Source organism: Triplophysa dalaica, chromosome 5 (assembly GCF_015846415.1).
Source record: "Triplophysa dalaica isolate WHDGS20190420 chromosome 5, ASM1584641v1, whole genome shotgun sequence".
NCBI classification, from domain to species: domain Eukaryota; kingdom Metazoa; phylum Chordata; class Actinopteri; order Cypriniformes; family Nemacheilidae; genus Triplophysa; species Triplophysa dalaica.
The window spans coordinates 15,986,471-16,127,847 of record NC_079546.1 but is presented as its reverse complement, the minus strand read 5'-3'; the positions used below and the strand labels follow the sequence as shown (position 1 = coordinate 16,127,847).

At 41.9% G+C, this 141,377-nt stretch overlaps 52 non-coding genes across 52 annotated transcripts; 7 read left to right on the top strand and 45 right to left on the bottom strand.

Annotated features, from left to right (window-relative positions):
* Positions 1-43,236: 43,236 nt before the first annotated feature.
* trnan-guu (transfer RNA asparagine (anticodon GUU)) lies at positions 43,237-43,310 on the top strand. The gene has a single exon. It is a non-coding gene; the product is annotated as a tRNA-Asn (tRNA).
* A 989-nt stretch (positions 43,311-44,299) lies between these two features.
* On the bottom strand, positions 44,300-44,372 carry trnak-uuu (transfer RNA lysine (anticodon UUU)). The gene has a single exon. It is a non-coding gene; the product is annotated as a tRNA-Lys (tRNA).
* A 171-nt stretch (positions 44,373-44,543) lies between these two features.
* On the bottom strand, positions 44,544-44,625 carry trnal-uaa (transfer RNA leucine (anticodon UAA)). Its single transcript has one exon. It is a non-coding gene; the product is annotated as a tRNA-Leu (tRNA).
* Positions 44,626-44,976: 351 nt separating this feature from the next.
* trnaq-cug (transfer RNA glutamine (anticodon CUG)) lies at positions 44,977-45,048 on the bottom strand. The gene has a single exon. It is a non-coding gene; the product is annotated as a tRNA-Gln (tRNA).
* A 30-nt stretch (positions 45,049-45,078) lies between these two features.
* Positions 45,079-45,152, bottom strand: trnaf-gaa (transfer RNA phenylalanine (anticodon GAA)). The gene has a single exon. It is a non-coding gene; the product is annotated as a tRNA-Phe (tRNA).
* Positions 45,153-45,246: 94 nt separating this feature from the next.
* On the bottom strand, positions 45,247-45,320 carry trnai-aau (transfer RNA isoleucine (anticodon AAU)). The gene has a single exon. It is a non-coding gene; the product is annotated as a tRNA-Ile (tRNA).
* Positions 45,321-55,679: 10,359 nt separating this feature from the next.
* trnaq-cug (transfer RNA glutamine (anticodon CUG)) lies at positions 55,680-55,751 on the bottom strand. Its single transcript has one exon. It is a non-coding gene; the product is annotated as a tRNA-Gln (tRNA).
* A 109-nt stretch (positions 55,752-55,860) lies between these two features.
* trnaf-gaa (transfer RNA phenylalanine (anticodon GAA)) lies at positions 55,861-55,933 on the bottom strand. Its single transcript has one exon. It is a non-coding gene; the product is annotated as a tRNA-Phe (tRNA).
* Positions 55,934-56,029: 96 nt separating this feature from the next.
* Positions 56,030-56,103, bottom strand: trnai-aau (transfer RNA isoleucine (anticodon AAU)). The gene has a single exon. It is a non-coding gene; the product is annotated as a tRNA-Ile (tRNA).
* Positions 56,104-56,941: 838 nt separating this feature from the next.
* trnaq-cug (transfer RNA glutamine (anticodon CUG)) lies at positions 56,942-57,013 on the bottom strand. Its single transcript has one exon. It is a non-coding gene; the product is annotated as a tRNA-Gln (tRNA).
* Positions 57,014-57,122: 109 nt separating this feature from the next.
* Positions 57,123-57,195, bottom strand: trnaf-gaa (transfer RNA phenylalanine (anticodon GAA)). The gene has a single exon. It is a non-coding gene; the product is annotated as a tRNA-Phe (tRNA).
* Positions 57,196-57,291: 96 nt separating this feature from the next.
* Positions 57,292-57,365, bottom strand: trnai-aau (transfer RNA isoleucine (anticodon AAU)). The gene has a single exon. It is a non-coding gene; the product is annotated as a tRNA-Ile (tRNA).
* Positions 57,366-58,203: 838 nt separating this feature from the next.
* Positions 58,204-58,275, bottom strand: trnaq-cug (transfer RNA glutamine (anticodon CUG)). Its single transcript has one exon. It is a non-coding gene; the product is annotated as a tRNA-Gln (tRNA).
* A 109-nt stretch (positions 58,276-58,384) lies between these two features.
* trnaf-gaa (transfer RNA phenylalanine (anticodon GAA)) lies at positions 58,385-58,457 on the bottom strand. Its single transcript has one exon. It is a non-coding gene; the product is annotated as a tRNA-Phe (tRNA).
* A 96-nt stretch (positions 58,458-58,553) lies between these two features.
* Positions 58,554-58,627, bottom strand: trnai-aau (transfer RNA isoleucine (anticodon AAU)). Its single transcript has one exon. It is a non-coding gene; the product is annotated as a tRNA-Ile (tRNA).
* Positions 58,628-59,465: 838 nt separating this feature from the next.
* Positions 59,466-59,537, bottom strand: trnaq-cug (transfer RNA glutamine (anticodon CUG)). Its single transcript has one exon. It is a non-coding gene; the product is annotated as a tRNA-Gln (tRNA).
* A 109-nt stretch (positions 59,538-59,646) lies between these two features.
* On the bottom strand, positions 59,647-59,719 carry trnaf-gaa (transfer RNA phenylalanine (anticodon GAA)). The gene has a single exon. It is a non-coding gene; the product is annotated as a tRNA-Phe (tRNA).
* A 96-nt stretch (positions 59,720-59,815) lies between these two features.
* Positions 59,816-59,889, bottom strand: trnai-aau (transfer RNA isoleucine (anticodon AAU)). The gene has a single exon. It is a non-coding gene; the product is annotated as a tRNA-Ile (tRNA).
* An 839-nt stretch (positions 59,890-60,728) lies between these two features.
* Positions 60,729-60,800, bottom strand: trnaq-cug (transfer RNA glutamine (anticodon CUG)). The gene has a single exon. It is a non-coding gene; the product is annotated as a tRNA-Gln (tRNA).
* Positions 60,801-60,909: 109 nt separating this feature from the next.
* On the bottom strand, positions 60,910-60,982 carry trnaf-gaa (transfer RNA phenylalanine (anticodon GAA)). Its single transcript has one exon. It is a non-coding gene; the product is annotated as a tRNA-Phe (tRNA).
* Positions 60,983-61,078: 96 nt separating this feature from the next.
* Positions 61,079-61,152, bottom strand: trnai-aau (transfer RNA isoleucine (anticodon AAU)). The gene has a single exon. It is a non-coding gene; the product is annotated as a tRNA-Ile (tRNA).
* An 838-nt stretch (positions 61,153-61,990) lies between these two features.
* Positions 61,991-62,062, bottom strand: trnaq-cug (transfer RNA glutamine (anticodon CUG)). The gene has a single exon. It is a non-coding gene; the product is annotated as a tRNA-Gln (tRNA).
* A 109-nt stretch (positions 62,063-62,171) lies between these two features.
* Positions 62,172-62,244, bottom strand: trnaf-gaa (transfer RNA phenylalanine (anticodon GAA)). Its single transcript has one exon. It is a non-coding gene; the product is annotated as a tRNA-Phe (tRNA).
* Positions 62,245-62,340: 96 nt separating this feature from the next.
* trnai-aau (transfer RNA isoleucine (anticodon AAU)) lies at positions 62,341-62,414 on the bottom strand. The gene has a single exon. It is a non-coding gene; the product is annotated as a tRNA-Ile (tRNA).
* Positions 62,415-63,253: 839 nt separating this feature from the next.
* On the bottom strand, positions 63,254-63,325 carry trnaq-cug (transfer RNA glutamine (anticodon CUG)). Its single transcript has one exon. It is a non-coding gene; the product is annotated as a tRNA-Gln (tRNA).
* Positions 63,326-63,434: 109 nt separating this feature from the next.
* trnaf-gaa (transfer RNA phenylalanine (anticodon GAA)) lies at positions 63,435-63,507 on the bottom strand. Its single transcript has one exon. It is a non-coding gene; the product is annotated as a tRNA-Phe (tRNA).
* Positions 63,508-63,603: 96 nt separating this feature from the next.
* trnai-aau (transfer RNA isoleucine (anticodon AAU)) lies at positions 63,604-63,677 on the bottom strand. Its single transcript has one exon. It is a non-coding gene; the product is annotated as a tRNA-Ile (tRNA).
* Positions 63,678-64,515: 838 nt separating this feature from the next.
* trnaq-cug (transfer RNA glutamine (anticodon CUG)) lies at positions 64,516-64,587 on the bottom strand. Its single transcript has one exon. It is a non-coding gene; the product is annotated as a tRNA-Gln (tRNA).
* A 109-nt stretch (positions 64,588-64,696) lies between these two features.
* trnaf-gaa (transfer RNA phenylalanine (anticodon GAA)) lies at positions 64,697-64,769 on the bottom strand. The gene has a single exon. It is a non-coding gene; the product is annotated as a tRNA-Phe (tRNA).
* Positions 64,770-64,865: 96 nt separating this feature from the next.
* On the bottom strand, positions 64,866-64,939 carry trnai-aau (transfer RNA isoleucine (anticodon AAU)). Its single transcript has one exon. It is a non-coding gene; the product is annotated as a tRNA-Ile (tRNA).
* Positions 64,940-65,777: 838 nt separating this feature from the next.
* trnaq-cug (transfer RNA glutamine (anticodon CUG)) lies at positions 65,778-65,849 on the bottom strand. The gene has a single exon. It is a non-coding gene; the product is annotated as a tRNA-Gln (tRNA).
* Positions 65,850-65,958: 109 nt separating this feature from the next.
* On the bottom strand, positions 65,959-66,031 carry trnaf-gaa (transfer RNA phenylalanine (anticodon GAA)). Its single transcript has one exon. It is a non-coding gene; the product is annotated as a tRNA-Phe (tRNA).
* Positions 66,032-66,127: 96 nt separating this feature from the next.
* trnai-aau (transfer RNA isoleucine (anticodon AAU)) lies at positions 66,128-66,201 on the bottom strand. Its single transcript has one exon. It is a non-coding gene; the product is annotated as a tRNA-Ile (tRNA).
* Positions 66,202-67,040: 839 nt separating this feature from the next.
* trnaq-cug (transfer RNA glutamine (anticodon CUG)) lies at positions 67,041-67,112 on the bottom strand. The gene has a single exon. It is a non-coding gene; the product is annotated as a tRNA-Gln (tRNA).
* Positions 67,113-67,221: 109 nt separating this feature from the next.
* trnaf-gaa (transfer RNA phenylalanine (anticodon GAA)) lies at positions 67,222-67,294 on the bottom strand. Its single transcript has one exon. It is a non-coding gene; the product is annotated as a tRNA-Phe (tRNA).
* Positions 67,295-67,390: 96 nt separating this feature from the next.
* Positions 67,391-67,464, bottom strand: trnai-aau (transfer RNA isoleucine (anticodon AAU)). Its single transcript has one exon. It is a non-coding gene; the product is annotated as a tRNA-Ile (tRNA).
* An 838-nt stretch (positions 67,465-68,302) lies between these two features.
* trnaq-cug (transfer RNA glutamine (anticodon CUG)) lies at positions 68,303-68,374 on the bottom strand. Its single transcript has one exon. It is a non-coding gene; the product is annotated as a tRNA-Gln (tRNA).
* A 109-nt stretch (positions 68,375-68,483) lies between these two features.
* Positions 68,484-68,556, bottom strand: trnaf-gaa (transfer RNA phenylalanine (anticodon GAA)). The gene has a single exon. It is a non-coding gene; the product is annotated as a tRNA-Phe (tRNA).
* Positions 68,557-68,652: 96 nt separating this feature from the next.
* Positions 68,653-68,726, bottom strand: trnai-aau (transfer RNA isoleucine (anticodon AAU)). The gene has a single exon. It is a non-coding gene; the product is annotated as a tRNA-Ile (tRNA).
* Positions 68,727-69,564: 838 nt separating this feature from the next.
* trnaq-cug (transfer RNA glutamine (anticodon CUG)) lies at positions 69,565-69,636 on the bottom strand. Its single transcript has one exon. It is a non-coding gene; the product is annotated as a tRNA-Gln (tRNA).
* Positions 69,637-69,745: 109 nt separating this feature from the next.
* trnaf-gaa (transfer RNA phenylalanine (anticodon GAA)) lies at positions 69,746-69,818 on the bottom strand. The gene has a single exon. It is a non-coding gene; the product is annotated as a tRNA-Phe (tRNA).
* A 96-nt stretch (positions 69,819-69,914) lies between these two features.
* Positions 69,915-69,988, bottom strand: trnai-aau (transfer RNA isoleucine (anticodon AAU)). Its single transcript has one exon. It is a non-coding gene; the product is annotated as a tRNA-Ile (tRNA).
* A 19,988-nt stretch (positions 69,989-89,976) lies between these two features.
* On the top strand, positions 89,977-90,063 carry trnay-gua (transfer RNA tyrosine (anticodon GUA)). The gene is given in 2 exon segments: positions 89,977-90,013; positions 90,028-90,063. It is a non-coding gene; the product is annotated as a tRNA-Tyr (tRNA).
* Positions 90,064-90,312: 249 nt separating this feature from the next.
* On the bottom strand, positions 90,313-90,386 carry trnam-cau (transfer RNA methionine (anticodon CAU)). Its single transcript has one exon. It is a non-coding gene; the product is annotated as a tRNA-Met (tRNA).
* Positions 90,387-94,884: 4,498 nt separating this feature from the next.
* Positions 94,885-94,957, top strand: trnar-acg (transfer RNA arginine (anticodon ACG)). The gene has a single exon. It is a non-coding gene; the product is annotated as a tRNA-Arg (tRNA).
* An 82-nt stretch (positions 94,958-95,039) lies between these two features.
* On the top strand, positions 95,040-95,126 carry trnay-gua (transfer RNA tyrosine (anticodon GUA)). The gene is given in 2 exon segments: positions 95,040-95,076; positions 95,091-95,126. It is a non-coding gene; the product is annotated as a tRNA-Tyr (tRNA).
* An 86-nt stretch (positions 95,127-95,212) lies between these two features.
* trnae-cuc (transfer RNA glutamic acid (anticodon CUC)) lies at positions 95,213-95,284 on the bottom strand. The gene has a single exon. It is a non-coding gene; the product is annotated as a tRNA-Glu (tRNA).
* Positions 95,285-95,377: 93 nt separating this feature from the next.
* trnam-cau (transfer RNA methionine (anticodon CAU)) lies at positions 95,378-95,451 on the bottom strand. The gene has a single exon. It is a non-coding gene; the product is annotated as a tRNA-Met (tRNA).
* Positions 95,452-103,678: 8,227 nt separating this feature from the next.
* trnal-cag (transfer RNA leucine (anticodon CAG)) lies at positions 103,679-103,761 on the top strand. Its single transcript has one exon. It is a non-coding gene; the product is annotated as a tRNA-Leu (tRNA).
* Positions 103,762-103,977: 216 nt separating this feature from the next.
* trnar-acg (transfer RNA arginine (anticodon ACG)) lies at positions 103,978-104,050 on the top strand. Its single transcript has one exon. It is a non-coding gene; the product is annotated as a tRNA-Arg (tRNA).
* Positions 104,051-104,132: 82 nt separating this feature from the next.
* Positions 104,133-104,219, top strand: trnay-gua (transfer RNA tyrosine (anticodon GUA)). The gene is given in 2 exon segments: positions 104,133-104,169; positions 104,184-104,219. It is a non-coding gene; the product is annotated as a tRNA-Tyr (tRNA).
* An 86-nt stretch (positions 104,220-104,305) lies between these two features.
* On the bottom strand, positions 104,306-104,377 carry trnae-cuc (transfer RNA glutamic acid (anticodon CUC)). Its single transcript has one exon. It is a non-coding gene; the product is annotated as a tRNA-Glu (tRNA).
* Positions 104,378-141,377: the final 37,000 nt, after the last annotated feature.

The window sequence follows — 141,377 nt, the reverse complement described above, 5'->3', positions numbered from 1 at the left end:
TTAGGAAATCTTATCCCATCATATGAAGCAGAGAGTGCTGCGGATTTACCAAACAGTCTTCTTTATGGTTCTACTCAATAAAAATTGCCAAAATAAGACACAGTGCAGAAACAATACATACTCAGTCAAGAGTCTGGGAAATTCTCTCTTGGATCATTTGGTTCACTTCATATTTTCCTACTACTGTATTTAAATTTGTGAAAACAATCCAGCATTTCCTTAATGTAACTGATGTAATTATCTCTTATGTGGTATTTGAAAAAAATATTTATATTCTGTTTTATCAAAGAAAGACTTTTAACTTTTCATGCATTTTGCCTGTTCCTTTGCATTTGGTGCTTCGGGGGATTGAAAATGCAAACTTGAAACTTGTTTTGTTATGCAACATACTTATGAACTGCACCACTATAACCACACAGATATAGAGATGCAACGATTATAAATTCTTTTGTTACAATTATAGTCTAAGAGTATTCACGGTTTCACAATTATGATGATTATTAGTCATTATTTAATATATACTTTTATACAAAAAGTAATAAAAAATTATTATTATCTAGTTATTCGTATACAATACTATTTTCGGTTTTTCCCCATGTCATCTTACTGTAATAGATAAGGTTAATACCATAAAATATTTGAGTAACACACAGATATGTCATATATAGTCCAAGACAATGAATTACTAAGTAGTAAAATTGCCATAAAAATCAAATTAGAAAATAGCACAAATGTAATAAAGCAAACATACAAATTAAATTAAAGGGAGTTCACCCCAAAAAAAATTATGTTATGAATTTTTCACTCTCAGCTTCCAAACCTGTATGATTTAATTTGTTCTTTTGAACACAAAAGAAGATATTTGTAAGAATGTTAGTAAACAACCATATCTCATCGCCCATTGACTCTTTATTTTTCCTCCTATGGCAGTTAATGGTGGTGAGATTTGTTTGATTACTGACATTCTTCCAGATATCTTCCTTTGTGTTTAACAAAAAAAAAAATTAATACAGGTTTGGAACAATATGAGGTTGAGTAAATGTTTCAATTTTCATTTTTGGGTAAACTATCCCTTTAACAATGCTTTTCATTTGTTTCGGGTTGGTCTAACTGTGATTATCAGATACAGAAAGTGAATAAAATAATCAAATGTAAAATAAAACTTCATAGTCTTCACTGTATAACTAAAATACAGATCAAACCATATTAAAGTTATAAAAGTTAATCAGTCAGGATGCAGTATGTTTTGCTTCTCGCCTGAGGTGCCACTCCAATATCTTTAATGCCGCTTTGTCTGTTTACGTTGCACTGAAAGCTCATCTCTCACCACTACGGCCTCTGTCATAGTAAATCTAGTGTGTGTCGTGACTCGTGGACTACGTGCCTCTGAAAAGCACTTCTCTAAGCTAATTCACTGCTGTTGTCGCTTTGTTTTCATTTTGTGCAAGATCCAACGTTTCCGTTCCATGCAACAGAAACACGAGGCTTAACAGACCCTTTGCGATAAAATTAACCGTGACATTAAAGCGTGGTTACTAGTGAAAGTTGGTAATCTCTGAATCCCTAAACACATATAACTTTACGGAAAGAAAATATATTTCCTAATATATGAATTAAAAATATATTAAAGGACATAATGGGATATTAAAAAAATATACAGAATAATATATTGTGTAAATAATACATAAGGATATGTTTTTCATATATTAAATGAATGTGCGTTTTTTTAAGGTTGGAGCTTAACTCTGCAGGAAAGTGGATCAAGAGGTTTACAGTTGAGGATCTCTGCTGTAGTATATTTTAGTTTAAATTGAGGTTTCATCTTAGTTTAAATATACATAAAACACAAATAAAATGATTTTGACCAAACCATTGCTAAACCTTTTAAAATTTCAACTTATTAAAACATTTTAGTTGAATGAACTGTAAAACTATTTGAGCAAACATTCTTTTTAAAGTGTGAGTCAAGGTTGGGTCAGCTAGAAAATAACAATTCAAGTAATTCTTTGGAGAAAGAAATTGAGTCAACATAAAATTCTATGGAACAGAATAATATTTTTTTTTACAGTGTTGCAGTCAACCGTGTGCTAGTCCCTCAGTAGTGACCTATAGAGGAGCTCAGCTCTGAAAACTCTGACTGTAAAAACATCAACTTCAAATCTGCCAACAGTGACTACTAAACATCAGAATCTCCACCCACACACAAAAACAAACATGTGTAAAGTAAACGGAGGCCAGCTGGAGTGTGAAAGCTGTGAGTACCTCAATCTTTAGAGGTGTCCTTTTGTGATAAAGCTAGAAACTGTGTACTTCGGTCTACTTTTTGGAAACCCCGACTCCCCCAAAACTGATTGATGCCATTAAACTGGAACTAGCTGTTTTCTAATAGAGCATAAAATGTCTATGACATGGATAGATTGCTTTAGTGGCACACAAACAATAGACTTTGAATGCTGTATTTGCATTAAACAAACAACATTTGCTAGTTCTATTTGACTGGATTCAAAACAGAGCTTTCAAATACATGTTGGAAACGCTCCAAAGTGGATATTTCCAGTCACATATGTGATCTTATGAATGCTAAAACTCAATTTGTCATAAAATATGATGTTTATATAAAAACCTGTACATCCAGGAAGTGGTATATTAGATCACTTTCTTGGGGAAAGAGGTAAAGACGTTGGGGCACAACGTCTCGTCTTCCATGATGAGAAACACAGTACGAATTCTAGCTTTAAACAATACCTGCTCAGTCCAGTAGGTGGAAGTGTTGTCAGCATGCAGTGTAAATCATTAAAGGAATCGTTTACTTTTATGTAACCTATTCACCCTCATGTCATGTCAAACCTGCATGACTTTCTTATGCAGAACACACAAAATAGAATTTTTCAGTTGGTGAACAAGCAACTGTATAACCCACACTGACTCAAAAAAGTCTAGATATTTCTTGTAAAGTCTAGATAAAAAGAATCACATAATCCATGTTTAAATCCATTCTTTAATGTTGACAAAAATATTTCTTGTGAACCCAGGTTACCAAACCCAGGTTGTCTCATGCAATGGCTCGCAAAATTCCTTTACATACCTGTCCATCAGGTAGAACCATGCCATTGGTCTCAAGGGCTTGATGGTCTTTTATGAAGCATCCTAGGACCAATTCCTGACCAAAATACTTGAAATCTTGTTCTCTACACAACAACACAAGTTGCATTTGGAGAAAACTTGAACGGTTATGTGGCAACAGGTCTGCAAGTGTGAGCTACATTGTTAGTATTTAGTTTTTTCTTTCCTGACCCCAGAGGATCAACAATTTCAAATGAGTCTTGATAAAGTATCAAGCCAAAAGAGGACCTCTTTTTCTGGGCCAAGTTTTTTGTGATGTTTTCACCATCCCAGACATCTTCAAGACTATTATCCAACTGGATACGGCTGTGTATTTCCTTGTACTGTTTCCGCACAGACCCGGAATGAAAAAGTGTGATGTGGCTGGTTGACATCATAAACTGACTGCATATCCTCAATGATAGTTTGAATAACTGAAGCTGGATCAGTAACTTTGACTGTAATTTCAGATATAACAGAGCAAGATTCTTCAAAAATAATGCCTCAGGAACATCTTCTGGAGTATACTCCAAATGATCGCTATTTCCAATTACGTCAGTATACTCATCTGTTATCATATCAGGAGCAATATTTTGAAAGGTTTCAGCTTCAGTCACAAGTTCTCTGGCATAGATAGATTCAGCTAGGTTCACCACTGCTGAGCGTTTATGTTTTCTGGAAAGGTAAGAGGTAAATGTAGATAACACAGTAAATTACGTATTACACTGCCTAAAGGGGCATGTCACTGTTCGTCCCTCTTTAATGTGCACTTTTAGATGTGAATAAAACTGAGTCAGTGTATTTAGTACATTTAGCAATGCACAAGTCAACATGTCATGCAAGTTCTGAGGGGCACACATGTGATCTAGGCACCAGCACACACGCTTTGTGATGTCGATAAAGATGTGATTTCAAAGCGGCTATTTTTTAAAATGTCCTGTTGCAGTCCTGGATACAGAAATGTAGAAGTTTGGGCTATTGCTGTGAATCCTCATGTGATTCACATAGGCTACTGGAGTACTACTAGATGTCCTCAGAACTGACATGGAAACATGCTGACAAGTCAAACTGTATAGGACTAAAAGGCATAAAAACCAGTTAACTTTACAAGAAAATCTGCACGGATTGGTCAAAATAAAAATACACTTCAAATCAACAACACTTAAAGTTAAAATGCTAATTATTCATAAGTATCGCAAGTTATTCTTAAGAGCATTTTATTCTTATTTAGCATTCTATTACCAAACGTATCAACAACTTCGATCGATGCAATCCAAAACACAAGCAACTTAAAACATCAACAACACTTAAAGTTAAAATGCTAATTTTAACGGGCAGCCGGACTTGACGGCGGCTGGGCAGCCGGACTTGACGGCGGCTGGGCAGCCGGACTTGACGGCGGCTGGGCAGCCGGACTTGACGGCGGCTGGGCAGCCGGACTTGACGGCGGCTGGGCAGCCGGACTTGACGGCGGCTGGGCAGCCGGACTTGACGGCGGCTGGGCAGCCGGACTTCACGGCGGCTGGGCAGCCGGACTTCACGGCGGCTGGGCAGCCGGACTTGACGGCGGCTGGGCAGCCGGACTTGACGGCGGCTGGGCAGCCGGACTTGACGGCGGCTGGGCAGCCGGACTTGACGGCGGCTGGGCAGCCGGACTTGACGGCGGCTGGGCAGCCGGACTTGACGGCGGCTGGGCAGCCGGACTTGACGGCGGCTGGGCAGCCGGACTTGACGGCGGCTGGGCAGCCGGACTTGACGGCGGCTGGGCAGCCGGACTTGACGGCGGCTGGGCAGCCGGACTTGACGGCGGCTGGGCAGCCGGACTTGACGGCGGCTGGGCAGCCGGACTTGACGGCGGCTGGGCAGCCGGACTTGACGGCGGCTGGGCAGCCGGACTTGACGGCGGCTGGGCAGCCGGACTTGACGGCGGCTGGGCAGCCGGACTTGACGGCGGCTGGGCAGCCGGACTTGACGGCGGCTGGGCAGCCGGACTTGACGGCGGCTGGGCAGCCGGACTTGACGGCGGCTGGGCAGCCGGACTTGACGGCGGCTGGGCAGCCGGACTTGATTCCGGTTCCGATTCCTGGACCGGGCTTGGTTCCGATTCCTGGACCGGGCTTGGTTCCGGCTCCTGGGAGGAATCTGCGGCCGGGCTGGACGCTCGGCCCGTCACTCCCCACGGCGCCCCCCCAAAAAATATTTGGGACTCGGGACCACCGGACTCGGGACCACCGGACTCGGGACCACCGGACTCGGGACCACCGGACTCGGGACCACCGGACTCGGGACCACCGGACTCGGGACCACCGGACTCGGGACCACCGGACTCGGGACCACCGGACTCGGGACCACCGGACTCGGGACCACCGGACTCGGGACCACCGGACTCGGGACCACCGGACTCGGGACCACCGGACTCGGGACCACCGGACTCGGGACCACAGGAACAGTTGCTGTGCTGACCTGCAGGACAGCAACTTCGGCCTGGGACGTCCTCCACAGGACATTCTCCTCCCTCTACGGTCGGTCTGGCCCATGGCTGACTCAGCCGGGCCAGTGGGGGACCGAGGGAGTACTGGGTTGGAGGTCTCCCGCGACGTTGTCCTCGAGTCTCTAGCCATCCACTCATCTCGGACTCCACCAGTAGGGCTGGCGATCGTGGAGCTCGAGCCAGAGGGTACTGACTCCCCAAGGGCAGCGGCGGCCAGGACGAGACCCTCCGCAGCGCTCGACCGTGGGGTGAAAGTCCCATGTGGAACCTCACCCCCGGGATCGCTGCGGTTGGCCAGGTACCTGACCATGTCCGCAAACCCCAAGGGAGCCAGCAGCCTCTTCTCCGACGGTGTGAGGCGCCGGGTGAGGCAGCAGTTGAAGATCGTCTTCAACTCCGCCTCACCAAACTCGGTCACCTCTGCCACCGCCGAGAATGCCCTGGCGAACTCCTGGTCACCATAATTCCCCTGGCGGAATCCAAGCATCAAGTGGGCCTGGCGAGACCGCAAGGACAACGTCGTACCGTCCATGCTGCCTACTGGGTTCTGTGTTGGCTCGTGCATTCTGTCATGATTCTCGGATTGAGACATGGCGTGAGAACCCAAGTGCAGGCAGACACAGACGGTAGTGATGGAACAGATATTTATTTAACAAATAAACACTAAATAAGAAATGCAAAACAAAGACCCACGGTGGGGTAAAACAAGACAGGAATATATATAACTATAACAAGGACAAGAACACTGACTAACAAAACTATAAAACAAACACTGGTAACAACACTAAACTAACACTTACTTTTGACACGACAACAAGAACATTCAGGAGCAGCAAATCTCAGGAGCAGCAAATCTCAGGAGCAGCAAATCTCAGGAGCAGCAAATCTCAGGAGCAGCAAATCTCAGGAGCAGCAAATCTCAGGAGCAGCAAATCTCAGGAGCAGCAAATCTCAGGAGCAGCAAATCTCAGGAGCAGCAAATCTCAGGAGCAGCAAATCTCAGGAGCAGCAAATCTCAGGAGCAGCAAATCTCAGGAGCAGCAAATCTCAGGAGCAGCAAATCTCAGGAGCAGCAAATCTCAGGAGCAGCAAATCTCAGGAGCAGCAAATCTCAGGAGCAGCAAATCTCAGGAGCAGCAAATCTCAGGAGCAGCAAATCTCAGGAGCAGCAAATCTCAGGAGCAGCAAATCTCAGGAGCAGCAAATCTCAGGAGCAGCAAATCTCAGGAGCAGCAAATCTCAGGAGCAGCAAATCTCAGGAGCAGCAAATCTCAGGAGCAGCAAATCTCAGGAGCAGCAAATCTCAGGAGCAGCAAATCTCAGGAGCAGCAAATCTCAGGAGCAGCAAATCTCAGGAGCAGCAAATCTCAGGAGCAGCAAATCTCAGGAGCAGCAAATCTCAGGAGCAGCAAATCTCAGGAGCAGCAAATCTCAGGAGCAGCAAATCTCAGGAGCAGCAAATCTCAGGAGCAGCAAATCTCAGGAGCAGCAAATCTCAGGAGCAGCAAATCTCAGGAGCAGCAAATCTCAGGAGCAGCAAATCTCAGGAGCAGCAAATCTCAGGAGCAGCAAATCTCAGGAGCAGCAAATCTCAGGAGCAGCAAATCTCAGGAGCAGCAAATCTCAGGAGCAGCAAATCTCAGGAGCAGCAAATCTCAGGAGCAGCAAATCTCAGGAGCAGCAAATCTCAGGAGCAGCAAATCTCAGGAGCAGCAAATCTCAGGAGCAGCAAATCTCAGGAGCAGCAAATCTCAGGAGCAGCAAATCTCAGGAGCAGCAAATCTCAGGAGCAGCAAATCTCAGGAGCAGCAAATCTCAGGAGCAGCAAATCTCAGGAGCAGCAAATCTCAGGAGCAGCAAATCTCAGGAGCAGCAAATCTCAGGAGCAGCAAATCTCAGGAGCAGCAAATCTCAGGAGCAGCAAATCTCAGGAGCAGCAAATCTCAGGAGCAGCAAATCTCAGGAGCAGCAAATCTCAGGAGCAGCAAATCTCAGGAGCAGCAAATCTCAGGAGCAGCAAATCTCAGGAGCAGCAAATCTCAGGAGCAGCAAATCTCAGGAGCAGCAAATCTCAGGAGCAGCAAATCTCAGGAGCAGCAAATCTCAGGAGCAGCAAATCTCAGGAGCAGCAAATCTCAGGAGCAGCAAATCTCAGGAGCAGCAAATCTCAGGAGCAGCAAATCTCAGGAGCAGCAAATCTCAGGAGCAGCAAATCTCAGGAGCAGCAAATCTCAGGAGCAGCAAATCTCAGGAGCAGCAAATCTCAGGAGCAGCAAATCTCAGGAGCAGCAAATCTCAGGAGCAGCAAATCTCAGGAGCAGCAAATCTCAGGAGCAGCAAATCTCAGGAGCAGCAAATCTCAGGAGCAGCAAATCTCAGGAGCAGCAAATCTCAGGAACAGCAAATCTCAGGAACAGCAAATCTCAGGAACAGCAAATCTCAGGAACAGCAAATCTCAGGAACAGCAAATCTCAGGAACAGCAAATCTCAGGAACAGCAAATCTCAGGAACAGCAAATCTCAGGAACAGCAAATCTCAGGAACAGCAAATCTCAGGAACAGCAAATCTCAGGAACAGCAAATCTCAGGAACAGCAAATCTCAGGAACAGCAAATCTCAGGAACAGCAAATCTCAGGAACAGCAAATCTCAGGAACAGCAAATCTCAGGAACAGCAAATCTCAGGAACAGCAAATCTCAGGAACAGCAAATCTCAGGAACAGCAAATCTCAGGAACAGCAAATCTCAGGAACAGCAAATCTCAGGAACAGCAAATCTCAGGAACAGAGACAGGAACATGTACAGCAAGTAATGCACGAGCAACGAGACAAAGAAACATGAGGACTCTTTATAGGGGAAACAACAGAGGATCGAAACGAGCAACAGGTGCTGGGGATTAGCACTCAGGGAAAGCTGACGAGGGACGAGATGTAGGGAACAATGACGAGACACGAGAAAGATCACTCAATCTCACACAAAACCATAGGTTATGCCATGACTCCACTCAAACAACAAGAATAAACATGACATGATAGTGGAATCATGACAAATAAGATTCTGGAGGTTTTTCAATCAGGTTTTAGAAAATATCATTTGACAACAACAGCTCTATTAATGGTTTTAACTGACCTTACATTTACATTTAGCATACGCTTTTTTCCAAAGCGACTTAAAAGTTGAAAACTGCAGGGCAAAAACTTTGAGCTGTGTGTGAACTTAATAGTCTTCTATATAGTCTTCTATATAGCATGTATTTATAATTGTATATATAAATATTTGTTTTATATAAAATTAAAACATGGACCTTACACATGAGTTCTGGAAAGGGTCACAGAGTGGAATTGAACCTAGGTAGCCCTATGTACAACTGCGCCACATGTTGGACCACTGCACACGAGGGTATAGGCTCTGACAGTTTAATTGTTTTTAATTTTAGTGTGAGTTAGGTAAGCTGCACATTCAGTCGACTGAAACCCAGCCAACTCGTCAATGAACAAGTAAAAAACGGTGTTTCCAAGCATGTGTCACAAGTACGAATTTAACCAAAAATTTGCTCTTGAAAATTGTGTTCATTGTCCGTAGAGGACATTTATGTCCATGCACATCGGGGCCACAGCCCTTCATTCAATAATCTCTGAGCCAAATCTGGGTCACATTCTTATTTCAAATCACAATCAAACAGCGGTGTAAGGACTTGATCTGGGTCGAAGACCCAGGTGTGTATTGGGCCAATTTGCTTTTAAGTAAGCAACATTTTACAGTAAACCGATTGTGACCAGTGTTGGCTTTGTAACTGGCTTGTAACTGTGTTGCAATACATGTTTCAGCTATCAGGTGACGACGATGATTTCTAAAAACAATTCAGAATTGCCTTAACTATTGTTCATGACTATTATTAACTTAACCAAAGCAACTTAATTTAAAACATTCATAAAAAATCAAGCAACTACAACTCGTTTTCAATGCCCCAAGTGTTATATAAAACAATACGGCAAAAACTGAAAGAAACTTAACCTACTATTAGTCAAGAGCCAAACTAAAGCAAACACTGTTCTGAATAATGATGAAATTTCAACATTTTTCAACATTAATTGCAGGTACAGAAGTAATATTAATTCAATGCCATTAATTGATGGAGTCAGAAGCACTTTATTATACTTGATAAGTATAATTCACAAATCGTTTTGCCGACCTAAAATATAACGTCATGTGTAAAGTTACACACTGAACAGCAACACCTGAATTAGACTTTTCATTGCTGATGGATTTACAGCATGAAATGAATCTCAAACAATAAAAGAACACATTGCATCAGGACAAACATATAAACAAAAAGTTAAAGGTAAATAAAAAAAGAATGAGCTTGACAGTACAATATGTAGTACAGCATAAAATAAACTTTTTAATGAGAAACCATTGAATTTTACCTCCATCAACACGCATGACTGTGTCACGGGGTGACAAAAACCAGAACGGGACTAAGATCCTGGTGAATGCAGTTATTCAGGATTTTCCAGTGAACATCCATTCTATGCACTGTGAATCTGTTGCCATGGCAGCGGGGCTGATTGCCTGAGTGACAGCAGGTGTGGGGCAATTACAGAGAACGCTGTGAGAGGGACACACATTCAGATGGGGCTTTAAAAACAGAGAAAACAGACTGTGGTGTGGATCTCCTCCCGTGTGATGCTGTGTTTGTCAGCGGGCTGTTCTTTTTTTTATTGAGGCTGGGCTGTGGAGTGGTGAAGATTGAAGCTGTGGAAGAGAAAGGAAGGAGTGAAGGATTTGTCAGCGAAGACTTGAGGAATATCGTCAGCAGTGAGAAAGACGCAAGTGATGAGTATTGGATCTGTTGTTTATATACACTAACACTGAAGTGGTGTGGAGAGTTTGGAAAATGTGTGGCACGAGTGAACTATTACACCGAGTGAATTGATGATCTGTCTCCAACTTCTGTCCTCTCCTTGCCGAATGTGATCGCTGCACCGTTCTTCTACTTTCCCGGAGTGAAGTCAAGCCCTGATCGAGGACGAGATCCGATCTGGTGGGCGAAAAGACCGGTGGGTGAGTGCTGGCCCAAATGCACAGTGTGCGAGTGGAATTGCAGTGCCTGAAGTGACGATTCACATGGTTTGTGCTGTGAAGTGAAATTGGTGTGTGGAGAAGTAATAGAAGTCTGCCGTGCACTCTCCTCCTACAGTCTTCTACCCGCTGTCTCTAAAGAAGGGTTTTGATAAAGCAAACGCCCAACTTCCTGCTTTGAGAAGACCTGGCCCCGTTAATGCTGAGTGCTTCATATATTATTGAACTGTTGAAACTGTGCTGTGTCTGTTCCAGTGCTCGGCCGAAGTGAGCGTCCCGCTCAAAGCGTCCTTCCCGCCTGGTGGTCTCCACACGCCCCTATTGGAAGCCTTTACCCTGTTCAGAAGAAGAGAGAAGGTATATCAGTTGAAAAGCTTCACGTACTGTTGAACCGTTGAGACCTTGCTCTACTGTTCCAGTGCTCAGCTGAAGTGGAGCGTTCCGTCCAAAGTGTCCTTCCCGCCTGGTGGTCTCCACACGTCCCTATTGGAAGCCTTTACCCTGTTCAAAAGAGAAGGTATATCAGTTGAAAAGCTTCATGTACTGTTGAACCGTTGAAACTGTGCTGTGTCTGATCCAGTGCTCAGCCGAAGTGAGCGTTCCGTCCAAAGTGTCCTTCCCGCCTGGTGGTCGCCACACGACCCTATTGGAAGCCTTTACCCTGTTCAGAAGAAGAGAGAAGGTATATCAGTTGAAAAGCTTCACGTACTGTTGAACCGTTGAGACCTTGCTGTACTGTTCCAGTGCTCAGCTGAAGTGGAGCGTTCCGTCCAAAGTGTCCTTCCCGCCTGGTGGTCTCCACACGTCCCTATTGGAAGCCTTTACCCTGTTCAAAAGAGAAGGTATATCAGTTGAAAAGCTTCATGTACTGTTGAACCGTTGAAACTGTGCTGTGTCTGATCCAGTGCTCAGCCGAAGTGAGCGTTCCGTCCAAAGTGTCCTTCCCGCCTGGTGGTCGCCACACGTCCCTATTGGAAGCCTTTACCCTGTTCAGAAGAGAAGGTATATCAGTTGAAAAGCTTCACATACTGTTGAGACCTTGCTGTACTGTTCCAGTGCTCAGCTGAAGTGGAGCGTCCAGTCCAAAGCGTCCTTCCCGCCTGGTGGAAGCCTTTACCCTGTTCAGAAGAGAGAGGTATATCAGTTGAATGTTCCATATACTGTTGGACAGTTAAACCTTGCTGTCTCGTTCTAGTGGCTCGCTTGCCCCCACATCCGAGTACCTCCCTCCGGAGTAACACCAGTGACTCGCTTCGCCTCCGCATCTGCATACTTACCTGGCGACAAGATTTTAATTAGGACTTATCCAATTCACCAATCTTTTAATTTAATAAATAAACTGTATTTTATTCCCTTGTCTGTCTGGTCCTTGACATGTTCCTCGAGGTGGTTCCCGGGTTTTTCAGAGGTGGGTGCAGTCTGGCTTGGTCCGCCCCGACCTGTGACAACTGTACATTAAACTGCACTTTTGACTTGTGAAGAGCCTCTGTTTGTTTGAAGTATGTTCACTTTGCTTCCTTAAGTTTTTTAACTTAGCCTTATTTTCCTGCACAAATGTCGATGCATAGCCTTTAATGTTTTTTAGATGAAAATTGTTTGAGTTTCGGGTCACTGGGACTGCATAATGGTAATGCTTTGCATTGCTATTTAAATAAAGTGCCTAAACATTGCAGGCAGATCATGTAAACCGTTGACAAGCATTGCTGTGTTAGAATGCTTCATGAACTGCAGTGATCCTGTACACATCCATCACACCCTGAAGATTCATCATCAGGTAGTTTCTTGTTTAATATTGTATTTGGTAGCAGCTTAGTGTTAAAAGCTTTCATTGCTATTCACAAAAGTGTTAATAGAAGTTATAATAACCCTAATAGCAAGAGAGCAGATAAATTTTTTTTTAATTTTGCACCCAGAATTATTGTTAAAAATGTTGACATTTTAACAAATCGGCATTATTGTGATCAGTATACTAACATAACAAATACTATGTTTGACTCCTACAAAAAAAAACGTTATTTCCTTTGTTGGGACACATCCATTTTTTAGGTAGTGAATGTAATTATTTACTAATTTAAATATAGAATTATGTAGATATGCTTCAGGGACAAGTGCTCGTGAAAACAGAAATGCTGCATTATAGTGGCCAAGCACACTTTTGGATATTAGAGGAAGAGGAATAAGGTCTCTTATTTTGTCTTATTAGACTGCCTGCTCTGTCTCACCTCTTACAGGACAGATACAATGATGGATTTAAAAGAAATATACATTTTTTAGAATATAATGTATTATAAATATTTTCTGAACATTTAAAAGTAATGCAAATTATGTTTACCACTGAAGTGTTTGGGATTTTGGGGAATGAAATCTCTATCAACCCATACTCCTATGTGACTGATCAACTATTTGAAAAGACAAAGATGTAGTGATCCTACGAGTAACAAAAAAACTCAGGATTTACTTAGCTACTGCGATCGGTAGTATCATCACTGGGACGTTATGTGAGACATATTGTATATACAGTATGTATTTTTATTTTTCAAGAACAATACATTTGTCTTTAAGACATGACTGATGATTCTAATTCGCTGTTTGTTGTAACAGTTCATTTAATGTTAAATCTAATAGTGAGTCGAAACATATAAGGTGTACTCATACCCTGTCTAATCCGGACTGTGTATGATGCGGCACCATGCATAATCATGACTAAAAACAATAAAAAATATAAGTTTTAATTTTATCCACATAGCGTCTGGTGTAAACAGAGTGTTAAAGTACACAACCAAAGGTGCTCTATGCTGTTGCTAGAAGAGAGTGATCAAAGTGTAGTTAGCGGCTGACACAGGCCAATGGGAGAAAAAAAGTGACATCACAGCCTGCAACTGACTGATCATTAAAATAACTTTGTAGACCTACCAGTCAAAAAAGGCTGATGGAATGTGTATTTTTAAGACTCTGGGTGACTCTTAAAATAACTTTTTGGGTTTATTTAGCTACTGCAAGCAGATGAGAAAACGGGATTGAAAAACACTAAAGAAACCACTGATTATATGTGAAATTAATCATTAACTAATCAGTAAGTTATAAACATTAAACTAATTAATATACGGTGGATATTTTGTTTATTTTTATATTCAAGCCCTATCCATTTAATGGACTAAGGCTTTACATATAACTGTCATACCATCAAGATGTATAATTAGTAAATAAAATACTTTGCCTAATAGTGAGTTAAAACATATACTTACAAAGCCAAATGCTTGTGGTGTGGCTCTTTTGAGAGGCCAACGTTTCCCCTCAGTGTTACCAACTCTTTTTAATGGAAAGTAGCTAAAGCCTGCCCGAAAAATCGCCAGGTGACGTCACGTGCTAATTTGCATGTGAGCGACGTCATCACGTAGTATTTGACAAGCTAAGCGTTTCAGGTCTGCTTCAATATCACTACTCTCTGAGCTGTCGTATAAAGTATTATATTAAAACAATTCACAAAATGAACAATAAATAAGTTCTATCATTTTTTTATACTAAATTATTTTTGTGTTTCTGTTGGGAGTAATAGTGATGTAATAGTGAGTGAACTCGACCCCTTAAAACTACACACCACTAGTTATTTTCATTGAACAGCTAAAATCTGTCTGTGTTTTTGTTTATACGTCCATAGTCATGGTGTTTTGTCACGTTTCGTAATCATAAATGCTCAAACAAGGTCAATAAGTAATTAGTTTTTGGAAACACTGTTTGTACATGCAAACTGCGAATCTCATCCACGCGCCAGTACGGTCTTCAGCTGCTTCTCTCTGGTGGGCGCTCACACTGTACAGTGTAGACAGAGAGGCGGTGCTGCGCTGTCAGGGCAAAAACTCTCTCTGCCGTGGCAGTAGAAGTGAATAAGAATGTTTGCTTAGTCGCCAAGGATTATTCAGAAAGTAGCTAGATTTGTTGCTAGTCGCTTTTTGAAAAATAAGTCACTAAAGGGGTCTGAAAAGTCCCTAAATATACCGACAAAGTCGCCAAGTTTGCAACACTGGTTTCCCTAGCCACAGCTGCGTGTGTAAATGAAAGGAAGAGGCCACGCTCAGAACCTGTGAGACACAGCATTATTTCCATTTAAGGAATCATTACTCCATTTACAGAAATGACGTCACACACATTTAACCGCATTGAACAGTAGCCTGAACAGGGAATTGAGGAAAAAACTAGACTTGGTACATTAACTGGAAAACAAGCGAGTCAATTGCATGATTTTTGAGTTATATCTGAATGAGGCGGTTTTTGAGGAAAACGTATAATGTTCCCTCAGATTTCCCTCAAACTGTGATCCTGTTAAAAATTGCCTTTATCTTCACATATTTTTTCACAGTCATTGAAATTTGTAGTTGGGCTTATATAAGAATTTTGTAAATAATTTGTCAACTTGCAGAGAAAAGTCACCATTATGGGGATCAGTGTTTCCTTGAGCTGGGCTCTTGACCCTTTACTCTCATGGACACATTTGTCTGTAGCTAAAGACTGAACATAAGAAGCAAAGGGTCAAGATCCCAACTAAAGCAAACACTCATCAAACTCATCATGGTGACTCAACAAAACCATCAACATGTAAACTTGTGTGAATTCTCATTTAGAACTTTTGTAGACGTGCAACAGAAATAAAGTGACAGTGGTGTCTGTAAGTGAAACTGCTTGTGAAAACTGAGGAATTTAACTGTTCATTTCCCAGAGAATTAGACAGTGTTTTTCGTTATTTTACAGACGTTTTTTGACAACAGTTCTCTGTGAAATCTACATAATTTCACTGTTAATTTCACACAGGGTTTTTCTATAAAAATGAAGGATTTTTTTGCTATTATTTTTACAGTGAAATTCTGTAGCTTTCACAGAGAAAACAGTTGTCAAAAATCATGTTGAATACATGTTGTATTTCAAACTAATGATCCTACACTTAAAAGCACTTTAAAAAAAAAAAAAACTTCTTGGTCAACCAAACAATCAGTCTTTAAAAGACTATGTCATACATAAAAACCAACTATTGAATCAATGTTAAAAAATGTTTATTTATCATTGTTAATTACATGGATCAATATTAGTTGGATAGGATTTGCAGGGTGATAGGTTGCCTGTGGTCTGGTTGGGTGCCTTTGATGAGCATCATTATCTGAGGGTTGGTGATGGCTGGTGAGATTGAACGGAAAGTGAGTTTTTTTAATGAATTGGATTCCGCTTAGGTAGCCTTTGATGGAGCTGGCTTGTAGGTGACACCGAGTTTAGGTGTGAAATGAAGGAGGTGATGGTTAGCAAGGAGAAATCGGCGAAGGGCAGGTTTTAGGTTCGATGGAATGCTTCAAACTTTTCAAGTAGTTAGGTAGGATTGGAGAGTTCTGGGGGAAACGGCTTGGATGATGGAATCGACAGAAAGCGTCTAGGAGGGCTTTTACCGGATGGTTTATGGGAATATCAGTGCTGAATATGGAGGAACAGGGCTGGGAGTGGGTCAATTCTGCAAAGGGGCCTTAAGATAGCCCACAATGGGTGTGTCAAGTGCCAGCGCAGGCTTGCTTGCAGAATATTGACTTAAAGAGTAACTAGCATAAGATCATGAAAATTAAATTTCATGCAGTGCATTATGTTGCCGTGTTTGAAAGTAAGCAGTCTGCCAAGTTGTAAGTCCTCAGGTGAATAAAACACAAAGTTATTGGCTTGTAAAAAAGGGAGTCGACTCTGAATCACGTAAACGAGACATGTCTCTAACCGCCGCGTATCTACGTCACTAGACATAGTCCCCGCCTACGTTTTGCTGGGACTGACGCAAAAACTTCACTCTCTCCTCCCCCAAAACACTGCCGCTCGTTCGTGATGTGTGTGCCATCTGAAACCTGTGTTCTACGTTGTGCAACTGAGTGCGTCTTATTTAAACTACCAAATGAAGAACTTCAAAAGGAAACATGATGAACGCTGTAACAAATTCAACGAATGGGAAGTAGGAGGAGGGAATTGGCGAACGTTCAACAACTTTTAATAAAAAATAAAAAAAATACGAAACCAAAGTAAAATACCAGCTGCTCCCGCACGGTCGACTTCCGGATGCGATACCCATGCAACGCGCTGCTGACACTCATTATCATCACTCGCTCTCGTCCCGCCTTGCTCGTTACAAACGCGTTTGACCAATCACAGCAGACTACACCATCTGACCAATCGCATGACACTAGGCTAGAGGATATGAGGGGATTAGAGGGATGATTCCCGGAACGAATCATTTAAGAGTCAGTCAAAGAAGTATGGTAAGAATAATCACGACATAATAGTGTTTTTACACCTTCTATGTACATAAACTTGTTGTTGGACAAAACATAATCCAAAGTAGGACCTTAAAAATCTTATGCTAGTTACTCTTTAAAGGGGCAGTCTACTCCAAAATGAAAATCTGTGATGAATTACTCATCCTCAAAATGTCCTAAACCTGTACAAATGTCTTTATTTGGTTGTACACAAAGAAAAAATATTAGCAACACAGCTAACAAAAGTTTTTTACAAGAACGTTCCTTTGAGGTTATTCATGTTTTAGAGAATGTTTTAAAAACATACAAAGTCTGTTTATGTTTTAAGAACGTTCCCAGCTAACAAAAGTCAACATCATGGTATTCAGTGACTCCTTGAGTTGGGCTCTTGACATTGACTTACCCAATAATTGTCTTCCCAGCTTTACTGCTATAGAAGTAAAAATAAATACTATGGGAATTAATGAGGCATGAGATCTGTTAATGATATTCTTACAAATATCTTCCCTGGGGCTTCATCAGAAGATAGAAAATTATACAGTTTGGAACAACCTGAGCGTGAGTTACCCGGTGACTTCCCCTTTAAGTACTATGTGTGATAAGTTACAAAATAATGTTTGAGTAACTTATTAAATCAATTGACGGGACTACTTAAAAATGTTCAGAGAGTCTCCTTGCTGTCTTACACATTCGTATTCATTATTTTGTGTCTCAGTGGATTGATTTATGCTGCACACTACATATAATTTAAAGGTTAATTGTGATGATTTTTTATACTGATGCATTACTCCAACTACAAGTTCCTTGTCATAGAGGCTTTACCGTGTAAGTGGCAACATAATCACCTGCATGTGCTCAAATCTTTATTAATGTTTTTAAATGTAATTCTTGGGCAATCTAAGACATAAGACTAAGACTATTAATCTAAGACTCTTGGTATTTTTACATAGCCCAATATATATAGCAGAAGATATTTCAACGTCAGATTTTTCCAATATCATGCAGCCCTAGTCCCAACAACTGCAAATCCTTCAACAGTAATCACTAAACATCAGAATCTATACAAAAAATGCATGAAGCTACACACTGACCTGAGAGCAGCATCACATGATTAGGCTGTCCATTGATGATGAATTTACAATGTGAAATTAATAAAAAAGTAAATAAGTTTGCAAGTGTAAGCTCAGTACAAGACAAACTCTTATAAATTATAATAAGCAGTCCAGTTTAGCTGTAACAACAGTCAGAACTGAAGATCAACATGAAGTGTCTAGGGTAAATAAAATATATCAAGTTTGTGCGCTTTAGATTCCTTTTACCATGTCTTAATTTCCCTACACAAATGTTAATAAGTCATCTTTTATGCAAAATGTTGTTACATGCAAAATCAGTTTAATGAAGCAGAGGCTGATTTCCATTAAAACTTTCCACTCGTATCCAGAAAAGAACAAAGAAAGAGTCACCACAGCACACATACATCTTATAGATGTAAAGATGAATTAGTAGAAATGTGCCCACACATCTTATAAAGAATGGATTCACAAACATCTGCTGATTATTTGGCATGTTATATAATCCTTAATCTAAAAACAAAAAAAATACAAATGAGGAACATCACGTTTGTAAACATTGTCCAAATTTATCAATACAGCAATGCCAAATTTTACAACAGGGGATACCATGTTGGCTCTGTGGGACAAATTTATAATATTTACAAAAATAAAAATGATATGATTTTGTTTGCAAACATTTTCTTTTCTTTGAAGAGCATATAAACATGTTTCTTAATGACTGCCCACTGAGCGGCCCCACTTCACATTTCTATTATATAGGCGACAGTGCAGGGGCCTCATTGATAACCATTGTGTACACACAAAACATGCCCTGACAGAGGCGTATGCCAATTCCCACGCAAAAGATGGGATTAAAAAAAAAGCTTGACGGAAAATTTTGAGCACGAATCAGCTGATTCACGTACAAACACTTGCAGTTGATCTATTATTTATAATGTGAATATTCCTTACAGGTGTGCATACGCACGGTTTTATAAGTCTGAATATTTTGTGCAGTAGATATTTTGGGCTTGTGGTCTGGGTAGTTTCATAATGAGACCCCAGGTCCTTATATTCAACGTATGGAATTTGATCCCAAAGTTTTGTCACAATATAATGTAAACATGTGTATACATATTTTTAAAACATGGAAATATAGATAAAGTTTCAGTTTTGGAGAAGTGTACATTTAACACCAGCGTGAAAAGGTTCAGATTGTTTTGCTTCTCTCATTGGCAGATAATTTGCAGGCACAATACCCATAAATGGTAGTACAATAAAAACAAACCATGACACATTAAGGTAGTCAAAGGATTGCAATATCTAAAACTTTTGTACAGATCTGAAACTGTGCTGCAAACCATGCATGTTCTGTTTAACTAACCACTAAAGGTAGACTGAGGTGCAAAAGCAAACATACTTACTCATTTGTATACCGTTGTGCCTAAAAGCCTCTTCAAAATGATGAGATGCAAATGTATAGTAAAATGTCCTGGAAACTAAAATCAGAGATGACTAAGCATAAAATACACCTGTTCAATACAATGCCTTTCTCTCATTTAAAATGGCAATTTCAAACTGTCCTGCAACTCCATCTTAAATATCTTTTAAACCAGTGGTTCCCAAAGTGGGGGTCGCGACCCCCCGGGGGGTCTCGTAGTGGGGGAGGGGGGTCGCGAGATGATTTACAGAAACTTAATTAAAAAAAAATAATTTGTATATGTTAAAAAAGGTAGTAATGATGCGAGTGTAAATTTAGGATAATTAAAATAAACTGGAAATAAAACTTCCCGACCTATATGACTGGATAAGGTCACCATTTAATGTAACCACGGAAAATAATCTGGCGTCAGATATGGAAAATGCGCTGATAGAACTGTTCGAGTTCTGGGTTTCTGTTGCGCTGGAATATCCACAGTCGTCGAAAGCCGCGTTGGATGTACTCATGCAATTTGGCTCAACGTATTTATGCGAAAAGACATTCGGGTCGTCAGCAGTCTAATATCGGGGGTCGTGGTCTGAAAAATTTGGGAACCCCTGTTTTAAACAACCATTTTGGAGACTCACCTTCAAAAGACGACCCATAGAGCATTTGTACAAGCAGCCTATAACGCCCTCTAGCTGCCAGCAGCTTATTACGACCTAGGGTTAAAGGTGGTCCATTCCATTGCTTGAGGTCACCAGGTGTCAAACTCAATTTCTGAAGGGACACTGTCCTGCAGAGTTTAGATCCATCCAGCTCAAACACACCTGATCCAAGTGCTCAGGACATTTTTTAGGTTATTATTTGAAGGATGAAAATGTGTCTTAAATAACATGAGAACTGCGATCCTGTATATCTGATAATATTCTGTTTGTGAAACCCTACCCAGAAATTACTGATTTGCTCATGAAATACAGATGTGGGAAAGTCATTTCTAAATCATTAAGGACCCCACATAATATTCCCGTACGAATAGGGCTCTAGTCATAGAACCAACATACAATTATTAATAACATCTTTTCGAGAATTGTAACAATTATATTATTTCAAGAAACCAGTCATTTTATGACTCCAACTAAATATAAAGAGCTTATTTTAACTTGAAAAACTATACTTTCTGGATTCACAGTCAAGTCCAGACAAAGTTGGTTCTTCTTTTAACCAACTGTACTGCATGAAACTGTACTGCCAATAGTAGCACATAGTTGCTCTGCACTGTAACTTTAATCTGCACTGTAACTTTAATAGCTAATGTCTGTAACTAATGCACACTCAAGTCACTTGCACTATTGTATAGTCTATATTGTTATCTGTTCATAACCTCCTGTACATTAATGTTCACAGTATATAGCCTTCTGTATATATTGTTCATAGAACATACCGATTGTCATATTTTTATAGTACATGCCCATCGTAAATTATTTTCCTAATATCGTATTCTGTATTTATTCACACTGTATATCTGCACTTGCTAATTGCACTTCTGGTTAGACCTAAACTACATTTCGTTACACTGTACTTGTATATGTGTAATGACAATAAAGTTGAATCTAATCTAATCTAATCTAGTTATCTCAGACATATTTACCGCCAACTTTTTATGTAATGTCCTTGACTAGAGCTAATAAATTTTCATTTCATTTCTGCAAGTACAGAACACAAAGGTTTTTCTAATCATCCTTGCAATTTTACAGACTGACAAAGGTTTTCCTGAGACATTTTCCTCTAATGTTAATGTCTGAGACCTGAAGGGCTTGGGATGTACAGTTGTTTGTTTATCAAGTCTTACCTCCCTAAAACTATATCCTTAATGCTTCCATTTCCCTGCTTTGCACCCAAAAATTATGATGTCGATCTACAGGGGCTATTGATGATCGAGTCAGAATAAGATGATCGATATTATTTAGAAACTTACTTTAGTTTCGTCATGTTTTCATAGCCTACGTCGGTCGCGTGTCATCATCCTTGTGTGCTCGGCTGCTGTTGGAAGGAAACACACAGACGCGCATGGATCAGTGGTGGTGCCAGAGATTTTTCATATGGGTGGCCGGAGTAGGGGCCAACAGTTACTTTGGTGTGGTAGAGAAAATATCATCACGCACGCATTATAAGGTTGGATGATTAGCAAACGTGACACTCATCCAACCTTAAAACACTTGTTAAAAGTACTCTATAAGTGCCCAAATCATAATGACCAATCATGTGCTTTTTTACAATATTTTAATTACGTTGTTCAAAACTATTAGATCAAATAGGACTCATTAGCTCTCTTTTCTGGGGGAAAAGGGACCAGAAAATAATGTCAGTTATGTAGTACATTTTTTTTTTTAAGTGCAAACAATAAAACTTCAGCAAACTTACAAGCCATTTCCAAAAACCATGACAGTAGTACTACTAGTACAAACAACTTGAATTCAAAACAGATAAAAAGATAACTCTCAAAACTCACAGATATTTGTATTGCACTGTACTGTACTTATCTAATATTTTAGTCAGCATTTTCTTTCCACTGTTTCAGATTTATTTCAGACTAAAAATCCATCTGCAATGGAAAGACTGATTCGTGTGCTGCTGTTCTCAGGTCAGTGTGTTACTTTAAACAGATTTTTGTCCAGATTCTGATGTTAAATGTTTTCTTCAAGATCAGTGTTTTCAGTGCTCTTCTTATACACAGATTACAAAATAGAATATCATAAAATATATAAAACACTAAATAACAGACAAAACATGAGAGGTATTTATCATGGTTTTATTTTCTTTCAAATTTTGAATATTGGACATTTTTGCATTGAGCGCAGGGTATTTTTTTATGACACGGATTCTTAATGTGTTGTATAAAAACGATTACAGATCTCATATACCAAGTAAGTTACAGTTGAGGGTGTGTTCATATATGCCATGTTTGGTTTGATTAAAACAAACTCAGGTGCGATTGCCTTATTACTGTGGCTTCCCAGCTAACAAAAGTTTATTATAAGAACGTTCCTTAGAAGTTTATCATGTTTTGTTTCGTTTTAATGTTCGAAGAACGTTCCCAATTCAATTCATTTCAAGTTTATTTATAAAGCCTTACAGGATCAAACAGGAAAAATAGAAAAGGTTAAACACAGCACAGTGCATGGTGTTTCTAGAACAAGCAAGATCATTCTAATAAATAATATCTAATTAATAAATAAATAAATAAATAAATGCAATCTCCCGGTGAGCAAGCCAACACTACCCTGCTGTGGCGAGGAACCCAAGCTCCAATGGTTGATTAATGGAGAAAAAACTCTCAGGAGAAACCAGGCTCAGCAGTGAGGGCCAGATCCCCTCTGACGTGTCATTGCTGCACTCAGTGACCCCGACCAAAAGCCACCGAGCAAATATCCACGAGGAAGAGGGAGAGCCCACCATCCGCAGCCCAGAAAGTCCAACTCACCGAAAACCGTGCAGGTTCAACCAGGGCCCACTCCATGATCGACACCAGAAAACAGAGGAACAACCAGGGAAAATAGTAATGGTATGTTGTAACTTTATTCCTCTGTTGTCCGGCATCGACCACAAAACAAGGCCAAACCGGACCCACACAGCCCCAGCAGATGAATCCCCACAACCAACGAGCCCCCCCACTAGCAACAAACAAACAAACAAAAGCGGGAAGTGATAACAATATACAACCCGAAAATCAAATGATTTGGTAATATAAAAGGAGTGATTATTAGATGTACGCTTGCCCATGTAACAGAGGAATTTTGCCGTTTTGACTGCTTTTAACACTTCATGAGGTCCTAAATACCCTCATGTGCTCAAGCATACACACTTTAAAGAATAGTTGTGGGGGTGTTTTGAAGGAGGAAATCAGGGAAGATTTTACGCAATCTATGTGAATCAAAGTGGCATACTAACAATTTCACTGGAACCATGCTAACTGTTTTGGGTTCTAATTGCCGCAATGCGGAAAATGCGTGTGAAGTGTGGAATGCAGGCATAAAATGAAAAAGTAGATAATAATCTAAAGCTACATATAGTTATGTTAACAATTATATATTATAATATCAATATTTTAATTTATAAAATGCGTGTAAGACTGATTGATCGCAGAATGAGCTGCACATGCTGTGAATGCATCCTGTGCTAACTAAATAAATCTAAGATGAGAATGTCTCAGTTTCTAGATTCACAGGACTTCGAAATTCCTTTGAATGTAATATTTATTACAAAAATGCGCTTGAATAAATATGATCGCTTAGCACTGTTATCTGTGTGCCCTTTCAGAATTTGCCCAGATTCCTCAGACGAAGTTATTATTCACAAACATTGAGCCGTGTTTTTAAAGGATATTACTTGCACTTCCTCAACAAGAACATGTAAAATAATTTGAACATCATAATCACATGCGTACTCAAGTGTTAAGCCTACTTGTTCTATAAATAAGCTAATATGGGCAGTATAGGTCTATCCTTATTACTGAGATCAAATGCGTTCTGTAGCTTATTCTGTACCTATTGTCAATTGCTTTCTATTCCCTTTTTGTTTGCACACCTTTCTTTGCTTTATAAACAATAAAAACATCAGCAGAAACTCAGCAGTTTCATCGAATAAAGGATTGGATAGTTGACTTAAAAATGTGGATGAGTAACAATTTTTTACTACTAAACTCGGACAAAACAGAAGTGTTACTTACTGGACCGAAAACTGCTATGCGTAACAACCAAGAATACTGCTTAACGATTGACGGATGCTCCATAAAATCCTCGTCATCAGCTAAGAATCTTGGCGTTGTATTCGATAGTACTCTGTCATTTGAAAGCCATGTCGCCAACACCTGTAAAATTGCATTTTTCCATTTTAAGAATATATCTAAATTACGTCATATGCAGAGAAATTAATTCATGCATTCATGACATCAAGACTATCCATCCATCCATCCATTTTCTACCGCTTATCCGAACTACCTCGGGTCACGGGGAGCCTGCTCCTATCTCAGGAGTCATCGGGCATCAAGGCAGACACCCTGGATGGAGTGCCAACCCATCACAGGGCACACACACTCACTCATTCATTCATTCACGCACTCACACCCTACGGACAATTTTTCCGGAGATGCCAATCAACCTACCATGCATGTCTTTGGACCAGGGGAGGAAACCGGAGTACCCGTAGGAAACCCCCGAGGCACGGGGAGAACATGCAAACTCCACACACACAAGTCGGAAGCGGGAATCGAACCCCCAACCCTGGAGGTGTGAGGCGAATGTGCTAACTTCTAGGTGGTTGCCCTGCGGGCCTATTACAAAAACTGCAACTGGTTCAAAACGCGGCAGCTCGAGTTCTTACACGTACAAAAAAGTATGAGCATATAACCCCGGTTCTGTCAACCTTGCACTGGTTACCTATAAAGCATCGCATTAACTTTAAGATCATGCTTATTACCTATAAAGCCCTACATGGTCTAGCGCCGCAGTATTTGAATGAACTTCTATTGTATTACAGACCTCCGCGTACATTACGCTCTCAGGCGTCTGGTCAGTTGGTAATACCTAGAATTTCAAAATCAAGTGCAGGTGGTAGATCCTTTTCTTATCTAGCGCCTAAACTTTGGAATATTCTTCCCAGCACTGTTCGGGAGGCAGACACACTCTGTCAGTTTAAATCTATACTAAAGACTCATCTTTTCAATCTTGCATACACTATACCTCCATAATATTAATCCTCAGAGGATTTAGGCTGCATTATTTAGATCAACCGGAACCAGGAACACATCCAACAACAAATGATGTACTTGTTGCATCAAAGAGTGCAGAACAGTACTCTACTCTCAGCCAGTCTTGTCTCTTTGTTCCAAGGTTACCGCAGGATGCAGTTCATGCCCAGACCTGATGGCAGAGCTGAGAATGGGAAGCGGTGACCTGACAAGTGCTAAGAGGATAGAGCTGGATAAAGGACGCGACAACTTTGTTTTTCCTACAACATTTCAAATGCTATTAGATTGTTAATGATAATCTTTAATTTTTATATTTTTATTAAGCCTTGTTGTGCAAGCACTGATGAGCTTGTGCAGAGGCAGCAGCTTTTGCCAGAGGGGAACTGGAATCCCCTGGTTGGGCCTGGGTTCCCCTGAGGTTTTTTTCTCGATGGGAGTTTTGGGTTCCTCACCACCGTTTGCATATTGTTTTGCACTATCTGCCTGGCCAGGGGGGCTGCTTTAGAATTCATACTTGTATTCAATGTGTCTCATGTACAGCTACTTTGTAACAATGAAAATTGTAAAAAGCGCTATATAAATAAAGTTGAGTTGAGTTGAGTTGAAAGCCTTGATATAGCCTTCAATAGATTAAGCAGTAAGTTATATTTTAGCAAGAAAGAATAATAAAAAAATCTAATAAAATAAAGAAATATGTCTTTCAATCTCTCCCTCATGTGGATCTCTTTTAATGGATCGGCAACATTCTGAGGACATTAATCATGTAATATGGTCAATTTAATGTGATCCAAACTATCATCTGATTGATGCTTGCACTGGCAGTTCCGTAAAAAAATTTAGGGCTGGTTTGGCGACCCCCAAAAGCTTTGACACAATTTGAACACTGCTCCCAGCATGCATTGTGCTTTATCTGAAAGAAACCACATTTGAACTAGTTTTAACTTTGTACAAGGGTCAAGTGGGAGTGGTTTCAGTGCTGACAGCAGACACACCCTAAACGCAACACATGGACATAACAGTCAACTTTAGGGATCAACATGAGCCTGTACACTGTTACACTGAACACTTTTCTGTCAACAGGTCTCTGTTTATTCATCCGTAGTATCTCATGTGGTTATATTCTGATTGAGGAGCAAAAGTTTTTTGCCGACAGAACCAATTTGACCTGGCCACTGTTCAAACCAATGAAGACTGGACAAATGTACAAAGAACAGCTGGATCTGCATTGACTTCACCAGTCTGGACTGGACTCTACAATGACATCAATACCTGGAGGTGGTCTTATCAAGATGAGCCTTTGACATACTTGATCTGGGATTCTGGGGAGCCAAACAACAAAGATGGAAAACAGGAATGTGCTTACATTGAGGGAAACACTTGCAATGATTTGTCGTGCTCCAGTTTGTTTCCCTTTTTTTGCTACAATGGTAAGAGATTCTGCAATAATAATGTATATAAGCTCTCCTGTTTTTGCCAAGTGGTTGATATCCTTAGGACAACATCATGTTGACCCCGTGACAACATTTAAATCAACCAATCAGATTTCAGTTTACAGTTTATTTTTAGTAAAATCTTCCAATCAGTATTAGGTGCTTCTAGACCATTGTTTTTCACTTATCATTTCCCTCTGATTCCAGGGCTAAGTTATGGTTAGTTTTTTATAAAAATGTTTTCCGCAGGTCAAAAAAATGTGTTAGTTCATTGTAAGTAATTATAATCAAGACAGCTCTAACATTTAAATTAGTCTGGTATTAGGCTAAAAGGGATAGTTCAACGAAAAATGTTTGTCATCATTTACTCAACTTCAGGTTGTTTGAAACCTGTAACAATTTATTTGTTCTGCTACACACAAAGGAAGCTATTAGGAGAAATGTCAGTAACCAAACAACAACAGCTTTAAAACGGGGTGAGATGCCGCATGGTTCCTGTTAGAAGCTGGGTAACAATGTTGTTGAGTTTTTAGTCATGAGATTTTTAAGATGGTCTTTCTTTTTGTTTGTGCTTTACAAGTGCCACATTTAACAAGGGGAAAGTTAGGTTCAGCAGTTTTGCCATTTTCCAGCTGTGTCTGCACAGCATATGTGAACGGGGTGATATCTGTCTGGACAGGGTGTGCAGAGGGATGACAAATATGTTGAAATGATATTCAATACATTGATTCAGTGGTTGGCACTAGTGTATTGCAGTAAGAGGGTTCTTGAGATGTGCCCGGCTGAGCCATGGAGCCTTTGCATGTTGTTACTGTGTTAGGGTGGGTGTCCTACATGTACTCCAGTAAAAAACATAAAAACATGCAGATGACTCGCTAAACCAACCTTAGGTGTGTGTCTGTGATGTTTTATCTGTAAGTGCTGGCACCTCAGTTTGCCACATGAGGTCGCCATGCTACTCTGTGTTCTGCCTGTGTTTTGTAAGGATTCCAGTTCCCATCATGCTTTATGTCTCGTTATCATGTATTGGTTTCACCTGTGTCTCATTACCTGTTTGTCCCTTCATCTGTGTTCATAATGTTAAGGTGAAACTCACATATCATGACCGATATGTCGTAGAACAATCAAAATTAAGCCATTCTTCAAAAAAATGTGACATACGGTACATGCAACTTAGACTTGAGTACAAATCAATAAATAGTTGAGTTTAATCCCATTCTTTTATCCAGAGTTGTCATTGCTAAGTTAAGTAAAGTAAGTAAAATAAACTAAGTAAAGTAAAAAGGTTTTAAGCATTTTGCCTCCACATCACACATTTGTGTTTCAAAGAAGTATACTAATAGCACACTTGAATTATTTTTGATAAAGAAAATCATGCTTTTATTTATCATTTTGTGATTGTCTTAGGACCGTTTGGAACTAATTGGGCAGTATAAGGATCATGTGGTGTTAGATAAACATCCCGGGCCACTAAAGATTTGAAATATTTTGGGAGAAAAATTATCTGGGAGCCATTAAAAAAATAATCCGGGAGCCATTAAATGATCTGGGAGCAATTAATTTTCTTTGAAAATCATAAAAAAAATGCTGGTGTGGAAAGAGTTAATACTTACAAATTCATTTACACCTCAGCACTGAGGATTCATCTGTGCTGAGGTTACACTGTGAAGAAAAAATAATTAACTCCTCCTTGTCTTATTACAGAGAACGAGACAGGAGAGAACCGCTTTGTTTTTATCTCTGGAATCAAGAAGACATGGCCTGATGCTCAGAGCTACTGCAGACAGCATTACACAGATCTGGCCAGCATTCACACTGGAACTGAAAGCGAAATGCTGAAAGTACAGACAAAGGCATGGATTGGTCTGTTCAGAGATTCATGGAAGTGGTCAGATGGAACAAATGTCTCCATGTCCTCCATTAACTGGATCTCTTCTACACGTGACATAACAGGGCAGAAGAGACCTTGTGGTGCCACAAGTCCTGATGGTCTGATAGATGATAGAGACTGCTCAGAATCCCTTCCATTCATCTGCACACGGTGTAAGTTTTATATGTGATTCTCAACTACTTACTATACATGGCAAACATACACTTCTTTAAAGGCGCTTAAACGAAAGTAATCTTTATACTAATGATCACAAACATGCATATATTATTAGATAAAATGGAGATAAAAAATAAAAATCTGCTAATCAGAAACGTCCACAAATATTTATCTTGCTGCCTTTGTAGGGCTTGACTCTATAGTCGCTGCTATATTTATTAATTGTGTTCATAGGCGTAATTTGCGGTTGGGAGAGACAATTTTGTCCCCACCAGTTATTGGATGAAATAAAAACTGTGGAGTGTTGATTTACTGTGCAAATAACCCGCTTTGTAAGCAGAGGCTATTTATACTTACTCCACCCACCAGTTTCAGAATGGACTAGACAAAATTTAAGAAAGGCACAAGCAAACTGACTGCTCCAGTGGCTTAGAGCGTAAAGCATGTGGTACTTAATTCATGTCTCGTGGGTTTGGGAGTGCTGTTTGTTGAACTTTTTCCCTTTCTAATATCAGATTGTAAAAGGAATTATTTTTATTAAAATTATGAAAATATTTGAAAATGGCTATTCAACTTTGTAGTTTCATGAGTTCAAATGAAGTTTAAGTTTGTTATATCCGGCAATGCCCGGAGTACTAAGTTCCCAAACAGTTCAATCAAATCATCTGTGTTTGAAACACAATTTTTTTAACATGGGGAAAAACTGTTTTTATTTTATTAAAAATGCATATGTTTAATTAAGTACTGCATTAGCCATATATTAAATGACAACATGATTCGGACCTGCTCCGCGGCAGGGTTCTTAATTTAGAGTTTTTAAACTCTTTTTCTGGGGGAATTTTTTTTGCATGCAGTTTTGATCGCCATGAATATGAGTTATTACAGAAACAATTTATGAAAGTATTGTTTTTGTCTTCTCTGTCTCCACCACTTTTGAAAAACAAAGTTAAGCCGCTGATTGTTATAAGACGTATCACCGCTAAACCTTAAGGCTGAGTGCATGCCCATAAAACAAGTATATTACAAATCTATTACATCTATTAAGATGTCAGAGTGACAGGCAATTGCAATTATGCCTAATATTGTCAAATAGTTATCACCATTATATGGAAATTGTTTTTTTTGTACATGGGCGTAGTGGCGTGGGGGGATGATGGGTGTGGGTGCTCATGAATTGAAAATAAAGTGTAAAAAAAATAAAGTGTAAATAAATAGTACACTCATTTACACCCCTGAGTCATAGGTTTAGTCAGAGGAACGGATGACATGGATCAGGCTGTTGTAGGTCACAGTCATAGCGCCACCATATGACATACAACATATTCTAAAGTAGTTCACGGATATTTATCCGCTTAGGGAGAACTATTCTGTAAATGTAAATTTGTTTATGATGGTCATCATACAATCATACTTTACTGTGATGTTATAGGGTCCCAAGATAAACCAAAGCGATGTGATCTTCTGAAATGTTTTTAATCATATTGAAAACGTTTAGATCTCAATGCATACGTCTTAATGTTTGACTTTTGTTATGTGGAGAAAAAGTACAACCAAGCAAATATAGTCATTTCTTTCGTTACAAAACAAGTACATATAAAATGTTTTTTAAAACAAAACTAAAAATGTAAGAATAAAAAACAATAAGAGTTCAGAATAGATGTTAACTCCTTCAGTACTCTTTGAAAGCATTTGAGAAAATCACTTTTTTGGACAAAGGGCGACAGAATTGAAGATGATTAATTGTAACATTGTATTGACTTATGTTATTTGTTTAGGAACAAGATACCTGCCGTAATTACATTTTTGTTAGTTGACTTTTTAAAGTTTTCTTTTATACCAAAATGTGAATTGTGAATATAAATAAATAAATAAACTCAATGTAGCAGTAGAACTTTCCGAGGCATGTTAAATTAAATAAGCAACAATATATAAAATATTAACAATCAAGAATGATGGTTTTGCCAAACTCGTGCAGTCCTGTTTCCTCACAACTTGTATTTTTTTAACAGATCAAAAGAATCAGATTGTGAAAGTGGAGGTAAAATCTGGTCAGAATCTAAATGATGCTGAAATGATGGAGAACATCCTACAGTGGGTGAGTAACGCAACACGAAAACAACAGATTGATTGGCTACCCACATAATCTGAATTTCTAACCATAATATAATTGTTCATTTAGTACTTATAAATTCTATAATGATAATGGCCAGCAATTTTCAGGAAAGACAATTGACCTCCATTTTGAAAGAGGGAGTAAAGGATCTGGATAATGGAGAGTGGGTGCAGGGCCCAAAAACATTGAGAGTCAATATACTAAACTATTTGTGCTCAGTACTGTGATGTTCATTACTGGACAAACTATTAGTTTACCAAAATCTCATGAATATTATTAACACTCTTTTGTCACAATTTCTTCAGATAAAGCAGAAACTGAAGGATCGTGGAATAGAGAAAGACACAACATTGACATGGAGACTGCAGCCTGATGGAAATGTTTTCACACCAAAACACGATCGTACAGGTGCTGCTGAAGAAAATGATCTCAACCAGGAAGGCTGTTCAGAGAACTATTTTTAACAGGCCAAATTTTAATTTGCATCTGTAATTTACTAGGCATTACATTTAGAGTGGTCAGTTATAACTTACTTTCGGTTAAAAGAGTTTATTACAGTATAAAGATGACAGCCGTGTGTCAACTTCATCATTTATTTGTTGCTCTTATGAAGTCAAGCAGATGGTTATTTAATGGGGTTTAATGATGTTAATTGCCTGTAGTTGCCAGTGATAAATTTCGCTTTTGAAGATTTAAACATTCTTCACTGTTGTGTATCTGTTATATAAATCTTATTATACCACCTGTTAGTTTTCAGAAAGTTAACTATACACTGTAAAATCAAATAGTTTACCTTACTTGAAAAGTGCTAGTATGTTTACTTAAATTTGGCAAAAAAAATTTAACTAGACATTGTTAACTGTTGTTAAAATGTAAAAAAATATATAATTAACGAAAAGTAAGCAAAATTACTCTAAATGTTCAAGACGTTCTTTTGAGCACACTGTATTCCCTAATAGTACAATCTACTCATTTAATAAAATGAAACTGAAATGGTTCCGTTAGCTAAAAAGTTTCAAGTTTTCCAGATAGCAAGCAACCATTGAACTAATTTTAAAAACAGGCTCAAATTTTACCAGACTACAATTATTTTGATCAGTGTTCGCTTTAGTTGGGCTCTTGTTACTTGATTTTCTTCTACTAGAACATTTGCTTTGGTTCTCTTTAACTGCTGAATTCCGTTTGTTAGGGATAAAAAGCAAAGAAATTTGGTAGCTGTTTTCAATTGGTGATTTAATCATTATGAATCACTGAGTAAGAGTGGTGTTTGTTATTACTTTGTGAAGTGCTTTGATATTACAGATTAGTGTTATGACTGTCATAATCTCAGAGACAAAATAAATATGCTAACAAACCTTTTAACTAATACATCAATGAGTAATGTATAGTCATTGAAACTCAACATTAGTGACAATCACCAAAATAAAACTTCATGTTGCAATGCATGCTGGGTAACATCATAGTACAAAACTCATTCATGATTCCCAGTATGAATTGCAGTTGATGAGTTTATCTGAATTTGTTTGATGATTGTCACCAGTGTTGATGTCTTAATGTGTCAGTGAAACATTCTTTATTTTGACACAATCCTTGTGCATTTATGAACTGAAAATATTTTCATCAGTAAGAAAAGGTTGCAACTCATTCATATATACAACAGCTTCTGTACATTATTAAAAATTGTCACCTATTATGAAAGATCTCTTTTTAATCAATGCACAAGTGCTACTTCTGAAACACATACAATCAGTGGCGGAGCTAGTTTTTCACATGGGGTGTCCTGGGGGTGGACAAGGCAACTTCAGGGGGTCCATAGACCATGATAGAAAGTCAGTGTGTAATAGTGATGCGCGGATGGCTGTTAAATCCGTGGGCGCTGCGGATGATCCGCGGGTCGGGTAATAAAAAAAATACATTCTGACTAATTGCGGGTGGGTCACGGGTGTATGATATTGTAGTAGAGTAGGCGGGGCGAGACCGTGGTTCGAGTCCGGTGAGTAATTGTGAATTAGCGCCAGCTGTGCGCACACCGGCCTCGAATCACGTAGGAGATGGGAGCATAAAAGGAACGAGCGACCGGACCGTCGAAGAGAGAGGACCGGGCCCGAACTTGTGTTTGTATTTGTATTTATGTTTATGTTAATGTTATTGCGCCGGCGGTCGTCCGTGAGGGGCCGCCGGCTATTATTACTTTATTAAATGTTTGTTTAAATGTCTGCCGGTTCCCGTCTCCTTCCTTCCCTTTTATTGAGATTTGTTACATTGGTGCCGAAACCCGGGAGGAAGGAGAGACATGCTGTCGGAGAGTCCTCGCCGCCGAGTGGCCTCGCGGTGCCGGAGAGTTCGGGCAGCGCGGACGAAGGGCGTCCGCCAGTGGCTGCCCGAAGCGGTGGCTCTGGGGAAACGGAAGTGCACAGTGCGGCCACCGTCAAAACTTCGGTGGAACGGCGACCTTTGCTGCCGCGCCCCTGGGTCGAGGTGGGGTGGCTTTCGTCCAAGTGGGAGCGGGGGGGTTGCCGCCGTCCGCCAGAGGCCGGAGCCTGTGTCCGTCCCCCGAGGGGGAGGAGCAGGGGGCGGAAGTGCCGGGTGAGCCACCGCCTGCCAGAGGCCGGAGCCTGCGTCCGTCCGCCCAAGGGGGAGGAACAGGGGACGGGGAACCCGCCCCGACTCCCGGATAAAGGAGGAGCCACCGCCGGCCGCCAGGGGGCGGACGGTCGAGCCGTCCACCGAAGCCCCAGGGCCACCGCAAGGCACCGCGAAGGAGAGTACTCCGGCTGGTTGAGGAACGAGCGGCAGCATGTCGGGGAACCGGATTTTTTTTTTTTTTCTCTCTCCCCTCTCTCTTTCCGGTCGCTCCGAGGGCTCCCGTCTCCGTTGTCTCGTCTCGTCGCTGCATACCCCCCACCCCACCCCCCCCGAGGGAGGGGGAGGGAGCTTGCACAGTCGCGGGGGTACCCCCCGGCCTGTGAGGGGTGATGGGGGTATGTAGTAGAGTAGGCGGGGCGAGACCGTGGTTCGAGTCCGGTGAGTAATTGTGAATTAGCGCCAGCTGTGCGCACACCGGCCTCGAATCACGTAGGAGATGGGAGCATAAAAGGAACGAGCGACCGGACCGTCGAAGAGAGAGGACCGGGCCCGAACTTGTGTTTGTATTTGTATTTATGTTTATGTTAATGTTATTGCGCCGGCGGTCGTCCGTGAGGGGCCGCCGGCTATTATTACTTTATTAAATGTTTGTTTAAATGTCTGCCGGTTCCCGTCTCCTTCCTTCCCTTTTATTGAGATTTGTTACAGATATCATATACAATATTAAAAAAATTCTCAAAAAATACGAATATGTTTTAAATGCATTTTTAATCAGCCGCTAATTTGCAGTAATTTAAAAGAAATAAGCCCGTGGCGGCGGTAAAGGACGGAAAGAAGGGTAGGAAAGAAAAGTACCGTGTGGCAGCGTTTTAGCGAAGTGGTTTAACAAGGATGAATCAAGTGCTGGGTATGTAATATGCAACGACTGTGAGGCACTGTTTGTATATGAACGCAATAAGACTGGTACCTTTTATATGGAACATCATGTGTGTGCTAAATCGAAAGATTAAATTTAAGCATTTACAGACAAAGACAGTGCTTTTTACAGAAAATTTACAGATTAATTAAAGTGACGATCGGATCCAGGTCGGGTGCGGATATCTATATCAGAGAAAATTATACGTGCGGGCGGGCTGATAATTTATTTGAAGCAGCGGATGCGCCGATGCGGGTGACATTTTATCTTATCTGCGCATCTCTGGGTGTAACCCTAACCTGGCATCAAAAGAGAAATAATAATTTACTTAACCTGGTGTTTGTAACGTGATTTGGCTTAAAAAAATATTCAAATACCATGAATTGTCAGAGTCTGTATCTCGTAACACACAACTAGATTCGTTACATGGCTGGCCGAACTATGTAGTAACTTAGCTGTATTTTATTAGCCCTTTATGATATGTAAACAGGCTATTTGCAATTGAGGTAATATTTTGAGTATCACGACCAGATAAATAGCTTAAGAATTTCAAAGTTAGCTTAACATTAAAACAATGGTGGTGGCTGTAGCTGACGTTAGCCTACATTAAGTAAACAGGCAAATAGTGTAATGTATTGGCACTGCACTGTTTATGTGCATATAACTAGCACAAATGTAACGTTAAACATAATGTTTAGGCTAAATCGGGAACCGATCTCTCTTATCTGATAAACCCGTCTGGCGCCAACATTCGTGTTTACTCATACAGCGACTTCACTTTCAAAATGATTTCGGCAAACAAAATCCTGATGCCTAGTCTGAAAACTAACCTTATGTGCGAAATTTCATTAGTCTTCTGTTACTCGCATCACTTTTGTCCTTGATTAATCTGAAAGCTGCGCGCGGCACCGGACGCTTTTTCAGCAAGTGGTAAAATGAGATTTCAATCATCATTAAACTGCCCAATAAAATGTGGGGTCACCCGGGACACCCCTCTGGCTCCGCCACTGCATACAATCCCTGACAGAGAAATGAACTTAACAGAAGGCAAGAGCCAACTAAAGCAAACTCTGATCACCATAATGGTAGTTTAATCACTTGCTAATATTTCTATAGTAAAGTGAACACTATCATAGTAGGATAACTTAAGTGATTATTTTGAGTCCAGCAGTACTATTTATACTTGATCAATAAGTTCAGACAACAACTATTTTTGAGTTCTAGTAGCTTAGAATTTAAACACTTCTTTACTTACAGATATTTGTGCAATCGGTTTGCTCATTTTTTATTAGTCAAGTCAACTTATTACATTAAACAGTTTGACAGAGCAGTTGATGTTACTAATTATTTGAAGTTCAGTCTACTCAGAATTTAGTGCAGCGCCCTTTTTTGTTGGATGAGATGACATTTTAAGTTCACTTTACGCAAATATCAAATACACCTTACTTGAGTTTTTTTAGGTAATCGGTTTCCTTAAAATGTTTAAGTACATTCTTATTCGGGTTTACAGTGTAGAAAAATATGAGTAAAAATAAAATGTTTTAATCTGATCATAAATGATTTGATGTGGTTTTCTTTATTTATCCTGTTGAAAGATCCAACTGCGACAATGGGAAAATGTTAGATCCCACAGATCCAGGGTTTAGATCAGAAGGTCTCAGCAGAACATGGTTTTGTCTAACAGCAATGGTTCTAACCAGTGGTGTAGTGGTCCTTGGAGAAATGGGTATACTCTCAATTTTTACCCAGAAAATGCCCTGTTTTAAAAACAGTGACATGTAAGACTACAACATGTAGTTAACCCAAAAATCGGTCAGTATTATTTGCTCAATGTCACATCATTTCTGCTCCGCTCAGGGAGGAAGGATTATGAAATTACTAAACCAATACTGGCACACAGACTAGTGAGAGACAACTATGCATTTTGAGTGAACTATTCCTTATGGAATGACACCTATTCTCTCACTTGACAAGTCAGTAGTTTCTTTTGTGTCTTTAAACAGCTGATTTGCAAGAGATAGCATGGGCCAAAGTGTGCCACTATTATAAAATTAACATGACTTGATCAGGAGCAGTTTGTAGGTATGACTGGTAACACAGGCAGCCTCCGTGAATGTAAAATGTACTGGAGGTGACATGAAGCCTGTCTTTTGTAAAAGTAATGTCACCTCCAGGGCTCCGTAAATTACTCATGATGTAGCTGTAGCTATATCCGTAACTGTTGAACCCGGACATGTTATTAACATCATTTACAAGGTCCAGCAATAAAAAAGGGCCCACGCCCACCTACAGTAGTTGACGTCTTCATCCAAAGTTTTCTCCTTCACTGACAGCATACTCTCCGATGGGGGTGAGTGGCAGAGCGGGCGTCGACGTTGACACCGGTGTAGCATCGCTACCATTAGCTGAGCTGCTGGCTGATATTGATTCGAAATTTTTAAATTAACTTTTGTTTGGATAGCTTCATCTTACCGGTTCATCACAAAATGACAAATCATCTCATGTTAACTTTTAGCAATATTTATCTCAGCATGACCCGCCCTTCTCTGCCTCCTATTGGCTCAGCCTAAAGTTAAACAATCTAATCAGTAAAGGCAGTGAGTGCTAGCCAATTAGAGATAGAGTAGTGTGGGTCATGGGTTCACCATCCTAGGGAAAAAATGGGCAATTTGGCTCACAGATACTGCTGAACGTTGCGCATCAGGGGGAATTTAGAAGTCGGTATACGCAATGGTGACTGAAAAATAAGTGGGTATACGCCATATACCCCCATATACCCTGGACTACACCTCTGATTCTAACCATTTACCATTTCTCTATAATGTTTTCCATTTACTGCTGTATTGCACACATTTTTTCATGTTCAGGCATCTGCCTAAATCCATTCAAAATGTTGTGTATTTTTATTTATTTCATCTTACAGTTCTCCATCCATCCATCCATCTTCTTCCGCTTATCCGGGGCCGGGTCGTGGGGGCAGCAGTCTAAGCAGGGATGCCCAGACTTCCCTCTCCCTAGACACTTCCTCCAGCTCTTCCGGGGGGAAACCAAGGCGTTCCCAGCCCAGCGTGTCCTAGGTCTTCCCCGGGGTCTTCTCCCGGTGGGACATGCCCGGAACACCTTCCCGGGAAGGCGTCCAGGGGCATCCGGAAAAGATGCCCGAGCCACCTCAGCTGGCCCCTCTCGATGTGGAGGAGCAGCGGATCTACTCTGAGCTCCTCCCGAGTGACCGAGCTTCTCACCCTATCTCTAAGGGATCGCCCGGCCACGCTGCGGAGAAAGCTCATTTCGGCCGCCTGTATCCGGGATCTTGTCCTTTCGGTCATGACCCACAGCTCATGACCATAGGTAAGAGTAGGAACGTAGATTGACCGGTAAATCGAGAGCTTCGCCTTGCGGCTCAGCATCTTCTTCACCACGACAGACCGGTACAGCGACTGCATTACTGCAGAAGCTGCCCCGATCCGTCTGTCAATCTCCCGTTCCAACTCAACTCAACTTTATTTATATAGCGCTTTTGACAATTTTCAATGTTACAAAGCAGCTGTACATGAGACACATTGAATACAAGTATGAATTCTAAAGCAGCCCCCCCGGCCAGGCAGATAGTGCAAAATAATATGCAAACGGTGGTGAGGAACCCAAAACTCCCATCGAGAAAAAAAACCCTCAGGGGAACCCAGGCCCAACCAGGGGATTCCAGTTCCCCTCTGGGAAAAGCTGCTGCCTCTGCACAAGCTCAACAGTGCTTGCACAACAAGGCTTAATAAAAATATAAAAATTAAGGATTTAAGATTATCATTAACAATCTAATAGCATTTGAAATGTTGTAGGAAAAACAAAGTTGTCGCGTCCTTTATCCAGCTCTATCGTCTTAGCTCTTGTCAGGTCACCGCTTCCCATTCTCAGCTCTGCCACCAGGTCTGGGCATGAACTGCATCCTGCGGTAACCTTGGAACAAAGAGACAAGACTGACTGAGAGTAGAGTACTGTTCTGCACTCTTTTATGCAACAAGTACATCATTTGTTGTTGGATGTGTTCCTGGTTCCGGTTGATCTAAATAATGCAGCCTAAATCCTCTGAGGATTAATATTATGGAGGTGTAGTGTATGCAAGATTGAAAAGATGAGTCTTAAGTCTAGATTTAAACTGACAGAGTGTGTCTGCCTCCCGGACCGTGCAGGGAAGAATATTCCAGAGTTTAGGCGCTAGATAAGAAAAGGATCTACCACCTGCACTTGATTTTGAAATTCTAGGTATTACCAACTGACAGGACGCCTGAGAGCGTAATGTACGCGGAGGTCTGTAATACAATAGAAGTTCATTCAAATACTGCGGCGCTAGACCATGTAGGGCTTTATAGGTAATAAGCAAGATCTTAAAGTTAATGCGATGCTTTATAGAAAACCAGTGCAAGGTTGACAGAACCGGGGTTATATGCTCATACTTTTTTGTACGTGTAAGAACTTGAGCTGCCGCGTTTTGAACCAGTTGCAGTTTTTGTAATAGGCCCGCAGGGCAACCACCTAGAAGTGCATTACAGTAATCTACTCTTGATGTCATGAATGCATGAATTAATTTTTCTGCATCTGACAGTGACAGCATATGATGTAATTTAGATATATTCTTAAAATGGAAAAATGCAATTTTACAGGTGTTGGCGACATGGCTTTCAAATGACAGAGTACTATCGAATACAACGCCAAGATTCTTAGCTGATGACGAGGATTTTATGGAGCATAGTTAAGCAGTATTCTTGGTTGTTACGCATAGCAGTTTTCGGTCCAGTAAGTAACACTTCTGTTTTGTCCGAGTTTAGTGGTTAAAAATTGTTATTCATCCACATTTTTAAGTCAACTATGCAATCCTTTATTCGATGAAACTGCTGGGTTTCGTGAGGCTTCGAGGAAATATAAAGTTGAGTATCATCAGCATAACAGTGAAAGCTAATTCCGTGTCGCTTTATTATGTAAAGGTAGAGGTAGCATGTATAATGCGAAGAGCAGAGGCCCCAAGACTGAGCCCTGTGGTACACCGTACTGGACTTGTGATTTGCGGGACACATCATTGTTTATTGCTACAAATTGAAAACGGTCGGATAAATAAGACTTAAACCATTTCAATGCTATTCCGTTAATGCCGACGTAATTTTCGAGTCTATGTAGAAGTATGCTGTGGTCAATGGTGTCAAATGCAGCACTGAGGTCTAGCAGCACCAATAACGAAATACAGCCACGGTCAGACGCTAAAAGCAGATCATTTGTAACTCTGATCAAAGCAGTCTCTGTACTGTGACATGCTCGAAATCCAGACTGGAATTCATCATTAATGTCATTCCTTTGGAGGAAGGAGCATAATTGAGTTGAAACTACTTTTTCCAGAACTTTAGATATAAAAGGTAAATTCGATATAGGCCTGTAATTCCCTAGTTCTTTAGGGTCAAGGCCTTATAACAGCCACCTTAAATGCTTTAGGCACATGTCCTAATGTCAGAGATGAGTTAATAATACTGAGAAGAGGATCTATAATTTCTGGGAGCATTTCTTTCAGTAGTTTTGTAGGTATAGGGTCTAGCATGCATGTTGTTGATTTGGATGATCTAATGATTTTAGACAGTTCATCGTGATCTACTGTAGAAAATAATTGCAATTTCTCCTTAGGGGTGCTGTAGTTAGTTTGTTCAGCGGATTTCACTACAGGTTGCATTGTTATAATTTTTTCTCTTATATCTTGGATTTTACTCGTGAAGTGGTTCATAAATTCATCACTGTTATGCTGATAATCAGAATCTGACGTCGATGACGACTTATTTTTTGTTAATTTAGCCACGGTGTTAAATAAGAACCTAGTGTTGTGATGGTTTTCCTCTATTAGTGTTGAAAAGTAGGCGGATCTAGACGTTTTTATGGCATTCCTGTAATTTCGAGTACTATCCTTCCATGCTATACGAAATACCTCTAAATTAGTTTTCTTAAAGTTGATCTCCATTTTCCGGGACGCTTTTTTTAGAGTCTGAGTGTGTTCATTATACCACGGTGTTGGGCTGCTATTTTTAATTTTCTTTAAACGCAGAGGAGCAACTGTGTCTAATATTTCCGAGAAAGTAGAGTTAAAATTTTCAATAGTAGTGTCAAAATCTTCAACGTTTTTACTCATGCTATATATTTTAGACAATTCAGGCAGATTATCGAGAAACGCATCTTTGGTAGTTGAAGTAATCGTTCTACCATATTTGTAACAAGGAGTTTGATTTGCAGCCGTAGGCCATTGAAGCAAACATAATATCACATAATGATCCGAAATGTCTTCACTCTGCTGAACGATTTTAACATCGTCCACATTTATACCATAAGAAAGTATTAAATCTAAAGTATGATTACGAAGGTGAGTGGGTCCTGACACATGTTGACTAACGCCCATGGAGTTAAGAGTGTCTTTGAAAGCCAGTCCCAAGGCATCTGTATCATTGTCTACATGGATATTAAAGTCACCGACGACAAGGACTCTATCTGCGTCCAGTACTAGTTCTGATAAGAACCCACCAAAATCTTTAATAAAATCTGTGTGGTGCCCTGGGGGCCTATATACAATAGCTAGAATACATTTTAAAAATGTTTTGTCCTTAGTATTAGGTGTCGATACGTGAAGTACCATGACTTCAAAAGAATTGTATTTAAAATTAGACTTCTGAGAGGTGATAAGAGAATTATTGTAAAGTGCAGCGACACCTCCCCCTCTACCTTTTAGACGAGGCTCGTGTTTATAGTAATAATCATGGGGAACGGATTCATTTAGAGTAATATAATCATCTGGCTAAAGCCATGTTTCTGTCAAACAAAGCATGTCTATTTTATGATCGGTTATCAAATCGTTTACAAAAAGTGCTTTATTTGAGAGAGATCTAATATTAAGCAATCCGAGTCGTAACAGTTGATTATCTGTATTTTGTTCATGTTTGATTTGTTTAACGTTTATTAAATTACTTTCAAGAGGTTTACGCAATATCTTATGTTTGCTGATTCGGGGGACAGACACAGTCTCTATTTTATGTTGTTTGTAAGAAGGGAGTATTACATGTTGTATATTTTGTGTATTCGGTGACGCGAGACGGCAGGCAGACAGTTGGTTAAGCCATTCTGTCTCCTTCCTGACCTGGGCCCTAGGTAGTCAGACTTTAGCATTATTAAGACTGTGTGCCAAATTTGTAGAGAGGAGGGAAACCCCATCCCAGGAGGGATGGAGACCATCTCGTTTCAACAGGTCAGGTCTGCCCTCAAAACTCTTCCAGTTATTTATAAAATCTATATTATTCTGCAGGCACCACTCAGACAACCAGCCATTTAGTGATGATAATCTGCTATAAATCTCATCACCACGGTAAGCAGTGAGGGGGCCAGAGAATATTACAGTGTCTGACATCGTTTTTGCGAGCTCACACACCTCTTTAATATTATCTTTAGTGATCTCCGATTGACGGAGTCTAACATCATTTGTGACGACATGAATAACAATCTTACTGTATTTACGATTAGCCTTAGCCAGCACATTTAAATTTGACTTGATGTCAGGCGCTATGGCTCCCGGTAAACATTTGACTATGGTGGCTGGTGTCTCTATGTTAACGTTCCGGACAATAGAATCACCGATCACTAGGGCACTTTCAGCAGGTTTCTCAGTCGGTGGGTCACTGAGCGGGGCAAACCTGTTCGAGACTTTAATTGGAACGGTTGAGTGATGTTTTGTCCTGCGACTATGCCGTCTCACCGTCACAAAGTTTCCCAGCTGCAGGGGATTTTCAACCGGAACCGAGCTGTGTGCGTTAACATTGCTCCCATCCGAAGTGTTTTCTACAGTCCTAACACTCTTACTATCCTCAAATAAAGATTGGATGCGAGACTTTAATTCTAAGATCTTCTCCGTCAGCCTAACTACTTCCCTGCATTTATCACATGTAAAACCCTCGCCGCTGACAGAGAAGGCTAAACTAAACATATGACATGAGGTGCAAGTAACAACAATAGGAATAGAAGCCATAACTCACCGGGTATGAAGTGCAATCCTAACTTACCATGGTTGCTTGATGACTCTTAGTATATACTCTTAAAAAGAGAAACAGTTAGCACACAAGACAAATAGGGAGAGATGATATTCCACACTGTAAACAGAAGGCAAGCTAACACGCTAATATGCTAGCGGCGTTACGCTTCAATTAATATAGATTTAGAAAATAAAGTTATAAATAAGTCGGCAACGACAATGATAGGTAACTATAGTAAAAATACACTAATATTAAGACCAGGAACAAATGTGAGGTGAACCAAGTGTCAGAGGATACAAACTAGCCGCCGGAAGCGATGCAATCAGGTTAAAGGGGAGTGAAAGTGCTGGTTGTCAGGACCTTGTCCTTCCCGGTTTTGCAATTCTCTAACTCTCTGGACAAGGTCAGGACAGAACCATGTCTCGTGTGTATGTTTTGTTTTATATGGAGACACGTGGCGGTATGTTTTGTTTGTTCGCCGCGTGTTCACCTGTCTTCCGTGTAGCTCCGCCCCCTTGTTCTCCATTAGTCTTCCACTAATGTTGTATCTCTGTCACCTGCCGCTCACCTCCTGTTTGTATTTATCCCTCGTTGGTTGTTTCCCTTGTTCATTACCCTCACCTGTTTCTAATCGCCTTTTTGTTCTATTTGAGCTTGGCTGTGCCTGCTCTCATTGTGGCGATGTAAAATTATTTGTGACGTTGTTTTGCTCTTGCTGTGCTTCGTACTTTACCTCTTCGTTTTATCCTTAGGAACGTGGCAACCTGTGAGCCGGTTTATATTTATTTTCCACATTCGGTTGTCTTTTGGTTCCCGTTTACCTTTCCCGGATATTGTGGATTTTTGGTTTTGGCTGCCAGCTTAATATCAGAGTGTTGGACAGGAGTTCCTTGCCTTCCATTTGTTAAACGTAGCGACGTGTCCAAACAAAATCCCACCGTCTCTGTGGCGCAATCGGTTAGCGCGTTCTGCTGTTAACCGAAAGGATGGTGGTTCAAGCCCACCCAGGGACGAAAGCTTTGTGGTGAGCAGCTGCAATTTTTCTGACCCCAAAATACTGAGGCCCACCAGTGGAGCTTACTCAAAAGAGTCTTACTCTAAAACAATACGGCTTTGCCAACACACTGAAGGAAAAGAAGCCTTTGGCTTCTCACGCTCGGAGTTAAACCCGGGGTGCTTGGGTGAAACCAGGAGTCCTGACTGCTGGACCATGCCTGACACCTCAGCAAGCGCAATACGGAATGCACCTGCTTCCAAAAGCTTAAGAATCGGAGTAGCGACCCCACATTTTAAATGCATGTCGGAAAGACTTTCTATGTCTCTGCACGTGTAGTAGCAGTGAACAACAGAAAGAAGAACTATGATTTGAGAAGTATAATCCTCGTTAGTAGGTTGGACAGTATCTCCGCATGTCACGCGGTTAGACTGAACTGATGGGGAGGCTCCTCCCAGACCGAGCTGAGCTGTCCGGGCTTGTGTCGTTGCGTGCCAAGTTCTTTTGCCAAGCCTCCTCCAAAATGATTCCCCGACGGGGAGTTAAGCCTTTTCTTTGCCGCTGTCCAATAGCTTGGATAAGCTGGCTTTAAACGTTCTAAAGAACAGCTGAACAAGTGCTTGGTGTGGCTCTTTTTGTTCGAAACCAACACAGTTACAAAGCGAGCGGGAAGCAGTTTCTTCAAGCGTCCCACAAAATGTTGCCTCGATCCGAATTTGCTGAGGCCACAACACAGAGTACTAACTACTATACGATCACGGCTAGCCAACATGCCTCCGGCAAAGTTAAGCTCCCATGACTGAGTCACTAGATCTGCAGGGAGAAGATAGGCAGCTTTTGCTGAGGTCTCATGGAATTCCTGACGCATGTGCTCGATGAAATCCCTGCTCAAAGCCAATGAGCCAAAGACTCCAATGCACGAGAAAACTGTTCATTTAATTTTTATCAACAGAGGGCGTGCCGAGAAGAGCTCACAAGGTAAAGGTGACCAACAAAGAGGAAACTCGTTGCCCGAACAGGGACTTAAACCCTGGACCCTCAGATTAAAAGTCTGATGCTCTACCAACTGAGCTATACGGGCTTTTGAGTTACAGCGACATGTTCTAAGTGTAGGCTCTCGGGTGGGGGGGTGTTGAGTACACCAGGTGAGTGCAGGTTCATCCCTCATCAAAAACACCCTAACAAGCTAATGTGGCTCTGGAGGTAAGAGGAAAACTAGCCTCCTAACGTACCAAGCGGAGCAAAGACCCACTGGCAGCAGTGGGATTTGAACTCACGCCTCCGAAGAGACTGGAGCTTAAATCCAGCGCCTTAAACCGCTCGGCCACGCTACCACAAAAAGCCTCGTTGTGCCGCTGCTTTCCACCATTGTGGGCCCGCTACGACATTTAGCAGACAGTCAAGAGCTTATAGGGTTCTGTCAGTTTAGGGTTCAGTGGACCTTTCAGTGCATACCTAGTTGCATCGACTACCCATCGAGCACTCCTGTACCGGTCAATTTGTGTTATATCAAGAACACGTGCCATCTGTTGCAGAGTCGCTCTTAAACATTTGTAAAATCACATAAAAGGCTATAAGGTTTTTAAAACACATTGTTTTACATTAAATGCTTACTACATTGTTATATACCTAGTCGCATCAACAACCGATCAAGCACTCCTGTACCGGTGGAGACTTCCAATGAGAGGTCTCACCGAGATTTGAACTCGGATCGCTGGATTCAGAGTCCAGAGTGCTAACCATTACGCCATGAAACCCAATTTAAAGCTGTTTTCAACATGCCAGATCGCTAAGAACCCGGGATCGAACCAGGGACCTTTAGATCTTCAGTCTAACGCTCTCCCAACTGAGCTATTTCGGCCACGATTGCAGATTTCTTGACTTGAGCTGGGTAGTGCGCGGACGAACCCTGGCGCTGAAGCTGAATTATGGAAAGAATGCTAGAGAAAAGCCTTTGGCCCATACGGGGATCGAACCCGCAACTTTGGCATTATTAGCACCACGCTCTAGCCAACTGAGCTAACCGGCCATGGGTATCCTGCTTTCATGATCTGGATCGCCATAGTGCCACCTTGAGTGTCCTCACAATACGAGGAACGCTTAAAGCGGGGCTCGTCCGCGATTTGAACCCGGGACCTCTCGCACCCAAAGCGAGAATCATGCCCGTAGACCAACGAGCCAAGAGGTGCGCTGCGATTGTAATTTCAAGGCTATTTGCAAAAAGCATTTTCCCCATGTGCCCCGTTTCATTGAGCCAAAGCAATGCGCGTCTTTTTCAGATAATGCGCGGGAATTTGCTCAAATGGTAGAGCGCTCGCTTGGCATTCGAGAGGTAGAGGTAATGACGCCCTTATTCTCCATATTAGAGGCTTTTGGAGCTTCCTTCTTGCGACTTAGCCCTCCCTGTGCTACCTGTTGAGGCTCACCGCTGCAGAAAAAGGTCTTCGTGTTGATTCCTGTTCATATATTCAGTCACAAAAAGCCTTCAGTGCCCCTTGTCTCTCCTCGTTATGGCACTTGGACACACATGACAAGAATCTCCCATAAGGTGCGCATTGCTTTTACCCAGAGCAACGTGATGCAGGACATTTCACGATCAGAGACAATCAAGTTGTCACTTAAGATTCCACAAGTTCTTTTTGCTGTGTTAGTTGCATTTTCAATAAACCAGTGTGGATATGTGTGAGAATTTGGGTTTTGCCTGTGTCCCACACACATTATGTGAAATGTATTGCAAAGATTATTGTTCACAAATCATAACGTGAGAAATGTATTTTGTTGTGGCGAATCGGCCTTCCATCGCAGAAATAAATCTCAGAGACAAGGGTTCCAGGTGCCAAGAGTTTAAACTTTATTTGCCCGGACAAACAAAGTGGGATATTCAGAGTTCATCTGAAGGGATCCAACGAATACATATCTGACTCCATCTTTTATACATTGTTTTCCAGTTGTTATCACAGTTTAAACCAATCATGTGTGCATGACATCGTCTTCTTCCAATCAGTTTTCATATGATATCACCTTTTCGTTAGCCCGTCCCTCTGCCCTCATAGTTCCGGCCTACCCTATTAAGATTTAATGGTGGCGTGAACTCCTCAAAAACAGGCGCCTCTTATCTTAACACTTTCCTGGGGGTTTCGGGGGCGATACATGATTTAACCATGTTCCTATCAAAGGTGAACTTATGGTTTAGCGATAATAAGCTTCCCGGTGTCCTTGGTGGTATGTTATTTACTTAAACTTCCCTACAAAAATGTGTGGGGTGTACGTCTTAGTTCTAAAAGATATATGGCGTGTGTGCAGATGTTCATCAGCTCATACTTATACATGAGGCCCAATATTGTTTCATAAGAATACATGAAACCTATAACGAACTAAATGTATTATTTTATATAAGAAAACTCAACACTATAATAGAAAAACCACCATATAATCCCCCCTTTGAGGCTGACAAGCCTCAGACTCCAACAAAATGGTATCTGTAAAAAGGAAATTATATAGTAATATAAATTGTAATATCTAAAATGTAACAAAAATTCCATAGTGCTCAAATTGATTAATAATTTGCGTGTGCATTCAGTTAATGATAAAATAGTTAAGATAACATACTACGTAAGTTGACATGATACGTAGGTTCAAATACTTAGGTTACGAGCAAGCAATATACATGTAACAATAAAAAAAAAAATCCTTCCAACATCTATAAATACTTCATAAAAGGAGTATTTCAGTTCTTAACCCTGTCTTAGACATCAATTTTGACCTCCTTTAGTCAATATTAGCATAAATGTGATCGTTATTCATGCAATGTTGTGATACATCATAAACAATAATCTGACTGGGAACAGTGGCTGCAGCTGTTCGTTGAAACTTCGTTGAACTTAATGCACAGCGTCAATATAATGCATGCAATAAAGCAAGCCTCAATCAACATCAAATTTTTCATGTTATTAAACACACTTGTCATCCAGTCCCAATTCAATTCTTCTCAGTCAACCTCAGTTTTGATGAAAGTCTCAATCATTAAAGAGATGATCTTCCTTCCTTGCCAATGAGATGTTCCTTGTTCTCTGGAATATAGGTGCCACAGGTTTCTCCAATTTCTGCACAAAGTCCTCCTTTCGCTGCTCTGAACTGGTCCAAGATCAGGCGATTTTGCAAAACTGTCCGTCGTATTCCACGTAGCTTCTCTTTGATGGCTTTCGTTAAAATTTTGTTGTCTTCATATATGACGTAAACTCAAATCTGGTGATCTCAACTTCATTCATTAAAGAGCTGTCTCCTAACATTGGACTAAAATCAGCTGAGACTTTCTCCTCCACAGTCCAGATGTGATGATTCTTTGGCACAGAGCTACCAGGAAAATCAAACAGTCCTCTTCGTGTCTTCTTTTGTCAAGTCATTATCTCATGTGGTATGATGATAACTCCACCATTTAACTTTATTAGGGAACACAGTCCTGTCCAGTTCCTCTGTATAAGTACAATCAGTACCCACACAGCCAGTAGTTGTCTTCAATGATTCCAGCGCCGCTTTCGTCCGGAACATCTATATTATTTTTCTGCCCATCGCTCCTGTTCTTGCTCTTTTCTCAGACATCTCAGACATGCCTCTCTGGTATTGCGGTTGGTTTTCGTCTCCTCATAGACATGTGAACACTTTTGTCACATGGTTCTTACCAAGTGATGACATCTTGTAGACTAGTTCCAGTAGATTCTTGCCGTTCGATTCGTCAGTCTCCACCACATATTCATTTCATGAGGATGTGGAGGACCAGGGTGGTCCATCAATGTGTCAAAGGTAGCGCTTAATCCATCGTTGATCTATCGTTTCCTTCGAATTGTTGATCCTTTGCTCAGAACAGAAGTGTAGTGTCACTCAGTTTGTCAAAGTTCTTTCCGGTGTCAATCGTTTCATCAAGCTTCACAGTGTCATTTGATGCAGTTCAATTCAGGGTTACATTGACCAGTTGTTTGCTAGTCGTGTCAGTAAATCTGGTTCTCTCTAAGATAGAAGCCATTTTCTGTTGTCGGAATAGTCATTCGATGTGGTCGGGAAGACTTGTCAAGATGCTTGGGTCCATCGCGTTACATTGCCTTATACATGCCCTGGGACCCACTCAAACTGGCCCAGATGAAAACCGTCTGGACGATGCTGTCTTCAGATATAACACTCACTGGCGCCACCCCTTGCTGCTATTTAGATCAGGTTCTGCTGCTCACTTGTTTGGCAACTTCTCATAATTCGGGAAGATACAATGACAAATACACATATGTGCACCCGGTGCACTCAGTTTTGATTATATCAATAAAATAATAAATGGAAATTACATGCTATATGTTTTAGATGCAAAAACAATAAACAAAATAAAACAAAATAGAATTCACACATGTTCACCAAGTGCACTCTCATAATAGTGTTTGATTATAGAGCACTAATGATTAACTGAAACATCAAACATTGAAACGTGTTGATGTCAAAATAATAAAAAGTAAAACAAAAATTAATCTAACTACCTGCCTAACAATGTCTAAGGTAATATCTAAAACTATTCCCACACATGATTATACAATTCTAAGCTCTTCTCTCTTGCTGTCCAAAAAAAAAAAAAAAATTTGTAATTCATGGGACACTTGTCTTTCTCATCGTGTTCCTCATATTTGCTTATAACAGCTAACATATTCAACATATTTTCTTCATTGTTTTATTATGCACTTAATTCCGTTCTCAACATCATCTGTTTATCTGTAGCTGTCACCACCATAGCTCTTATAACTGGTAAAAGACAGCAAAATATTACAGAAAATATAGTAAATCCTATTGCTGCAAAAAACTCCTATCTTTATTGGCCATGAAGTTCATGATCCAAAGAACGAGTCCAGCCCTGTTTCTTTGTCTTAGCCATCATTGGCTGTTATTTCATTTCTTAAGTTTCTCAATTTTTCCATAGCTTTTGTGAACGACCCATAAGGGGCAATATTGTTTGAAATTTATTTACAACAGTCCTCTCCAAATATTATGCATACGCCTCTTTTTTCTGCTAAAACTCAATTCAGTCCTTGTCTTTTTTGTCAGGCCATTTTACTTGTTGGTGCCAAGCATTTTTGGCCTTAAATTCTTATCCCTACATATTCAAAAATAATCTGCTCTGGGCACACCCTGCTTTTCATACAGTAAAATTATTTGATATGCTAATGTTTGATTCTCACAATTTTACATACCTATGATTTTTAAATTGTCAGTTATTGTGGCTGAGGCAAACCTGTTATTCAAATATCTTGCTGTTCGTTTTTCAGCAAACATTTCTGTATTAAGATGCCAAATCGTTACACAATTTCCTGGGAACATGCCCATCTGTGCCTCATTATATTTACTTATTACTTATTTTGTTCAACAGTTATTTATCCAGAAATCATTTAATTGAAATTAAGAATCTTTTACAATCGCATATGGTACACAAATGGTTAAGTTTCATTTTCTGCAATTTGTCGTCAATATGATTGGTTTTGCCTTCTCACTTAAACATTAGTTGTTAACTTTATAAGGATAGCTAAGTATAGTTTAATGTTATGACAACCGATTGTTTCATATTCATTTATTATATACATATTTTACATGCATTTTTCCAATTTATCTAAAGATATTGCCTCTGTCTAAACGTTAGTGATTAGTTCTGCTGTTTAGGGGAATATAAAATATATATCAGGAACATGATATCAATTTAAAACTAACTAAAGTAAGTCACTTAAAAATCTTCTCAATTTCTTTTGTTTATATCATTTATAATGATTTCAGTATGCTATATCTAAACCATAAATGTGCTCATATTGAGTTTAAGCATCCTCTAGATGCCTTTAAACGTACAGTAATACTCAGTGGCTAATTGCATATTCTTTTCTATGAAAACTGATCTTTCTGTGGACCGCAATAGACATTGTTCTTCATTGCTGTCACTGTTATCGACACAGTGTATAAAACTATTTAAAATAAAAAAATATTTATTGTTTAAAGTCAAACGGCGCTAAACTTTAGTGACCCAGTCTATTTAAACCACTATATTAAACACTCTCAACAAATAAGACTGACAGCTGCCCAAAGATGATTTAATCAACAGTTGGACACTTTTGCCTGACTGGACAGTCAATTCAAAGACATCAGGTCTTGGAGCTGTGAGGCCAAAGAATAATGGATAGCACTCACTTTTTCAACAAAAATGTAGTAAATTTCTCACAGAGCTCAGCTGACAGCTCCCTAAAAATCTGCAACTTTTGATTAATTACAGAATCTATTGTTAAAAATAAAATCCTAGATCTATGAAAGCATAGAGATCAGGTCAGAAAAATATTTTCTATTAAAAATTTGATAAAAAAGTCCTGACGTGAAACATGACGTCCCAATATTTATCAATACCTTTATCACATAATAAATTAGATCAAGTGGACTCACCATTTACTTTATTAGATTCATCATGAATTGCAGTGGGTTACTGTCTTTCATACTCCTTCAGCTCCCAACAGGATGTGTCAGTTTGGTGGTGTCCACTTAACCGTTGAGAAGCCAATTGTTAGTAAAGCTGACTCAGGAGCAATTGGTCATGCAACCGTTCCAAAAAATGTCCTTCATAAGAGCCTCTTAAATAACATAATAATCATTAGTTTCCCTGTTTAATACAATGTCTAGTTTTTAAATTTGTTGGTTTACATATGATGGTTCATTAAAGAGAGATTTAGAAAGCGCACCTCTTAGATACGTTTACATAATAAGTTGTTTGATTATTATTTAGACCATTATGATTACTAAATATGGGCTGTGGAGATTATTTATAAAAATAAAAACTTTGCCTATGTTTGTGTTCAAATCCAACCCATTATTATTTCAGGTAATCTTTAAATATCTAATTTTATCCTAATATATAGTAGTTATACTTCAAAGATCACACAACTAGATCAACTAATTCAAAGATCATTATCACTAGTGAAGCCCATAATTCATTTCCGACTTAATATTAATCATATTAAGCATTATTCATTAATTGTATTATAATCTTATGATAATAAATGTGAACCTTCTTTCCTGTTGGCCAAATATAAATGAAAAGGTTTCTAATATTCTAGATTTGCTTAGTACTGGATCCCTCTGCAACTCTCTTTTTCTTGAGTTCAGCTTCATCTCGCTCTTCCGGTGTTGTAAAACTGTGTACCACATATTCTAAAAATTCTTTATGTGGTTTAAAGTTCAGTCCTACTACGTCTTCCAGTTTTGCTTTTACTGGCAGGGGGTCAACAATGTCATCTATGAATATTGCTGCCATAACCTGGTCTTCTTCAGTGTTTTTCTCCAGCTCTTGTTTAATTGTCGTTGCACATAGGTGGCTTGATTCTCTTTATCTATCATCTGATCTCCCTTAAGTTCTTTTTGATCAATTCCGGTTTGAAATTCTCTTCTTGGGGCTCGCCACATATCTTGTTTATGTTTATCAAAGAGCTCTGCGTCTTATTCTGGGGAGTCAATTGCTCGATTCAATCTAATGTCCTTCAGCATTTCATTTATTTTAGATGCACCTTGTCATTTAGCTAGCAAAGCTTTAATGTCTCCTAGAGCTAGTAGTTTCCCAGTCGTCTCTTCTTCCAGTACCCGTATCCATCGTCCAGCTCCCTCATTTAGATCAGGTAATCGAGCGATCAATCCATCCAAATCCAGTGTGGCCCAAGGCACATAATGTGGCTGTTTATTTTTTTTCAAGATCTCTTTGAATGGGTTGTTTGTAGCGAAGGTTGCTGATGTTGATCCTCTCAGTCTCCCCCCTTCTCTGAGCCAGGCTGGCTGTGGCTGTTTCTTACCAATGTCTTCTAAACAGATGTTTCCAGACATCCATTTGTATTCTCTCTTTGGGCAATCTTTAAATATTCTTGCTTCTTCCTGTTGTTCGGTAACCAGATATCTCCCTCTGCTGTTGTTATCTGGTATATCTTTTCTTCTATGCGGTCATGACGTTTCGTCAATGTTACTTGAGATATGTCTATTCTCCAGACTGGGCAGAGTTGCGTCATCTTCCATGGACCCCGCCTCCGACATGACATCTGGCACCTTGCTTTATCTTATGTTTTTTCTTCTCAGTACTGTCGATGTTTTGTCCGGCTCTCGAGCTGTTTGTTCATATCTCTGTCTTCTAGCCGTCTCTAGCTCTGCAGATACCCCAGCATAAATTGATTTATAGGCGGGTGTAGCATTCCACTCTGCTTTCCCTCTCTTGTGGTACTCTGGCTTGACGAAACAGTTCTCCTGCCGCCTCTCAGCGAATGTGTCTCTTAGAAGTTCATCATCCCTCGACTCCTCTCTTTCTCCCCCTTGGAGGTCCAGCTCTCCTGTAAACTTAAATTCTCCTTTGACCGAAGTCATTTGTTTATTCAGCTCATTATCTTCCACAATCAATGGCAGCTGGCTCCTGGATAATTCATATGGTGGAGGACTCATTCCTCAATTTTTCACTGACTATCTCCTCATCCTCTTTCAGAAGTTCCCTTGTTTTCTTCATGTGTTTTAGAAAATTAATTCCTTATTTCTTAAACAAATTTAATACATCTTTTTCCTTCTCTTAACTTCTCTCTTCATGCTTTTGTCCCTAGGTTTATGATTTCTTATCAACCCTTCCATTTCTTCACACACTGCCATATCAAAAGTTCCACTTTCTGGCCATGAAGTTCTTAATTTTTTGTTCTCTCTGCCCATTTCTTAGAAATTTCCCCAATCAGTTCTCTGCTCACAGGATATATTGTTCTTAGTATCTCTACGAGAGTGGAGGCCATTCTCTATTTATTATCTTCACTTAGTCTGTTAGTGGGGCGCCTCTTTGTTTTATTGCGACCTATGGCCCTAGGTTTTGTGGTGTTATCTGCACGATCAGCCTCTTCAGTGTAACGGCCTGAAACTGCAACTACTCTATTTCTCTCTGCTTGTTGGTTGTACACAATATCTTACTTTCCCAATTTATGTATCTTGTTTCTACATAAACCTGTATTGCTGGGTGACTGATTAATCTATAGTTTCTCCCCCAACCTCGTGGATAACCTTGTTTTACTCCTTGCAATAAATAGGGTTCACCAGGTTGTGGATTGGGATTTTTATGATCAGTGAGACACGCTGTAACGCGGTGTCTAGATTGCAAAATCTATTAATTCTATGGAAGCAAACTCCTAAGTAGTTTCTCAATATCTCTACTTTACAACAACTGCCTACTATATCTCTCCAATTTACGTATGGCCACTCCTGCTCAATTTGTTCTTAATTCTGAACTCCCACTAATTCGTTCAAGAAATAATTTTTCTTTTCTTCTGTCAGTGGCTTCTTAATGTCTGCTAAATCCCTATAAAATGATTCTCTCCAGAAATGATCACTAACTCCCTTTGTCTCAGTCAATATTCTGGCTACTCTTATTCTCTCAAAATATGATTGTAAGCTTTCCTCATCTAGCAGTTCAATTCTAGCCATATGTTTTTAAAACATCTATGGAACATAATTCACAATTCACAATCCATCAATGCTTTTCACTTTTCACTCAATGTAAAATAGTTTTTCACAGCAGCACTCTGGTCTCATACGCCCACAGCACGCAGAATACTCACACACTCCAGAGGCCCTTCTGCTGTCTAATAAATCACTTCTCACAGATTCCAGCACACACACACTCAGGCCTTATGGTCTGAGATTTTGATTTTTTCTGTGTACATTCTAACGACTTTATACCATAAAAGTATCTCACAATTTTTAAAACACATTTATAATCAGCAAAATATATCTTCTATTTTTCCGTTTGACAATGCTCTTCGTGCTTTAATCAATGCAGCTCTCTTTTTTTTTTTTTCGGCTGCCGTTAAGTCTCATGTGCTCACTGTGAGCCAAACACACACACACTCTATGTCCTTCAAATCTTTATCTGACTCCTCTCCTATCTTCTACACACACACTCTTGCTTCTCTCGTGTTCTCAAATAGTTTTTCTATTAAACCCAAATGCACACTATATTTTGCATTCATGTTTTTTCTCAAATACTTTTATTACCACATGAAACTTTGACACAGACAAACTGTAAAAACTTGCAACTAGTTTCGAAACGCATGCCTCTTTAAACATCAAAAACCTAACACTCCTTCTTCTCATACATTTTACTGGACAAACATTATACTGCAATTTTTATTTGTTCCATGTCCTTTTTCCCATTCACACATATGCACTCTCTCTCTCATTCACTTTTTCATACGCACACACTTGCGGGGCCTCCTAGCCTCCCACTCTCACACACACACTCACACCCTCTTCTTCACACACACAGAGTCTCACAGGCTGAGGGTTTTTCTCTCTCTCCCTCACTCCTGGGTTTTTCTATCGTCACAATTACAATATACAACAAAATATAGTATATATCACAACGCATTCATACCCTCCACGTGACCTGCACCTAACAGGATTTCTCACGCTCCCTAGAGCGTCTTCGCGACCTACGCGGCACGTCCCAAGACGTGACCTGTTTCTCTTAAACAGGAATTTCACATCCTCTCGATGTCTTGCAACAACTATTGCACACACTCGCCCAGCAGTGTGACTCGCCACCTAAGCGAGATTTATGTCCTCTTGACACCTTGCACTCACCAGTGCGACACGTTTCATTCAACCATACTTACTTACACTCTTTCATACACACAATCACGCACACACATTTCTTGAGATCTGGATACCCTTAAGACTTGGCAAACTAGTGCAATTTCTAACATTAAATTTTGTTCAATTTAGGAGAGGCTTTTAGAGGACAAACGACATTCAGAGTTTACCTTTAGCTGACCGCACAAAACTTATACTATAAAGCAAATATGCTCACCTGTTTTAGGGCCCTTTTTTGTGCGATCAGCTTGTCTGGTTCACCCGTCACAGCCGTCAGCCTCCTCCCCTCTAACCTGGATCTCCTCAAAAACAGGCGCCTCTTATCTTAACACTTTCCTGGGGGTTTCGGGGGCGATACATGATTTAACCATGTTCCTATCAAAGGTGAACTTATGGTTTAGCGATAATAAGCTTCCCGGTGTCCTTGGTGGTATGTTATTTACTTAAACTTCCCTACAAAAACGTGTGGGGTGTACGTCTTAGTTCTAAAAGATATATGGCGTGTGTGCAGATGTTCATCAGCTCATACTTATACATGAGGCCCAATATTGTTTCATAAGAATACATGAAACCTATAACGAACTAAATGTATTATTTTATATAAGAAAACTCAACACTATAATAGAAAAACCACCATAATTTCAATGAATATTGTTCTTGAATTATGTCTAACCTTACCTGCGATAACAATCCCTGGCATGCTCCCCTAGAAAAAGTGTAGACTTCCAACGAGAGGTCTCACCGAGATTTGAACTCGGATCGCTGGATTCAGAGTACAGAGTGCTAACCATTACACCATGAAACCCAACTTAAAGCTGTTTTCGTCATGCCGGATCCCGAGGAAAAGAGCACACGGTCTTGTGAATGGAAGAGCTTCACTATGACTAGAGCAAAGCATTGGACAAAGGCACGCTTGCCGAAACCCGGGATCGAACGAGGGACCTTTAGATATTCAGTCTAACGCTCTCCCAACTGAGCTATTTCGGCCACGATTGCAGATTTCTTGACTTGCGCTGGGTAGTGCGCGGACGAACCCTGGCGCTGAAGCCTTGAATTATGGAAAGAATGCTAGAGAAAAGCCTTTGGCCCGTACGGGGATCGAACCCGCGACCTTGGCGTCATTAGCACCACGCTCTAGCCAACTGTGCTAACCGGCCATGGGTATCCTGCTTTCATGATCTGGATCGACATAGTGCCACCTTGAGTGTCCTAAAAATACGAGGAACGCTTAAAGCAGGGCTCGTCCGCGATTTGAACCCGGGACCTCTCGCACCCAAAGCGAGAATCATGCCCGTAGACCAACGAGCCGAGAGGTGCGCTGCGATTGTAATTTCAAGGCTATTTGCAAAAAGCATTTTCCCCATGTGCCCCGTTTCATTGAGCCAAAGCAATGCGCGTCTTTTTCAGATAATGCGCGGGAATTTGCTCAAATGGTAGAGCGCTCGCTTGGCATTCGAGAGGTAGAGGGAATGACGCCCTTATTCTACATATTAGAGGCTTTTGGAGCTTCCTTCTTGCGACTTAGCCCTCCCTGTGCTACCTGTCGAGGCTCACCGCTGCAGAAAAAGGTCTTCGTGTTGATTCCTGTTCATATATTCAGTCACAAAAAGCCTTCAGTGCCACTTGTCTCTCCTCGCTATGGGACTTGGACACACATGACAAGAATCTCCCATAAGTTGCGCATTGCTTTTACCCAGAGCAACGTGATGCAGGACATTTCACGATCAGAGACAATCAAGTTGTCACTTAAGATTCCACAAGTTCTTTTTGCTGTGTTACTTGCATTTTCAATAAACCAGTGTGGATATGTGTGAGAATTTGGGTTTTGCCTGTGTCCCACACACATTATGTGAAATGTATTGCAAAGATTATTGTTCACAAATCATAACGTGAGAAATGTATTTCAATGAATATTGTTCTTGAATTATGTCTAACCTTACCTGCGATAACAATCCCTGGCATGCTCCCCTAGAAAAAGTGTAGACTTCCAATCAGAGGTCTCACCGAGATTTGAACTCGGATCGCTGGATTCAGAGTCCAGAGTGCTAACCATAACACCATGAAACCCAACGTAAAGCTTTTTTCGTCATGCCGGATCCCGAGGAAAAGAGCGCACGGTCTTGTGAATGGAAGAGCTTCACTATGACTAGAGCAAAGCATTGGACAAAGGCACACTTGCCGAAACCCAGGATCGAACCAGGGACCTTTAGATATTCAGTCTAACGCTCTCCCAACTGAGCTATTTCGGCCACGATTGCAGATTTCTTGACTTGCGCTGGGTAGTGCGCGGACGAACCCTGGCGCTGAAGCCTTGAATTATGTAAAGAATGCTAGAGAAAAGCCTTTGGCCCGTACGGGGATCGAACCCGCGACCTTGGCGTTATTAGCACCACGCTCTAGCCAACTGAGCTAACCGGCCATGGGTATCCTACTTTCATGATCTGGATCACCATAGTGCCACCTTGAGTGTCCTCACAATACGAGGAACGGTTAAAGCAGGGCTCGTCCGCGATTTGAACCCGGGACCTCTCGCACCCAAAGCGAGAATCATGCCCGTAGACCAACGAGCCGAGAGGTGCGCTGCGATTGTAATTTCAAGGCTATTTGCAAAAAGCATTTTCCCCATGTGCCCCGTTTCATTGAGCCAAAGCAATGCGCGTCTTTTTCAGGTAATGCGCGGGAATTTGCTCAAATGGTAGAGCGCTCGCTTGGCATTCGAGAGGTAGAGGGAATGACGCCCTTATTCTCCATATTAGAGGCTTTTGGAGCTTCCTTCTTGCGACTTAGCCCTCCCTGTGCTACCTGTCGAGGCTCACCGCTGCAGAAAAAGGTCTTCGTGTTGATTCCTGTTCATATATTCAGTCACAAAAAGCCTTCAGTGCCCCTTGTCTCTCCTCGCTATGGCACTTGGACACACATGACAAGAATCTCCCATAAGGTGCGCATTGCTTTTACCCAGAGCAACGTGATGCAGGACATTTCACGATCAGAGACAATCAAGTTGTCACTTAAGATTCCACAAGTTCTTTTTGCTGTGTTACTTGCATTTTCAATAAACCAGTGTGGATATGTGTGAGAATTTGGGTTTTGCCTGTGTCCCACACACATTATGTGAAATGTATTGCAAAGATTATTGTTCACAAATCATAACGTGAGAAATGTATTTCAATAAACATTGTTCTTGAATTATGTCTAACCTTACCTGCGATAACAATCCCTGGCATGCTCCCCTAGAAAAAGTGTAGACTTCCAATCAGAGGTCTCACCGAGATTTGAACTCGGATCGCTGGATTCAGAGTCCAGAGTGCTAACCATAACACCATGAAACCCAACGTAAAGCTTTTTTCGTCATGCCGGATCCCGAGGAAAAGAGCGCACGGTCTTGTGAATGGAAGAGCTTCACTATGACTAGAGCAAAGCATTGGACAAAGGCACGCTTGCCGAAACCCAGGATCGAACCAGGGACCTTTAGATATTCAGTCTAACGCTCTCCCAACTGAGCTATTTCGGCCACGATTGCAGATTTCTTGACTTGCGCTGGGTAGTGCGCGGACGAACCCTGGCGCTGAAGCCTTGAATTATGTAAAGAATGCTAGAGAAAAGCCTTTGGCCCGTACGGGGATCGAACCCGCGACCTTGGCGTTATTAGCACCACGCTCTAGCCAACTGAGCTAACCGGCCATGGGTATCCTACTTTCATGATCTGGATCACCATAGTGCCACCTTGAGTGTCCTCACAATACGAGGAACGGTTAAAGCAGGGCTCGTCCGCGATTTGAACCCGGGACCTCTCGCACCCAAAGCGAGAATCATGCCCGTAGACCAACGAGCCGAGAGGTGCGCTGCGATTGTAATTTCAAGGCTATTTGCAAAAAGCATTTTCCCCATGTGCCCCGTTTCATTGAGCCAAAGCAATGCGCGTCTTTTTCAGGTAATGCGCGGGAATTTGCTCAAATGGTAGAGCGCTCGCTTGGCATTCGAGAGGTAGAGGGAATGACGCCCTTATTCTCCATATTAGAGGCTTTTGGAGCTTCCTTCTTGCGACTTAGCCCTCCCTGTGCTACCTGTCGAGGCTCACCGCTGCAGAAAAAGGTCTTCGTGTTGATTCCTGTTCATATATTCAGTCACAAAAAGCCTTCAGTGCCCCTTGTCTCTCCTCGCTATGGCACTTGGACACACATGACAAGAATCTCCCATAAGGTGCGCATTGCTTTTACCCAGAGCAACGTGATGCAGGACATTTCACGATCAGAGACAATCAAGTTGTCACTTAAGATTCCACAAGTTCTTTTTGCTGTGTTACTTGCATTTTCAATAAACCAGTGTGGATATGTGTGAGAATTTGGGTTTTGCCTGTGTCCCACACACATTATGTGAAATGTATTGCAAAGATTATTGTTCACAAATCATAACGTGAGAAATGTATTTCAATAAACATTGTTCTTGAATTATGTCTAACCTTACCTGCGATAACAATCCCTGGCATGCTCCCCTAGAAAAAGTGTAGACTTCCAATCAGAGGTCTCACCGAGATTTGAACTCGGATCGCTGGATTCAGAGTCCAGAGTGCTAACCATTACACCATGAAACCCAATGCGAAGCTGTTTTCGACATGCCAGATCCTGAAGAAAAGAGCGCACGGTCTTGTGAATGCAAGAGCTCCACTATGAATAGAGCAAAGCATTGGACAAAGGCACGCTTGCCGTAACCCGGGATCGAACCAGGGACCTTTAGATCTTCAGTCTAACGCTCTCCCAACTGAGCTATTTCGGCCACGATTGCAGATTTCTTGACTTGCGCTGGGTAGTGCGCGGACGAACCCTGGCGCTGAAGCCTTGAATTATGTAAAGAATGCTAGAGAAAAGCCTTTGGCCCGTACGGGGATCGAACCCGCGACCTTGGCGTTATTAGCACCACGCTCTAGCCAACTGAGCTAACCGGCCATGGGTCTCCTGCTTTCATGATCTGGATCGCGATAGTGCCACCTTGAGTGTCCTCACAATACGAGGAACGCTTAAAGCAGGGCTCGTCCGCGCTTTGAACCCGGGACCTCTCGCACCCAAAGCGAGAATCATGCCCGTAGACCAACGAGCCGAGAGGTGTGCTGCGATTGTAATTTCAAGGCTATTTGCAAAAAGCATTTTCCCCATGTGCCCCGTTTCATTGAGCCAAAGCAATGCACGTCTTTTTCAGATAATGCGCGGGAATTTGCTCAAATGGTAGAGCGCTCGCTTGGCATTCGAGAGGTAGAGGGAATGACGACCTTATTCTCCATATATGAGGCTTTTGGAGCTTCCTTCTTGCGACTTAGCCCTCCCTGTGCTACCTGTCGAGGTTCACCGCTGTAGAAAAAGGTCTTCGTGTTGATTCCTGTTCATATATTCAGTCACAAAAAGCCTTCAGTGCCCCTTGTCTCTCCTCGCTATGGCACTTGGACACACATGACAAGAATCTCCCATAAGGTGCGCATTGCTTTTACCCAGAGCAACGTGATGCAGGACATTTCACGATCAGAGACAATCAAGTTGTCACTTAAGATTCCACAAGTTGTTTTTTGCTGTGTTACTTGCATTTTCAATAAACCAGTGTGGATATGTGTGAGAATTTGGGTTTTGCCTGTGTACCACACACATTATGTGAAATGTATTGCAAAGATTATTGTTCACAAATCATAACGTGAGAAATGTATTTCAATGAATATTGTTCTTGAATTATGTCTAACCTTATCTGCGATAACAATCCCTGGCATGCTCCCCTCGAAAAAGTGTGGAGTTCCAATGAGAGGTCTCACCGAGATTTGAACTCGGATCGCTGGATTCAGAGTCCAGAGTGCTAACCATTACACCATGAAACCCAATGTGAAGCTGTTTTCGACATGCCAGATCCTGAAGAAAAGAGCGCACGGTCTTGTGAATGGAAGAGCTTCACTATGACTAGAGCAAAGCATTGGACAAAGGCACGCTTGCCGAAACCCAGGATCGAACCAGGGACCTTTAGATATTCAGTCTAACGCTCTCCCAACTGAGCTATTTCGGCCACGATTGCAGATTTCTTGACTTGCGCTGGGTAGTGCGCGGACGAACCCTGGCGCTGAAGCCTTGAATTATGTAAAGAATGCTAGAGAAAAGCCTTTGGCCCGTACGGGGATCGAACCCGCGACCTTGGCGTTATTAGCACCACGCTCTAGCCAACTGAGCTAACCGGCCATGGGTATCCTACTTTCATGATCTGGATCACCATAGTGCCACCTTGAGTGTCCTCGCAATACGAGGAACGGTTAAAGCAGGGCTCGTCCGCGATTTGAACCCGGGACCTCTCGCACCCAAAGCGAGAATCATGCCCGTAGACCAACGAGCCGAGAGGTGCGCTGCGATTGTAATTTCAAGGCTATTTGCAAAAAGCATTTTCCCCATGTGCCCCGTTTCATTGAGCCAAAGCAATGCGCGTCTTTTTCAGGTAATGCGCGGGAATTTGCTCAAATGGTAGAGCGCTCGCTTGGCATTCGAGAGGTAGAGGGAATGACGCCCTTATTCTCCATATTAGAGGCTTTTGGAGCTTCCTTCTTGCGACTTAGCCCTCCCTGTGCTACCTGTCGAGGCTCACCGCTGCAGAAAAAGGTCTTCGTGTTGATTCCTGTTCATATATTCAGTCACAAAAAGCCTTCAGTGCCCCTTGTCTCTCCTCGCTATGGCACTTGGACACACATGACAAGAATCTCCCATAAGGTGCGCATTGCTTTTACCCAGAGCAACGTGATGCAGGACATTTCACGATCAGAGACAATCAAGTTGTCACTTAAGATTCCACAAGTTCTTTTTGCTGTGTTACTTGCATTTTCAATAAACCAGTGTGGATATGTGTGAGAATTTGGGTTTTGCCTGTGTCCCACACACATTATGTGAAATGTATTGCAAAGATTATTGTTCACAAATCATAACGTGAGAAATGTATTTCAATAAACATTGTTCTTGAATTATGTCTAACCTTACCTGCGATAACAATCCCTGGCATGCTCCCCTAGAAAAAGTGTAGACTTCCAATCAGAGGTCTCACCGAGATTTGAACTCGGATCGCTGGATTCAGAGTCCAGAGTGCTAACCATTACACCATGAAACCCAATGCGAAGCTGTTTTCGACATGCCAGATCCTGAAGAAAAGAGCGCACGGTCTTGTGAATGCAAGAGCTCCACTATGAATAGAGCAAAGCATTGGACAAAGGCACGCTTGCCGTAACCCGGGATCGAACCAGGGACCTTTAGATCTTCAGTCTAACGCTCTCCCAACTGAGCTATTTCGGCCACGATTGCAGATTTCTTGACTTGCGCTGGGTAGTGCGCGGACGAACCCTGGCGCTGAAGCCTTGAATTATGTAAAGAATGCTAGAGAAAAGCCTTTGGCCCGTACGGGGATCGAACCCGCGACCTTGGCGTTATTAGCACCACGCTCTAGCCAACTGAGCTAACCGGCCATGGGTCTCCTGCTTTCATGATCTGGATCGCGATAGTGCCACCTTGAGTGTCCTCACAATACGAGGAACGCTTAAAGCAGGGCTCGTCCGCGCTTTGAACCCGGGACCTCTCGCACCCAAAGCGAGAATCATGCCCGTAGACCAACGAGCCGAGAGGTGTGCTGCGATTGTAATTTCAAGGCTATTTGCAAAAAGCATTTTCCCCATGTGCCCCGTTTCATTGAGCCAAAGCAATGCACGTCTTTTTCAGATAATGCGCGGGAATTTGCTCAAATGGTAGAGCGCTCGCTTGGCATTCGAGAGGTAGAGGGAATGACGACCTTATTCTCCATATATGAGGCTTTTGGAGCTTCCTTCTTGCGACTTAGCCCTCCCTGTGCTACCTGTCGAGGTTCACCGCTGTAGAAAAAGGTCTTCGTGTTGATTCCTGTTCATATATTCAGTCACAAAAAGCCTTCAGTGCCCCTTGTCTCTCCTCGCTATGGCACTTGGACACACATGACAAGAATCTCCCATAAGGTGCGCATTGCTTTTACCCAGAGCAACGTGATGCAGGACATTTCACGATCAGAGACAATCAAGTTGTCACTTAAGATTCCACAAGTTGTTTTTTGCTGTGTTACTTGCATTTTCAATAAACCAGTGTGGATATGTGTGAGAATTTGGGTTTTGCCTGTGTACCACACACATTATGTGAAATGTATTGCAAAGATTATTGTTCACAAATCATAACGTGAGAAATGTATTTCAATGAATATTGTTCTTGAATTATGTCTAACCTTATCTGCGATAACAATCCCTGGCATGCTCCCCTCGAAAAAGTGTGGAGTTCCAATGAGAGGTCTCACCGAGATTTGAACTCGGATCGCTGGATTCAGAGTCCAGAGTGCTAACCATTACACCATGAAACCCAATGTGAAGCTGTTTTCGACATGCCAGATCCTGAAGAAAAGAGCGCACGGTCTTGTGAATGGAAGAGCTTCACTATGACTAGAGCAAAGCATTGGACAAAGGCACGCTTGCCGAAACCCAGGATCGAACCAGGGACCTTTAGATATTCAGTCTAACGCTCTCCCAACTGAGCTATTTCGGCCACGATTGCAGATTTCTTGACTTGCGCTGGGTAGTGCGCGGACGAACCCTGGCGCTGAAGCCTTGAATTATGTAAAGAATGCTAGAGAAAAGCCTTTGGCCCGTACGGGGATCGAACCCGCGACCTTGGCGTTATTAGCACCACGCTCTAGCCAACTGAGCTAACCGGCCATGGGTATCCTACTTTCATGATCTGGATCACCATAGTGCCACCTTGAGTGTCCTCGCAATACGAGGAACGGTTAAAGCAGGGCTCGTCCGCGATTTGAACCCGGGACCTCTCGCACCCAAAGCGAGAATCATGCCCGTAGACCAACGAGCCGAGAGGTGCGCTGCGATTGTAATTTCAAGGCTATTTGCAAAAAGCATTTTCCCCATGTGCCCCGTTTCATTGAGCCAAAGCAATGCGCGTCTTTTTCAGGTAATGCGCGGGAATTTGCTCAAATGGTAGAGCGCTCGCTTGGCATTCGAGAGGTAGAGGGAATGACGCCCTTATTCTCCATATTAGAGGCTTTTGGAGCTTCCTTCTTGCGACTTAGCCCTCCCTGTGCTACCTGTCGAGGCTCACCGCTGCAGAAAAAGGTCTTCGTGTTGATTCCTGTTCATATATTCAGTCACAAAAAGCCTTCAGTGCCCCTTGTCTCTCCTCGCTATGGCACTTGGACACACATGACAAGAATCTCCCATAAGGTGCGCATTGCTTTTACCCAGAGCAACGTGATGCAGGACATTTCACGATCAGAGACAATCAAGTTGTCACTTAAGATTCCACAAGTTCTTTTTGCTGTGTTACTTGCATTTTCAATAAACCAGTGTGGATATGTGTGAGAATTTGGGTTTTGCCTGTGTCCCACACACATTATGTGAAATGTATTGCAAAGATTATTGTTCACAAATCATAACGTGAGAAATGTATTTCAATGAACATTGTTCTTGAATTATGTCTAACCTTACCTGCGATAACAATCCCTGGCATGCTCCCCTAGAAAAAGGGTAGACTTCCAATCAGAGGTCTCACCGAGATTTGAACTCGGATCGATGGATTCAGAGTCCAGAGTGCTAACCATTACACCATGAAACCCAATGCGAAGCTGTTTTCGACATGCCAGATCCTGAAGAAAAGAGCGCACGGTCTTGTGAATGCAAGAGCTCCACTATGAATAGAGCAAAGCATTGGACAAAGGCACGCTTGCCGAAACCCAGGATCGAACCAGGGACCTTTAGATCTTCAGTCTAACGCTCTCCCAACTGAGCTATTTCGGCCACGATTGCAGATTTCTTGACTTGAGCTGGGTAGTGCGCGGACGAACCCTGGCGCTGAAGCCTTGAATTATGTAAAGAATGCTAGAGAAAAGCCTTTGGCCCGTACGGGGATCGAACCCGCGACCTTGGCGTTATTAGCACCACGCTCTAGCCAACTGAGCTAACCGGCCATGGGTCTCCTGCTTTCATGATCTGGATCGCGATAGTGCCACCTTGAGTGTCCTCACAATACGAGGAACGCTTAAAGCAGGGCTCGTCCGCGCTTTGAACCCGGGACCTCTCGCACCCAAAGCGAGAATCATGCCCGTAGACCAACGAGCCGAGAGGTGTGCTGCGATTGTAATTTCAAGGCTATTTGCAAAAAGCATTTTCCCCATGTGCCCCGTTTCATTGAGCCAAAGCAATGCGCGTCTTTTTCAGATAATGCGCGGGAATTTGCTCAAATGGTAGAGCGCTCGCTTGGCATTCGAGAGGTAGAGGGAATGACGACCTTATTCTCCATATATGAGGCTTTTGGAGCTTCCTTCTTGCGACTTAGCCCTCCCTGTGCTACCTGTCGAGGTTCACCGCTGTAGAAAAAGGTCTTCGTGTTGATTCCTGTTCATATATTCAGTCACAAAAAGCCTTCAGTGCCCCTTGTCTCTCCTCGCTATGGCACTTGGACACACATGACAAGAATCTCCCATAAGGTGCGCATTGCTTTTACCCAGAGCAACGTGATGCAGGACATTTCACGATCAGAGACAATCAAGTTGTCACTTAAGATTCCACAAGTTTTTTTTGCTGTGTTACTTGCATTTTCAATAAACCAGTGTGGATATGTGTGAGAATTTGGGTTTTGCCTGTGTCCCACACACATTATGTGAAATGTATTGCAAAGATTATTGTTCACAAATCATAACGTGAGAAATGTATTTCAATGAATATTGTTCTTGAATTATGTCTAACCTTACCTGCGATAACAATCCCTGGCATGCTCCCCTAGAAAAAGTGTAGACTTCCAATCAGAGGTCTCACCGAGATTTGAACTCGGATCGCTGGATTCAGAGTCCAGAGTGCTAACCATAACACCATGAAACCCAACGTAAAGCTTTTTTCGTCATGCCGGATCCCGAGGAAAAGAGCGCACGGTCTTGTGAATGGAAGAGCTTCACTATGACTAGAGCAAAGCATTGGACAAAGGCACGCTTGCCGAAACCCGGGATCGAACCAGGGACCTTTAGATCTTCAGTCTAACGCTCTCCCAACTGAGCTATTTCGGCCACGATTGCAGATTTCTTGACTTGCGCTGGGTAGTGCGCGGACGAACCCTGGCGCTGAAGCCTTGAATTATGTAAAGAATGCTAGAGAAAAGCCTTTGGCCCGTACGGGGATCGAACCCGCGACCTTGGCGTTATTAGCACCACGCTCTAGCCAACTGAGCTAACCGGCCATGGGTCTCCTGCTTTCATGATCTGGATCGCGATAGTGCCACCTTGAGTGTCCTCACAATACGAGGAACGCTTAAAGCAGGGCTCGTCCGCGCTTTGAACCCGGGACCTCTCGCACCCAAAGCGAGAATCATGCCCGTAGACCAACGAGCCGAGAGGTGTGCTGCGATTGTAATTTCAAGGCTATTTGCAAAAAGCATTTTCCCCATGTGCCCCGTTTCATTGAGCCAAAGCAATGCGCGTCTTTTTCAGATAATGCGCGGGAATTTGCTCAAATGGTAGAGCGCTCGCTTGGCATTCGAGAGGTAGAGGGAATGACGACCTTATTCTCCATATATGAGGCTTTTGGAGCTTCCTTCTTGCGACTTAGCCCTCCCTGTGCTACCTGTCGAGGTTCACCGCTGTAGAAAAAGGTCTTCGTGTTGATTCCTGTTCATATATTCAGTCACAAAAAGCCTTCAGTGCCCCTTGTCTCTCCTCGCTATGGCACTTGGACACACATGACAAGAATCTCCCATAAGGTGCGCATTGCTTTTACCCAGAGCAACGTGATGCAGGACATTTCACGATCAGAGACAATCAAGTTGTCACTTAAGATTCCACAAGTTGTTTTTTGCTGTGTTACTTGCATTTTCAATAAACCAGTGTGGATATGTGTGAGAATTTGGGTTTTGCCTGTGTACCACACACATTATGTGAAATGTATTGCAAAGATTATTGTTCACAAATCATAACGTGAGAAATGTATTTCAATGAATATTGTTCTTGAATTATGTCTAACCTTACCTGCGATAACAATCCCTGGCATGCTCCCCTCGAAAAAGTGTGGAGTTCCAATGAGAGGTCTCACCGAGATTTGAACTCGGATCGCTGGATTCAGAGTCCAGAGTGCTAACCATTACACCATGAAACCCAATGTGAAGCTGTTTTCGACATGCCAGATCCTGAAGAAAAGAGCGCACGGTCTTGTGAATGGAAGAGCTTCACTATGACTAGAGCAAAGCATTGGACAAAGGCACGCTTGCCGAAACCCAGGATCGAACCAGGGACCTTTAGATATTCAGTCTAACGCTCTCCCAACTGAGCTATTTCGGCCACGATTGCAGATTTCTTGACTTGCGCTGGGTAGTGCGCGGACGAACCCTGGCGCTGAAGCCTTGAATTATGTAAAGAATGCTAGAGAAAAGCCTTTGGCCCGTACGGGGATCGAACCCGCGACCTTGGCGTTATTAGCACCACGCTCTAGCCAACTGAGCTAACCGGCCATGGGTATCCTACTTTCATGATCTGGATCACCATAGTGCCACCTTGAGTGTCCTCGCAATACGAGGAACGGTTAAAGCAGGGCTCGTCCGCGATTTGAACCCGGGACCTCTCGCACCCAAAGCGAGAATCATGCCCGTAGACCAACGAGCCGAGAGGTGCGCTGCGATTGTAATTTCAAGGCTATTTGCAAAAAGCATTTTCCCCATGTGCCCCGTTTCATTGAGCCAAAGCAATGCGCGTCTTTTTCAGGTAATGCGCGGGAATTTGCTCAAATGGTAGAGCGCTCGCTTGGCATTCGAGAGGTAGAGGGAATGACGCCCTTATTCTCCATATTAGAGGCTTTTGGAGCTTCCTTCTTGCGACTTAGCCCTCCCTGTGCTACCTGTCGAGGCTCACCGCTGCAGAAAAAGGTCTTCGTGTTGATTCCTGTTCATATATTCAGTCACAAAAAGCCTTCAGTGCCCCTTGTCTCTCCTCGCTATGGCACTTGGACACACATGACAAGAATCTCCCATAAGGTGCGCATTGCTTTTACCCAGAGCAACGTGATGCAGGACATTTCACGATCAGAGACAATCAAGTTGTCACTTAAGATTCCACAAGTTCTTTTTGCTGTGTTACTTGCATTTTCAATAAACCAGTGTGGATATGTGTGAGAATTTGGGTTTTGCCTGTGTCCCACACACATTATGTGAAATGTATTGCAAAGATTATTGTTCACAAATCATAACGTGAGAAATGTATTTCAATGAACATTGTTCTTGAATTATGTCTAACCTTACCTGCGATAACAATCCCTGGCATGCTCCCCTAGAAAAAGGGTAGACTTCCAATCAGAGGTCTCACCGAGATTTGAACTCGGATCGATGGATTCAGAGTCCAGAGTGCTAACCATTACACCATGAAACCCAATGCGAAGCTGTTTTCGACATGCCAGATCCTGAAGAAAAGAGCGCACGGTCTTGTGAATGCAAGAGCTCCACTATGAATAGAGCAAAGCATTGGACAAAGGCACGCTTGCCGAAACCCAGGATCGAACCAGGGACCTTTAGATCTTCAGTCTAACGCTCTCCCAACTGAGCTATTTCGGCCACGATTGCAGATTTCTTGACTTGAGCTGGGTAGTGCGCGGACGAACCCTGGCGCTGAAGCCTTGAATTATGTAAAGAATGCTAGAGAAAAGCCTTTGGCCCGTACGGGGATCGAACCCGCGACCTTGGCGTTATTAGCACCACGCTCTAGCCAACTGAGCTAACCGGCCATGGGTCTCCTGCTTTCATGATCTGGATCGCGATAGTGCCACCTTGAGTGTCCTCACAATACGAGGAACGCTTAAAGCAGGGCTCGTCCGCGCTTTGAACCCGGGACCTCTCGCACCCAAAGCGAGAATCATGCCCGTAGACCAACGAGCCGAGAGGTGTGCTGCGATTGTAATTTCAAGGCTATTTGCAAAAAGCATTTTCCCCATGTGCCCCGTTTCATTGAGCCAAAGCAATGCGCGTCTTTTTCAGATAATGCGCGGGAATTTGCTCAAATGGTAGAGCGCTCGCTTGGCATTCGAGAGGTAGAGGGAATGACGACCTTATTCTCCATATATGAGGCTTTTGGAGCTTCCTTCTTGCGACTTAGCCCTCCCTGTGCTACCTGTCGAGGTTCACCGCTGTAGAAAAAGGTCTTCGTGTTGATTCCTGTTCATATATTCAGTCACAAAAAGCCTTCAGTGCCCCTTGTCTCTCCTCGCTATGGCACTTGGACACACATGACAAGAATCTCCCATAAGGTGCGCATTGCTTTTACCCAGAGCAACGTGATGCAGGACATTTCACGATCAGAGACAATCAAGTTGTCACTTAAGATTCCACAAGTTTTTTTTGCTGTGTTACTTGCATTTTCAATAAACCAGTGTGGATATGTGTGAGAATTTGGGTTTTGCCTGTGTCCCACACACATTATGTGAAATGTATTGCAAAGATTATTGTTCACAAATCATAACGTGAGAAATGTATTTCAATGAATATTGTTCTTGAATTATGTCTAACCTTACCTGCGATAACAATCCCTGGCATGCTCCCCTAGAAAAAGTGTAGACTTCCAATCAGAGGTCTCACCGAGATTTGAACTCGGATCGCTGGATTCAGAGTCCAGAGTGCTAACCATAACACCATGAAACCCAACGTAAAGCTTTTTTCGTCATGCCGGATCCCGAGGAAAAGAGCGCACGGTCTTGTGAATGGAAGAGCTTCACTATGACTAGAGCAAAGCATTGGACAAAGGCACGCTTGCCGAAACCCGGGATCGAACCAGGGACCTTTAGATCTTCAGTCTAACGCTCTCCCAACTGAGCTATTTCGGCCACGATTGCAGATTTCTTGACTTGCGCTGGGTAGTGCGCGGACGAACCCTGGCGCTGAAGCCTTGAATTATGTAAAGAATGCTAGAGAAAAGCCTTTGGCCCGTACGGGGATCGAACCCGCGACCTTGGCGTTATTAGCACCACGCTCTAGCCAACTGAGCTAACCGGCCATGGGTCTCCTGCTTTCATGATCTGGATCGCGATAGTGCCACCTTGAGTGTCCTCACAATACGAGGAACGCTTAAAGCAGGGCTCGTCCGCGCTTTGAACCCGGGACCTCTCGCACCCAAAGCGAGAATCATGCCCGTAGACCAACGAGCCGAGAGGTGTGCTGCGATTGTAATTTCAAGGCTATTTGCAAAAAGCATTTTCCCCATGTGCCCCGTTTCATTGAGCCAAAGCAATGCGCGTCTTTTTCAGATAATGCGCGGGAATTTGCTCAAATGGTAGAGCGCTCGCTTGGCATTCGAGAGGTAGAGGGAATGACGCCCTTATTCTCCATATTAGAGGCTTTTGGAGCTTCCTTCTTGCGACTTAGCCCTCCCTGTGCTACCTGTCGAGGCTCACCGCTGCAGAAAAAGGTCTTCGTGTTGATTCCTGTTCATATATTCAGTCACAAAAAGCCTTCAGTGCCCCTTGTCTCTCCTCGCTATGGCACTTGGACACACATGACAAGAATCTCCCATAAGGTGCGCATTGCTTTTACCCAGAGCAACGTGATGCAGGACATTTCACGATCAGAGACAATCAAGTTGTCACTTAAGATTCCACAAGTTCTTTTTGCTGTGTTACTTGCATTTTCAATAAACCAGTGTGGATATGTGTGAGAATTTGGGTTTTGCCTGTGTCCCACACACATTATGTGAAATGTATTGCAAAGATTATTGTTCACAAATCATAACGTGAGAAATGTATTTCAATGAATATTGTTCTTGAATTATGTCTAACCTTACCTGCGATAACAATCCCTGGCATGCTCCCCTAGAAAAAGTGTAGACTTCCAATCTGAGGTCTCACAGAGATTTGAACTCGGATCGCTGGATTCAGAGTCCAGAATGCTAACCATTTCACCATGAAACCCAACGTAAAGGTGTTTTCGACATGCCGTATCCCGAGGAAAAGAGCGCACGGTCTTGTGAATGGAAGAGCTTCACTATGACTAGAGCAAAGCTTTGAAAATTAGTATGACGCTCATTTAGTTTTGCCACGCTTTTGCCCTTTAATTTTGAGTCAAAAATAGCGACGTGTCCAAGCATAATCCTCGACAACCGTCTCTGTGGCGCAATCGGTTAGCGTGTTCGGCTGTTAACCAAACCTATGGTGGTTCAAGCCCATCCAGCAGCAGTTTTCTGACCCCAAAGTGCTGAGGCCCGCCAGTGGAGCTTACTCAACAGAGTCTTACTCTAAAACAATACGGCTTTGCAAACACACTGAAGGAAAAGAAGCCTTTGGCTTCTCACGCTGAGAGTTAAACCCGGGCCGCTTGGGTGAAACCAGGAGTCCTGACTGCTGGACCATGCCTGACACCTCAGCAAGCGCAATACGGACTGCAACTGTTTCCAAGAGATTAAGAATCGGAGTAGCGATCCCACATTTTCAATGCAAGTCGGAAAGACTTTCCATTTCTCTGCACGTCTACTAGCAGTGAACAACAGAAAGAAGAACTACGATTTGAGAAGTATAATCCTCGCTAGTAGGTTGGACAGTATCTCCGCATGTCAGAAATGATGAGGAGGCTCCTCCCAGACCGAGCTGAGCTGTCCTGGTTTGTGTCGGTGCGTGCCAAGTTCTTCTTCCAAGCCTCCTCCAAAATGATTCCCCGACGGGGAGTTAAGCCTTTTCTTTGCCACTGTCCAATAGCTTGGATGAGCTGGGTTTAAACATTCTAAAGAACAGCTGAAGAAGTGCTTGGCGCGGCTCTTTTTGAACAAATTGCAGTGTTCGCCCGATAGAAGGCGTTCGCCATCAACACAGTTTCAAAGTGAGCGAGAAGCAGTTCCTTCAAGCCCCCCCCCCAAAAGTTGCCTCGACCCGGATTCACTGAGGCCACAACTCAGAGTATTAACCAACCACACGATAAAGGCGAGCCCAACAGACGGCTGTACAGGGCTCGACCCGAGATTGAGTATGCTCTTTCGTCTCTAGAGATACTAATCAGCACCAGAGCTAAATGCACCGCAAACATAGTCGGCAGGATTCTAACCTGCGCGGAGAGACCCCAATGGATTTTTAGTCCATCGCCTTAACCACTCGGCCAGGGCAAAATGGACTGCTACAAGGGGAAAAGAGAGAGGGAAAGGGGGAGCAGAAAGAAAGAAACAAAATCACTATATTATAATTCTTTGAACACTCACCAAGGATTTAAGTAACGGGTTTGTTTGATTTTTGACTATACAATTTATAATAAAAACTTAAAATACTTATCTGATAAACACACCACAGACTCTATTCAAGACTTGCACCTGGAATCTTCCACCCATAAGGATGTGGTGTCTTTTCTTCTACAAACACTGCAAATTACAATTTATAATAAAAACTTAACATACTGATCTAACAAACACACCACACACTCTATTCAAGACTTGCACTTGGAATCTTCCACCCAATGGATGGATGTGTTTCTATTACACCACAAGAGTTGTGTCTTTTTTTCTACAAACACTGCAAAATAACACAGCAAGTAAATACAAAATGTTCACAATACACGTAGCACAATATTCATAACTGCAATATATAAAAGAAATAAAAAAATCAAAGACCTTGTACATCATCCCTCCACTGTGCAATCGAGAGGCCTGAGGCTGGACAATACCACCGGCCCTTCAACTGAGTGTGGCCAGTTCTCTTACTTTGTGCCAGCCCACACTGCTTGCAGATATAGTGATAAATATCCTTTGTAAGCTGTTTCCATGGTGGTTCAACTCTAGCCACTCGCTACTCATCCTCTTGGGCAGCTTTCTGCCTTCTCATTATGCGCTGCCTGGGTTGAATAGAGGGACAAGTTTGTGGTGGCAGATTATCAGGCACCTGGAACTGAGGAGGTGACCGGAACTGGGAAGGAGTCTGGAATTGGGGAGGGGTCTGGAATTGGGGATTGGGCATAAAATGGTTAGATTGAGACACTGGCAGATCTGGTGGGTAGCTGGGAAAGGGTGGGTAGATGGGAAAGGGTAGGTAGCTGGGAAACGGTGGGGAATACCCTGTTCACTCCAAAGTCAAAATTCCATGGCTTTGCCCTTTGAAGGTAGTGGGGCATAAGAACGATGACTATATTTGGAATGTTGCCTGTGACGGTTCGGTACGAATTCATGTACCTTAACACCCCTTACTGTGATTGTATAAAGTACTGCATAAAAGAAAACTCACCACGAGGAGACAGTAGTTGTGTTTATTGGGACCAGAACCAGGTTAGTCTGTCCTAGAACCGCTCTGCTGTCCTCCAGAAGCTGTTTTAAGTGGCTGTACACTGCCACCATAGATTGTGGTATTGGCAGAGTCTTACCCTGTGTGTCCCTAGGCCTTTTCCGTGCTTGCTGACACACTTTTAAAAGCCGTAGGCAAGCACATTCACATACCCTGTGCACTTCAGAGCTCTGAGCTGCCTGACCATGAGTCATGAACAGTCTATGGAAAAGAGGGATGATATGATCTGGACTGTATACTGGGTTTATAAACTAGTTAATATCCAAATAGTCAAATTACCTCTCTGATGCACGCTGTCCTGGAGCAGAGCAACTCCGCTTCCTGAACGCTCTCCAAGGTCCTGGCAAAGATTTCTTCTTAACTCTCTGGCAATATTTTGATGGAATCTTGTCCATGGCATCCAGAGCTATGTTCAGCTGGACTATGTTGGCCTCTTCCTGTGATGATATGGCAGTGATCATTTTGTTTAGGCCAACCAGGTAGGCTGGCAGGACATCAACTGCCTCCCATCCAATGACACCTCTGGAATCACGCTGTTTACTCTGAAAATTGAGAAAAAAATTCAACCACAATCCAATAAATATAAACAGTGTTGTAGTAATTATTTTGCATTGAACATTCATCTATTTTAATTTACAAACAGTTGAAAATAGGTGTTTTGCACTGCACCAGATACATTTTTTTTAAGTAAAAGATAGAACAGGATAGCAACACTACCTGGCCTGATGACATCGAATGTCCTGAGTGTTGAGGCCCCCACCACAGATACATTTTCTTTTGCCCATGACATGTTCCACCTTGAGGCCCCCTCTAACATGTACATTTGTGTGTGCATGGCATTGCATCTCCATCCTAAGAATAAAAATTCACAGATTCAGTCAGCAATTATTTTAAACTGTGGACATACAAATTTAATGACTGTTATAGAACAGTAAAAGTAAATTTCAGGAAAACAAGCCAAATCCAGTTAGTACCCAAGTTTCAACTTCTATAATGCTGACAACAATAGCAATCTTTTGAACAAAATCTATCTAAAAATCTATCTATATCTATAAAACACACTGCAATTTAAAATTTAGAATTTACCAGGAATGAATGCACACTGGTGGCGGTGAAAACACTCCAGCGAGGATGACTCCCTGCCACACCTAAGCACGTATCGGACTTTGCCACCTTTCTGGAGTGTCCCCGTCTTTGTGTACATCTCTACATGTTGAGGGTCCTGGATGCACTCAAGGTGTTTTTGTTGCATCTTCCAGACGTGGTGCGTGCTGTCAGAGTTAATCAGGCAAAGCCCTGTAGTGTAAGTTAGCTCCCACACTGACTCAAGAAGCCCTGAAATTATGGTCCGGACCTCCTCAGCTTTGCACGTCCGTCTCCTACAGTGCTTTGCCAGTGTTACGACCACCCCCTGCCTACCTTAGGTTTTTCTTTTCTCGCCAGTGCACGGGCAGGATTGGAATTAAGTGACTTGATTGAACAATTAGTTGCACCTGAGTTTTGGATGTGGGAATACCTTTTGTCATAATAAAGAGTGTGGAGTAGCTCTCTTTATGAGAGAACGTTTTTATCTGCCCTCTCAGATATTTTTCTTTTCTTTAATGTTATGTGTTATGAGAACTCAATGGTCGAACCCAATTGCAGGCAGGAGATGGCAGACACAGAACGAGATGATGGTGAAGGGTTTAACAATATTTATTAAACACAAGACTACACAAACAGGCAAAATAAAACCCACAAGGGGGAAAACAAGACAGGATAAACAATAATTTTAAGAAGGACACTGACTAACTAAAACTAAGAAAACTAAAACTTGAACAACACTAACATAAACTAAACTAGACTTACTACACGGAGGGAACAGGACTTGGTTGACAAGGGAACAGGATACAGCTACACGAACAGGAATATCTTAGACAGCGCACAAGCACAAGCACAAGCACAAGCACAAGCACAAGCACAAGCACAAGCACAAGCACAAGCACAAGCACAAGCACAAGCACAAGCACAAGCACAAGCACAAGCACAAGCACAAGCACAAGCACAAGCACAAGCACAAGCACAAGCACAAGCACAAGCAAGGTAACACTTACAATGAACGCGCACAGGACAATCAAACATGAGGATGTTTTATAGGAGAGAAGACAAGAGGGAACAGGTGCAAGGGATTACACTCAAGGAAAGCTAATTAACACAAACTAGGAAACAGGAGGGTAGGAACAATGACAAGACAAGAGAGAGATGAAATCGTCTCTCTCTGTGACGGGTGCGTAGCTCACCTCACATGGTTAACTACCATAGTTTGAATTAGTTATTTTGAAGTTTAATTCAATATGGTTTACTTTATTTAAATCCTCTTAATATAATAAACACAGGACAAGTTGACAGGTTAACAGTTTAATTCATCCGCATGAATAGGGACAAGGTAGGCATAATGTTTCATTAAAACTGTTGACATGTATGTCTGTAGGGGTGTAAACATTTAATAGGCCTATGATAATATGTCCACATAAGCTATGTTATAATTACAAGCCACCGACCATCATCGTTGTTGAATCAGATATTACTACAGAATTTACTAACATTAGTATCATGCACAGTATTCGAAATTGCGACCATTGTACTTCCTTATGCTCCCAAAACCTGTAACCCATTTAACCTCAAATATATTTGGGAGCATTTGTGCGAGTGCCATTCTGTTATGATGTGACGTGTCTTCATTAACGTTACTGTACAGAGCGTTTAATATATGCGCTGCAGTGATCGGTGTAAATCAGGGATAAGATTAGAATCACACAACAATATCAATCAATGAGGGGTGTCGTTATCTGGCAAGGTCCAAATTCAGCACAACACAGGCCAGGTGGTCTGTCGAATTGTCCTACCCTGTCAGATTTTCCTACCGCAGGGCAAATTTAGCCTATCTAAACCACATCGACAAAATAAACATCTAGGATGATTTTACAATGCAAAATACACTGTCAGACAGTTCTACCAGTTTAAAATGAACACACAAATAAATATGCATCGTAAATAGCTTGTCAGATTATCCTACCAGCATAAAATAAACATGTAGGATTAATTTACAGTGCAATACCCTATCAAATTGTACTACCAGTACTAAATAAATATGTAGAATCATATAACAATGAAAATAAACAATCAGATTCACGTAACAGTATAAAATAAAAAAGTAGGATGATTTTCTAGAGCATAAACATACGTAACATTGATGTGCGCATGCCTGGAAAGATGATCTGACGGGTAGAATGAATTTTCAGGACACCGGCCATTTAGACGGACGTGTTAGGCTGCTCGCGGTCGTCTCGCGTTTATGACTGTCCTGATTTTTATTCAATCCGAGCGCAGATATTGACTTGTATTACTCGTATGATACTCGTCACTCGGCAAAAGTGCTTTATCCGTACCGGATACTCGTTTCAGCCGAGTATCCGGCTCAACTCTAGTATTTACCATATTAGCTGGTTAGATTAACTATAGGCCTAACCTGTATGTTAATACTGAACCCCATTATAGAACAAACATGGCATGATAAAGAGGTGCAACTTTTACTGTTAACATACACAGTGAATAAATTTAAACTGTGTTTATTGACATATTATGAGATAGATCTTCTCGTAATTTTCAGATTGGCAAGTCTGTGCTCTCTGTCATGACTGATGAGCAAATGACAACGTATATTAATTCATATGGGGATCGACTGGCTGTCTACTCCTTCTGTCAACAGACAGCGGCCTCTTCTGATAAAGAATCGTTGCTACAGAAACTGAGAGAAAAAATTGAAGCAAGGAAACTGGGATCATAGTCAGCTAAAACTTTGCATGGTAAAACATGTGTCTTCCCTGATGTGCAGAATTTAATGGCACGACAACAAAATATTTCTGCAGAAAATAACACAAGAAAAATTGAAATTGGATGGCTTCACTTCGGATGTAATGGATACCAACAAGTGAGGACCAATAATGGTGGTGGCACTAGACACATGACGGACCAAAAAAAGACAACTGTTTCACAAATCATGGAAATGGTAAAGAACCTTTTTTCCCAAATGGAGAGTCACCAAAACGTTCAGAAGCAGATTTCACTTTTCAAGTTTGTGATTTCAAAAGAAAAAAAACTCCATTGGATACCACTGTTGGAAATCTGTATGAAGAAACCAAACTGAAGTTGTTGAGATTTTACATTTGCACTAAACAAGAGGTGTGTCTCACAGATGTAGAATCTTTATCTGATGAAGAGGAAAGCAATGAACACTCATTACTAATGGACAGATTAGAGAGTGAAACTGAGGTTGCTGCTGCAAAACTGTCATTGCATGGACGTGACAGTGATTCTGACGATTCAAGAACACAATTTTTGGATGACAGACTATCCTCTGACAGAGGCAACAAGAGTAAGGTAAGTAAAATCAGAAAGACTTTGACATTTACACTTTAAAAAACAGTGTTAAAACACATTTTGTGTTCAGTTAAGGTTGAGGCCAACACATTTAATAATTTAATTTAGAATGGCTCTGGAGTCAATCATTAAATGTTATATTGGATGATTTTCAGAAAAAATTAAGAACAAGAGCAGAGATAACAAGGGGAATAGAAGATGTTGCACAGACTGATTTAACCTCCACAAAAGTCTCTTCACAAGAAACCCAAAGAACACACGTCGTCCAAAGACTTACAAGCAGCTCAAGTGACGATGAGACTATTGAATCGTGGAATCAAAGTACTCAGCAACCAAAAAGTCCACAGCCTTCAAATGAGCTCTGTGATATACCAAGAGGCTATGAATTGATTGACTTGACCAATCAGATTCCTCCACCACGCGACTTAGTTCAAACCCTTGAATATGACGATAAGGAAGACACAATTGAGTGGAATGAAGGGGATGAACTTGGACAAACAGATGAAGACCAGGCAGTTGTGATAACATGGAATCTGAATGAGGATGTCATACAGCTAATGTGATCCTAATGGACCAAATGTCTTGGTAGAGATGTGAAGCAGTAAATGGGAATTATAAAATAATAAATAATAAAACTGATTTACATGCTAATTATAATAGAAAATAACATTCATAGTTAACTTTTAAGGTCACAGTGCATCCACTGTCCTCAGCGTTGTGCTTCTTAGTAATCAATATAGGATTTTTTTACTTTTTTCATGTTTTTCTGACAGAGTGTCTAACTTTCATTTTCTGCATCTTTATTGATCCTCCAGAATGCAGAGATAATTGAAGCTGAAACTTCTGGTAAGTGTGGCAAAAATATGTTTTGTATGTGGATGCCAATTTAGATCATATAACCGTTCCTAAAATACCTGCAGTATGGATTCCAAATACCCAGAATTGCCTATTTTTTATAGCAGGCCGATAGGATCTCTAGCTTTCCCTCCACACACAACCATAGGCTATGCCGTGACTCCACCCCTAGACCAAGAATCATGACACATGCATCTCCCCCTCCACAGACACTTTTCTCTTCACCTAAACTATTTCTTTACATATAAAAATGTACACACATTTAATACACATTTAATCGCACCGCAAAAATGATCAGTATGGTATAATTAGCACCTACATTCGCTTTCACATTAAAACAGGAATGTCACTCAAACAAAGTTCTCTTGCGCCCCTATTTTTTTTTAATTTTCTGATAAAACAACATACCCAAATTTAAACACCTGCCGCTCTTAAACCATATGGTCTATATTCATAATTCTGGTATATTTTTAACTACATACTTTTTCATAATTTTGTTGCACAAGAGTCATAATATCTTAAAGTCTCAAAGAAACAAGGTAAAACATGGTAAAACATACATGGAAAGTGGATTCCGTTTACTTTGAATAAAGTTTACTTAGAGGAAAATGGATGAAAACTTGATGGTAAGAGTTCGAAACACAGTAAATATAAAATTGAATGTCTGATCATTGTTTGATTCAAATTTGAGGATGATAATCCCAAAAATGTAGCTTCTGTAACCTTTTTTCAAAGAAATCTTTGGGCGTCCTTTCAAAAAGGCCACTTGGAGACACCAAAGTGACACTAAGTAACCAAATGACATCAGGAGTCCACACTTCATACTACATTTTGTATATCAATTCACCACTACTTGGCCCACCAAGACAGACAAGAAAAAACTATTTCAGAACAACATTTGTACATTTTAACAAAACTCTTTATTTTGAACAATTATATATATATATATATATATATAATTATAACAAATATTTCAGAACATTTGTAATTGTAACAATTGTTTTTTACTCAAATAAAAAAACTATTGTTACAATTGTTTACTCAAGTACTCGACTATTGTTTGTTGTACTCTATTGTTTGTTGTACTCGACAATAGTAAACTATTGTTTACTCAAATACTCGACCATTACCGTCTCAAGAAGCAATTGCTTCTCTCTCTTTATTTTCCTCCCCGGAACTGGACGTTTTTGCAAGTCTCTGAAAACATTTTTGGAATAAGTATTAGTTTTGAATAAACTGAACACTGTAAAAATAAAAGAATCATTCAAACAATGATGGTTTATATTTTAACCGTCCCGTTTAGCAAAAAACACAGTGGCACCTCACATGTTGCACGCATCACTGGCGGCTTCTGATGGCAAAGTTTGCACTTTCGTCGTCCAGAAGTGGTGTTGTCCATGATGTGTTTTGGGTTGTGGCGACCAACATCAGAAGTCTCAGGGGCAGCAGTGCGTGATTTCAAGCCTGCAAGTTCCAGAACAAGCGTTTTACCTAAATGCTTTCTGTGTCAAGGGTTTTCGTTCCTTGCTCTGGCCAGATGCTGATGCAAAATGAAAGCGTTGAAAACAGCAATATCGACAAAGTGATAGAAGAATGTACGGTACCACTTCCGTGTCTTGTGGAGCACTTTGTAGTATCCAATGAGGGCATCAGACTGGTCCACTCCCCCAATGAACCTGTTGTAATCCAGCACTGCACCGGGAATAGGCACGTGCACTTGAGACCACTGCCCATCGTTAGCCTTCACCCTCCTTTTCACTCTGTCACCTTCATATGCTTTGTGGAATGTGGAGCACATCAGCACTTCCCGGGGTGTCTTTCCATTCCACAAACAGCAGCTCATCTTCTATAAGACATCTAATGGACCCTAGTGGAGTATTCCGTGGCAGTCGGTTTATGATGGTCTTTGGGAAACCGATCCTGTTCAGACGTATGGTGCCACATGCCCAAATCTTCTTAGAGAGGATGTCTCTGAAAAGCATGGGGCTGATATAAAAGTTGTCAACATACAACGTGTAACCAGACCGCAACCTTTTTTCATTCACAAGTGCCATAACAGACTCATAGCTCAGCCCATTCCGAGACTGCATTGTCTTGCCCTCATACACGAAGAACTCACAAGTATAGCCACACAGGGAGTCTGCCAAAACAAAAAGCTTGTAACCCCATTTGGTGGGTTTGTTCTTCATGTACTGCTTGAGTACAGACCTTGCCTTGGATGCCACCATCCTCTCATCTAGGGAGATATTTTGATGTGCATGAAAGAAAGTCTTGCAGGCATCCCTAATGTTGTTATAGAGAGGCTTGATCTTCCCCAAGTCGTCGTAGGCTGATGTACCCTTCCTCTCTTCATTTTCTTCATCATCCTGAGGATCGCTAAGATGAAGAGCAGATGTGATGGTCAGAAACTTCCTGCAGGACATGATCTGAGCAGGAAAGGGAAGACTGTATGTCGTTGACCTCCTCCAATAATCAGTCATTAAAGACCTTAACAAGACCCAGGTATACAACAAGCACCATGTAAGGCTTAAAATCTTCCCCCGAGATGTTATGCCATGGCTTGTCTCTTCCCTGATTCAGTTTAGCCCCAAAGGCATTCGTGTTTTGAATGAGGGTCTGCAGCACAGATGTTTAAAAGAACAGCTGAAACAACTGCAGTGCTGTGTATGATGCGGTTAACAGCAGCTGTGGCCCAGGAGTACGAGCAGGCCTAAACACAGGTTGGGGAGGCTCAATATCATCCTCATCCACGTTGTGCCATTTCTCCTGTGAGGTGCTGGGGGACACAGCATGCACTGACTGGCTCCATGTCCCTCTCCCCCCTCTCGCCCTCCCCCCTCTCGCCCGACCCCCCTCTCGCCCACCCCTCCTTTTACCTGTACCATTTCCAGCTGCAGAAGATGGAGATGCAGATGATGACGATGGCTGCCGCTCTGGACACCAGTCCTCATCTGTGTCATTTGAAGGCTTATTTGACAGCACAGTAACAACAACTAAAAAACTATTAGCAGCATTCAGTCAATATAAAAAACAATATTAGCAACATAAATAGCTTCAATATTACTGTTTGTCAAATACTTTACACTTATAATGCTCAGCATTATAAATGTTTTGTAAAACCAATACTTTTCCTACATATCTTCACATAATACAGATACAAGATAATAACACTTGATACAAGATAATGTACATGTCACAGATACAATAAACTCTTTGCATCTTACCCATTTATGAATAATATAATAACTTTATGAATTATACATAAACTGTCTAGAAGAAATAAACGCTTACTAATCTCGTCGCTACGTGGCTTGTTTATCATGTACATTTTCATTATCGAAACAGCTAACGTTATGACATGATGACACATACACTGCTAATCCATCATAAAAATGTATAAGCAATCGAGAAAATATGTTGTAACTTACCGATCTAACACGGGATCAAGTCCATCAACAAACATGTCGTCTTCCAGGGAATCGACGCTCGACCCCGAACTATCTCTGTCGGAGACCCATGTCTCTGCTTCCTTCTGCTGCTCTTCATCGCTGCTCCTCATTATCTTCTCCAAAGCACTTTCAACATCAAAATACATTGTCTGTGGTCGACGATCCATTGTTGAGAGGTTCAGGTGTAGACTTTGGAGAAATCCGTTCACTAAAATGTGCTTCGTACAGCGAAGCGATGCTGTTCTCTGTAGAAGATATTAGAATACTTGAAAGGCCGGTCTTTCCGCGTTTTATTTAATCCTTTCCTCTCTGGTGTTTTGATTACAAAAACAAGTTCAGAACACGAATCTTGAGTGTTTTAGCTTTAAAATGATGCATAGTTTATGACAGTTTATCGAAAATTAATGTAAAACAAAGGTAATAAAAAAACGTAGACACGCCCACAAACCCCATGACGGCCAGCCAACGGGCCGATGCGCGAAATTAGGTTAACAGAGAGAAATAAGATGTATCATTAAAATGCAAATGATTTAAGATCACAATTACTTTAGATTTTTAGAAACAAAATAAAACGGCAATCAAATTGATTAAAATTTATAATTGTATATATAAAAAGAATAAGAGCAAAAAAAATGAAAAGAAATTAGAAAAAGAAGTGCAGTTGATGTAAACCAGTACAGTGCTCAGGTTGTGAATGCACAGCTAAACAAGTGTGTTTTTAATCTGGATTTAAAGAGTAGCATATGATATTTAAGGTCCTACTTTGGTTAATGGAGTGTACAACAACAAGTTTATGTACATAGAAGGTATAAAAACACTATTAGGTTGTAATAATAGGTAATTATTCTTGCCTTACTTCTTGACTGACTCTCATATTATTCGTTCGGCGATTCATCCCTCTAATCCCCTCCTATCCACTAGCCTAGTGTCATGTGATTGGTCAGGTGTTGTAGTTTGCTGTGGTTGGTCAAACGCTTTCAAACGAGCAAGGCGGAACGAGAGCGAGTGATGATATTGAGTGTCAGGTGCACGTTGCACGGGTATTGCATCTCTTTGGAGGAGATCCGAAGCATAAAAGGAGGAGCGACCGGAGAGAGGACCAGACCTGGATTTTATGTTATGTTTTATATTTGTGTGGCCGGCAGTCGACCGTGCTGGAGCTGACGGCATTTTACTTTCGTTTTGTGGATTGTTTATTTTTATTAAAAGTTGTTGAATGTTCGCCAGTTCCCTCCTTCTTCCCATTCTTTGAACTTGTAACAACGTTCATCGTGTGTTGCAAATGGAACGCCTACCATCATTGCTGGATTACGGTTTACAGGTTATATATTATATACAGTGTATATGTAACAGGTACAGAATGTAACTAGTTCATTTCTTATATTAGAATTACACAAAAAGTGTAATTATTGTGTTTACCTGATATTCTGTCTATGTGTGTGCCTTCCCCTTTAAATATTCTGTGAACGGTGTTTAACGGAACTTCTGGTCTGTTCACCTCCTCTTCCCTTTACGCACTGGATGTGCATGGGAGAGGTAGGTTTCTGTTGATCTCAGAACAATTTGTGTAATATTTGGTTAAAAGTAATTATTTTGTTCATTCTGTTGTAGTGAGACTAGTGAAATTGTCTTACGTGTTTATTTTATCATGGTTTTGTATACTTTCATTTAGTTGTATCTATTGTTTGATGAACCAATGTACGTGGAACACGTGGGTTAAATGTTACACATCTTTTCTGTTAACAGAGGGACAAAATGGCAAGACACACTGTAAGACTGTTTATTCTTTTCCATCAGGTATGTTACAAATGTCACTCGTCATATTTGTTTTCTGCCATTTTGTCTGTTCACCTCGTTTCCCTTTTCGGACTGGATGTGGATGGGAGAGAGGGACAAAAGGGCAAGACACACTGTAAGACTGTTTATTATTAAATGAAGAGTCAAAACGATATCTGATGTCCGAGCGGTTTCTACCTCATACGAAAGAAAACACAACGCAGACTACACCGGTCACATATAGATAGAGATGGGGGGGATTTAATTTACCAGGTTGAGTCCGATTCTGACGAAGAAACATTCGAAGACGATAGTAGATAATAGATAACTAAATCAACTGTTTTCACCTGTCCCTCGTCATTGCTAATTAGTCCTGCACCTGATTCTGTTTTCCTCAAGTGTTTGCGTTTGTGTTTTTTATATATAGAAAAACTAATATGCAATACGTTTTATAAGTGATTTTTTTTGGCAAAATATGTCACGGATAATATGTGGCACAAATTGCTACCCCAATTGAATAATTAAAAAAATCTAACTTAATAGTTTAAATTTGTAAGACACCATTTAGTAAAGTGTGTGTTTTATTTTAATGTTATGCTGTACATATTTTAGCATCCTTTAACAAATGTCTGAATTTAAAAATTGAAATTCATTCAATGTATTTATTTTATACATTTGATCCTTCTCTTCTTTAGTCATTCATTCACTCACTACCTCCCTTCATCCCTGCCTCCCTTAGTCACACACACTCACTCACTCACTCACTCACTCACTCACTCACTCAGTCATCTATTCATATACTTAAATTGCTGATTGATGAAAATGGCATTGACCTTTTTTTTTCGTACTTAAAAGAAGGGTTTTGTTCTTTTACATGTTCCAGAAACACAGAAGAAGTGAACTTGCTCATCGCATCCTGCTTGACTGCACAGTATTGCAACACTGAAGTGATGATGGATGTCAAGCAGTCCTCACAAAAAACTGACTTGTGTGGCAAGTTTCAGTTGAAAAACATTTTGTCAAGTTCACAAACTGTTATTGTTGTATTAAAAATGAAGAACGTGACGGATTTGAAATAAACTGATCAATTCATGACTTACTCTGCCCCAGTGTGGCACTCGGTTCCCATACCCCTGTCAAAGGTGACCTCTTCCATGATTCCCATCTCTTCTTAATTGTTTGTTTTCCCCTTTGTTACTTGTCAGTCACAATCATCCCAAAACCGCTTTTTGGTGTAGGTGCCGTGGCTAATCTGGTCAAAGCGCCTGTCTTGAAAATAGGAGATTGTGGGTTCAAATCCCAGCGGTGCCTGGGAACTTTGTGTGATTCCTTTGTGATCTTTAGACTAGGGAAACCTAGCCAATGCCTCTCGACACGTAGTTTTACTCATTAACCCGTTTAAACTGAAAAGTTTGGAAATATTTAAGAGATGATGGATGGGCATTAATCCACGCAAAAGTTGGATGCGTGTGCAACGTGACGTAGGAATAATGTGTTGCGTGCAGGGGTAAAAGATATTCTCTAAACGTTGAAGACAATACTGCACACCTTTATGTTGCTAGAGATAGGGCTTCAACCTGTCGACTGCCTTCTGCATCAACTTGATACTTTGTCATCATGTTTTGGCCCTTTTGTTTTATCAGTTACACGTGCTTTGATCGGTCCGAGTGTTGGCGCCGTGGCTTAGCTGGTCAAATTATTTATATTAAATATTTATTTTAAATGTCTGCCGGTATCCCGCCTCCTTCCTTCCATATCTTGAATCTTGTTACATTGGTGGTGTAGGAAGAAGAGACATGCTGTCGGAGAGTCCTCGCCGCAGAGTGGCCTCGCGGTGGCAGTGGCTGCCCGAAGCTTCGGTGGAACGGCGACCTTTGGTGACGCCCCTGGGTCGAGGTGGGTACGGTTTCGTGCAAGCGGGAGCGGGGGAGTTGCCGTCGCCCGCCAGAGGCCGAAGCCTGCGTCCGTCCCCGAGGGGGAGGAGCAGGGGGTGGGAGTGCTGAGTGCGGCCACCGCCAACCAGACGCCAGAGCCTGCGTCCGCCCGCCCAAGGGGGAGGAGAAGGGGACGGGGAACCCGCCCCGACTCCCAGATAAAGGAGGAGCCACCGCCGGTTGTCACTTAAATTAAATCTTTATTTAAATGTCTGCCGGTTCCTGCCTCCTTCCTTCCATATCTTGAATCTTGTTACAAAGACATTCTATAATACATCGGTAAGGGTAGGTACTGGAGCTCTGTGATATTAAACTATCCCCAATCGATACGTCAACCTGTGAAAATATGGTGGCACCAGCATAATTAATTAACCCCACAGGAGCCCCATCTGCGATATCTGTGCTGTCAGGATTTGTGATTTTGAGTCGCAAAAACAACATCATATTATTTAGATCTATGTAATCCTCTCCATTCCCACACTCTAAGCTTATTTTTTACAACTGAACCATTCCTAGATTTACGCATTGCTTTGTTAAGCTTGGGACCCTCCTCTTGACACCTGGTGGCCATAATAGGTGTTTACTTGTCATAACTTTCAGGCCCGATCCGTCCTGTGGATGTCGGTTGTTGTTGATGTTAAAAGCAGTCGACATTGTGTTACTGACAACTTCACTCAGTATATTTTTTGCAGCTGATTTAAGATGCGGTTTCGCTATGTCGAAACCCCGTTTTAGTAGAGGTATGGCCATTCTAAAGAGACCTCTAAAGAGGCCCCCCACACCTCCTCCGTACATGACCGCACCCCCAGTGTACCCGGGGAGACCGCCCCTTGCCTGATTCTTGTAGTAAGACACATAGCGTTCAAGATCATGATCATAGCTTTTGTACATGGCCATCTTTATACAATTTGTTTCACAGGTCTAAAGTGTAGTTTAACGCACACTTTGCCGTAAGAAAACTTTACGTCTGTGTTTTGATCGCCTTTCACCTCAATACCTATGTCTGTGATGGTAGATTTATCAATAGACACGTAGTGCACTTTATCGTATCTTAAACTTACTATATGCTTGTTTTCGCCGGCTATATGTGCAGTACCTAAGAGTGGTACGAAGGAATCACCAACTGATTGGTAATCGATAATGTCTGTGTAAAAATAGAGAGTGTAGAAGCCTCCATTTATGTCCGATTGATACGGTGCATACATCACAACATCCTTGTCACTATTAAGATCACCAGATCTCTGCATATGTCTGCCTAAAGGCACCCTAGGTTTCACACCTATAATAGTTCAAAAAACGTTCCATACAGAAATTGGATACAGGTAAAGCTAAAAAATAGAATATAATGAAAAAGGTCAATATTTTTTGTCACTCATTTCAGAAAGTTAACCCGTATATTATAAAACAGGGGAAGGTAGAACAAAGCGCGTTATTGCCCAAGATTAAAAAGCTGCGCACGAGCAAAAGGGCATCCTCGCCCGAATTTACGCTCTTTGCGTAGAGAATTGTCGACAGTGACAACAGCGCCTACTGCGGTCACAAAATATCACGGGTAACAGAAAATTTGTAACACCGGCACTGCATCTACTCACGGCCGTAGCCAGCTATGAGGTCACCGAGGTCCGGACCTCGGTCATTTTTTTATATTCAAAAATAAAATGTCAAGCTCTCTGAATGATTATTTTGCCATTTAAACCACCCCATATCATATGAGTGTTTGCAATTCATCATGTTGCTGCGAGAAGCTAGCGCAGTGAACGGGGCTTGAGAGCGCATTGAGTGGGAGCGCGGGTATGCCTCCATTTTTTGCCAGATGCACCTATTATACGTGTTTTTTTACTCGTTTTTCCAATTTATTGTGACACTTTGGGAGTCTTGGGACGTTTATAAAGTGTAAAGTTGAACGTTAGTGTTAGTGATATATTAATCTTATTCACAAAACACAAGCTTTGAACTTATTTCGGATATCTTTTTCTTTCTTTTTGAAATTGCTTGTTTTTCATAGCAATATCTGGCAACATTGTACATTAATAAAAAAAAGCTTACAGACAAACTGTAACTTAATTGCTGACAGGAAGATACCACCATTGGTAAGACAAACGCAGTGATCATCGTTAATATCTGAAAGAAATGATTAACACCAACAAAAACAATAGCATAATACAAATATGTTTGTTACAGAATGAAATAGGCTATGCCATTGCCAAATAACGTTACTGACCAGCAGGATGACGTCTCATGCTCTTTAGTTAACCTTAAGTGATCAAAAAACATAAATTAAAGCAGTGTTTTCAACTGGTGGGTCGCAAAAACGTTTTGAGTGGGTTGCGGAGTGTGCATTCAAAGAAACAACAAACGTAATTCTGTTTTTTTCTGACGCTAGACTTTTATTTTGACAGACGTGCGTGAAAGCGGTTGTAATTTTTCTTACACTTCCAGTGACAACATGTGAATGTGAACGGTCATTCTCTGCAATGCGAAGGCTCAAAACATGGCTCAGATCTTCTATGTCTATTGAAAGGCTCACAGGACTGGTGTTGATGCATGTTCATCAAAAAGTTAAGCTGGACAAGGAGAGAGTCCTTAGACGGTGGGATGCCTCTGGCAACAGGAGGATACAGCTAGCTTTCAATGGAAAGGTAATGCATGTTGTAAAGAGTATAGTCATCCAACAGTCATTTGCATTTGCATTGATTATAAACTCTCTGTCTGAAGTCTGAATCTGTCTTTTTTTATTTTGTCATTTCAGTGAGCCAAGGAATGAAGAGTAGTACACGCGCACACACACACACACACACACACACGTCTGTGAAATGTAAAACATTATTTTGAATAAAAAAACTTTCGCAATCATCAACATGTCTGTCTATTTTGAAGTTTAGGAGTGCATTTGTGGGTGTTATTATAGCACAATTCTTAACACCTTACTTTGGACCTCACTAATTTTCAAACCCTAGTTACGGCCTTGCATCTACTATATGCATATGGTGTGTGTTTGCGGTTTCATAAAGAGTAGATATTGGGGGATTAAAACACAGCTGACATCAGTTACATGCTTTAATGGTAAAACTGTTACATTTCGCGTGAATCTATAAGCATTTGGGCCATAAGCACCGTAACTTATGTCACGTTAACTCCATGTAAGCATCGCATCATAAATAGACTCGGCGCCAAAATGAGCGCAGCACTGCTGCTTCCACGTGCAGTATGAATGTTCTAACCTGTTCTAACAATAAGTTTCATTTTCTATGATTTGTGTAAGAGAATAAGCAGGCGGTGATAACGCACTGGTTACACGTGTAGTGAACAACAGACTATCCTCTCTTCTCCATTGCTCATCTGACACACCTCTGAACATGACGTAAAATGAACTAGCCAATCAGAGAGCTTGTTACATCTGTCTCACCGCGTCTAATTTGCATTGTTTTACCTCGTTTGAACATGCAAGGCCCCAGAGTGTCACGCAAATGGTAAATAGAGAGGCTAAATGGAAAAGCTAAATGATTTGGCAAATCGAATAGCAAATCGGATAAGGAAATGCAGAGGGGAAATGGAAATGCAAATGCTAAAAGAAAAAGTCTTTTAAATGACGGATTAAAACTTTTATTTCTAGTTTAATTGGTAAATCCAATTATTTATTCCTCTTATTAAATCGCATTTTAAATAGATTTCGAAATTCCACTATTTATAAAGGAATTCATTAATGCGCTTTAAAATGGTGTTTTTATTTCGTGTTTTATGTTGATTTTTAAAAGTCCCTTTTAAAATTGAAGTATTTATTGATGGATTAATATTTAATTTAATAATTACACGATTATAAGTAATAAGTGCACGATTGCTGATAGGCCGAACGCCCACACTGTCAGGATGGCCGAGCGGTCTAAGGCTCTGCGTTCAGGTCGCAGTCTCCTCTGGAATCCCACTTCTGACATTGCTTTGCATGTCACACTGGAGACTCCAGGCTCGGCTTTACATGGAAACGGCCGTGCGCTAATTTAAGTCAGACAGTGTAAGGGTTCCAATCCACATCTGCTTTGAAGTTGCAAGTAATCTTGATTACCAGGCACAGGTTTGTTCCAGAGAGCGTGGGTTCTGTCAGCCCCTTTGCCTGTTCTCGATCTGCGTTCTTCCTGTGTGCCCTCAAAGAGGGCCAGTGGGGCAATGGATAACGCGTCTGACTACGGATCAGAAGATTTTAGGTTCGACTCCTGGCTGGCTCGTTGCCCCTCAGCTCCTTTTTGTGCCACGAGGGCTTCCGCTGACAAGGCCCAAAAATAGCTCAGACGATAGACGGAATCCGGGCCTTCGATAGCTCAGTTGGTAGAGCGGAGGACTGTAGGCATCTCACTGGTCATCCTTAGGTCGCTGGTTCTAATCCGGCTCGAAGGAAGCGTCTCTTTAAGCCTTGGAGACCTTCAAAGGCTATTGTTTTCAAAGTCCCACGAAAACAGCCAGAGGGCGTCCAAAATCGCATTTACTGACCGGGAATCGAACCCGGGCCGCGGCGGTGAGAGCGCCGAATCCTAGCCACTAGACCACCAGGGAGCACCCGCTCGTGAACGTTCCTACGCGGGAGCCGGAAAGATGTGTCGCCTTAATAGAGCCAGTCTGTCAGTTCAAAAGAATTTCCCACCACGCTGCCCCGTGTGAGGCTCGAACTCACGACCTTCAGATTATGAGACTGACGCGCTGCCAAACTGCGCCAACGAGGCGTACCACGGCATGTCTAAGTAAACAGCAAAGCTTAAAAGTGGAAAGACTAGTCCTTTTGTTGATATAACAGGGAAGCTGTCCATTTGGTTTCGGCCAAACGTTTGTTTTGGAAGGGAACTGCACATATAAACAGGCTGCGGGGAGTTTTAAGAATGGATATTCTTGCTTTTGACCATGCTTGTGATGCAATCTGAGGAAACATAGGAAATCGCTGTCCGCTAAATTCTTTTGCAGCGTCCGCCGGACGCAGTGGAGCAACTGTGGTCTGACCGTTTTCAGTGACAGAATAGCCTGACATTTCAGTATGCAATGTTTTATAAAAATAAAAGTAACAACAACCACAAAATACAAAACACAAAACTTTTCATTAAATGGCAATTGCCACCCCAGACGAAGTCCTTGTCACCCCTGTTGCCACCCCGCTGAAAACATAAGACTGTTAGATTTTTACGAACATTTCCCAAATCTCCCGCCGGACGTGAATGCATCCTTACGCAGCACGCACAATCGTGCAGCCGCAGCGTGCTTGTTGCTGCTACACTTTTCATTGGTTAAGCTGACACGCAGCACCTTCGTGACGTGCTCCAAACGGCTCCAAAACTACGCCGACAGCACACGGGATAGATGAAGAGCATTTTACTGGTATGTACGGCTTTTATTGGTATTAAATTAAACGAAGTAGTGTTTTAACGGGAAGTAAGGGAGACGTTGCACTTTAGTTCTTAGCATTAATACTTCATGAGCATTACTAGTCGTGAAACTGACTGACTAATACTGTCACGCCTGCGTGAATATGCTTAAAACATGTCGTTGGCAAATGTTCAGCAACAATCACAGACATAAGGTAGGCTTATTCATATTGGCACGTGTAATGCAACACTAATCTTAGTATAACAGACCGTTGTCATGAAAAACAGAGCGTTGCCATGGACGCAGGATTCTAACCGTAGAGACCGAACGGACTATTTTCTTTAGCGGAAGCAATATAAATAGTTTTTAAATCAATAAACTCCCTTTTAAATCAATATGTTGTGTCAAATGATTTATTTATTTGGTAGGTAGCCATGTAATCAGCGGGATAATTTATAGCGAGGCGGTTGGCTTTATGATGTTTAATGTTCTTTGTTTGTTTTCTATATATTTCCCGTTTGACTAACTGATGTTTATGTTCCTTAGATTTAGAGAATTAAAACGGCAATAAAACAGCAATTCAATAATTCATAAACGCTTCTCAGCTTGTTTTGTAGCTTGTAATCATGAACAATATAATACTATCTGAAAGTAATAATCTAGATCAAGAAACATCAAGGGGCAATAATCCGCAGCAATGATTTTGTTATAATCTTGCAGTCCCATAGAATGAGTATATGTTTTATCAAACATGTAAGATGCTCTGATCCACATCACTTAAAAGACACCTCTGGTGCTGCTTTGCTCCTGTTTAAATTAAGCAAGTTATCATGGATAAACTATTTTTTCAACATTTTCATTATTTATATTTTATAATGTATTTAATCAAAATACATTCAGAATTAAATCAATGCCATTAAGTTGTGCAGCTGTTTTGAATACTGTACATATGTCACAGGTCAGGGTTACACACACATTTTCTGCCGTGGTCTGTGGACCCCCTGAAATTGCCTTGGCCACCCCCTTGCCACCCCATAAATTAAACTCTAGCTCCGCCACTGGACAAAGCATGAAACAAAATAAAAATAATGACCATAACTCACTTGAGTATGCTTTGTGAAGGCTGTTTTATTAAACGGGGTTTTCGGTTCGCTCTATGTAAACTTAAAATGCGTTTGTGTACCCCTTAACTGAGACAGTTTCAAACAAGAAACTAATAATATCGTGTAAGTTTGTTGTGGATCTTGTATACCTTATAATATCCAGTGCTTTTTGTTTTGTATTCGTTTCGATACTGTAACTGCACAAATAGATTGCCTTATTTTTGTTTCTTTTAGATCCACTGAACCTGTAAGTTTGCAATGCAGGCTAAACATTTAGCTTTTATTTATAGCCATTTGACAGCTTTTTCTTTTTTAATTTTCTTTTTTCAGGAAAACACTTCGTTGTAATTGCAGCTGCTGTTATGCATTAATAATAATAATAATAATTCTATTTAAAACGTCTACCTTTTTTATTAAAAAAAACCCCTATTCAATAATACCCCTCAAAGATAGAGTATTTATTTTTGTGGTATTTTTCTCATTGCTTTACCGTCTTAAGTGTAGCTGATGTCATCAATTGCAGGCGCCATTCGTAAATATTAAACATGTTTAATAAAATGAAACCATATCTTAATTCTATACGTATATTTATCTATGTTTATTTAATTGAATTCAGTTGAGACATAATTATGTTTGCGAGACACATAGGCTACATTCTGATGTGCACACTTTGGACTTTTCAGTCAGACTAAGATAGATCATTTTTGTGTATTAACATCTTTGAATAACCCTTGACATCGATCGTGTGCCTCACTTTATTTTTTTAGTATACAGAATGTTAATTAATTTAACACAATAGTCAGACTCGCTCTTCTTGAAGTGGACATAGCATATGCAGCTTTTGCAGTAATAAACTTTATAAAGCCTAGAATAAATATGTGCGTTAATATGTATGATATGCTTTTTAATTATGTTATTATGATAACAGTGTATATGCAATCACGTTAAATATTGGCTAATATTCGGAGCAAAGGGATCCGTAGGCTTAACAACCATCTTTGTGCAAACCGACAATTTACTGTAGCTAAATGCGCGCATACCGGCTCAATTTTGCTACGTTCTCGCATATGCTTGGCTGCATGGGTGGGTCACAGTGGCGGAGCCAGAGGGCTAGTTGGGGTGGCAATTGCCAGCCCAGACGAAGTCCTTGTCACCCCTGTTGCCACCCCGCTGAAAACATTAGACTGTTAGATTTTTACGAACATTTCCCAAATCTCCCAGCGGACGTGAATGCATCCTTACGCAGCACGCACAAGCGTGCAGCCGCAGCGTGCTTGTTGCTGCTACACTTTTCATTGGTTAAGCTGACACGCAGCACCTTCGTGACGTGCTCCAAACGGCTCCAAAACAAAGCCGACAGCACACGGGATAGATGAAGAGCATTTTGCTGGTATGTACGGCTTTTATTGGTATTAAATTAAACGAAGTAGTGTTTTAACGGGAAGTAAGGGAGACGTTGCACTTTAGTGCTTAGCATTAATACTTCATGAGCATTACTAGTCGTGAAACTGACTGACTAATACTGTCACGCCTGCGTGAATATGCTTAAAACATGTCGTTGGCAAATGTTCAGCAACAATCACAGACATAAGGTAGGCTTATTCATATTGGCACGTGTAATGCAGCACTAATCTTAGTATAACAGACCGTTGTCATGAAAAACAGAGCGTTGCCATGGACGCAGGATTCTAACCGTAGAGACCGAACGGACTATTTTCTTTAGCGGAAGCAATATAAATAGTTTTTAAATCAATAAACTCCCTTTTAAATCAATATGTTGTGTCAAATGATTTATTTATTTGGTAGGTAGCCATGTAATAAGTGGGATAATGTATAGCAAGGCGGTTGGCTTTGTGATGTTTAATGTTCTTTGTTTGTTTTCTATATATTTCCCGTTTGAATAACTGATGTTTATGTTCCTTAGATTTAGAGAATTAAAACAGCAATAAAACAGCAATTCAATAATTCATAAACGCTTCTCAGCTTGTTTTGTAGCTTGTAATCATGAACAATATAATACTATCTGAAAGTAATAATCTAGATCAAGAAACAAGGGGCAATAATCTGCAGCAATGATTTTGTTATAATCTTGCAGTCCCATAGAATGAGTATATGTTTTATCAAACATGTAAGATGCTATGATCCCATCACTTAAAAGACACCTCTGGTGCTGCTTTGCTCCTGTTTAAATTAAGCAAGTTATCATGGTTAAACTGTTTTTTCAACATTTTCATCATTTATATTTTATAATGTATTTATTCCAAATACATTCAGAATTAAATTAATGCCATTAAGTTGTGCAGCTGTTTTGTATACTGTACATATGTCACAGGTCAGGGTTACACACACATTTTCTGCCGTGGTCTGTGGACCCCCTGAAATTGCCTTGGCCACCCCTTTGCCACCCCATAAATTAAACTCTAGCTCCGCCACTGGATTCATCACGAGCAAATTACTGACAAAGCTACTAAAAATGCATCCGTTCCCTGCCATTTATACCAGAACACATTCTAAATTATCTTCCCATTTAAAACAGTGTTCATTAGGAAATGCTCTTAACAGGCTGATCATTAATGCAATTGGTTTAAAATATATAATTCTTGCAAAAAATAGAAACAAGACCTCATGGTTTATGAATAAGCATCAAATCGAAGAGTGAAGTGAATCGAAGAGTGAAGAGGCACAGGTTTGTTCCAGAGAGCGTGGGTTCTTTCAGCCCCTTTGCCTGTTCTCGATCTGCGTTCTTCCTGTGTGCCCTCAAAGAGGGCCAGTGGCGCAATGGATAACGCGTCTGACTACGGATCAGAAGATTCTAGGTTCGACTCCTGGCTGGCTCGTTGCTCCTCAGCTCCTTTTCGTGCCACGAGGGCTTCCGCTGACAAGGCCCAAAAATAGCTCAGACGATAGACGGTATCCGGGCCTTCGATAGCTCAGTTGGTAGAGCGGAGGACTGTAGGCATCTCACTGGTCATCCTTAGGTCGCTGGTTCGAATCCGGCTCGAAGGAAGCGTCTCTTTAAGCCTTGGAGACCTTCAAAGGTTATTGTTTTTTCAAAGTCCCACGAATACAGCCAGAGGGTGTCCAAAAGCGCATTCCCTGACCAGGAATCGAACCCGGGCCGCGGCGGTGAGAGCACCGAATCATAGCCACTAGACCACCAGGGAGCACTCGCTCGTGAACGTTCCTACGCGGGAGCCGGAAAGATGTGTCGCCTTAATAGAGCCAGTCTGTCAGTTCAAAAGAATTTCCCACCACGCTGCCCCGTGTGAGGCTCGAACTCACGACCTTCAGATTATGAGACTGACGCGCTGCCAAACTGCGCCAACGAGGCGTACCACGGCATGTTTAAGTAAACAGCAAAGATTAAAAGTGAAAAGACTAGGCCTTTTGTTGATATAACAGGGAAGCTGTCCATTTGGTTTCGGCCAAACATTTGTTTTGGAAGGGAACTGCACATATAAACAGGCTGCGGGGAGTTCTAAGAATGGATATTCTTGCTTGTGACCATGCTTGTGATGCAATCTGAGAAAACATAGGAAATCGCTGTCCGCTAAATTCTTTTGCAGCGTCCGCCGGACGCAGTGGAGCAACTCTGGTCTGACCGTTTTCAGTGACAGAATAGCCTGACATTTCAGTATGCAATGTTTTATAAAAATAAAAGTAACAACAACCACAAAATACAAAACACAAAACTTTTCATTAAATCTGATTCATCAATTTCATATGAGATGTTAAAGCGCAATTAGTGCATCGGATGAGGAGCAGGACTGAGTTCAAATGACTGTAGGGTTCAATTATTTATGAAACAGGTAAAGGGACGGAAACTCCTTGGGATAATGAAGCCATACACATAGCCCTTACCATAAATCAGGGCTGTTCAATTAAAGCGGTCAATGTTCTTTTTTTGAAGTAAAATCTACTGAACATACAAACAAAGTGTAACAATTTAAATGGATTCATCGCGAGCAAATTACTGACAAAGCTACTAAAAATGCATCCGTTCCCTGCCATTTATACCAGAACACTGTAGGATCTTGCCCAGATCAAAGGTGACCATTTGGAACATCGTAAAATATCCTGACCTCTCAATAGGGGTCGCACCATTGATTAGAGATCCGGGTGTTGAAATAAAGAGGACCATTGAGGGTTGTTAAGACATGACCTCTCAGTGGAACTCTAATCGGCGCCAGCAAGTCTGATCCAACTGTCCTCTTGTAACACATCCATCAATTGACCAGGATAAATCCACACCAACACTCGTGGACTTCAAAGAAATCCCAACAGGGAGGATGGGGTCGTTGACACTAACATGGACTCCAGATGTGTTAACAGGAATGAGGGCAAATGGTCAGTCAAGTCTTGAAGTCTCCCTCTTGTTAACCACAAAAGAATAGTTTCAAATAATTCAAACCTACATCTCCACATTGTATGTTTGTCCCCATGTTATTCGGACTCGCCTATAACCTCAAAAGCATTTGTGTTTAGTTGTATTCTGCTTATATTACCATTCTTGTACGAACTTCTTGTCAATGTACTTATAACCCTGGCATGTTTTATATCTAAATGTTTCTCTCTTCATTACTGGAAAGATGATGTATAGCACAATAACGTGTTTTCGATCCTATCGATTTTATGTCATTCTAAGAGTTCTACAGCACCAAACCTCTAAGTGATCCTGAATGCAAATGAGCTACTAAGCAAAACAAAGAAACTTTGCTTCGCTCCAAAATCAGCTCATCAGATTGGATAACTCACTTTGAAGGGCGTGAACCCGTCAAGCTTAAAGCAGCCGTAAACTGAGCTATCGATGCTCGGCTCATCTCGTGTCCTCGCGCTCCTGCCCGGCACGTCACCGAGACCTGTCTCTCCCTTGGAGACATTTCATCCGGCAGTTTACATCGGCTAACTTCGTCCTACCCTCGTCAGCCAATCCGGCTCCAAGAAAGAAGTAGACGGACTCACCCGCTTGCTTTGAAACCATCAGGACTCATAGAACCTTTTCAACGCGCACAGAACTTGCCCCAGCACACTCAGGGAACCAATGCAAGTATCAACTATATCCTAAATAGCTGCGTTTAAGCTTTAGCCCCTTTTTACAAAAGGAGATTATCCTCGATGGTTCATGCAGATGTGAATAGCTGTTTGTAAAACTGCCACTCTTTGTCTATTTCTTACCTTTCTTTACTGCATTTATGTTTCATGTTTTGTTTGTTAACATTTGTTATTTTGTTAGTCAGTCGTTTGTTTCCCCTTTAGTGTAGTAAATAAACCCGCATTTGTTAACCACAATTAAACTGTTGCTGTGTAATTTTATCACATATTAACGTCACTTAAACTGCTTGATTTCGTTATAATTTCTGGAGCGGTACTGTACTACATACAGTAAGAGAGTTATTTTTCCAAGGCCAGGAAAGTAATATTTCTTAGATTTGATATACGATCTGCGGATCACTCGCTGGACGAGTGAATTTAGTTGTCGCTATTATCAGGTCTGCCGAATCCGTGTATTAAGTGTATAAAACAGGTATAGTTAGTCATCATTAATTATACGTCTTTTACTGTGATCAAACTCATAGTTTCCCCCGAAATACACTACATAATTGGTGGAGAATGCGCGGGCAGTTTTAAACGTTGTTTGTGAGGAGAGCCAGTTTCAGTTTCATTTGTGTCTGCATTTGTGTGTAACGGTAATGCGCGCTGAGCGAAACGTAAAACTCGCTCTTTGTATGAATGAATTATTGAATAGTGAAGTTTCTGCGCCGAAACACACTCTGAGTTTCAATCCAGGAAAACTCCAGTCACTGTTAATGATGAGCGAGATAACTGCTATTTCAAATTTGACCCTATATCACGAGGAAACCTTTTATAGTGAGTCACGAGATATTGTTTACCGCCCTAATTTGAGCGAAGAAATCCTCTGTTAGCGCGAAGGAAATTGTGGAGCGGATTTCCTCCCAGTTTCATGTATACGGCCGAATTTTGTGTATTTTAGACTGATGTAAAGCCATTGATGCATTTTCCAATGAGGGTTCAGCTAAATATACACCGCTTCCCGAAGTTGAACCATTAGCCTAGCTAGCTAATGCGTGCTTTTTGTTTCCTCGTAAACAAGGCGTAAGGATATTGTTTTTGTACTTTACTTTACTGGATGTTGTGGAGTTAAACAATAGATGACGAACGTTAAAAGGGAAGTGTTTTAGAATCTTGATCAAGTTAATTGTGCGACGGCGAAGAAATCCCGTTGTGTGTTTGTTTTGTATGACTGTGTGTTGTAAACTCAGTGTTTGGGCAGCGAAGAGATCCTGCCGCACGCGTTCAGGTAGTGAACTGACGCGTAGCTTAGATCCGCCGAGATCGAACGTCACCATCCGTGACGCCCCCAAAGCGGGCGATTTGATTTGAATTTATATCAAGCTGACGTCAATTTCTGTAGCATAATTGTCTTGTAGACCCAGTTAAGAAAGTTATTGGTTGACTTGTGTTTTGAGGTTTATTTTATATGTAAATTCTTTTCTACAGCAATTGCCGCTTGAATGTTCAAATTAAAGTGATTGTTAAAGTCTTTGTGTAAACGAGATGGTAATCACGTTGAAGTCAGAGGATATGGTGTTACGACTCACTAACACCAGAGGGCAGTGTAGCGTGTGTAGGTGACTAACACTTTCCTAACTCCACCCCTTCCTCCCCGACTTCCTTTTGGCGTGGCTCGACCACGCCCACCTTGTGGGCCCTCTCAGTCAGTCTCTTCCTTCTTAACTTCTCTCATTTCCATTTTTCTTGTTTTGACTTCTCAGTTTATTTTTATTTATTTACTTATTTGATTTTGAGTTTCAGTTTAATTAATTATTGTAATAATAATAATTAGTTTTCAGGTTACTGGTTCTTATTTTTGTTTTTCAGTTTTCAACATTGTAGGTTTATTTGTTCCCATTTCCTCATTACTCCCTATAAAGCCCCCCACCTAGGAACATCATTAATTTAATTTGATTAAAGTATCAAATGTTTTAATTTATGGATTGAATATTTGACAATTTGATTTCAAATTAATTCACAATTTGTTTTTAATTTTTTATTAAAATCTGATTTAAAGAGTTTTTCGCCCTTTAACAATTTGGTTTGCTCATCTCTGTGTAGTTCTAGCTATGTCATTAATTCTTCCCCTAGAGCTGCCTGGGTAGTGAAGTGACGGCTCTCCTAAGTGGACCTGGTGAGCGGATCCGGCTCTCTTGGCGTGTCTGGCACTGGTGGTGGATTTCTCAGATACCTTTGTCCCCGGCTCTAGGTGACGGCACGCAGGGAGACTTTCAGCCACTGGCACTCCTATGTTTAGTGGGGGCCGATGGGTGGTGCACTGCAGTAAATTCTGGGGTACATAACCCCGGGAAGTGCCACTTAGCGGGAAGAAAAGCCTACGGGCTATGTCTGTTGCGAGTGGCACCCCCGGGTAAAATCCCAGGTTTCTCTGTGCCCACCAGTCGGTAACCCACTCGGTACGGTCAGGTTGGGCTGAGAGTTGTGACTGTTTGAGTGGTCGCACCTGAGTGGCGTGTAGGGCGAGGGGTCTGGGTGATTGCTGCTGTGTGTCCGGAGATGCTGGAGAGTTGGATTTGTTTACCTGGGACCCATCTGGAAGCCCTCATTTCACGCCAGGTCTATGCAAATAAGGTACAGCCCCTACGGATTTTCTATAGGAAGAAAGGGAAGTATGAACGCTCCCTTCCCCCGCTTTTAAACTGTGTAGTTTTCCCTGTTGTTTTTGAGCTTAGCTGCCTCCCTAGGTTAGATGACACCATAGCGCCCCCTACCTGCAGGCCCTGTCATAACCCTAGGGTTCCCAACCAGCGGAGCAAAGTTAAGCAACCCTCTCTAGCCCTTTTCTATCTCTTTATTTTGTTTTGTTATTGATTTAATTTTGTTTTACTTTTTGTTTTCTGGAAGACTGAATCTGCATGAGCCATCAGGGAATTCTCAGTAATATGTTGATGAAGTAAACTCCCCGGTCATTAGAATGACACCCTAAGTTTAGACCCATCGAAACATTTACTCGCCTAGCCCTGATGCCCACTGGGACCAGCTAGAGACCTGGTTGAGCGCAATGACGGATGCGCTCCTACCCGAGGCGACTAAAGACATACAGGGTCTGAACCGTGAGCAGCTGGATGACAACTTGGACCAGTTGATGGCCCAAGATCCAACACAAAGCTACGCCCACAAGGAGCTGGCCAAGGCCATGGGTAGCCTCGCCCACAACCTCATCGCCCAGTTGAAGCTGAGCGACGGAAACGTCACCCTCCTGGAGCAGGAGACAACGGCATTAAAGCTTCAGGCTGAGGAGGCCCGCAGGAACCAGGCAGACGCCCAGAAAAGCCTAGATCAACTAACCCTAGAGACCAAGGAGCTGGCAACGGATGAGCGGCACCCAGAGCTAAAGGAGGAGGTGCAAAGGCTCCAGGATACTGTAACCGACCTCCGTACAGACATCGAGCACAGAGAACGGTTGGAGAAGCAGGCCTGCAAGGACCAAGAATGCAAGCTCCAGGAAGCAGAGACTCTATTACGACGGGCTGAAACCGAACTGAAAGAGAGGGAGGCAAAAGCCAAAGCCTCTGAGAAACGCTTTCAAGCAGCCCGAGCAGAAGCCCAAGCCTTGGCTCAGCAACACGACCAACTCCAGTCGGAATTTGATACCGTGCAAAGAGAACTAAAGTACGCCTACATGTTTAAAGCTGAACCAAGGGGGGGAAGAGCCAAACTTCCTGAACTTCCCCCGATAAGCAGGACCAGACTTCCCAGCCAAGCATCATCCGGGAAAGAGGAAGCTGATAGCCTGCGGTTAAAGACATCACCTGCCAGTATCCAAGAGCCCTTAACCGCCACTGAGGGATGGGAGCATCTTCAGCAAATCCCTACAACAACCCACTGCATGGCTCCAAAGGACCTTGACAAACTGGCCAGGAACATCCCCACGTTTACCCCAAACCCTGCAGGAGGACAAGACATACACTCCTACCTGCAGGATATTAACTTTCATCTTCAAAACATGGCAAATGTTTCCACCAGAGACACTCTGTACTTGCTCAGGATTACTTCCAGCCGCGAGGTGCGCAGCTTCCTGGACCGGCAGTCAGACACTGTCAAAGGGGATTACAAGCAACTGCAGCAGGCTCTAATAAAGGAGTTTTCAGACCCAGAGTTTGAACAGGGACTTGTTGCTGCCATGGACCTTAAACAGGGCCATCTCGAAACCCCACAGGCCTATTATAACAGGCTGAGACGGACCTACTTTGTTGCCAGAAATGAGCCAGAGATGGAGGAGGATTTTAACTTTAGAACTCTTTTCCTGCGCAACCTGCATCCTAGCGTGAGCCATCACTTAGGAGTCACTGCATGCCCCCGCACCATGACCACTCAACAGCTGCGGGATCTAGCCCATAAGGCCTATGTAAAGCACAGGACTGCCTCTGAAAAGACTGTTAAAATTCCTTTTATTCTCCCTGTCTTTGAACACTACCCGTCTGACGACCCAGAGGGCAGCACTGCCTGGGAAACTTGCCTCATCGAGAACGACCCACTGCCAGTGCGCCACAGCATGGAGGACCAATAAGACCCACCTGTCACTTTGACTATTACGATCCAAACAATCATCGTCCGACTAAGCTTCTATGCGAACCCCGTCGGCCGAAGGGGGGAATATGTAGGATCTTGCCCAGATCAAAGGTGACCATTTGGAACATCGTAAAATATCCTGACCTCTCAATAGGGGTCGCACCATTGATTAGAGATCCGGGTGTTGAAATAAAGAGGACCATTGAGGGTTGTTAAGACATGACCTCTCAGTGGAACTCTAATCGGCGCCAGCAAGTCTGATCCAACTGTCCTCTTGTAACACATCCATCAATTGACCAGGATAAATCCACACCAACACTCGTGGACTTCAAAGAAATCCCAACAGGGAGGATGGGGTCGTTGACACTAACATGGACTCCAGATGTGTTAACAGGAATGAGGGCAAATGGTCAGTCAAGTCTTGAAGTCTCCCTCTTGTTAACCACAAAAGAATAGTTTCAAATAATTCAAACCTACATCTCCACATTGTATGTTTGTCCCCATGTTATTCGGACTCGCCTATAACCTCAAAAGCATTTGTGTTTAGTTGTATTCTGCTTATATTACCATTCTTGTACGAACGTCTTGTCAATGTACTTATAACCCTGGCATGTTTTATATCTAAATGTTTCTCTCTTCATTACTGGAAAGATGATGTATAGCAGAATAACGTGTTTTCGATCCTATCGATTTTATGTCATTCTAAGAGTTCTACAGCACCAAACCTCTAAGTGATCCTGAATGCAAATGAGCTACTAAGCAAAACAAAGAAACTTTGCTTCGCTCCAAAATCAGCTCATCAGATTGGATAACTCACTTTGAAGGGCGTGAACCCGTCAAGCTTAAAGCAGCCGTAAACTGAGCTATCGATGCTCGGCTCATCTCGTGTCCTCGCGCTCCTGCCCGGCACGTCACCGAGACCTGTCTCTCCCTTGGAGACATTTCATCCGGCAGTTTACATCGGCTAACTTCGTCCTACCCTCGTCAGCCAATCCGGCTCCAAGAAAGAAGTAGACGGACTCACCCGCTTGCTTTGAAACCATCAGGACTCATAGAACCTTTTCAACGCGCACAGAACTTGCCCCAGCACACTCAGGGAACCAATGCAAGTATCAACTATATCCTAAATAGCTGCGTTTAAGCTTTAGCCCCTTTTTACAAAAGGAGATTATCCTCGATGGTTCATGCAGATGTGAATAGCTGTTTGTAAAACTGCCACTCTTTGTCTATTTCTTACCTTTCTTTACTGCATTTATGTTTCATGTTTTGTTTGTTAACATTTGTTATTTTGTTAGTCAGTCGTTTGTTTCCCCTTTAGTGTAGTAAATAAACCCGCATTTGTTATCCACAATTAAACTGTTGCTGTGTAATTTTATCACAAATTTATCACAATTTCTGGAGCGGTACTGTACTACATACAGTAAGAGTGTTATTTTTCCAAGGCCAGGAAAGTAATATTTCTTAGATTTGATATACGATCTGCGGATCACTCGCTGGACGAGTGAATTTAGTTTGTCGCTATTATCAGGTCTGCCGAATCCGTGTATTAAGTGTATAAAACAGGTATAGTTAGTCATCATTAATTATACGTCTTTTACTGTGATCAAACTCATAGTTTCCCCCGAAATACACTACAACACATTCTAAATTATCTTCCCATTTAAAACAGTGTTCATTAGGAAATGCTCTTAACAGGCTGATCATTAATGCAATTGGTTTAAAATATATAATTCTTGCAAAAAATAGAAACAAGACCTCATGGTTTATGAATAAGCATCAAATCGAAGAGTGAAGTGTCGAAAAGTGAGGAGGAAAGGTCCCCTCTATCTGGGAATCGCGCTCCTTGCGGTACGTTATTTCTAAATGGCCTGTGTGCCATTGAACGGCTGCATTTAAGGGTCCATTCCGAAAGTGGTGGGTGCACGATTGCTGAGAGGCCGAACGCCCACACTGTCAGGATGGCCGAGCGGTCTAAGGCGCTGCGTTCAGGTCGCAGTCTCCACTGGAGGCGTGGGTTCGAATCCCACTTCTGACATTGCTTTGCATGTCACACTGGAGACTCCAGGCTCGGCTTTACATGGAAACGGCCGTGCGCTAATTTAAGTCAGACAGTGTAAGGGTTCCAATCCACATCTGCTTTGAAGTTGCAAGTAATCTTGATTACCAGGCACAGGTTTGTTCCAGAGAGCGTGGGTTCTTTCAGCCCCTTTGCCTGTTCTCGATCTGCGTTCTTCCTGTGTGCCCTCAAAGAGGGCCAGTGGCGCAATGGATAACGCGTCTGACTACGGATCAGAAGATTCTAGGTTCGACTCCTGGCTGGCTCGTTGCTCCTCAGCTCCTTTTCGTGCCACGAGGGCTTCCGCTGACAAGGCCCAAAAATAGCTCAGACGATAGACGGTATCCGGGCCTTCGATAGCTCAGTTGGTAGAGCGGAGGACTGTAGGCATCTCACTGGTCATCCTTAGGTCGCTGGTTCGAATCCGGCTCGAAGGAAGCGTCTCTTTAAGCCTTGGAGACCTTCAAAGGTTATTGTTTTTTCAAAGTCCCACGAATACAGCCAGAGGGTGTCCAAAAGCGCATTCCCTGACCGGGAATCGAACCCGGGCCGCGGCGGTGAGAGCGCCGAATCCTAGCCACTAGACCACCAGGGAGCACCCGCTCGTGAACGTTCCTACGCGGGAGCCGGTAAGATGTGTCGCCTTAATAGAGCCAGTCTGTCAGTTCAAAAGAATTTCCCATCACGCTGTCCCGTGTGAGGCTCGAACTCACGACCTTCAGATTATGAGACTGACGCTCCCAAACTGCGCCAACGAGGCGTACCACGGCATGTTTAAGTAAACAGCAAAGGTTAAAAGTGAAAAGACTAGGCCTTTTGTTGATATAACAGGGAAGCTGTCCATTTGGTTTCGGCCAAACATTTGTTTTGGAAGGGATCTGCACATATAAACAGGATGCGGGGAGTTCTAAGAATGGATATTCTTGCTTGTGACCATGCTTGTAATGCAATCTGAGAAAACATAGGAAATCGCTGTCCGCTAAATTCTTTTGCAGCGTCCGCCGGACGCAGTGGAGCAACTCTGGTCTGACCGTTTTCAGTGACAGAATAGCCTGACATTTCAGTATGCAATGTTTTATAAAAATAAAAGTAACTACAACCACAAAATACAAAACACAAAACTTTTCATTAAATCTGATTCATCAATTTCATATGAGATGTTAAAGCGCAATTAGTGCATCGCATGAGGAGCAGGACTGAGTTCAAATGACTGTAGGGTTCACTTTTTTATGAAACAGGTAAAGGGACGGAAACTCCTTGGGATAATGAAGCCATACACATAGCCCTTACCATAAATCAGGGCTGTTCAATTAAAGCGGTCAATGTTCTTTTTTTGAAGTAAAATCTACTGAACATACAAACAAAGTGTAACAATTTAAATGGATTCATCGCGAGCAAATTACTGACAAAGCTACTAAAAATGCATCCGTTCCCTGCCATTTATACCAGAACAGATTCTAAATTATCTTCCCATTTAAAACAGTGTTCATTAGGAAATGCTCTTAACAGGCTGATCATTAATGCAATTGGTTTAAAATATATAATTCTTGCAAAAAATAGAAACAAGACCTCATGGTTTATGAATAAGCATCAAATCGAAGAGTGAAGTGTCGAAAAGTGAGGAGGAAAGGTCCCCTCTATCTGGGAATCGCGCTCCTTGCGGCACGTTATTTCTAAATGGCCTGTGTGCCATTGAACCGCTGCATTTAAGAGTCCATTCCGAAAGTGGTGGGTGCACGATTGCTGAGAGGCCGAACACCCACACTGTCAGGATGGCCGAGCGGTCTAAGGCGCTGCGTTCAGGTCGCAGTCTCCTCTGGAGGCGTGGGGTCGAATCGCGAGCAAATTACTGACAAAGCTACTAAAAATGCATCCGTTCCCTGCCATTTATACCAGAACAGATTCTAAATTATCTTCCCAATTAAAACAGTGTTCATTAGGAAATGCTCTTAACAGGCTGATCATTAATGCAATTGGTTTAAAATATATATATCTTGCAAAAAATAGAAACAAGACCTCATGGTTTATGGATAAGCATCAAATCGAAGAGTGAAGTGTCGAAAAGTGAGGAGGAAAGGTCCCCTCTATCTGGGAATCGCGCTCCTTGCGGTACGTTATTTCTAAATGGCCTGTGTGCCATTGAACGGCTGTATTTACAGGTCATTCAGCTTTCCTGTAGCTCAGTGTTAAGAGCATTGCAAGGTTGTGGGTTCGATCCCAGGGGATTGCAAATACCTATGTTTAGGATAAAGCAATGTAAGTCGCTTTGCATAAAAGTGTCTGCCAATGCCTAAATGTAAATGTAAATGTTAGACCTGTGATTGCCAACAAAGGTTATATAACAAAGTATTGATATAAAGTTTTTTTAATGACCAAATACGTATATTCCACCATAATTTGCAAATAAATTCATTAAAAATCCTACAATGTGATTTTCTTATTTTGTCTCTCATAGTTGGGGTTAACCAATGTTGAAAATTACAAGCCTCTCTCATCTTTTTAAGTGAGAGAACTTGCACAATTGGTGGGTGAATAAATACTTTTTTGCCCCACTGTATATAGCATCCCTGAAAGAAGTGTTACATTGAAGATACCAAATATTGAACAGGTGTGCAAGCAGTTTCAAAATATAAAGGTTGTTGTCTCTACTACAAACAACTAGAAATCAAATTTGGTGTCGATAGTGAAATCTCAGTTAAATAGTATTCCTACTTATTTACAAAATGATGAAGGCTTAAAATGGGCAATTTTTAATGTAAGATCGATTTCTTGGTGAACATTTTTTATTCGTAACATTTGAACTGCAAAAAAATTCAATTTTATGGTTTTTATGTAAACATGGCTTGATCAAAATGGGGTTGTGTTCCAAAATGAGGAATGCCCTTCAGAATATACTTTGTTGTTGCAAAAAGGATGGCAGAATAGCTGCTAAATCTATGGAGTCATTGGCCTGTAAAGGGGTTGTTTTTGACAAGTTTTTAATTTTCAAGCATTTAGCAATAGAACTGTCAGAAAATAATTGTTTGGTTGTTATAATATATGGCAGTCCTAAGCACAATCCCTGTTTAAATCGTAGTTCTCTGAACTTTTAACCTTGTGTGTTACTAGTCATAGTAAAACTGCATCTCTTTCTGTCTGTGCATGACTGAGTGGTTGATGTTTGTTTGTTCGCTGAGTTTGATGGGCATGATAGAGGAAAGAGCTTTTTTCCTCATTCTTACTGCTGGTTTTTAAGACGTAGCCTGATGTTTTAGAGGCGGCTGGCCTTTACCCACACCATTGCTTCACTCGCCGGGATTCCAGTTTATGAGTGACGACACGCAACTACATCGGTCGCCGTGGAGAAACGGGTAACCAGTACTGAATTTTTCTGTCACTGACCTGTACTTTATCATACCTAGGCCTGTTTTTTGGATACCCGGGTCCTACTTAATATTCTGTCTTTCCACGTTTGGGTGGTGCGATGGGCATGGAGAGAAAGAAGTGGTTGCTCCTTGCCTCTCTCTGTTTAATTTTTTCTTTGTCCCTATTTATCTCTGGGGGCACCTACTACAGTGCTCACAATAACGTGTGAATCATATAAAGGGACGTGCTCATTTGGCTGTTCACTTAATATCACATCATTCCCTTTGCCCCTATTTTTCACCTCTGACACTTTTAATTTGGTCTGTCTGTCTACCTAATTTATGTGATTATATGTCTGATACTATTATTGTATGGTGTCCCTCAAGGATCAATTCATGGGTTCTGCATCTAGGGTTGCAACCCATCCCTTCAAATATGGAATCGTCCCGTATTTGAGAATGAAATTGCGGGTCCATTTTGAATCAATACGGGTTTTGTCCGGTAATGTTTTTTTTTTTAAAGCAGCGTCTCATGAAAATCATCCCACACGCATTTTATGAAAATGCTTCCTTTCATACTCTTGATTGGGTTATACTTGATGTAATCCTTAGTTTGATTGGTTTGTTTAACTGTCAAGTGAGGAGGGTTGAGGAGGTTCACACACCTGAACCTCATCACTTCCTGTTTGCTGAGAGAGCGTGGTTTGAGACCGAGCTCCGTCAAACTTTTTCTAAATATATCGTTTATTCCTGTTATTTCTTAATATTTATGTTCTAAATTGATAACTCACAGAGGGTTAAACCTATCCTTAAGTGTATCCCATACCAAATATCGTCATATAACGCACAGATACATTTGTTTTGTACGACCATTCGCTATTAGCACTCAGGCTGTTAGCATTCCCAGCCTTTATTTTTCTGAATATTGCCTCTATATTGCCACTGTTCTCATAATGACACCACTAATGGCTAATGATTCAGATATGTGTTTAACGTTACCTTTGAGTGCAGATGATGAATCTTTCTTTCAGTCAGAACTGGAAGCATTGGAGAAGCAGATCCATGATCTACTCGAGAGGCAAACACGTCTGCGAGAACAAAAAATGGCGCTGGAAACATCCCGGGCTGACGCTCGCAAAGCTGCGGTAAGTGTTCGACGTGATTGTAATACTCCTATCACTTCTACTCCGTGTGTTTCTATGCACAGAGCCCAGGATTCAAGATCACAACGAGCCGAAATGAATTTCACTCCTGCACCTGCACGGCGAGATGCGAAATCCAGGACCGGAGCGATGAACTCTCCCCCACCGCCGCCACCGGTCTTCGAGATTTCTACGAGAAATCGCTATGCCGCCCTCTGCAAGACGAAATCCAACGCTGTGGTCATCTGAGACTCAATCGTCCGGAACGTACGCGCCTCCTTCAATGAAGGTAAACTTCATGAATTCGTTGCTACCAAGGTGCGGCGAAATACCCAGGTCAGGTGGAGTCTGTTTGTTTGTTAGTTTAGCAATTTTAAAGACCTCTAATTGGGTTTGTTTCTATTTTCGCTCCAGTTTACGCGTTTCTCTTTTTAGGGCGCAAGTGGTGTTATTATACCATGGTGCTATGAACTTTTTATTAATCTTTTTTGACTTCATAGGTGCGACCGCTTCTAATGTATTAGAGAAAATGGTGCCCTTTTGGGCTGTTGGAAGACGAGGCGTGCTGCTGCGTTCTGAACCAGCTGAAGTGGTTTGATAGCCTTTGCAGGAAGACCAGCAAGGAGAGCATTGCAGTAGTCCAACCTTGAGATTACCAGGGCCTGGACAAGGAGTTGTGCCGCATGCTCCGTGAGATATCGTCTGATCTTTCTAATGTTGAATAAGTCGCTATGCCGACTATGTTACTCCAACAAATACAGTTAAAGACCTAGGCGTTATATTAGACGGCAACCTGTCATTTAAAAATCACATCTCAAATATCACAAAAACAGCCTTCTTCCACCTTAGAAATGTTGCCAAATTACGAAATAATTTGTGTGTTGCAGACGCAGAAAAGCTTATTCATGCATTTGTGACCTCACGGCTTGACTATTGTAATGCTCTACTTAGTGGTTGTCCTGTATCATCGATAAACAAACTACAGTTAGTTCAGAATGCAGCTGCCAGAGTTCTTACTAGGTCAAGAAAATACGATCACATAACCCCAGTTTTATCATCGCTTCACTGGCTACCCATTAAGTATCGTATTGATTTTAAAATTCTTTTAATTATGTTCAAAGCCCTGAACGGTTTAGCACCTACTTACTTAACCGAGCTTTTATCACGTTACAACCCATAACGCTCTCTAAGATCTAAAAACTTAGGACTTTTGACAACACCTAGAATAACAAAATCCACCAAAGGGGGACGAGCTTTCTCATACGTAGCACCTAAAATCTGGAATAGCCTTCCTGATACTATTCGAGGGTCAGACACACTCTCCCAATTTAAATCTAGATTAAAGACACATTTTTTCAGCCAAGCTTTCACTTAATGCATAGTTAATGAACAGCAGCTACGCTAATTATTCTCTTTATTCTCTTTACGCCTCCCGAGGTAGGAAGAAGTTCCACCATGTCCAGACGACCGACAGATGCCCATCCCCAATTTGAGATTATGCCAGCTACAGCTGCAGACTGACTGACCATCCCAGCTCCATCTAAGGCAATTCCACCACCAGCCAAGAGAAATATAACCATCGGACCATCCCAGCTCAGACCACTACATCCCCAACCAAGAGCAAAGACGGACTATTTGTCTTATTAATGCTGAAGTTACAATATTTGTTATTAAATGCTAAACTAAAATCACATGTCACCAGTTTGAGTGCAGCTTTGACACGTCAGAGGGGATCTGGCCCTCCCGGTTGAGCCTGGTTTCTCCCGAGGTTTTTTTCTCCATTAATCAATCATTGGAGTTTGGGTTCCTCGCCACAGCAGGGCAGTGTTGGCCTGCTCACCGGGAGACTGCATTCATTCATTTATTTATTTAATTAGAAATTAGATATTATTTATTAGAATGATCTTACTCGTTGTATAAATACCATGCACTGTGCTGTGTTTTAACTTTTCTGTTTTTCCTGTTTGCCCCTGTAAAGCTGCTTTGAAACAATACACATTGTGAAAAGCGCTATATAAATAAACTTGAATTGAATTATCATGATTAGTGTTTGTTCAGTTGGGGTCTTGGTACTTGAATCTCATTACATGAACACTCTTTCAGATTAGACATTAGCAATTTTAAAAAGACAGTGGCATATTCAATTACATGAACATGAATTAACAAAATACTTCAAATTGACATATCAACTGCAATGCATACTGGGAATCATAAATGAGTTTGGATGTTGTTATCCAGCATGCATTGCAGCATAAATTTTTCTTCTGTTGATCGTCATCATTGTTAAGTTTCATACACTAATTCAAGACGTCTTTGTATCCTTAATTAAATTAACTATTGTATAATTTCTAAAAAGATTTGACAGTCATTTCACTACTTTATCCACATCCTGTAGTATTAGATTTTGTTAATGATGTAGAAAAGACGTCTGTTGGACATGTCTTTGTTTGGTAGGTTTTATCTATGCTGAATATTTACCAGAATGAATTTTCACAGTATCCTGCCTTGATGCCCGATGACTCCTGAGATGGCACAGGCTCCCCGTGACCCGAGGTAGTTCGGATAAGCGGTAGAAAATGGAATGGAATGGAATTTTCACAGTGGCTAGTTGTCTCTTGCATCTTCTATCGCTGGTTAATTTATTTCTGTTTTTAATTTCCCAATATAATTATTTCAACAATCTTTAATTTAATTCATTCAGATTTTTGCACCTTTTGTTTGACCTACTAGTTTTAAACATTTCAACAAACTTACATTATGCTTTCTCTGGCTGACACACTTGCTTCAGTTCCTGTAGCTAATATATTGGATCAGTTGTGTTTGAATTGGGAGATGTCCAAATGAGTACTGGTAAATGTCAAAATTTAACAGTGTTGAAAACCATTAGTATACACTAACAACAGTTCTACTGCAGACAACACTACACCGACCTGGCCATCATTCAGACTCTAGCTGACAACGATGTGTTGATCGTACCTGTTTCACCTAATGATTATGTATGGAATGGTCTTTTCAGAGACTCTTGGAAATGGTCTGATGGAACAAACGTCACCGCTTAACCAATTAACTGGAATACTTATCAACCTGACATGACAGGGATGAATTGACCTTGTGGCGCAGCAGGTCCTGATGGTCTGATAGATGATGGGCTCTGCTCAGATGTCCTTCCCTTCATCTGCATGCACAGTAGGTTTCAAGTGATTCTTAGCCACTCAAACCTAATAAATCTTGTTTTTTCTTCCAACAGCCAAGTATTAATGCCAATGGGATTTATGTTGTTGCAGATTCAAGTAATGTTCTCAAAGAATCAACGCAACAGATTGTCAGATTGGAGGAGAAATCTGGTCTAAATGTAAATGACTACGCAGTGATGGAGACCATCTTACGGTGGTCGAGCATTAAACTGTGTTCTAAAACCGATGAAAAAGCGGCGGTTGTGTTGTTAATCCATGCAGAGTGTAAGTGTGTACCAGAAGTAATGAAGAATTGACTCTGTTCTTCAGGTAAAGCAGAAACTGGAGGATTGTGGCATAGATTACACATGATTGACATGGAGACAACAGCCCGATGGAAATGTTTTCACACCAAAACCTGAAGATATAAATCTCAAACAGAGAAGCTGTTCAGTCTTTCCTTTTGACATGTAACAGTCATTAGTACATCGGTTAAGTGATTTCACTAAAAGGAAACGTAACATGAAATTGGTAACGAAAGATCTAAAGTTAAAATAAAAGAATCATGAGCCCAAGTAAAGCAAACCCTGATAACAATAATAGTGGTTTGTTGAAAGATTTTTCAACATTAATTGAAGGTGCAAAAGTGATATTGATTTAATGCACAACAAAATGATTAAAATATATTTAACATAGATTTTTCAACAACCATGTTTAATAGTTTAAATATTTCCTGCTTTAATGCATTCAAAAGTAGTTAGCCTTTGCTGGTGTGGGTTTCAATGTAACATATTTAATTAATCAAAAAATGTCTTATCTTTGAATTCATATTTATAAATGGGTTTACGTAGCTATGAAACATTTAAAGCAATGTTAAATTATTCTCTTTGATTTTTATTGTAGCACAGTAATTTAGTGGCATTTAGTGATTTTAGTTGTATTAATATTTAAAATTAGCTTTTATGCTTTAACTTTTATTTTTGTGTTAATTTTAGTAGAAGTTTTAAGATTTTAGTATGTGTTTTTTTTCATTACATGACTGTGAGAATCTGGATTTCGTCCTGTCCTCTATAAATATTGCATCTGTGTTTAATACAAAGTTCATATATCATATGTATTCAGTCGTATTCATTCCTATTAATATTAGTTTTTATTGATATAAGATGTGCCTTACTTTCTTGTTGTTTAACCTCGTTGAAAGTTGTATCGTATCTTATGCTGTCTTATGTTGATATAAGTATCTGTTGTTCTCCATCTCAAGGTTCCTAATAATGTCTAGTGACAATTGTTTTGATATTGTAATATTAAATACGTGATCATATCTGATTGTTCAGGAGGAATAAGACTAAATAGAAAGTCTGGTGATTTTCCACTCTGGTGGTTTTATATGACACCTCCTGTTTCAAGCATATAAATATTAGTCCTTAATACAATAAACTTTGGACTCTGATTGAACAAGCACTTGAGTCTGTGTCAAACTTTGTCTCCAGGCCTGAAACTCTGTGTGTTCAGTCGACTAGACTCTTCAACCGTAGAATATTGTTTAGACAGGGGGACAGTTTACATTCTTACAATGACTTATTTGTTTATTTTAATGTTGTCTAATAATACATTTTTATTGAAGTTTCATTTTAGTTATAGTTCACGAGTTCACCTGAGCAGATAATGAAGATAGCAGGGGTAGTAAAAGTATGCGTGTTTGGCGTGCTGTCCGGGGAGCAGGTTCCGAGCTCGCCGATTCCATCCGATCCCGGAACGCTCCCGCCCTCCAGTAGGGGCGAGTGCGCCGAGCTCGGAAATGGCCGAACCCAGAACTCACCCCCCGGAGTTCTGCTATCGACAAGAGCTCAAGTAGAGGAGCCGGGGAGGTGGTGGGATGTGTAATCCTTGAGAGATGGCTTCGGGTAAGAATCTTTCTCTACTTTTGTGCTGGTTCGCTTGAGCTGATGGGGTAGAGTCTATGATTGCTGATTGCGAACCAGCCGGTCTTAATTATATGCTCTGGCTTCTCCCGAACTTTGTTAATCTATAGTCATCCATTAACATCATTTCACGAGTTCACCTGAGCAGATAATGAAGATAGCAGGGGTAGTAAAAGTATGCGTGTTTGGCGTGCGGTCCGGGGAGCAGGTTCCGAGCTCGCCGATTCCATCCGATCACGGAACGCTCCCGCCCCCCAGTAGGAGCTAGTGCGCTGAGCTCGGAAACGGCCGAACCCAGAACTCACCCCCCAAAAGTGCAAGGATATGAGTTGGACAGCAGCCAGGTAGCGCATACTCCCCAAAACAACTGCTGAGAGGAAGGCTTCCTGGATGGTGGCTTGCGGTCGCCATGGGCTGGGGGCCCTTGCAGGTCCTGATGTAGTAGATGTTGTCATGGCCTCTGTATGTAGATTTTTGAGTTCTTCTGTGATCGTGAATTAGGATCATGTTCCTGGGGAGCAGCAGAGCTGGAAGGTTGGCTAGCTTAGGCAGGGTGATTTTGCCCGTCTGCTGTGGCAGAGCATTAGTTGAAGAACGGGCTTCTGCTGGGAGGTCGCTGTGGCGACACTGGCTTTGAGGATGAAAGGCGTTTTGCTGAGGTAGAGCGTGGGTAGGAAGCAGTGGTCCCCTGCGGGGCATTGCTGTTGCAATGTTAGCTTCAAGATGCGTGACATCTGCTGCGGCAGAGTAAAGATTGGGAGCCCTGGGGTGGTCACTGCGGTGACTCCGGCTTCTAGCATGGTTGGGGGTTTGGAACAGGTTCTGCTGCGGCAGAGAGAAGTATACATCAATGTGCCCATGTGGGGGTGTTCGCTGACGCGATGCTGTCTGCGTGCTGCTTGACGTTAACTGCTGTAGAACCATTGTTGGACACCCGAGAGTGATCACTGTGGTGACACTGGCTTGTAGCTTGGGTGTGGGTGTGGAACACGTTCTGCTGCGGCAGAGAGAAGTTTTGAAGCCATGGTTCCCTTCTTGTATTGGGGGGGTGGGGAGCACGTTCTGCTGCGACAGAGAGAAGTGTGAAGCTCGGGCCCCTGGTGGGGCGGTTGCTGCGGCGATACTGGCTTCGGGTATAGTAGGGGAGGGGAGAAGCACAATACTTCGGGGGAAGGGGTAAGGGAAACATGCGAGGGATTCTATCAGAAGAAAGACATTCTGCGGCGGCAGAGAGAGGGATGAAGCACGGGCCCCTGCGGGGGCGGTCGCACAATACGATACTGGCATCGGGGGAAGGGGACAAGGGGAAGGAAACATGCAGGTAGGGGTCAGCTGGGGGTAGGAAAGACGTTCTGCAGCGGCAGAGTGAGGGATGAAGCACGGGCCCCTGCGGGGGGCTGTCGCGTGGTACGATGCTGGCTTCTGGGGAAGAGGAAGGGGTAAGGGAAGCATGCGAGGGAATTTAGGGGAAGGGAAGACATTCTGCTGCGGCAGAGTGAGGGAGGAAGCACAATACTTCCGGGAAGAGGTAAGGGAGACAAACAGGGATTCAGCTAGGGGGTGGAAAGACATTCTGCTGCGGCAGAGTGAGGGATGAAGCGGTCTGCTTCTGGGGAATGGGATGGGGGAAGGGGATCTGAAATTTTGTGAGGCCTTTTTGGGCGGCCGTAGTTGCAGCGCCGATGCGGAAAGAATGGGTGGAAAATAGATCCGCCGGAATGCCCGATTGTAGTAAGACCAATTGAAGGTGTTTTTGGAACCAAAAACGTGATGCAGGGTGATTTGAATTGTCCACAAAGAGAGGGGCAGATGGATATGAGGCCTGTGATGTCCTGGAGTGGAGGTATGCTGCCAATGTTTGGAACGGCTGGATCGGTGAAGGGAGTTTGAAGATGTAAATTAAATGACCATGTCTGGCCTGGTCTGTCTTGCTCTGCTTAATGAAATATGATATGGTTTCCTGATCGAGTGTGGACAAATCAGCATTGGAAGGGTGAGCTGAAGGATCGAAGTGAGATGTAGTGGTAAATTCTGAACCTCTGAGAAAGCCGAAGAACGGCAGAATGAACATAGCATCGAGGGTGCGTGCGGTGTGCTTCGTGTGGTAGCCTCTGCAAAGAGTAGAGATGCATTTTGTTAGGATCTCTAAGGTTATGGGTTGCTTGGCATCTCGAGGAGGAGGTTGGGTTCTTTGGATGCCCTTTAGGAGCAGGGATGTCTGAGGACTTTCTATGGCTGGGGAAGGTGAATTGTAGATCAATTTGTGAAAAAATTGGATCCCGCTCAAGTAACCTTTGATTAAGCTGGCTTTGAGATGTTTCGTGTTATTGAGGAAGGAGATGAATGACGTGATGGGAGGAGGGAAAAATCCGGAAGGGGATGTTATATGAGAGGTGGAACGTTTTGAAGTTCTTCCAAGCTGTGAGGTATGACTGTTGGGTCTTGTGAGAGACGGCATAGATGATTGAATTTCTAGAAGCGGTGAGCAAGGTGTTTAGAGGGTGATTTAGTTGAATATTAAGGCTGAATAGGGAGAAACCGGCGTTGGTGATTGGTCTGCCTCTGGAGCAAGCAGCCTGGATTTCTGAAATGAAAAGCGAGAAGGGGCGTCAGGTATCTGGTTTTTAACTCCAGGAACGTGTCTAGCGGACAGGACGAATTGGTCGCACGCTGAGATCCAAATTAGGCGTCTCAGAAAAGGCATTAGGCCGAGCGAGTGGGAGCGGCCCTCATTGATGCAGTGTACCGTAACTTCATTGTCGCAATGGACCACGATCCTGGAGGCGGACCATTCCTTTCCCCATAAATTGGCCGCCGCCACTAAAGGGTACAGCTCGAAAAGAGCTGACGATGCAAGGGACTGCGGTAGGCTCGTGAGCTGGGGGGTGCCACGTTGACGCGAACCAACGACCCTGGTAGTAACCCCCAAAACCTATTGAGGGAGCTGCGTCCGTATACTGGCGAATGTCGACGGGGAGAGATATCCATTCGTTGTAGAAGAAGGAGATACCGTTCCATTGTCTCAGGAATTTGATCCATAGACAAAGCTCGTCGCGGCAAGAGCTGTCCAGGTGGATTAAGTCCTCCAAAGCGTGAGCCGAGGAAGCAAGGGAAAGGAGGTGCGAAACGAATGGCAACCTTGGGGTATGATTCGCATCGCGAAGTTCAAATGGCCCAGGATGGATAAAACGTCGCGTTTGGAGCAGTGCGGGGAGTCTAGGAGAGAGGTGGTGATCAGGATTATTCTATCGATTTTTTCCTGGGGCAAGGACGCGTGGAATTTGAGCGTGTCAAGTTTGATGCCTAGAAACTCGACGGATGTGCTGGGTCCCAAAGTTTTTTCGGGTGCGAGAGGCACTCCGAGCCCCGAAAAAACTTCCTGGACTGTGGAAAGATGAGCGGCGGGGATAGAGTCGGGCGGCGAGATTATCAGAAAGTCATCCAGAAGGTGGATGAGATAAGGAATGCCGTGGTTGTTAGAGAGGGTCCAACAGATTGCCTCTGATAACATGCCGAAAATTTTTGGGCTAATTCTGCACCCGAAAGTGAGGTGGACAGAAAAGTAGAACAGATTTTTCCAGCAAATGCAGAATAAGTGCCAAAAAACGGGGTGAATCGGCATGATTTTGAACGCGGATGTGATGTCTATTTTAGCTAGGCGCCTCGTCTGGCCTTTTTGATTAGCGTGATAGCTTGCTCTATGTCCTGATAATGCAACGAGAATTCGTCGAGCGGAATTAGACTGTTGATGCTCGGGAAATGAGAACTGTGTGGGGAGGACAGATCGAAAATTAGGCGCGTCTTTCCAGAAAATTTTCGCGTGGCCACGCCGATGGGGCTGATGTGGAAAACTGGAAATGGCGGGGCGGCGAAGGGACCGATCAAGAACTGGTCGTCGATTTCTCGTTTAATAAGGCAATCGACAGTGTCGGGTACGGCGAGCGCGGAACAGAGATTTGGGCATACGAGGCTGCTAGTGAGGCCACAGGCGATGCCGGGATTGAAACCAGTTTTTAGACCAGACAAGAGGTAATCTGTTAAGGCATGGTCAGGGTGGTGTCTTAGTTCATGGGATAAATTCAACACATTGACAGGAGCCGATAAGTAGTTGAGGGAATTTTTATTTGCTTTTTTGTGCACTGGGCAGACCAAGCGGGAATGGGCGCCGCCGCAATGGTTGCCTACGTGGAAGTAACGGTATCGCTGTCTTGAACAGTGGTCCGTGTTAAAGCTCCTGCAGACGTCCTGCGCTCGAGCGTTGTTTCTTCCTGACGTGCCGGGGCGAGATTGCTGATTTAGCAGGTGCGGAACGTGAGCGGTGGAAGCTAGAGGAGGCGAAGTCTGGCGTGGGGATGGAGTGGGTGTGATGAGGGGACAGGCTGTTGTGCTATGCGCCACCGAGTGACACACAGCGCAAGAAAAATATTGGCAGCCCAAGAAAACCCTGTTGTGAAGCTCAGTGTCCAGTGCTCCCCAATACGGGCACTGATTCCACTGAGCTACTCTGATGTCGCATTTCGCTGAGAATAACCTGTGGTAGGTGTAGAAATACGGTCATCCATAAGAGAGCGCGAGCTCCGCGACTATGGCTAGATAGTCGCCGAGCTCACGTCTCCTCTGAGGCAAAAGCGTGCAGATAACCTCCGTGTAGCGTGAGAAAGCTAGAGTAAATTCCGGAAATGACAAAATGCGGGGTTGACTGTGGGACGTGTTTTTAACGGTGAAGGAGAGATCGCCAAAGGAAATTTGTCGCCCGGCTACATGGGGTGGGAGTGGTGATAACAGTTGAAAGAAGTCAATATCCGCACCTGCTAAAATCTGGGCCCTGATGTTACTGGAGACCGGAGGAAGTTCCAGGACCGGAGTGTTTGGAGGCATCGGCATGGGGACAGCAGTCGCCAAAGAATGCTGAGGTGTTGCCTGAGTCGTAGAGAAGAGTGTTGTCGTGGCTTCCGCTGGAGTGGCCAATTGGTGCTTTCTCATGCCGGTGACGTCATCCTGGCCAGCGATGGCTGCTAGTAGCGGATCCGCTGGCCATGAGGCGGGTGCTAGGTTAGGTGGAGACGTGGTGCTTAGTGGGTACATGTGACCGGACAGTGCTGTAGGCCGGCTCGAGCTGTGCTTGTGGTTGCCGTGCGAGGGAGCAGGAAATGTCCCATCTGCCCCCCCGACTGGAGAATTGCTGGCATCGATGATGGCTCACCTGGAGCGATGCCTAGCCTAGCCGATCGCCTGTTACGGTGGCCTGAGGGTGGTAAGGCGTCGCCGGCCGCTGAGGTGTTTGGTTCAGGATGTTCTCGGCGTAGGCTTTGCGCCCGGTGCGGATCCATCAGCACTGGTGGCTCCTGCTCGGAGATTGCAGGCGGGAGAGAGGAAGAAACACTGTATAGCTCGGCTTTGGTCATCCGCTTGCTGAAATAGATGTCCCTTTCGGACAGCGCCGTGCGGAGTCCTGAGATGTTCCACTTCCCGATGGCTGGGATGAGTGGACGCGTCGAGGAGTAGGAAGATGCAGGCGAAGGCGGAGGGTGTCTGATAGACTGCTGCGAAGAAGAGCGGGGGCGTTTTGAAATGCTTTGTTGCCTCGCGAAGTAGTTTCAGCTTCGGGAAGCCCGACGGCGCTTGAAATCGCTGGCTCATCCTGTTCGATGGCACTCGCCCTGGAATCTGAAGATTCGGTGTCTGACATTTTTTAAGGATGGCAAAGATAATCCTTCCGGAGATCATGTGTAATCCTTGAGAGATGGCTTCGGGTAAGAATCTTTCTCTACCTATGTGCTGGTTCGCTTGAGCTGATGGGGTAGAGTCTATGATTGCTGATTGCGAACCAGCCGGTCTTAATTATATGCTCTGGCTTCTCCCGAACTTTGTTAATCTATAGTCATCCATTAACATCATTTAGTAGTTTATTATAGAATGGTTAGTCTATTCTTAAAATTTCAGTGCTTGATATATTTCACTTTATTTTATAGGCAACATTTTGATTTAATTGAACTTTCGAAAGTTTTTCCAATAATGTTTAGCTCAATATTTATTCCATTTTTATGAACGTAGTCAAACTTTTAATTTAAGTTTACTAAGTTTTCAAAATCAAGTGCAGGTGGTAGATCCTTTTCTTATCTAGCGCCTAAACTTTGGAATATTCTTCCCTGCACGGTCCGGGAGGCAGACACACTCTGTCAGTTTAAATCTAGACTAAAGACTCATGTTTTTAATCTTGCATACACTACACCTCCATAATATTAATCCTCAGAGGATTTAGGCTGCATTATTTAGATCAACCGGAACCAGGAACACATCAAACAACAAATGATGTACTTGTTGCATCAAAGAGTGCAGAACAGTACTCTACTCTCAGCCAGTCTTGTCTCTTTGTTCCAAGGTTACCGCAGGATGCAGTTCATGCCCAGACCTGATGGCAGAGCTGAGAATGGGAAGCGGTGACCTGACAAGTGCTAAGAGGATAGAGCTGGATAAAGGACGCGACAACTTTGTTTTTCCTACAACATTTCAAATGCTATTAGATTGTTAATGATAATCTTTAATTTTTATATTTTTATTAAGCCTTGTTGTGCAAGCACTGATGAGCTTGTGCAGAGGCAGCAGCTTATGCCAGAGGGGAACTGGAATCCCCTGGTTGGGCCTGGGTTCCCCTGAGGTTTTTTTTCTCGATGGGAGTTTTGGGTTCCTCACCACCGTTTGCATATTGTTTTGCACTATCTGCCTGTCCTGGGGGGCTGCTTTAGAATTCATACTTGTATTAAATGTGTCTCATGTACAGCTGCTTTGTAACAATGAAAATTTTAAAAAGCGCTATATAAATAAAGTTGAGTTAAGTTGAGTTGAGTTAAAATGACTTGTGAGTGGATTAAGCAAGAGGTGTACTTCTTTATAAAACCTCAATAAAATACTTTGCATTTGCAATACATCAATAAATCTGTGTATTTGTATCCTTTTGCATATCTGATATATCGTGCTTCTCTCCTAGTCAACACGATTACATCTCAATCTTACAGGGATGTCACCATGAGTTTACAGAAAGCTCACGATGAGGTCAAAATGTAACTTCACAGCTTGTACTGTGATCTTAGAGGTCGAGATGTGAATTTGTTTGCTGTAGAGTGCACATTTTTTATATTGAGTAATGCTAAATGAGGCAAGGCAAGTTTATTTATATAGCACATTTCATACACAAGGGCAATTCAAAGTGCTTTACATAAAATGATTGACAGAAAGAAATAAAACGTATCTTTAAAATGCAAATGATTTAAGATCACAAATACTTTAGATTTTAAGAAACAATAAAACAGCAATAAAATTGATTAAAAATGTGAGTGTATAAAAAAGAATAAGTGCAAAAATAAAATAAATTAGAAATAGAAGTGTAGTTGATGTAAACCAGCACAGGGCTCAGGTTGTGAATGCACAGCTAAACAAGTGTGTTTTTAATCTGGATTTAAAAGTTTAAATGAGTCTTTATCGATAGGATAATCATTGGTAAATGTTGATGAGAACAGTGTTTTGCTGGCAAATGTGTGATAATAGAGACTGAGATTCAGCTGTTTTGAGACAAACATATATTACATTGCAAAAGTTTATAATTAAGACACAAATACATCAAGACTCAGTGTATGAACCTCAACAATGGTAAAAATAAACTGAGACGCCTCATGATGCAATGCATGCTGGGAGTCATGAATGAGTTTTGAACTCTGGTGGTACCCAGCATGCATTGCAGAGTGAAGTTTTCATTCTGCTGATTGTCACCATTTTTGAGTTTAATATGCTGATTCTTGATGTATTTGTGTGTAAATCATTTGTTGCAAAATACCTTTGAAATATCTGATTATCTGAAAACAGCAGCATTTCACTCTCTATTATCACAAAAACAGAAAGTTTTCTCATCAACTTTTACCCATGATTATACTATCAACAAAGACTTTTATCATTAATCAATATAACAAATGTGCACTATACAGCAAACATACAGTTACAGTAGCCAGAGGAAGAGAAGTCAAACACTTTAGAGTCAAGAGCTCAACTAAAGCAAACACTCAACATAATGGTGACTTCAAATGACAAACCAGTCACATCTAAACCTCTAAGATCACAGTTTGAGCACACAGTGAGTTTGCTGAGAGGTTGCATTTTGACCTCATCGTGAGTATTGTGAAAGCTCATGATGACATCCCTGTGACATCACTGTGACATCATTGTGTTGACTGGGTATCACTCAAACAGGGACGTTTATTTTAATATAACCTTTAACTTAAAGGGGTAAAAAATGCTGTATTTTCCACATACCGTGCATGTTTGTATTTCCTCTTTGCTCCGCCTCTCTGAAACGCACTGACATTTTACATAGCTCATCGCTCTGAAAAGCGAGGTGTGGTATGATTGGCCAGTTCACTAGTGATTGGTTGAATACTGCACTGAAATGTAACGTCTCTTACCATATTCGGAACATCAGGCTGCGCCGCGACAGAACAATTCACAATTCACAGAAATTCACAAGACCGCTCCACCAATTTTACATGTCTAATACATGCATGGGCAACTTAAAACACAGCAAAGAAGAAGACAAAATGTATTTCCGGCAAATCACCCGTTTAACACATGATACAACATTCATATTGCAAACGCTAACAGAAATTTAAACTCACCACTTAAACTTATTCAAATAAATCTGGACGTTTCCTTCTTTCACCACAAAACTCTGTTAGTTTTCTTTGTTATATCTCTTGTGGATCGAAGCCGCGCTTATCCACTGATCATGTTTTATTGCATTTATAAAAAGTTTCTGACTGACAACCTGACAGTCAGACAGAGCATCAGTACCCGGTTGACCTGGTACGTCGGTGCTACTGGGTCTTATGAAAACCCAAATATAAACAACCGTTCATTTTAATTCTGGCCCAGGTTCAAAGTTTTAATTTGCAGGCACTCTGTCATTTACATAGTCAAACCCCTACACCATTAAAGTTGACATTTTATATTAAACAAACTTAGTTAAACAAACACATTTTTATTACCATATTCCTACAAACATTAATTTTATGTTGGAAACAAATACACATTTGTTTTCTTTTCATTGTAGGGCCTTTCCTAGTATGTTCTGAAGACATGCAATAAGGGAGAAAAAAAAGAATAAATTGGGCATCCAGAACACATACCAAGACTGCAAAAGCCTTTAAACCTTATGATTTAAATGTATATCTTTTAGATACAAATTCTGAGACTACCCCTTCACCTGCACACAAACTCAAGCTTGTTCAAGCAGGGCTTGGCAAAAAGACTATCTCAATTGCAATAGACATGACACATTCAGAGGCATAGTAGTGTATTTGTCTTTTTGTACAACTGGAAGAAATAAATGTATACTGCAATCATAAGTATAGGTAATAGAAACCTTTATTATATTTTAAACGTGTGAGTTTCTCTGCATATTACAATCATTTTCCAGCACGTTGTATGAAGCATTCCCGAAAATGGAGTGGAGGATGGATGCTTTATAAGGCTACTGGTGACTTTATATTTTCTTTATTACCACTTGAGTCAGTATGTTTTGGGTTGTATAGACATTTGTCATTTTAATTTGATCTTTGATTATAGGGGTGTCACGTGCGTGCTGGCAGAAGAGAGCGTGCTCCAAAGGATAAATCAAAATAAAGAAAAAAACAACCAAAACATAAAACAACTGTGACATTACCCCCCCTCCGAAAGGCGCATCCTCGTGCCTAAACAGTACCAAGTGGGGAAGGAGGGGTGGTGCAGCCCTGAGGCTGGTGCAGGAAACACGGGACATGGCGGGACGGGAGGCCCCCAGGACGACACGCCCAGCTCGGGGGGTCCTGAGGGCGCCGGTCGCTCGGGAGGCCTGAGAGCCCGATGACCAGTCTAGTCGATCGGGCTATCCCTCCCATATGGCGCCCCCCAAAGAATATTTGGGCTGAGTCCAGGTGCTCATGGGGAGGTCGGATCAGACTTGCTGGGCAGCGGGCTCTGGTGGCTGGGCAGTAGGCTCTGTATAACGACTGTTATACAAAGTGATTTAGCGACTTTGAGCTCTAAGGCCAAAAATTCTAACTGTTTAACTAACGATATTGATAGCAGTACAATAACTTGATACTGGTTTTTGATGTTGATTTCCTCATCCCCACCAAAAAAATATAACCACTTATTTTGATTTCTTTATCTGAAACCGATTTACTCAACCAGGTTTCACACAAGACGACTACATCCGTATCTGTAGGCTGAGCCCCTTGTATGATTCATTTCTTCTCCGATCAAAACTGGAGTCTAGGAGCACACAAGAGATAGTGGTAAAGTTGTCATATATCGTTATGATACTACACAGACAGACCAAATCAACAGTGTCAGAGGTGAAAAGTAGGGGCAGAGGGAATGATGCGATATTAAGTGAACAGCCAAATGCGCACGTCCGTTTATATGATTCTATTCTTCTATTTATATGACGGTATTGGGAGCACTATAGTAGGTGCCCCCAGAGATAAATAAGGATAAAGAAAAAATAAAACAGAGCGAGGCAAGGAGGAACCACTTCTTACTCTACATGCCCACCGCACCACCCAAACGTGGAAAGACAGAATATTACGTAGGACCTGGGCATCCAAACAACAGGCCTAGGTATGATAAAGTCCAGGTCAGTGATGGAAAAATTCAGTACTGGTTACCCCTTTCTCCACGGCGACCGATGTTGTTGCGTGTCGTCACTCGTAAACAGGAAGCCTGGCGAGTGAAGCAATGGTGTGGGTGCAGGCCAGCCGCCTCTAAAACATCAGGCTATGTGGCGGTATGTTTGGGATCATTGTCATGCTGAAAGACCCAGCTACGTTTCATCTTCAATGCCTTTGCTGATGGAAGGAGGTTTTCACTCAAAATCTCACAATAAATGGCCCTATTAATTCTTTCCGTTACACAGATCAGTCGTCTTGGTCCTTCTGCAGAAAAACAGCCCCAAAGCATGATGTTTCCACCCCCATGCTTCACAGTGATATGGTGTTATTTGGATGCAACTCAGCATTCTTTCTCCTCCAAACACGACAAGTTGAGCCCTCACCTCATCCCCCAATGTTGATTTGCTGAAATATTGATCACTTTAAACCACAATTACTGAGGTCAGTGTTGCCTTAGTTGAGCTCTTGACTAAGTAAAAAAAATTCAGTGCAATGGAGTTTGATGTAAACACTTACGCATTGATGAAGTATAACAACAGATCTTTTTGACCCATATAAATTTGTGGCTGTTTGCTTCTATTATATTGGGTGTGATCAAATAAACAATCTGATTCTAATAAAGTGGAGGTTAAGCTTTTAGCGACTGGTGAAAATTGTGAGGTTCATAAAAGCACTGCGACAAAGTAAACAGAAAACCTCACTGACACACTGAGACATCAACACTCATCATAGGAACTGCAACAATGGTTACAATCACCGAACTAATTCAGATAAACAGATCAACTGCAATGCAAATATGTACATTATGTACTAGTCCTTCAACGATACATAAAACAGTTTGGAATGTGTCTCAGTTTCATGTGTAGTTACTTAAGGTGCTCTGCCGGATAGGTGACTGGTTTTCCCGCATGTGGGTATGTAAAACCTACTCTTGTTTTACAATCGCGTTGAAAGGTATGTGAAATCATTGTTTTAAATTGTGTATTTATATTTTAGATACAAACCAGTGCATCCTTTTATGCTCTGTCGCCGCAAGACTTGATGTCTCAATACTGCTGTTTTGCTTTATTTTGCTTTACTTTTGCTTTGCTTTTGCTTCGCATTACTTCTGGGTTGTTGCTTGCTCGCTTGCCATTCCTTGCTCGCTAGCCGGCTCAGGGGTGTGTGCGGTGGCCTAGTTGTTGCCGGTGTTTCGGTTTCTGCTGTACATTTAGAAGATTGTTTTATTGATTCTTTCTTTTTTGTACTTATTTTTTTAGTTTCATGTTTTTTTGTTTCTTGTCTTTATTATAGTTATATCCATTTCTATTTTTCTTTATTTCTAGGAGCTGGGAGGAGTCCAGAGTGGGCAGGCTAGTCATCCCTGGTGCCAGAGTTTTCCTACCAAGTGTAGTTTTCTTTTGATTCCCTTTTGACATGTATTCCACGTGTGTGTTTCGTGGTTGTCTGTTTGGTGCACGGGTTGACCCTTGCGGGTCCTTTGGAGGCCTAGAATCTAGCCTGTTCAACTACTGGTGATCCCAGTTCCCAAAGTTTGTGTACTACTTTGTTTAGTTACAATTGTCTGCTTCATGTGATGGAACTCCTGAAAACCAATATTGCAGTGACCAGTTTTTTAATTATGTATGGTCATATATTAAAATTTCAACTTGTACCAAATAAAGGTGTCAATTATCAATATCCGCGTCTCATAGTCTCTGTCTAAAAGGGAAACTTTAACCTGTGTGCTTGTATTGATCCTTTCCCAGGTAGTTAACCTGGGTGGCATAGTCGCTATTTTCTTTAGTCCAGTAGGATTGAGTTCTTCCTCGGGCTATTCAAATCCAGATCCCCCCCTTCTTGCCACATTTGCTTTTATGTTTATAAATAAACTGACATTGCCACTGACACTCTGAGAATACTGCTCGCTATTGAAAATGATCCACTGATCTCATGTAGAATTTTTAGTCTGGTGATAATTTTTACTTATTTTTTTCCCAGTTTTTTAATTACCATTTCCAACAGTTTTATACAAATCAGTTATATGTATACTCAACTTGTTTATGTATTCATGTCAAAAAAAAAAAAAGGCAACAAAATAAATAAATAAAAAACCTGCTCATACTTGAAGTATTAAGTATAAATATATCAAATCAGGCATTAAGAGGACCGACCAAGTTTACTTACTATAATGATTAATAAAAGGTTGCCAAATTGAGTAAAATGTTTGTTCTTTTTTCCTTAAAGAGTATTTAATTTTTTCCAATTGTAAATATTTCATTACGTCTCTAAGAAGGTTTTGATGAGTAGGAGGAATTTTATTTTTCCAGTTTAGTAAAATGAGACGTCTGGCTAGCAACATCACAAAACACAATACATTAATTTGTGAGCTGGTCAATTGTATATCAGCAGGTACAACACCAAATAATGACATTACTGGATCTGCTGGGAGTCTAACATAAAAAATTGCTTACAAAGTCTCAATTATTTTTGACCAATAGTGAGTGATGTGGGGACAGTTCCAAAATGTATGTGACAATGAAGCAGGGGCATATCCACAACGATCACCAGAGGTGACCACTCCCGGAAACATCTTGGACAGTCTTTGTTTGGAAAGGTGCAATCGGTGCAGGATTTTAAATTGCATCAGACCGTGTCTGATACAAACAGAAGATGAGTGTTAGAATGTAAAATTCCTATGTCCCCTTGTCTAAGTATTATTCTAAGGTTGCAGAGTCTAGTCGACGGAACACACAGAGTTTCAGGATCGATCCGGGAGACCAAGAATGAAACACAGACACAGGAGTGTAGTTCAATCAGAGTCCCCAGTTTATTGTATTAAGGACTAATACTTATATGCTTGAAACAGGAGGTAACATTGGTCATGGAACATCACCAGAATGGAAAATCACCAGACCTTCTGTTTATTCTTACTCCTCCTGAGAACAATCAGATATGATATCACAAAGTTTGTATTCGATATGTGTCTTTATACATTCAACATTACAGTATCAAAACAATTGTCCCTTGACATCATTAGGAACATTGAGATAGAGACCAACGGATACTCATATCAGCATAACACAGCATAAGACATGATACAACTTTATTTTTTTATACACAGTTGAAATATTGTCGAGGACACAGACGAAATCCAAATCTCACAATGAGTGGACCCCTTCTTGAGCTTCGATCCATTGGTCGTCTGTGATGTTTACTCCTAAATCTTTACTCCAAGCATCCTTTATATGGTCAAGTGTAGTTGTACAGTCTATCTGCGAAAGGTAATTATACATTCTAGAAATAGATCCTTTTTTGAGTGGGTTGTTCAATAATACCTTGTTCAAAGGACATTTTTCAGGCTGATTGGGAAAAGAGGGAAATGTCGCTTTAGTAAAGTTGCGTATTTGCAATTATTTGGAAAAGTCTTTGTTATCAATATTAAATTTATGTTTTAACTGTTCAAATGTTGGAAATATTTTGTCAATGAAGAGGTCTATAATAGTATGCACTCCTTTAAGGTCCCATTGTTGAAATGTTTGACCTGAAAACAGCTTATGTGCTTGATTACCAGTTATTGGTGTAAGGACTGAACATTGATTCCACTGAAAATGTTTTCTGATCTGAGACCAAATTTTTGGTGAGTGAGAGACCACAGGATTCTGAGCCTTAAATTTTGAAAAATCAGAGGAGTAATGATCGATGATCTTAGTGTATTAGGAGAAAAGCCTGTTTTTCCATCTGTTTCCAATCAGGTTCGAGAGATCCGTTCCAGAATGAAATACATCGAATATTACAGGCCCAATAATAGAGCCGGAAGCTGGGCAATCCCATTCCTCCCATGGGTTTGGGTCTTTGTAAAAATGTTTTTTTTTAATTCTTGGTGTCTTTTTATTCCATATAAAGGACGCAACTAAAGAATCTATTTTGGTAAAAAAAATTGTATTAATCAGAATTGGAACACACTGAAATAAAATAAATATTTCGGTAAAACATTCATTCTGATAATATTAATTCGGTCGGCGAGAGAGATCGGGAGATTAGACCACCTCTCGATCTGTTACTCCGTTTGTTTATATAGGTTCATTTTTGCTGAAAAGGCCAGACATTTCCTGCGTGATATTTATTCCGAGATATCTAAAACAGTCTGAAACAGCGAAGGGAGAAGGAGTGAGTGTATGTACTTGATCTTTTGCCCTAGAGCTGATCGGAAACAATATGCTTTTTGATAGATTAATATTATATCCTGATACTTTACCGAAGTCCAATAGCATAGTCATATTTTTGACAGAGAAAGAGATGGATCTGTAATATATAGAAGCAAATCCGCTTATAAGGACACTTTATGCTCCTTATCTCCTCTTACAAACCCCTTATAATCCTCTGTAGAGTGTAGCAGGATGGCAAGAGGCTATATGACCTGTGCAAACAACAATGGAGATAAAGGGCAGCCTTGTCATGTTGAATGGTGAAGAGTTCATATTATTTGTGTGAACACATGCTTTAGGTAGAGCATAAAGCAACTGAATTAAAGAAATGTAGTAGGGGCCAAATCCAAACCTCGACAGGGCCGAGAAGAGAAAATCCCATTCGACCCTGTCGAAGGCCTTCTCGGCATCTAGTGCGACCAATATTTTAGATACTTCTTTATTTGGATTTTGAGTGTAGATAATGTTGAACTGTCGCCTGATGTTTAAAAACAAATGTCTGTCCTTGACAAATCCAGTTTAGTCTGGTGACACAAAAGTTGGAAGGACCTTTTCCAAACGCATGACTAAGATCTTTGCCAGAATTTTGTTATCTACATTCAAAAGGCTTATGGGTCTGTATGAACCTGGTTCTAGAGGGTCCATGCCAGATTTATAGATTAAAGGGATGCATGCATCGTATAACGTTTGAGGTAAAGAACCTGTAGTCAATGCTTCATTACAAACACTTAAAAGAAGTGTTGAGATTTGATCTATAAAGGCCTTGTAAAATTCTTCACTGTAACCATCAGGGCCAGGGTACTTATAGTTTTGCATACACTGTATAGCTTGTTTTATTTCTATGTTTGAAATAGGTTGTTCTAATATTTTTTTGATTTCTAGATTTATAGTGGATATCTGAAGGTTATCAAAAAATTGTTCTATTAAGTTTGGATTCTTTTTTGGATTCTGAAGAGTACAATTTAGAATAGAAATTCTTGAATGTGTCATTTATTATTTTGGGATCGGTTGTTTGACCAGAATCTGTTCGTATCTCTGTAATTAACCTTGATGCTGCTTCTTCTTTAATTTGCCGGGCTAATAATTTACCTGTTTTTTCCCCATATTCATAGTTTTTGTGTCTTAATTGTGTCAAGAATTTAGTCGTTTCTGCTGTGTATAGTAAATTGAGTTCAGTCTGCAATGACTGCTTTCTTTTATAAAGGTCTGGTGTTGGGGAATTAGCATAAACTCTGTCAATTTCCGTAAATTCTTGGGTCATTTTTAACTCCTTTTCCCTTCGCTGCTTATTTTTCAAGCTACACAAGCAAATAATCTGGCCCCTCATGTATGCTTTAAATGTTTCCCACAAGGTGGATCTTGTGATCTCTGGATCATCATTTGTATGCAAAAATAGTGAATTTCAGCAGTGAATCAGACTGCAGGTCAATGAGTTCAAGCTGAACATCAGTGGGTGCATTATCAAGACTGCAGGTAAAGGGAGAGGAAACCAGCTGCATTTTATCCTCAACCTTTTTGAAATCTTGAAAACACCTTGAAAATTCATCATGCAGTGCTTCTAACATGGATGAGTACCTGTGCCGGTGATCAGCTGATGGTTTGACTTCTTTCAGGGTACATGTGTTCGAGATTGTTGCTGCCTAGTTGCCTTGAAATTAATTGCAACTTTGTCATGAAGGCTTTCACATGGCTATGCATTTCATGAGCAAAAAGGCCCTTGCCCTGCAGTTGTGTGTTCAGTTCATTCATCATTGCAGTCACATCAACAGCAAATGTTAAATATGCCATTCAGTCCTTATCAGACAGCTCTGGGATGGTTTTGCCTTTTATCTCACAAAACTCTTTTATCTCCGATTTCAGAACCCAAAACCTTTTGCCCAGGCTGAGCCATCTGACAGCTGTGTGGTACCTGACATCACCATGTTCGCTCTCTTGCTCCTCCAATAGTTCTGCGTTGAGTTCAGCAGCAAGAGATTGGTAAGAATTCTCTAGAGCCGTGAGCCTGTCAGAAGTGTCGCTGAGGGACTGCTCCATGCCCGTCTGTGTGTTAGCTGTTTCTGCTTGCATTGAAAACAGTCTTTCAACTTTTTCTGTTAGCTCGTCACAAATAGTTTTCATGTCCACTTTGGTTGTCTCCCCCAAGGATGAGATCTCGCCATGTATTTTTTTTGCCCAGGCTCTCTATTTCTGTTTTAAGAAAAGATCGCATGGTGTCTCCGTACAAGCTAAATTCCGATCTCAGCTCAGCATGCAAACTGCCTAGTGAGATTGGGCCTTCTTCTGTTAACCCCACGGCTCCGCTAGCTTTAGCACCATCACTTTTCTCTGCGGAGGTGGCGTGAGATTCATCCCCCAGAGTTGTCTGCATGAATTGTCCTTCCTTTGAGACATTATGATATCACTGTTGTGGCTTAGTTAGTTTAAAATTAGCTGGTCTGAATTTTTTTTTTTAACTTTGCTAACACCATTCTACCGGAAGCAGAAGCCTTTTTACATATTTTAAAGCTTGAGGCTGATAAGTGTTGGGCAGATGAGATTTAAGGAAGAATTTCTTTAACTCTTAAGAGCGTGTTGGGAAAATCACAAACATCAAGAATCAGCATATTAAACTCAATGACGGTGACAATGACTTTCTGCCAGTTCAGACTGCCTTAGATGTTGCTGCGGCTCATCTAAAGAAGTCTTGCTGCTAGACCTGTCCTGTCTGTCTAGCCCCTATAACCGGTCACAGTTTCCTAGAAACTCACCACCCTACAGCATCTCGCTCATCGAAGACGGCTGCCTGGTGGCATCTCTTGCTGTGTCTCATCTCTCCTGGTATTGTTCTCCAGCTCCCGTTGGTGCCCCAAAGGACTACCTCTCCGTTTTCAACCCCCAGCCTCTCCGAGTTAAAGGCGTCTTCCGTGCCGGACCTGCTGGCATCTGGGGTTCAGTATTTCCGCCGCCGTGGAAGGGTGGCATTCACCAGTTGGACACTATCTGTATTATTGACTGTACTCTTCAAATAAAGCGTCCTTATCCCGCACTTGGGTCTCTCGTAGTCTGTCATGACAGACCCAGAGAAGGGATCCAAAATTGAAGAGAGAACATCAAGAAACCAAAAGGCGGTCAGTCCAAAGGTTATTTCTCTGTGTGGTAAAATTGCAGACTATGAAAAGATGTTTTATTGAAAAAGTTCGGGAGGAGCATGTGCAAATAATTACGCAGCTGCCCGGCATTAGCAATCACGCAGCTGCCCGGCATTAGCAATCACGCCAGCTCTCCGACCAAACCAGACGGAGCTCTATAAATAGTGAAATTGCCGTACCTCCTCCACTAAACATTTTAGCAGCATCCAGCAAACATGTCTGAGAACGAGATCTATGACAATGACAACGACGACTCCTCAGCCACCCAGGGTCCCTCAGAAATTATTCAACCTCTATACTTCCAGCCAGCTCAGAGTACCCCAAACCGCTCCTATTACAAAGCCAAAAGCTGCCGACAAGACCCACAACACCATACCTCCACAGCCCGAGGAAACGACCATCCCCACCACTGCGAGGAAGAGGCGCAGTTCCCGAAGCCAAAGAGGACGGCCCCGGAACACGCCGACGTCTGCAACCAACCTTCTCCAGGATCATCAGAATCCAACACCTCTGCCGGCTCTACGTCGGTCCACAACCGACATGGCAGCGCGAGCACGCGCCTGCAAGCGGTAACATTTCCTACCCAACCTTCCGGCTATCAACTCTCAAATTTCCCCTCTGGTCACTGGCCTGCAGCCCCACTGCTAAATGCGTGAGGCCTAGACTCTTGCTTACTCTCCTTTCCTATTGCTACAGGCACTGGAGCCGCCCAAAGCGTGAGGCTGCCTCCGTACGCGACTCCAGCAGCCGCCCCTTTTCCCCCAAACACCCTATCCAGCTCTCGCGCCGCCTTCACCCTTCACTCCGCGACACATTGGCCATCTCACCGAACGCTCCCACCTTGGAACCTCCTCCCATAGCCAGCAACATCAGGGACCAGATCCTAGCAGAAGTTCAGGCAGCTGGCACCAGAAGCGGACCAACGCCCCACCACAGTACCTCCCAATTTGGAACTAATATTCCCCTAAACCACCCGCTGAAGCCCCTCCACGACGTCTACGCAAGATACATACTAACATTCCCAGATTTCTCAATGCTAGCCATCACCTCGTTCATCTCCCACCTAAACTTTCCTACCTAAGCTTGCCTGTAGCTCAATGGTAAGAGCATTGCGTTAACAATGCAAGGATGTGGGTTCGATCCCAGGGATTGCAAATACCTATGTAAAATGTATAGGACGGGGAGGATTGGGGCAAAGAAGAGAGTTAAATGTCTTGAAAAGCTGTCGAGTGTTAGATGCATTGCTTACCTTGGTGGTATTGAAAGACATTTTTGCTGTGGTAACACTAGCAGAGAAAGAGGAGAGTAGTGACTGGTAGTCCCCTAGGTCAGCCGGGTTCTTGGTCTTGCGCCATTTCCTTTCAGCAGCCCTGAGTGTACTACGTATTTCACGGATGATGTCAGACAGCCAGGGGCAGCGGGGAGTGGCACGAGCCGGTCTGGAGGACAGGGGACAAAGGTTATCTAGACAGGATGTAAGTGTTGAGCATAAGGTGTCTGTGGCAGTGTCAGCATCTAGAGAAGCAAAGTTGGAGGGAAGAGAGGATGTCACTCTGGCAGAGAGTGTGCTAGGGGAGAGTGAGCGAAGGTTCCGTCTAAAGTGAACGGGTGGTGGTGTTGGTGTAGTGCATGTAGGAAGGAGCATGTTGAAAGTGATGAAGAAGTGGTCCGAGATGTGAAGAGGTGTGACTTGAATGTTATCTGTGGTGCAGTTACGGATGTAGATGAGATCCAGCTGGTTACCAGATCTATGAGTACTGGCTGTGACGAGGCGCGTGAGGTCGAACGAGGCGGTGAGGGTGTGGAAGTCAGCAGCATAGGGTTTCTCAAGGTGGATGTTGAAGTCCCCAAGGACTACAAGAGGGCCGCTATCCTCCGGAAATGATGAGAGCAGCACATCTAACTCTTCAATGAAGTCGTGAAGAGGACCTGGGGGACGGTATACTACAACAACGCTGAGCTGAGTGGGAAAAGTGATATTAACAGCATGGTATTCAAATGAATAGTTGTTGCATAGGGAAGATAGTGTGGAATATTTCCAATCATTGGTGATAAGCAAACCTGTGCCTCCTCCTCTTCCAGTTTGGCGGGGAGTGTGGGAGAAGGAGTAGTTTGTGGAGAGAGCAGCGGGTGTGGCTGAGTGTTCAGGACGAATCCAAGTCTCAGTAAGACCAAGAATGTGAATCTCAGACTGGCTGGCAAACGCATGGATGAAGTCAGTCTTGTTCACAGCTGACTGGCAGTTCCAGAGACCCATAGATAGAGACAGAGGTGTAAAAGGGGAGATGTGAATGGGACACGCTTGTGAGTGTGTGCGGCGTGCCTTGCGTCTTGGGTGAGAACGCGGTCTACGGTAGAATACAGGAATAAACTCGAAACACATGTTAGTAGACAATTAAATGAAAGCAAAGGTATGTTAGATATACTGATGTGCCTTGCGGTGTCCTTGCTCGGTGGAGTCGCGCAGGTAGAGTCGCAGGTCTTTACACTCGTCGGTCTTCACACGATGAGGCTGAACACGAGGAATGACGCTACCGCTGACGCTTGCCGCGACAGCGCAGAGGCACTGCTTAAGTAAGTGTTGAGATTAGCGCGAACAGAATACAGCTGGAACACGCCTTCTCGATTAGCAAAACAAAGTCTGTACGACTTGAATGGGCCGCGGATCAAACAGCGATCAACTAGCTCGGTGCTTTTAAGTGCAAACTTGTAATGTCAAGCCGTAACGAGCGACTAACGGCAAATTAAATTCAGTACAAACGCAACAAAAAGCGCTAACAACTTAGCAATCAGTCAACGAATCATTAAATAAACGAGCTCCAATAATCTTAACTAACAACAGGCAACAGTCCATTTCAACAGTTTAAACAAAGTAACGGGGTAAATAGCAATGTAAGTCGGATAAAAGCATCTGCCAAATGTCTAAATGTAAATGTAAACACTTCGAAAAACCTCCAAGCCAGTTCCATTAAAGGATACTTAAGCGGATTACATTTTTTCCACAAACTCCTATTCAGATCACTTTCACCCCAGATCACAGACCTCCATGCTAATCAAAGGCATCCAAAGAGCCCACCCCTCTCGCCCGGACCCCAGAACACCCATAACACTCGAAATACTAGCTAAGTGCATCAACACTCTCCGCCAAGGCTACCACTCCACCCACACTGGCCGCACACTAGACGCTATGTTCACATTAGCTTTCTTCGGTCCCTCAGATGTTCAGAACTCACCATCACATCCAAATTCAATCCAGATATTCACCCCACCATCTCAGATCTCTCCATAATGGACCTTGACACAATATCTTACTTCATTAAACAGAGTAAGACAAACCAAACAAAGAAAGGGCATCTAATCTACATTTTTAATCTATCATCAGCTCTCCAACCATAACAAACCTTCCAAGCATACCTCCAGATCAGAATCACAAAAACCTTAATCCCCTCCGAACCCTCTTTTCGCAGACGACTCCAACCACCCCACCACTCGTTTCTGGTTCCAGAAACACCTCAAATTAGTCTTGATCCTGTCAGGTATCCCAGCGGATAACTTTTACAGCCACTCCTTTAGAATCGGAGCAGCCACAACAGCGGCTCGAGAAGGATCTCCCAGCACCAAATCCAAACACTCGAAAGGTGGTTTTTAGAAGCCTTCAAGCCCTTACCTGCATTTCCCACCACCGCAGCAGTGACACCCCAGCAGGGGCCTTTATCTGTATTTCCCACTGCTGCAGTGCTTGACAAGCAGTCTGGCTTCAAAACAAACCACTCCACTGAGACGGCACTGCTATCGGTCACAGAAGCACTGCGGCTAGCCAAGACGGAATCTAAATTCTCTGTCCTGATTCTGCTAGACCTATCTGAAGCGTTTGACACTGTCAATCACCAGATACTGCTAGCAACCCTGTCATCGCTAGGAATCTCAGGCTCTACCCTCCGCTGGTTCAAATCCTACCTCTCTGACAGATCCTTTAGGGTGTCATGGAGGGGCTCGCTGTCCAATGCTCACCACATGATCACTGGGGTCCCTCAGGGGTCGGTGCTTGGACCGCTGCTTTATCTACATCTCGTTTCACCCAGACGATACCACTGTAGCAGCTCGCATTACAGCCTGCCTCGAGGACATCTCAGCTTGGATGAAAGGGCATCACCTCCAGCTGAACCCTGCCAAGACAGAACTACTCGTGTTTCCGGCACACCCACGGTCCAACGCGATCTCAACATCCATCTTGGCAATACCACAATCACCCATTCCAAAACATCCAGAAACCTCTGAGTCATATTTGATGAACAGCTGTCCTTCAATGATCACATTGCAAAGACAACACAGTCATGCCGATATGCCTTATTCAACATTAGAAAGGTTAGACCCTATCTCACTGAGCATGCGGCACAACTCCTTGTCCAGGCCCTGGTGATCTCAAGGTTGGATTACTGCAATGCTCTCCTTTCTGGTCTTCCTGCAAAGCCTGTCAAACCACTTCAGCTGGTTCAGAACGCATCAGCACGCCTCGTCTTCCAACAGCCCAAAAGGGCTCACGTGACTCCCCTTTTTTTCTATCTTCACTGGCTACCGTTTGCAGCCCGAATCAGATTTAAGTCACTAATGCTTGCCTAAAGGACTATCCCTGGATCTGCACCGGCTTACTTCCACACTCTCCTACATTCCTACACCCCATCAAGATCCCAGCGTTCAGCAAACCAGCGGCGTCTTGCATCGCTCTCCCGCTCGTTCAACTCCTCCTAACTCTGTCCGTTCAACCACATCTCTCACAACATTTAAAAAACTACTTAAAACCCATCTGCCCCAGCAGGGGCCCTTATCTGTATTTCCCACTGCAGCAGCAGTACCTTTACCTGAATAACCCACCCCATAATATTTACGCAGCTGCCCGGCATAAGCAATCACGCAGCTGCCCGCCATTAGCTATCACGCCACCTATCCTACCAAACCAGAGCGAGCTCTATAAATAGTGAAATCGCCTTACCTCCTCCACTCAACATTTTCGCAGCATCCCCCCTCCACCCCGACTCCTCACCATTAACCCTATTTTTCACTCAAAATCGGGGAAACCGCTAGGGGCTCGGGCAAAGGGGTCAGGAGAGAATGCCGACCCCGGAGCCCTCTCCCTGGACAGCATGCCAAATACGCATACTATATTCTCTGCTTAACTAAACTGCCACCCATTTAATTATTTGCTAAGGTGAACTCGTGAATGGATGGAGTAAAAATACTCCCCCATTATCTTCTCTTAAAATTATTGCCTGTGTTACAGACTTGAACTACATTTGGTTCTGTTGTTTAAAAATTCACTTTTTCATTCGTGTAGTTGTATGTAAATTTCCAACATTACTAATTAAGACAGAAAAGTTTGTGATCCATGTTAATGTTGTCCTCTGATGAGTGTAATTTAATAGTTGAGCATCAGTTTTATTGCATGAATTGTATAAACCTGTCCATGATTTTGATCTCTGCTTCGTTGTTTTACTTATTTTATCAGTGAGATTTTGGTGAGTTGTAGCTTTCACAGACAAGTTTGAGACTATTGTTATTATCCTCCTGCAAGAAAATAAACCGAGTCTGTTTAACAAGATTCATCATGTTTTGTCATTCCACACATCTCAGGTAAAAATGTATTGCGGCTAAAACAGTAACAGGTAATGATTACAGCTCACATAAGTCCTGTACACATCATGTGTATTCATAATAATATGTGTATTTATAATTCAAACGCAAAAGTAATTTTTCATTTCTAAACACGTCTTCGCGTTCATGTCTTTGTGTTTATGTGCGCATGCAGGCCGCAGCCTGCTGCAACTTGTGCTTTTGGAAAGGGATTCCCTGCTTGATACAGGAACTTTTATATTGGTATACTCATGCATTTGATCAAAATTTCTATGGGTCCATTATTGTTTAAAAACAAGTTGTTTTTTTATTAAGACCTGAAAAACACTCAACTTGAGGCTTATTATTTGAATCTGTAATTTTATTTGTACTTAATAAATATTTAATCTTTAGATCCTAAATTGAACATTTAGAAGCTCAAGAAGTATAATTTTTTTTGTTGTAAAAATTGCTTTAAAACGGTAAAATCTTGTGTAAATTTACAGATAAAAACTGTAAAATAGTGTGTGAAATTATAGATAAACACTGTATTTAAAACTACAGAAAATAACTGTAATTTTATTCAACAGATATTTTCTGTAACTTTTACGGATTCTTTTCTGTGTTTTTACAGGGTTTTTTTTACAGTGTAGTTCCTCTACGAGAGGAACTGGGCCTTAATCCTCTCCCTAATGATGCCAGATAATTTACTAAATGCCAAAGGCAACTTGCCAAATACGCAAAAAAAGCATGCCCCTGCAAGTGCTTGCTCTCCACATTCAGGTTTGCAAGTCAAATGATTCAACATCTTCAAATGAAGAGATTTGTTCGTTTTGTATCACTCCTTATATGTGGGTAGGTTTCTTCAAAAACGCATCACTTTGATTAAACAGCTGAGATAATTAACGTTTTTTGTCAAATCCCACCCTGATTCCACTAAGAACAATCATTAAAAACCGCTAAAACATATACATTCTAGGTTTTTGGATTCTGTACTTTTTCCCAAAGGTGTGTAATAGCGCCACCTGCTGTACAACTGTACAAACACTGATTGCCTTAAAAACTCATCTTTGTTAGGGTACAGTATTTTTTTAAATAACGAGATAACTTGTCAATGGCGGTGAAAGAGTTAATGCTGTCTAATTATTTGGTGATTTCATTATGGGTTTTGGTGCATGTTTTGACTAAGTGTTTAATTTTTATTCATTTAACATTCCATTTGGATTTCACAATATTTGCATTACTTTGTTCAGACCCTCAAAAGGATAACAAATGCTTTCAGTGTATGTTTATTTTAGCAGGTAGCTAATCACATACTTCTGATGAAGTACTTTGTATGATACAGGTTTAGGAGCTGACAGAAGTTTAGTTCGTCTCAGAAAGATGAAACAAGAAACATTTCCATCCAGCCCTAATAAAAAAAATTCTCTAATCCATGGTGCTTTTATATAATTTTACATTTTTTTGATTGTAGTCTTTTTTACAATGTCATATGTCAGCTGAAACTTCCTGAGGACAGTCTAGAACTACATGCCAGCCGGTGTGGAGAAGGAAATCTATGTGAGTAACACAAAATTTGGGAAACATTGTTGTTGGAAACCAATATGCTATAAACCATCCGCTAGTGCTTTAATGCCACATGTGCCACTGTAAAAACACACAAATAACGATTCTCTCCAGATTACAGTGGAGTCTACAGATCACAGATCTTTTATGCACAATGATGATTCTTGTATTGCTAAAGATACAACAGGCAAATCAAGCTGTCGACAAACATTATGGTCAAATTTTCATTCAGTGCAGAGCCAAATTTTATAGTGTGTGTTATAGTTTAGATGGTGTTCACCATCTCATTTTCAGATGATGTTGAATACTCCCTATTGATTGTAAAGGTTACTTCACTCTGCGTAATAGAAACCAGCCGTTTATCGCATTGTTGGTTTGCATATTACCACAAAGAAATAACATAGTTAACTTGGCATCCTGCTGTCACTGTCTGTTTTTCTTTAACGGGTCCCCTGTTGACTGCACCAGAGGAGGCGTCGAGCAAGTTGTGTTAGCTGCTGTGAGCGAACGCCACCCTGACGATCTGATGTACGCTACAGCTATAGTGCTGTCCTCGGACCAGCACGTGCTTGTCCCGCACGAGAGGCTGCAGCCTGCTCAGTGCAAGTAGCACAGCACACAACTCTAGGCAATTGATATGCCAGCACAGGCGGGGGTTCGTCCATCGTCCTCCTCGATGAGGGTGCCATACCCAAGAGATCAGCCGCGCTGTAGAGTGCTCAGTCCTAAAAAGAAATTTTTGGAAAAAATCTCTCTGACACCACTGGAACCGCCTAGACGCCCAGGGGAAGGACGCTGCAGGAAAGGACGATCCGCTGCAACACGTCGTAGATCCGTCAGATAGTAGTAGAATTTGTAGAATTCAGGTTTGTAATCATGAGTGATGGCTCTGGAGAACAAAAGGTAAATGAATGCTGCTCGCCGGCTTCCTTTTATACCAGACATCCTCGGGCTGAGACCGGCATGCAAAATTAATTCTCCAAATTTCATTGGCCTTTTCTATAGTAGTCACAGTTGATTGGTTCTCAAGGAAGAACCCCATCTGTCGTTCTCAACACAACATCGAGAGACCGACAGAAAGGCAACTGGAATTTTACATGTCAAGGATGAAAGAGTCCAACTAAAGTAAACACTGACCACAATAATGATGACTTTAAACAACAATAAAATGTCAAGTCATGGATGTTATGCTGCAGTCCCTGTAAAGCAGAAGTGGTGATCGTATTTCCAAGATGAATAGTGGCTGTGGCTCATGTTTTCCGATCTGAATTGATTTGATGAATAATAATAGCAAGGTTCCGTAATGTTACTGTAGTTTGCTGGCAATGTTACTGTAGTTTGCTCATCTTTTAAGTGGTCATTTCTGAGCGCGCTGAAATTGGAACAAAGGAAACGCATGCTAGATCTGACCTAAAATTAAAACATTTTGTTCCTCATACACTTTTACAAACTATTAATTATTATAACATCTAGACGACTAGTCTCGCCTTCAAATAAACAGAAACAAAATCTCTTTATAACTATTTAGTTGACTTCATAACGTGCTCTTTGGAATTAAAACTCAATTAAATTTGTAGTATAATTCAAAGTTTTATCATCACCCCTCGGAATATTTAATCTACATATATTACAAACAGCGGTGACTTGTTGGCACAGCTATTGTAATTGACCTCAAAATCACGGATGTTGTTGCTCGCTCAATACTGTTCCCTGCTCTCTGCTCCAAATGTTAGCTTGTTATAATGTGAATAATGTCATAAACTGCCACAGCGCAAGTGCGGCGCGAAGGCGTTTTAAGTGCCAGCATCTCCATAAACTTTTACATCGCCTAGCGGGATTTAATTTCAGATAAGGCACATTTGTCACCAATACCCGATATCACTATTTTCAATTTTCAGAAAAAACTTTTTGTCACCGTTTTGGCACAGCACAACCTAGTGGTCCCGAGATACTACGAAATACTGTTTTTATTTATAACTTTGAACAACTTAGGTTAAACAATCATGAGAATTATCATGATTATTTGACTGCTTGCGTCATGCTTGATGGATACCCAATGTTTTTCAGTCTGACATTTTGGTATCGCACATCTGAAATTGTGTGGTAAAATGCATTATTTAATAAATGCTGTCTTGCTCAAGTGCAATGGTGAAGCACTAAGAAACATTATATGGTTCATCAAGGTAATTTTCTGAAATGACCTTTAAAGTTATAGGCAAGTTTTGCAAAAAATTTGGTGTGTAGCATCTGGAGACAGTACTGACAAAAGTGATTCAAAGTTTTTTGATCGATCAAATGGTCCTCTTAAGGGTTAACAAATCATTCAAAATTTGGTATCTATCATCCCTGGCACATTTTATCCGCCTCATAACTTTTGACAACTAGGTGTCACCAAATTTCTTGATGAAGTAGAAGCAGAAACTCAATCTTCTGACATACCTTTGAAGAATGGTAGCAGGGATTTTAGTTGTTAATTTCTAAGCTTTGTCTCTTTAGACAGACTTCACAGTTGAGACCGGATAGCTGTGATAAATTCTTAGATCTCTTACAAAGCCTTTCTTTTTATCAGTATTGACACTTACAGCTCTGGCCAGCATATATTGACCCCTTAAAGCATTCTGATCAGCTAACTTCTTTTGATGAGTGTTTTGTGTGCTACTTACTCCTCGCATATAAATTAGGTAATCAGAGTTTTTGGATTTATTTAAAATTAGGACTGCACATTTGAAATGGAATACGATACAGCTAGAATAAGCTTTTTAGATGTAAAAGCACACATTTCTGAGGGTTAACTACAAATTGAGTTGTACCGGAAACCAACGGATCCCA